This window comes from Lampris incognitus, chromosome 9 (genome assembly GCF_029633865.1).
Source record: "Lampris incognitus isolate fLamInc1 chromosome 9, fLamInc1.hap2, whole genome shotgun sequence".
Taxonomy (NCBI): Eukaryota; Metazoa; Chordata; class Actinopteri; order Lampriformes; family Lampridae; genus Lampris; species Lampris incognitus.
The window spans coordinates 31,825,794-31,969,972 of NC_079219.1; the positions used below are offsets into that span (position 1 = coordinate 31,825,794).

Here is a 144,179-nt window from a genome sequence, read left to right on the forward strand (position 1 = left end):
AAGTCACCTGAGGTGCAGTCATTTGTGTAGCGGGAGAAGAGTAGAGGGGAGAGCACACATCCCTAGGGGGGCGCCAGTGCTGAAACAAATAATAATAATAAAATTATTATTTTATTATTATTATGTATATAAGTATTTTCCATTCACCACCATCTGCAGTATGTTTCTTTTTATGAACACTTTTACAAATGTTTGATATTTGTTTTTATTTATGCTGTTTTTGTTTTTGCTCTTACTTATTTGGCCTTACTCTTGTTTTTGTCTTGTCTGTTTTTTGTTTTTTTGTTTTGTAGCACTTTGTGGCATTGTTTTAGAAAAGTGCTATATAAATAAAATTATTATTATTATTCAAATGTTTGCTGATGCAATAGATGTCCTATCATCCACTAGATGTAGCTCTTCTATACTGAGGGGTGCATTTGAGCTTGATCTATGGTTATGAGTCAATTAGCATTTGGGAGTTCAATGCAGGATACTGTATGAGTGGTTCTTTAGTAGTGCCCTGCATGTTTCCTAAGTTACTGCCATCGGTGACCGGTGGAGGCTCATTCTCTCCATAGAGGAAAAGTGGGTATCTTGGCTGGAAACACATTTAATAAATAAATGATATCGACCACCTATATTTTTCAAGGCAATGCAACAGTTTATGTGTCATTATGAATAGCAACTGAACATATGTTTCCAAAATTTTGGCTACCCGGTGGCATTGTGAATGTAAGCTAGTATTACTGTCACTCCGAATGATAAATGAATGTTGACCATACTGTCGTTTGATCACTCTGTAAAAGCCTTTGACACCAAAATTCTGGTATTTTCCTGGATTTCAAATCCTGAAATTGTTTATAAATGCCCTTTTACACTGCCAATTGTATTCAGCCCCCCCCCAAAGCCCTCTTTCACACACGACCAGCAAATCCCTGCTTGTTATGGTGCTTTGTCCAAGGTGGAAGGTGGAGCAATTCTTTTTTTTTCCTCTCTCTTTTATTCTATAGAAAAAAAACATTCAAAATACCAAACAAATAGTGAAATAAAACATTTCACAAACCCATCGAACTCTACAGAATCAAAGATTACAACACAGGTTGACAAAACGGAAAATAGTGAGGTAACATGTAGGCCTTGGCATGGCTTCCAGCCTACAGACCCCCCCCCCCACCAAATCAAAGAAGAGGGGAAAAAAACACATATACCACACACAGTATACTGTTTAACCAAAATTCAACATTACCCTCCCTCCTTCCCCATCACAACAATAGTGTTCCCCTCTACAAATCCACCAACAAACCCTTCTTCTCTAACATAACCATGCAACACACCAACCTGTCTTTCCATTATACTCCTAATTATTCTCCTCTGGAACAACTTACCAGTACACATAAGATCTGCTCAGGCCCTAGAGAAGTTGAGCTTGACACCGTGATTCTATTCTACAAATACACTTTTACTCTCGTGTTTTATTGTTTACATTTTATAGTCCTTATTTTATTACGTCTCCTTTACATATATTTGTATATTCATAGGTGTCACTTATTTTATATTGTATTTTAAGCTTGTGCAGCACCTTGGTTCAACTGTGGTTGTTTTAAATGTGCTATATAGATAAATTTGACTTGACTAAAAATATTCCCCACCTCAGCTTTCCTCTTTTCATAATCGGCTATATTCCTCCTTAGCTTGACAGCAAACCTTGCATGGCCTAAAACATAATTTAATAAATTAATATTATATCCGCTCACTTTGCCAGCCACCCCAGACAACCCCAATTCTCTTCTGAGCACAGAGAGAAAAAAAAATCCCATTGGCATTTCCATTAGCCCACTGTCTGGCTTGAATAGTTCCAGAATGTATCGGTATTGGTAACCATGCTCAATCTGGCCAGATTGTGTTTAATGAAGTGATGCCACATGGCACGTGTTGATTGGTGGCATTAGTACTCCCCACACTGATCCTACAGCACACACTAAAATCACAACCAACAAACATTTGTCTTTTCAATCAGCAAACAAAGCAAAAATGTCAAAATCCATGTCATGATCAGTGGAGCAGGCGCTGGCACCAGCATTGCATGTGCAGTATATAGACAGACACCGTTGCTTGGTGTCATTTGCTTTTGTCAGTCACTGTAGTTTTCACTGGGACTTCCTAGTCCTGATATCAGCTTCAACGTTAAACAATAACCAACATGTAGGTCAGGTAAATCGGTCGTACTAAATTGTCCCTAGGTGTGAATGTGTGTGTGTGTGTGTGTGTGTGTGTGGGCCCTAGCCTGGCGGCCTGTCCCGGGTGTCTCCCCACCTGCCGCCCAATGACTGCTGGGATAGGCTCCAGCATCCCGTGACCCTATGTCGGATAAGCGGTTTGGATAATGGATGGATGGAATAACTGGGTACATGACTCCTTGCCAGCACATCGTGGCATGCAGGGGCCTCATTACGGCTTTGGCACCATGACTGAAAAAAAGTATTAGTGACTTCACACCCTGTCCTGCCCTCTGGATTGTCAGCTCTTTGTTTAAGCACTGATCGTGAAAAAATGGGTGCTGGACTAGACTTTTATTCTGCTATCTCATGCGAATTTGTGCACAACAAGCAGTTGCTTTACAGAGCAGGGGAGGAATATTTTATCACTAGAATGCAAAGCTATCGTATTTGCACAAGATTTTCATTGGTTCTGTGTTTAACCGATGCATCAAACATGTCAACCATGCAAATGCTGGGACTCCGTGAGAGACCCCTTCACACCAACAGCATCCTGAGAGGACTGCTGTGCTGTACCCGTGACCGAGTTCCTAGGATTTTTAGCAACAGGCAATTTCACACCAAAGGAAATTACAGTTAAAGCCCAGGATTTCAGTCAGGTGTGAGATGGATACTAAATATTAGATATTTACTATTTCCTAGTTTGTTTCCCATCAAAATCCCTCTTCATCCCTTGTTGAAAAAATAAAACAAAACAAAACTCACCTGCTCACAGAGGATACCATACAGTGTGTAGGCATCATAACCAAGAAATTACTTTCTAAACCTCTTAATCTGCCTCTCTGTGATTTTAAAGCATCCAAGTAAGAGTACATTTTCTCCAAAGTGGAAACCTAATCCTGCTTGATTGTCCTGGGATTTGCTCAAAATACTTTGTTGACTGTCATATAAAGGAAAACTAAATAAAGGGCTCTTTGTCATAGTATATTGCTGCTTGAAAGAGTTGCGGCTCAGAAAACAACAGCTGTTTGATCCTTTCTGTCAATATAAGCACGGGACTAAACAAAACCTCATGCACCAGCAAACAACCGTGGAGCAAAATCTTGGGTATTTGTGTGTGTGTGTGTGTGTGTGTGTGTGTGTGTGTGTGTGTGAGAGAGAGAGAGAGAGAGAGAGAGAGAGAGAGAGAGAGAGAGAGAGAGAGAGAGAGTGTGTGAGTGAGTGAGAGAGAGAGGGAGAGAGAGAGAATGGGAAAGTAGTCCTATCCTGCCGTTTGTGATGTTATCGAAATGCCCCCCACCCCCTTTATGTGTGCCAGGATGCCCACCAGCCATTTCAGCTCCACATCTGGTTAATCCACCACCCAGATCCACCAGCATTTTACCAGCTGTTCCTTATTTGTCATCAGTCCCCTTCGTGTGTGTATTTATACCTGTTGTCCTCCCTTCAGTCTTGTGTCTTTTCCAAGTCTGTCCAGCGTTACCTTTCAAATCATATGACTTCCTGGTTACCTGCTCTCTGTTTATCCCCATGGACGCTCTTGCCTGTCGATGCTGCACTTCTGCCCCTGCTGTTACCTGTAAGCCTGCCGACTTTGTACTGTTACCTGAATCTGTTTGCCACTGTGTACGGAACCTCAGCCTGTCTTCTACTCGGCTTTGCTTGCCCAGTAAAAGACTGCTACTTTATCTCCTGCCTCTGTCTGATGTGTTCAATGTGTGAGTCCAGTCTGAGCATTGAGTAAGATCTTGCAAACATGGACTCAGCAGACAACAGCTGCATCATGGCATGAATAGACAAGGCACTATGTTGGACAGCACAACACAGATATTCGTGTTGTGAGTCAGCGGCTCTAGGCCTTGACCAGCTGTGTGGATGATCCTATCACTCGAGTTCATCAGTTACAAGTCTCGTCACCACCTCAGCATGATCCCTCTTGGACACCTCTGCTGATCTCAACTTCGACCTCACCTCTGAGATGGGAGCCCCGCCTACCTCCTCCTGAACATTATGGAGGTAAAAGAGGGGCCTGCCAATCTTTTTTTTTTATCTCATTGCTGTCTTGTGGCTGGCACGGTGGTGCAGTGGTTAGCACAGTCACCTCACAGCAAGAAGGTCCTGGGTTTGAGCCCTAGGGTTGTCCAACCTTAGGGGTCGTCCTATGTGAAGTTTGCATGTTCTCCCCATGTCTGCATGGGTTTCCTCAGGGTGCTCCAGTTTCCTCCCATCGTCCAAAGAAATGGAGGTCAGGTGAATCGGCCATACTAAATTATCCCTAGATGTGAATGTGTTTGTGTGTGTGTGTGTGTGTTAGCCCTGTGACGGCCAGGACTCTAGCATCCCCGCGACCCTGAGAGCAGGATAAGCGGTTTGGGTAATGGATGGATGCTCTCTTGTCTTTGAGCTGCAGCCATCAGCCTTTGCCACTGAGTGCTCCCACATAGCGTATATCATCACCATACACTCAAGGAAGGTGCGTGAATGGGGCATGGTGCAATGGGACACGCACAATCCCGCCTGTTCCAGATTGGACCTGTTCATACCTGAAACTAAGAGGGTTTTTGACTGATCCATTTCTGGCCAAGAGGCAGGCCGAGTTCTGCTGCAGATTCGGCAGGGAAAATGTTCTGTGTCAGACTTTGCTATAAACTTTCTGGAATGGTGATGCCTAGTATGTTGCCTTCCTCAATGGGCTGTCCGACACCATAAAGGATGAGTTAGCCTCCCGTGAACTACCGGCCTCTCGACACCCTGATTGAATTGGCTACCCGCATTGATGGTTGGCTGCATCAACGTGGGAGAAATCGAGACACTGATCACGTCCTGTGTCGTCACACAGAGAGGTATGGCAGTTACCACACCACATATGTAGCCTACCTCTCTTCCATGTGTCTCCCCAGAACCTACGCAGGTGGACTGCGCTCACCTGAGCCTGGCAGAACAACTCAGGTGGATTTCTCAGAAGTATTGTAGGCAACCAGGGCATTTCATCACCACCTGTCCGTTGAAAGGCAATGCTCGCCAGTAAGGCAGGAGATTCTGGTCAGTGTAACCCCGTCTAACACTCCTGCCACCCGCAAGCTCCTTCCCATTCTCTTGCAATGGCAGGGCCAACTGCTCCCTCTGTGCGTCTTGATTGACTCAGGGGTCTACGAGAGTTTCATTGATGCTGCCTTAAGCCAGACGTTTGGGTTTGACCACCACCCTGCTCAAGAAACCTCTTCACGCTAATGCTCTCAACGGGCAGCCCCTGGATTAAGTCCAGTAGGTCACCATTCCATTGAACCTCCAGATCCCCCGTAACCACTTCGAACGGATCTCATTCTACCTACCTACTGAACTCCCCCCTGCCCCCAGGTACCCATTGTTCTTGGCCTTCCTTGGCAATGCAAACATAACCCACAGATAGATTGGGGTAATAATACTATTGTAGGCTGGAGTCGGTTCTGACTCTCTAACTGTTTGGCTTCTGCCCAGAGTTCTTCACCCCAGCAGGCCATGGCAAAGAGGAGCTCCCTGATCTGTCTTCTATTCCACTGGAGTACATGGACCTGAGGGCCATTTTTAGTAAGACCCGTGCCACCTCTTTACCACCCCATAGACCTTATGCAACTTTCAGTTGTTACCTGGGACTTTCCCTCCTAGAGGGCATCGCTACTCCCCATCTGCATCGGAAACAGAGGCTATGAACAAATATATTTATGAAAATCTGTCTGCAGGTCTTATCCATCCAACTTCCTCCCCAGCTGGGGTGGGGTTTTTCTTTGTGGACAAATCCCTGCACCCTTGCATTGACTAACAGGGTCTGAATGAGATAACCCCTTACCACTCATCCCCTCAGCTATCGAACACATGCAGGGAGCCACCCTGTTGCCTAAATTGGACTACCACCTGGTCTGCATCCATGAGGTGGATGAGTGGAAGACCGCCTTTAACACTCCCAGCTGCCACCGTGAGTACATGGTGGTGCCTTTCATCCTCATCAATGCCACAGCTGTTTTCCAGGCCTTGGTAAATGACGTACTGAGGGTTTTCATAAATCATTTTGTCTTTGTCTACCGGGATGATATCCTTAGCTTCTCTCACTCCCTTCAAGAATACGCAGCATGTCCACAAGATTCTTCAGCACCTTTTGGAGAACCAGTTATTTGTTAAGGCAGAGAAGTCTGAGTGAGCCCTCAACCATTCAGGACAGTCAAACCTGATGTTCCACGTCTCTCAGGTTAAGCCAGTAGTCCACAATCCTCTGGCCCCTCCCGCTGCAACCCCTCCTCCGTCCAGGCTGATCGACAGTGCGGAAGCCTACATCATGAGGCAGCTTCTGGTCAGGGCTGCAGTGCCTGGTGGATTGGGAAGGTTACAGCCCCGAGGAGAGGAGTTGGGTCCCAGCTTGATCCGGCCCTTATAAGGGATTTCCACAGGCCTCATCCTGCCTTCATTGTGGGGTAGTACTGTCAGGAAGCCTGTGAGCCATTCCAGCTCCACATCTGGTTAATCCACCACCCAGCTTCGCTCTCTCCACCTGCACCTCACCAGCTGTTCCTTATTTGTCGTCAGTCCCCTTTGTGTGTATTTATACCTGTCGCCTTTCCTTCAGATTTTGCTTCAGTGTTAGTTTTTGACTTATCTGACTTGCTGTTACCTGCTCTCTGTTTATCCCCTGGACTCCTCTTGCCTGTCGATTCTGTACTTGCCATTCTGCCTCCTCGTATTGAACTATATGCCTACCCCTACTTTTACCTGTAAGCTTGCCGATTTTGTACTGCTGCCTGAATCTGATTGCCACTGTGTACCGAACCCCAGTCTGTCTTCTACTCTGCTTTGCTTGCCCAGTAAAATACTGTTGTTACTTAATCCCCTGCCTCTCTGTGTGGTGTGTTCTGCGTGCAAGTCTGGTCTGTGCCCTGACAATGTGATTAGGTCTAAAAGGAGAGACCAAGCTATGCTTAATATCCATCAGGTTTCCATCAGGAAGCCTACAGGCCTTATCATCAGTGAGGCATATGCAGTGGTGGGGTGCTGCTCAAACAAGCCCATGTGTTCATATTAAGCTTTTGAATTGCTGCTTCTGTGGAACGTTCAAAATATGTTCAAAACCCATTTTGGTATGAAAATGTATGTTTCAGTTGCTGCAGCCCCAGTTACCTCCTTTACATAGCATTTCATACTTTCATATTATTGTCCCCCAGGAATGATACATGGAAATAATACCAACTGTTTCATAACTGTAATGCTTGGTATGATGAGAACACTGGTCCAGTTGGGAGGTGTTTTGGGCTACGACATTTATTGGGATAATTTCCCCAATTTCCGCTTATCTGTTTGTTTGTCCATTTTAGAAATCACATACCCCCCTGAAATGATCACAGATTTTCATTTAAGTTAGTATGATTGCATTAATTGGGATGAGAAACTGAGCTTTCATAACACAATATGTAGATTCTCAGCATTTTGTACTTCTAAATATGCAATTAGGTGGTAGATGATTATTATCAACATTCAAAGCTCTTCATTATCTACCCCCTGCTTATCTCACAGACTTACACTCCATCTCGCCCCCTGCAGTCTTCACCAGCAGGTCTATTGGCACTACCAGCCATCAACCTCAACACAATGGGTGCCAGGGCTCTCTCATATGCTGCACTGAAACTCTGGAGCTCCATTCCCCGTCACATCTGCTCACTGGAGAGTTCAAAACTGCTCTTAAAACCCTCCTTTTTAAACTAGCATACTCACTTCAACAGCATTAACAGCATCAAAGTTATCATTCCTCTTTTTTTAACTGTTGCTGATGTATGCTCTATTTATTGTTGTGTGTTTTATTGTTGATTGCGCTGATGTTTTTACTGCTTTGTTTTGTTGTGTTTGATGTGAGGTGACCTTGGGTGTTATGAAAGGCACTTTAACTAAAACGTTTATCATTTTTATTAATATGAGTCTCAGAGCTAGTCCTCCCCTTTGTTTGTCTATATGGCAGACACTTTAGCAACATGTTAAACTCTCAGATCTCGTAAATGTACGACTAAATTTCTATGTTTGAAGCTCTGCAGTCAGGATCCTTGCACCCAAGACTGTTATGTTTGACTGTAAAACATTTACCCTCATTTCAAGCAAGATGCTTATAAATATAGGGGGAAAAAAACAACTTAAATACAGTCAACTGCAAGCTAGGCAATGCTAGAGCTTTTAGAAATCAAGATGTGTGGGGCGTCTGGGTAGCGTAGCAGTCTATTCCATTGCCTACCAACACAGGGATTGCCGGTTTGAATCCCTGTGTTACCTCCGGCTTGGTCGGGCATAATTGGCCAAGTCTGCGGGTGGGAAAACGGATGTGGGTATATGTCCTGGTCGCTGCACTAGCACCTCCTGTGGTTGGTCGGTTGGGGTGGGAAAACGGATGTGGGTATATGTCCTGGTCGCTGCACTAGCACCTCCTGTGGTTGGTCGGTTGGGGTGCCTGTTCGGAGGGGAGGGGGAAGAGAAATGAAGATGTGCTTGTTTTATCCCAGCATTTCATCTTTTAAATGTTTTCATCCATAAGGGCCAAAACAAATGGAAGCCTTGACTCTTGGGGTACTTCTTCACATGCACTTAGGACCAAGACAACATGATTCCTTGCATCACAGTAAGTGATATTTCCTACTAATAATTCATATGGCCGGTAACTCTCTGCTCTTGTTGTTGTGATAGGTAATCCATATGTTGGATCCATTTAGCTCTGCTGAGCTGAGGCCCATCCATTTCCATGACAACCAGTTATCTTTGTCACAGCCAGTCCTGTATGCTGGAAGCATGGGTAGTAATGAGTTATGATGGGCTGTCCAGTAATTTTCTCTCCCAGCTCATCGCTCTGTCCCCCTACTGCAGTCTGGGAAGCTTTGAGGAGCTTTGCGTTCGAAAGGGTTTGACCACAGTCCTCTCAAATAGATTATCACGTCTGATTTGTGTGCTCATCATTGCGCTATCATATTTCAGAATGACAAATCATAGTAACATAAAGCAGTGTCGTTAGTTCAGTGAATTATTTTACCTGTGAATGGATTAAATAAAAACGGGACGGTTTAGTCTCTGGATCATTAAATCTAACGAAACAAAAGTAATTTAGAACACTTTAGATAAAAGAGTCCAGATCAGTGCTGGCTACGGCGGTTCTGGTCGAAGCATTCAGGAGTGTCGTGGGGGGAATAAAATAAATGAGTAAAACAGATGCATGGAGCATCAGGGGTCTGTCTAGACTGGAACATTTTGCTCAATTGTTTTCATAAAATCATAAAATATCATTGTTTTAATTCATTCTATGTCAATATGGAGACCTAAAAATAGAACTAAGAGACCATTTGAATTTTATTTTTGAAAAGTAAGATCCTCGAACCAAATTACCAAATAGCCTTTCCATTACGATAATTAAACCATACTAAATTGTGCCTAGGTGTGTGAGTGTGTGTGTGTGTGTCTGCGCTGTGATGAACTGGTGGCCTGTATAGGGTGTCTCCCCGCCTGCTGCCCAATGACTGCTGGGATTGGCTCCAGCATCCCCGCAACCCTGAGAGCAAGATAAGCGGGTTGGATAATGAATGAATGAATGGATGGATGGATGGATGGATAGATAGATAAGAGTTAAAACTTAATCTATCAACAATGGGAAAACAATATTTACCAATATATGCCAACATGTCAAACATGAATTAATATTAAGATTCTATCCATCCATTATCCAAACTGCTTATCCCACTCAGGGTCACGGGGATGCTGGAGCCTATCCCAGCAGTCACTAGGCGGCAGGTGCAGAGACACCCTGGACAGGCCGCCAGTCCATCACAGGGCTAAAATTAGGATTACAGTTTCAAATACTTAAAGTGTATGATGATTTTGTCCTCCCAAGGCCATGGTGGGGGTATTCTTAAGTCCTGGATAGTAAAAGCCAACACAGCTTTGGGCTGTAGCCTGGTAGTTGGACTGACCAGAGGACCTCATGTACTCCATCCTGAAAGGGATTAAAAAATATCTGTCATATAATTGAGTTTTACTAAGCCTTAGCAAACCCTTACAAGCATACAAAAGCTATTACAGGGACATCATCCTATGAGGCTATTTTGTCTTTATCAATAACCCATTAGCAGCGTTTTGCACAATTTGGTGCGATGCCGCGATCTCTTTATAAAAGTGTTAGTGAAATTCTAGGAAGAACACAATATGAGTGTTATATAACTGGCAAAAACTTTTCTAAACCTTTTTGGGTGAATGTAATTGATGGTTTAAATATAAAACATTGTTTAGTCCTGAATTCTGTTCTCTAATCTCATTTAGCTATTAAGTCCAGAACACTCTGGCTCTGGTTGACGCACATCAAGTAGGACGGCATTTATTCGTTTCAACACGAAACCCCCACACGGACGGCGTCTCGTCTCAAGTCGACTTGTTCCTACTTGATATGCTCAGAATCAACATCTGCTCCTCACACACTCATTTATTCCCATTGCAGTGCAACTCTACACATTTGATGTGCTTCAACTGGCACTTCCTGTTTGTGGTGCAGACAGCATGTGACGCTTCACTTGAGTCAACACTATGCTTCTTTTTTTTCTTTGCTGGTGTACACGCAGAGTTGTTTTTTGTGCAGATACATTAAGCACTTACATTCGATTTGTGTTTTTACGACTAAAGACTACAGAAGCAATCTTTAGTGAACCTAATAGGAAAACATTTTTTGCAGTTCTTTTTCCTTTAGTATGAAAATAGTGAGGTTGGTTTCTGCTATTTCTGACCCCGCAATCCCTCCCGAAGTATGGGATTGTGAGAAGAGAATCATAAGGGAATTACTCATCAGTATTACCAGTCTCTACTTGTCTGCTATGGTGGTCTTCTATCATCTGCACCTGACTAATTTAGTGTGTGACAGTATTACGCCTTGTCCATGTAAGTTGCAACTTGGTTTTCCTGTCACTCCCTCTTGATGATCTAACACGAAGTGCGTTCATGAGGTTCTTAGTTATGATATTGTAGCAAATTCAGGGGGCAGCCGGGACGCGGACCCGGGCCGCCCGCACCATGGGTGATTGCGCTAACCAGTCAACTAAAGGGTCCCACCCGTTAGGCCAAGGGCCAACGAGTCTAGTCATCCATGGTCATTACACTATGATAAGGCCGGATGTTTAGTGTCCTATGATGCCAGTTGGTAGCGCCTGTATTTACGGTTCACCTGTGAGTGGCTTTGGATGGAAGCGTCAATCCGCTCCATGAGTCAAAGTATTTGAGGCAATAATTTGAAGAGTGACGTTATGCATGATCAACAACCCAGGTAGGGAAATCACAGAAAGTTGTGATTGCAACTATTCCCCCGATCCTCCGCGAACAGTACACATGGACGTTGTAACTCTAGTTAATGGTCACACCCGTATTTGCATATGAAACCGATCGTTGGTTTCGGTCGTTATGCCACTGTGTTGTTTATAAGGGTGGGGATACCTGCAGTCAGCTGAGACTGAAGAGGTCGCTTAGATGAGTGATGAAACGTGTCTGTCAGTAAACGCTGTGTCCAGATGAACTGATTCAACTTCCTGTGAGTAATGTGAAGAGCTCCACTTGAAAAGGAATAACTATCTACCTGGAGTATATCATCTTTAGCACCGGCACAACGGCCAGCCCCAGCATCCCTCCGCAAAGCCCTGCGCCTCACATGGATCCAGTCCGGGTCCGTGGGAGGGAGGGGGAGTGGGAGAGGGGGGGTTGTCACATGACGGCAGTTTGTCATGGTTGTGAATACGTACGCTAATCTGCTCCATTAAAACAGCACTTTATAAGGCAAAGCGCTGAATTCTAGAGGGACGTCCACTTTTCTTTTAATTTACACGCTACAAGTATAACAGAAGAAGCGCCAGGAGATTTCAGCAGCCGAGTAAACGGCAGCGTGGGAGCGTGTTTACGTTCAAGCTGCGATAGTCGGGAGTCGTGCGTGTATAGGCCTGCTCGTCAGCCTGTGTTTCTACAGCATTCCGCCCCACCCCGTAGAAACACCATCACTATACCTCAAATCAGGAAGCACCGACACACACACACACACACACACACACTCAGACAGCGAGACACACACACACATACACTCTCTGACGAGGACATATTGTGAAAACGTCAACGGCAGACCCCGTGGGGAGGAGAGACGCCGCTGACCAGTGTGGCTGACCGAGGAGTGACACGGCGACTCCGAGTCAACGACTCGGCTGTGGATGCATCTGGTCCGGCGGAAGCGGAGAAGGGTACGTTGCATGTCCGTGTTAACCGTCGTCTTGCACCGCCGACGAGCGAGCGGGGGGGAGCTCGGTTTGCGTAAAGCGGAGTGAAAAGGCGGGTGGTGCGTCCGTGTTCATCGGCCGGCGGTGTCTTCCAGGGTGTTGCGACGCCGGCAACATTGTAGCCGGACGTTAAATGGACGTCCGCGTCGCCGTGTTTACCTGCCGCTTGAATTTACGTCGATCACAAGACCTGAGCGGAATATCGCGCGCGCGCGTGTGTGTTTACAAATCAAAACTTTTGATTACCGCGGCTTTGTCGTGCTTTTTGACAAGTCTTCGTTCCATCTGAGCTGTCGTCAATGTTAAGTCGAGAGGAGTAACCTGTTTGTTGTGTTTACCAGTCGACTGGCTTTCGAGAGAGAGAGACAGAGAGGCTGGAATCAACAGCTGGAAAGACGGGTCGATTAACAGTTGCATCATTGTTAACACCACATGGATTTGGCATGCTGGAGTCATGTTAAAGAAGTGAAAATCATATGGACCATATGTGGAACACGTGCTTTGCACCTGGGAACCGTGCTTTTTTTAAGCGTTATGGTTCGGGGGAAGTTCATGTGCAGCACAGAACATATGTCATGTTGACGGGTACATCGCGTGCTACACATATGATTGATAACGTGGCTCCATGTGATCTATCATGTAATATGTAGACACAGGAGTTTTTGTGTGTTTGTGTGTGTGTGTGTGTGTGTGTGTGTGTGTCTTTTTCTTCCTTGGAGCTGACCAGTTTTTAATAAGAACAGGTCAGCTGCAAGGTCCACCTGTCATCAGCTGTAAAATGAAAATATAATAGGCCTATTAATCACATCTAACTGATCAAACAGTCGTTCAATACATTTGACTCCATGTTGGCCCATGGCAAGAATAACCTTGGTCTAGCAACACAAAATTGCCTCAAAATTACCTTTTTTCATTTAGTCATGGTGTACAAAAACAATAATAGGAGCCAGCAGCTGTCATGTGACTTGTTGCTGCTGAGCTTGATCTGAAAATAAAACACAAATATGAGTGACTTTTCATAATTGATACCCACTTATAACTGATTAATGAATAAATGGCCTTGAGCCTTATGTGTCATCAGTTTATGACATTGTCATATTGACAGCTTTCATTGACTTGATGAAGGCATTAGATTATAATGATGGATTACAAATCAAACCTTGTTAACAGAGAAAGGGAGAGTCAGCTGTTGAGATCCTTCATATTAGTAAAAAAAGTGGAGTATTCCTGCTCAGTCTGGAGCTGGTACTGAATGTCAGCCTGGCATCACCGCACTGATTTGTGGAGTCACCTGCAAATAGCTCAGAGAGAACAACGAAGAAAGTTTGTTGTAATTTACTAACCTTAAACTGTGACCAAATTTGAAGGGGAGGCAGGGATTATTGTTGAATACCTGGCTCAGAGGCCTCAGAAAGGTAATTCCTCCATATTACACAAGAATGACCTTACTCAGCCTGAAAATATGTCAAGATGTTTGCATAGACCTCACGTGTCTCGTCTGGCATGGTTTCACTCACCTTGTGAACAAGCACACACCCTTTTACTTACCCGCTAAAGTAGATATGTGAAAACAATGATTTTTACAACAGTGATGGAGGCTGTTGTGATTATTTTAAAGTATGTGATATCCTCCAAACTGGTTGCCATGTGTGTTTGTATATTTGACTGCCTGTATCCATAACGTGCACCCACATGTGTTTGTCGCAGAGGTGAATTTGTGGTATTTGAACTTCCGTCTCCACAGACTAGCAAACTTCTCTTGCTCTCTTCACCCCCCACTTCCTCTATATTTCATGCCTGTAACTAGCAGACAGGTTCAATAACACAACCTATGAGCAACTTGAATGGGCAAGACCATAGTTTCCTTTAGTTGTAGTGTCATTTGAGTAGATTAGATTAGATGGGACTAGTTTATGGTGTCTAATGTCTAGCTGCTGCAGTGATAATGTGACCAGACACTTGCAACTGTGTCACTGCCTTTTCATGTGTCAGATCATTTGAGAACACGGCAGTATGTAGATATCAATCTTGTTTCCATCTTGCAGAGACATTCTGACTTGGGTTAGCGCTACCCTGATGGTGCTGTTATCTATTTTTCCCGTTTTGAGAAACATTGGACTACCCTTCAGGGTCTAGACTTTCTGCGAACAGGGCTAGATTGAGTATAGCCATGTTCATTAGAACGTTCTCCTCACAAGGTTTTGTCCTGATCTGAATCAAAGGTCAAAGGATAGGGGTGGTGAACATAAATGTAATGCGATTGTAAAGCCCCCTGGGACAAAATTGTGATTTAGGGTAGGTCTGGGCAATGATTCATTAATATTGTTTATCATCTTTCAATGGTATTGTATCGGGATGAAAGTCATGTGTTGTATCGTGGTACACAATTTTGTAGTCTAAACTGATGGTAATGGGAGTCCACTGGCAAAAAATTCTCACAAAAGGACATCTGAAATATTTGAGGGAGTATTATTTGAAAACTGGTTTTGGTTTGATATTAAACTTAACATTACCAATCAGTTCAATGTGATGAACCTTACCTGGATACTTGAAATATGGTATATTTTGAAACATAAGATACATATCTATTGTGTGAAATTCCCAACAATTGTTGTGATATAATGTTTTCCATATCGCCCTGCACTGTTTATGCATTCTAGTCACGCCACTGGGCCATAAGGAATAGGTTTCTAGCTCGTCACTCCAATAGTCCTCTGGGGTTTTGTGTGTTCCTCCACAAGGAAAATTCTTTGGTAGTCTTATTAAAAATCAGGGGTTGGTTCACAGTATAATCTCCAACACATGCCCCCGCCAAAGCAAATCAGTGTTTGTGTGTGCGTATTTGTGCATATGTACAGAGGGAACTGGAGGTGGAGGCTTCAGTAGTTGTACCCTGGGCTCATACAGCATGCGATATGTTTCAGTCTGCTCAGGAGGGTTGAGGACCTCTGGTCATGACTCGGTCAAATCAGCTGCTCTGACATTATTAGCTCTTCAGCTTTAGAGAGCAAGAAAGGAAGACATCATGTTAGCCCTTGTCTCAGATGAGTAACATCAGCCCAGAGGCCACCTTCTTTTCACTCAGTGATGGAGCTGCTCTAGTTTATCCACTGGATTACAGCTGGGTTGTCACTGAGGGAGTGTAGCTGACATGGGCTTGCCTAGGGTTCCATGCACAGCTGTCCACCTTCATTTAGTGTTGAGCCCCAAACAAACTTGGTTTTATCATTCAACTTAGGAAGAGTGATGTGCTGATGATGATAATGGTGACGATAATGATGACGAGTGTCTCTTTTGTAAATACGTTGCTGCAGTCCACTGATTAACATGTAGAAAGGGCAATATACAATGCATTGGGAAATAACAGTGATGAAGCTATTTCATAGTCTCATACCCAAGTCTCTGAACCGAAGGAGATTACAATTTCACTTCTATGCTATTTTTGCAACATATTGAACTAACATAACATAATCTGAAACAAGTTACCTTAATATCTCCTGTCAAAAACAGAAGCATCAACAGAGAGCGACAGAGAGAGCATTGAAAACAAAAACAGACTGATTGACAGTGTTCCCGTAGGATGTTGACAATCCATCTAGGGCTGTTCTACTAGTTGCCCTCACTAGAGACAATGTTCCGCCTTGACCTTAAATCTCTGTCTGAAGGAGAGTAGTTCCAACTGCCAGATAGAAAATGTGTAAGTTCCTTGCCATGTCTCATCTTGCCATGCACTCTGTGTGTTCACAACCACATTGCCAGACGTACACATAAAAAAACATGCACACACATGAATGGCATTGATTACATAATCCACTCTCACAGTACAGCACTATATAGTACAGTCACCAAGGGCTGCTCAAAAAAGCAGTTCTTTTCTGTTTCTGCAAGGGCACATTTTAAACATAACAAATGGTGTTTGGCAGCCTTATATGTACTTGAACCGCCTATGCAATTGTTTTTTTGTTTTTTTTTTTGTCCTGAGAAATTGCGTTTTCACATCTACGCTCTCTACTCCTGAGATCAGCCCTTGGGGTGAGAGGAAGTGTAGGCAAAGGTGTGACTGTGTTTGTCCATGGATATCAGCTGCGGAGCTGAGAAAGTGAGACTGACAAGACAGATTTATTTGTTTCTGAGCAACACCTGGAGGTGAGTGGCAGTGACTATGCCCTCTCCTGTCTAAGGAGAGACCAGGAACGCTATTAGACTGTGAAAGAGCAGATGCTCACTACTCATATTGCATACTTCTTTATTAGGGGTCGACTGATATGATTTTTTTCAGGATCGATACCGATTATTAGTAATCAAGGAGACTGATAGCTGATATTTGGATCTGATATGCATTTGAAATAGAAATGAAAATATTGGTGTCAAAATTTAGAATAACAAATTTACAACACAAAACTTTATTGGAATGCTTTAAGCATGTGTTCAGTTAAAATAATTTTTCATCAACTTAAAAAAAAAAGTGCAGGGAGCTCCCAGCAGCAAGAAATAACATTGCCGCCTAACAATTTTTTTTTGCTAGTCAGCTGGCTAAATTATGGATCAACAATTTAATTTGTTGATGTTTGCTATCACATTCAATTTAGCTCTATGACACTAAACATTAGCTCGCAAGGCCTACATTCTTCCCCCTGATGATGTAATTTTTTTTTTGTGGAACCCAATACGCCGATACACACGCATTGAAGTGCTTTATTGCAAGACAAAATAACAAAAGCACTTAGAATTACAAGAGTAACGAAAATATTTGTATTGAACTTTGGCTTTGTAATACTTGATTGGTTTGACGCAAACAAGACTGAAACATCAACATAAAATTGTGTCCATTCCAAACAAATGAAAACCATTTGTTACTGCAAGTGACAGGGGTGTGTGTGTGTGTGTGTGTGCTATTTTTAACTGTACAAGGCAACCATTTTGTTTTTTTTTCCCTTTTTCTCCCCAATTGTACTTGGCCAATTACCCTACACTTCACATCTGGCTTCCCACCCGCAGATTTGGCCAACTGTGTCCGTAGAGACGCCGACCAAGCCGGAAGTAACACGGGGATTCGAACCACCGAACCCCGTGTCGGAGGTTTGAACCACCAATCCCCGTGTTGGTAGGCAACAGAACAGAGTGCTACGCTACCCAGGTGCCCCCTGTACAAGGCAACCACTGAGTTAGGCCTAATGGCAACGATGACATCATGACGCTGACGTACAATCTCACACAGCATGCAGAACTCGTTGGTCTGTAACTCACCACTGACATTAAACTTTTCCACTCCGCCTTAGCGTCCCTCAATAAGAAGGCTACAAGACGTCGGCTGGTTTCGAAGAAGATAATGACTTGCAGGATAATACCTATGTATGATTTTGAAAGAAACTTCCCTTACTTTATCGGTAAGGATATAGTTGTATGGAAGATTCCAGATACTTTTCCAATTCAAGTTATCAACAAATAAGGTACAACAGAAGGGGTACTAGTAATATCTTGAAATAATGAAATAATGTTTTTAAATATTTTTTTGAAATAATGTTACGATTATTTCTTAAAGTAGTAGTCAGGCACACACTACCCACTGAAGTTACCTTGGGGGTCAAGTGTTGGTAAACAAACTGGTCTTTCTGCAGACATGAGATGAGATGAGATGCACTGGCACCAACGCTACTCAAAAATGTAGCTATTGCTACATAAATGAACTCAATTATCTTGTTATTGTTAACTGTATATTACTGCAACAAAGAGCATGATTCAGGCTTTTCTGTGGCGTAACTGGGAAACTGGGCATGCTTGTCATCATAGAAATACGTAGATCTTAATATTTTGATGTTTTTGCAACTTCAGCGTAGATGACTGTGATGTTTATTGCAACTTCAGCAATTTCTGCTGCCTTACATTCAAAACACAGCTCCGCTCCAGTCTGCTAATGTGTGTTGATCGGTTCGTGCTGTGGGTGGGACATTATTGCTCGAGAACACAGAATGGTGACTAGACAGAGAGGTGGCTGCTAAGGAGCCAAAGTAATGCATTTTTTAATTGATTTATTTTATCGGCAATAGGATAAAAAAACAATAATAAGGATTCTGATAATCGTTAAAATAATCCCCCAGGCTGACAGTCAACCCCTACTCTTTATGACTCTTTGGTGCCTGAAATGGAAATGAGACAACGTGCATAACTTGTATTCTGCCTAGTCATGCTAGATTGATGTAATATGAAGCTGTAAGTAAAGAGAGAAGGAAAAACACCTCCCCTTACCATTGTTTACTTGGCAGTCTGCATCTATCTCTTGTTAGCCCTTGAATAAGTAATCCAGCCAGAGGAGAGATGAGACAAAGGGAGTGCAAGAATCTAAAAATTTTTAATTGAAAGTTGAACCAATGATACATTTTTACATGGTATTTAGGTTTGTTTGACTTGTTCCTTGGAAACCAGATTGCATTTGGAGTTGAATATGTCTACAGTGAAGGCCAACATGCTCATGTTGATTATGAGACACTAATTTTTGGTTGGAGTTTTATTTATCAGCGTTTTATGGTTATCCACACTTAGTTTGGTAATCATTCATAATAAAGCTTCCTTCCTTCCTGTGACACTTATGTTGTAGTGAGGTAATATCCAATTCAGCTTCACAGGCCCACATTCAGGAGGAAAATAGATCACCAACACTATCTCTATTCCCACCATTTAATATAAGAGATTGTCTTTTGTTTGATGATACACTGTTGTGTGAATTACATTTCCAGTGGGTTCTCTAGACTCTAGAGGACATTTTGATTGTAACTATGATTTGTCTATTTTGGCTGAAGACAGCCTTAAGTATATCATTTATTATTCTTTTTACTGCGCTATTCAGAAGCACTTGTTGGCCTCTCCGGAAGAGGCATCAATATTTGAAGAGGATCCCATCATTCAGTGGATTGTTGTGTAAAAATGTATGGCTTGAAAGGGCACTACAGTATACTGAAAAGTGGAGTATGCATAAAACCTATAATAGTTAACAAGTGTATTATAATAATTCATTATTGTCATGTTTGATTAGCCCCATCTTTCACCACTGTAAAAGACATTTGAAAACTTAAGTTGGTTTTGAGGTTGATGTCAGAAAACCTTGTGAAATAGACTTGGGTAGTGATGTAAATCCTGCAGTCGGAGAAAAAAAGAGTTCTCTCTGCATTAATGGTTTGAGATGTAATGGTCCCATTTGTCAAGATTGTTTAGGCTACGTAATGCCGGGATCAGACTACATGATATTTTTGTCTTTCACGATGGGCATCATGTCAGAATAGGCAATCATAGTACCATAAATTCTTGCCGTGTCTTGACCCCGGCCAATCGTTGTATACTGCCTTTCACCATCTTGCGTGAGTTCATAGGTCATCGGGGAGGAGGGTCAAGAAATTGGCAATCGTGGCTACAGAAAAGCTTTGTGTGATTCTGGCAGTCTTGTTTTCCGAAAAGAATAAGAAAAGCAAGGGGGGGAAATTATTGTGGACGCGGTTGCGGCTAGTGCTACTGGGGAATAATAACCTAGTGTAACTGTACTACCACGGATGTGTAGACTCGCTAGTCCTGGGCTAACGGGTCAGACCCTTTAGTTGACTGGTTAGCGCAGTCGCCCGTGGTGCGGGGAACGCAGGTTCGATTCCCCCCTGCCCCTGAATTCGCGCTCCATTTGGTGGCGGCGGTGGGACGCATATGCGTGGAGAGGGGGAGGGTAGTGTAAGGGCCTGGATATACTCCAGAGCGGACGCGGACAGTTGAGGGCTCCGCGAACGCATAATACTTCTGTTTATACTATTTACTGGAGTACGCGTTTCGCACATGCGCAGTAGATCGGCGTTACGTATTTCCGGGCAAAATGGCAACATGAACGCAAGCAGAAAAAGAGCTGTTTTGTTTATTGTATTTATCACAATGGCCTGGCAGCCTGTACAGGGTGTCTCCCCGCCTGCCTCCCAATGACTGCTGGGATAGGGTCCAGCATCCTCGTGACCCTGAGAGCAGGATACGCGGTTCTGCTAATGGATTGGTGGATGGAGAAAAAAAGAAAGAAGCGGAACACAAGAAAATGGTTTGTGTGGCCGCTCAATCACAAACAGGACCAAGGAAGGGGAGTTCAGCACGTTGGTGCAGGAAATGTAATGGACGAGGAAAAGCACCGTCAGTATTTACGGATGTCCGCCGCCAAATTTGATTTTCTGGCCCGCAGCATTGGTGAACGAATCCAACACCGGAGAACATACCGAGCTCCAGTCAATGTGGTGGAAAGATTAGCTGTAACTTTACGCTATTTCTCTCAAATACTTCCATTTCTGTCGGCACACACCTTCTTCTTTCCCCAAAGTCTGAGCAATTTCCTTCCATGAATGTGTGCACATGAGAGACACAGTGTTTGGAACATCTTGCTAACACGACTAGTTGTTTTATTCCTCCCCTCGATTCCGGTTTGCACACGTTATCAACTTCTTACTTTCTGTCTATCCATATCATCTGTGTTATACTTAAACTAACAGGTCACTCCATGTGTATTGTTAATATAAACATCATTACATCCCCTTTCCAAACGGGTCAATGTAACATATTACATAACCATAACTCCTAGCACTTCAAGTGTAAACATTCTTAACATTAAACATAACATGCACATTAAAGTCTCAAATATCCTGTTAAGACCAAACTTGGAACATCACAAATGCCATTGTTGCAACGTAACAAATGTAAATGTTCTTTTTTTTAATCAACAGAAATATCATCTTTTTTTCTCACTTTCTGTTCATTCTAACCACAGCTCATTGTTCTATGAGTCTGTCAGGTGACTTCCTATGTCTGGTGCAGAGGAGGTTTCTATAAGACAAACAGGTGAAGCAGTGCTTCACCAAAAACAAACAAAAAACATAACACGCATATCACGTAAAGCATCTTTTTTTAGATGCCAGCATTTCATTGGAATGACTATTTCCTCTGTGAATCAAAAAAAGTGTCACTATTAAAAAAATGTGTCGTGGGTATTGTGCAACACAGCGCTCTCTTTAGATGACATGGGAATGTTCTGCTTCACTAACCCAATGTAAGTGAACTTAAGTTGACGTAGTACCTTACACGTTGTTGATTGGACAGTTATGGTTTAGGACGTGTTTTAATGCCCACCCTGTGAAGCAGTGCTTCACCTAGTCTTTCCTCGACCTGAAAATTATTGATACCCGTCTAACCAATCAGAGAACACATCTCAGCCTTTCCGATCCTACATTGACTTTTTCTCCAATCTTCATCATACCTTTTGGTATTTGAAGTGCGGTGAAAGACAAGAATAGAAAGATAAGAAAAAGAGATTAGCCTAAGATAAATTAGTGATTAATGTAGTAGTTTTTGGTGGTTCTTGTATATATATTGTAAATATTATGATGAATCAGGATTCAGGAAAACTTTGTCATTTCACCTCATGTACTTGCGCACATGAAGTGAAACGAAATGCCGTTTCCCCGAGCCCACAGCAGTGCAACATACAGACAAAAACACATTTAAAAATTAGAAGAACACACATATTCAAACTAACACATACCTCCAAACCCCCCCCCAAAAAAATGAAAATAAAAAAAATAAATCACTGTCCAAGGGAACAAACGCCAGCCAGGATGACTGTCAGAACTGCCGGTCTGCATGGGCTAGCAGTTAGCCTAGCTTGCCCCGATTGTTTCCTCCTCGGGCGCAGCTCCAGGCAGGGGCCGTGGTCCCTGTGGCATCCGGACAAAGCAGACCAAGCCCTCCCAGCCAATCCAGCACCAGCTCTCCCAGCCAGACATCCTTGACACACCTCCCCGCACTCTACACAATGGCATCAAAAACACAAGTGAATGTCAGGTGTGACCGCCACCAGAGCACCCTCGATGTTATCGGAACTGCCGGTCTGCATGGGCTAGCAGTTAGCTTAGCCTGCCCCGCTTCTGAGTCCTGTCAGACCGCCCTCAGTGTTACGTCTTCGGGTGCAGCTCCGGGCAAGGCCGCGGTCCCTGGGCCCACAGCACAGCAGACCAAGCTCCCATAGCCAGTCCAGTGCCAGCTCTCCAAGCCAACAAATGAAGACAAAAATTTAGACGCAGATGTAGACAAAGACACTGTATCGACGGTACTGGGTGAGGCCGCCACAAATGTGAATTCGCACTGCCATCTTCCCACACCGGTACTGGGTGAGGCCGCTGCGAACGTGAATTCGCGCCGCCATCTTCACACTGGAAGCAGAAAAAAATTAATTCATAAAAATAAATGATTAATCAATCTGTTCAGATCTTTGTTGTTTAACTTTATTGTTCATGTTTATATTTGCATTTTTGATCTTGACCTCGTGTAGTAGCCCTGTACTGTAGGCTAACCGTAGTCGCTCTAACTAGCTTAGCTAGCTAGCTCCTGATCTGTCTTTCACAATTTTTGAAAAGAATTATGATGGATGCAAACACCGTGGACCGGATCCTACGGGAATCTTTTCACACTTTCTGCTATGAGGAAAAACTAGGACTGAAGGCACAGGGGGGACCAAAGACCCCATCAAGCTGGAGCAGAGAGTAGGCTCGGTAAGTGAAAGTTTTAAGTGTTCTAGATATGACAAGGTGGAGTGGCTAATGGGGAGTGTGCTAACAAACCACTTGTATTGCTGGCCTTGCGTGATGTTCTCCACTAAGTGTGCTGCTGCAGGAGATGGGTGTTCTTCAAAGTTCACAAGAAATAGATTTGAGGATCTATGAAATTTTGACATCTGTCAAGGAGCATGTCAGTGCATCTGTGCAATTAAGTCTGTTAGGAAATATGAGGATTTATACTCTGATTGATGAAGGCAAGCATCTCCAGTTGGCAAAGCATAACGACAGTCTGGAAAAACGGTGACATTCTGAAAAGGTTGATTGATTTGGTGTCATTATTGGATCGTCAGGAGCAGGCATTTAGGGGGCATGATGAGAGTGAAAAGTCCGATAATAAAGGAAACTACAGAGGGATGGTAGAAGCGTTTTCCCACTATGATGATGTTCTGGCTGCTCATTTGAAATCAGTAAGGGGTGTTTTAAAAATATAATAGGGGGGGTTGGTTCACCAAAAATTTTGGTCAGCAGCTGCCACTGGTCTGGTGGACCTTCTAAGAGCTGGTGTCTCAATTATTGGGGAAGGTGAAGGAGGCTCCGCTTGAAGGAAGTCTGGTGTCACACCAACTGTCTTTTCAGACTCAGTCTCCTGTGCATGTTCCTTGATGTCCTCCTGAGTCTTCAACAGACTCCTCCTGTTTCTCCACAGCACTTGTCCGTTCTCCATCTTCACAGTGAATGACAGTTGCCTTTCTGGTCCTGGAATCAGGATCCTCGATTCTCACTGCATCCCCTTTTTGAAGAGGTTCCAGTCTCCTTGCTGCTTCGTCATAGTTCATTTTCTGTTTGAGCTTCAGTTTTATCCTCTTATTAGCCAGTTCTCTGTTGTTGTTCTCTTTTGAAATATGTGGAAGTGTGGTGTGCAGCTTGTGACTCATAAGGAGCTCATCAGGGGATGCTCCATACTCCAGAGATGCCACCCTGTAGCTTAGCAAAGCCATGGAAGGGTCAGTTTTACAGTCACTTGCCTTTTTCAACAGTCTTTACAATGTGGACCCCCTTTTAAGCCTGTCCATTTGCCTGTGGATACAGTGGGCTAGAGGTAAGGTGCTGAAAGCCATACAGCCTAGCAAACTCCCTGAATTCCCCATGTCACTGACCACAATGTGGTCATATGTGTGATGACAGACTGTGCTGATGTACTGGGGAGTTGTGCTACCTCAGGGTAGTTTGAATAATAGTCTATTACCAAAAGGTAGTCCTTGCCATTCAGATGGAATAGATCAGTGCCCACCTTTTGCCATGGTGCAGTTGATAGGTCTGCGGTCAGCACTGGTTCCTTTGCTTGTTTATAGTGGTGTCCGAGACATATAATATCACATTTCCCTATCATGTTCTCAATATCATGTTGATACTTAGCCAATAAACTGCTTCTTTTGCTCTCCTTTTCCATTTTTCCATGCCGAGATGTACTTCATGGATACAACGAAGGATGTCCTGGCACATGGATTGAGGGATGACAATCCTGTTTTGTCTCAGCATGAGGCCATTAGCCACACTCAAATCTGCTCGCACAGAATAGAACTGCGGACATCTTCCTTTTGTCCAACCATTACGAGTAGACCACTTCCTGTAGCAAAGGGTCTTTTTCAGTTTCCATCACAATTTGCTGCAACATGACATCAGACGCAGGGAGTGAAGCCGTCACCATGTCAACATGTTCATCGACATCATCACTTGTAGAGCTGACTGGCATGTCAGTGACTGGTGCTGGTGCCCTAGACAAAGCATCCACTAGTACTATGTATTTTCCTGGCGTGTAGATTAACTCAAAATCATACCGCTGTAGCTTCATAATCATGTGTTGGATTCTAGGGGACATGTCGTTGAGGTTGTTTTTTATGATTGAAATCAGCGGTTTGTGATCAGTCTCAGTTGTAAAAGTTGGCAAACCATATACATAACTATGAAACTTTCCACACCCATACACTAAACCCAAAGTCTCCTTTTCTATTTGCGCATAGCACTTTTCAGTCTCTGTCATCGATCTTGAGGCGTATGCAACCGGCTGCCATTTGTTTCCATTGACTTGAAGTAGTATAGCTCCCAAGCTATCTTTGAGGCATCAGTGGAGATCTTTGTTGCTTTTGAGGGATCAAAGAATATGAGGACTGGCTCAGTAGTTAGAGTTTCCTTCAGTTTTTTTTTTCCATTTTTTTCATGTCGAGTAGTCCTCTCAAACACCTTGTTGTACTGAAGCAGCTCTCTAAGGCATGCTGCCTTGGTGGAAAGATTAGGTATGAATTTACACAGGAAGATTATCATTCCCATGGCTCGCAGGACTCCTTTTTTTATCAGTGGGAGGAGGCATGTCAAGTATGGCTTGCACTTTTGACTGATCAGGTTCCACCCCCTCCTGAAATCTTGTCTCCTAAGAAGGTAATTTCTGTGACCCCGAACTGATTTTTTTTTCTGTTCAGCTTGAGTCCACTCTTTTGGACTCTCTGCAGGAGTTTTTTCAATCTTTCATCATGCTGTTGACATGTACTTCCCCAGACCACCAAGTCATCTATATACATCCTGGTGCCTTCCAGTCCCTCTATTATGGACTCCATCGCCCTGTTGAAGATTTCTGGCGCTGAGATGATGCCAAACGGGAGCCTCAGAAAACAGTACCTCCCAAATGGTGTGTTGAAAGTACAGCACTTACTGCTTTGTGGGTCCAGCTTCAGCTGCCAAAACCCCTGCAAAGCATCCAGTGTGCTGAAATATTTCGCACCTGCCATTTCACTGGTAATCTCTTCTCATTTTGGGATTTGGTAGTGTTCTTTTCATGTTCTCGTTCAGATCTTTGGGATCAAGGTAGACACTTAACTCACCTTTTTTTTTTCTTGACACGTGTGATGGAGTTTACTCAGTCAGTAGGCTCTTCCACTTGCTCAATGACACCCAGTTTTGTCATCTGGTCCAGTTCTTTTTTTCAAGCCAGCTCGAAGTGGTACTGGCATTCTCCATGGGGCATGCACTACAGGCTTGGCATCACTTTTGAGCTGGATTTTGTAAGTGTAAGGTAATGTCCCATGTCCTTTGAAAACAACAGGAAAATTTCTTACTATGTCTGCATTTCCCTCACACTGCAGTGGCTTTGTTCTTTGCACTGTTTATCCATCATTATGTTCTCACTGTTTATCTGATAGATCCTCTTAACCAATCCTAGGTCCTCAGAAGCTTTGTCTCTCAGGAGTGATTCATGCCCATTAGGCACGATGACAAACAACAGGATGTACTGTTTGCCTTTAAGTGTCACCTTGAGTTGACTTTGTCCTTTTGTTTCAATTGACTGTCCATTGTATGCCTTCAGTGGTGTTTTTTTCTGATATTCTTTTAGGCTTCTCTCTAAGGGCCTGGAGATCATTCTCATTAATTAAATTAGCTTTAGCCCCAGTGTCTGTCTTAAATGGCACAACTGTTCCATTGATTAGCAGTTGTGCAATCCATTTGTCACCTCTCACAGTACTTACAGTCTGACCAGTGTCCTGTGTGCTGTCTTCATCACGTGACACTGTCTTGATGAAAAATGTTTCACTCAAATCATCACTGTCATCTGTTTCTTCCACTGTGTGCACCTTATGTCCCTTTTTTCTGTCTTTGGAGAGACACATTTTTGCATAATGGTTTTGTCCCTTACACTTTGCACACCTTTTCCCATAAGCGGGACATTGTCTTGGTTTGTGTTTTTCACCACATCTCTTGCAAGTGAAAATCTCATGCTTGTTTTTATCCTTGTACTTTCTCCTCTGTTTTCCTTTTACCGTCTAAGCATTCACCATCTCACCATCTTGGCTCGCTGCTCCGTTTGCAGGCTCATTAAAAGTCAGTACATGTTGGTGTGCTAGCTCACTGGTCTGGCATATTTTTATAGCCCTTTCCAACGTGATTTCTGTTTCTCTCAATAATTTCTCTTGGCGCTTCTTGTCATTTAACCCAAACACTATCTGATCCCTAATCATAGTCTCTCAGATCATTAAAATTACAAGACTGCTTTTAGCTTGAGGTCTGTGAGAAAACTATCAAAAGACTTTCCCTGGTGCTGCATACATGAGTGAAAAACATACCTTTCATATGTTTCAAAAGAGAACAACAACAGAAAACTGGCTAATAAGAGGATGAAACTCAAGCTCAAACAGAAAATGAACTATGACAAAGCAGCAAGGAGACTGGAACCTCTTCAAAAAGGGGATGTGAGAATCGAGGATCCTGATTCCTGGACCAGAAAGGCAACTGTCCTCAGCGAAGTGGGTCCCAGGTCATTCACTGTGAAGTTGGAGGACGGACAAGTGTTGAGGAGAAACAGGGAGGAGTCTGTTGAAGACTCAGGAGGACATCAAGGATATGCACAGGAGACTGAGTCTGAAAAGAGAGTTGGTGTGACACGAGACTTCCATCAAGCGGTGCCTCCTTCACCTTCCCCAATAACTGAGACGCCAGCTCTTGGAAGGTCCACCAGATATAGGAAACCACCTGACAGACTCATAGAACAATAAACAGTTGAGCTGTGGTTAGAAGGAACAGAAAGAGAGAAGAAGGCGTGTTGATATTTCTGTTGATTTGAAAAAAAAAAAGAACATTTACATTTATTACATTAAAACAGTGGCATTTGCGTTGTTCCAAGTTTGGTCTTAACAGGATATTTGAGACTTTAATGTGCATGTTATGTTTAATGTTTCTTTGCGCTACACAGACATTTTGAATGTTAAGAATGTTTACACTTGAAGTGCTATGAGTTATAGTTATGTAATATTATATATATATATATATATATATATATATATATATATATATATATATATATATATATATATATATATATATATATATATATATATATATATATATAGCATTTTTTTCCAAAACAGTCAATGGTGTTATAGTGCTCAACTAATGAGGAGTGGAATAACAACACAGGTACAGGGAAAAAAAAGTTTTAATGCATAGCATTTAATTCATAACTGTTAAGCATTACAACTTTTTTCTTGTATCTGTGTTGATATATATATAGTATATAGCGTTTGTTTTCCGAAACCGTCAATGGTGTTGTGAGTGCTCAACTAATGAGGGGCGGAATATCAACACAGATACAGGAAAAATTAAAATCTTTTTTCCTGTATCCATGTGTATATACATATATACACTACCGTTCAAAAGTTTGGGATCACCCAAACAATTTTGTGTTTTCCATGAAAAGTCACACTTATTCACCACCATATGTTGTGAAATGAATAGAAAATAGAGTCAAGACATTGACAAGGTTAGAAATAATGATTTGTATTTGAAATAAGATTTTTTTTACATCAAACTTTGTTTTCGTCAAAGAATCCTCCATTTGCAGCAATTACAGCATTGCAGACCTTTGGCATTCTAGCTGTTAATTTGTTGAGGTAATCTGGAGAAATTGCACCCCACGCTTCCAGAAGCAGCTCCCACAAGTTGGATTGGTTGGATGGGCACTTCTTTGAGCAGATTGAGTTTCTGGAGCATCACATTTGTGGGGTCAATTAAACGCTGAAAATGGCCAGAAAAAGAGAACTTTCATCTGAAACTCGACAGTCTATTCTTGTTCTTAGAAATGAAGGCTATTCCATGCGAGAAATTGCTAAGAAATTGAAGATTTCCTACACCGGTGTGTACTACTCCCTTCAGAGGACAGCACAAACAGGCTCTAACAGGTACTATTTAATGAAGATGCCAGTTGGGGACCTGTGAGGCGTCTGTTTCTCAAACTAGAGACTCTAATGTACTTATCTTCTTGCTCAGTTGTGCAACGCGGCCTCCCACTTCTTTTTCTACTCTGGTTAGAGCCTGTTTGTGCTGTCCTCTGAAGGGAGTAGTACACACCGGTGTAGGAAATCTTCAATTTCTTAGCAATTTCTCGCATGGAATAGCCTTCATTTCTAAGAACAAGAATAGACTGTCGAGTTTCAGATGAAAGTTCTCTTTTTCTGGCCATTTTGAGTGTTTAATTGACCCCACAAATGTGATGCTCCAGAAACTCAATCTGCTCAAAGAAGTGCCCATCCAACCAATCCAACTTGTGGGAGCTGCTTCTGGAAGCGTGGGGTGCAATTTCTCCAGATTACCTCAACAAATTAACAGCTAGAATGCCAAAGGTCTGCAATGCTGTAATTGCTGCAAATGGAGGATTCTTTGACGAAAGCAAAGTTTGATGTAAAAAAAATCTTATTTCAAATACAAATCATTATTTCTAACCTTGTCAATGTCTTGACTCTATTTTCTATTCATTTCACAACATATGGTGGTGAATAAGTGTGACTTTTCATGGAAAACACAAAATTGTTTGGGTGATCCCAAACTTTTGAACGGTAGTGTATATATAAGAGTTATGGTTATGCAATATGTTATATTGACCTGTTTGGAAAGGGGGCGGAGTGATGTTTATGTTAACGATACATATGGGTGACCTGTTGGTGTCAGTATAACACAGATGATCTGGATCGCAGGAAGTAAGAAGTTAATGTGTGCAAACCGGAACCGAGGGGAGGAATAAAACAGCTAGCCGAGCTAGCAAGACATTTCAAACACTGTGTCTCTATCAATATAAAAAACAAGAACATTACATACATCTGGTTATCTTTGTAGTGTTTTAATGATGAATTATAAAGATGAGGGTTACGACGGACCTCTTCACACAGCCTCTCTTCAAATTCAGCCTCAATTTTTGTTTACCCCAGTGGTGCCCCCAGAAATTTTTCATAGGGGTGGCCAAATGGGGCCACTGAAAATCTCATATCTATGGATAACAGAGCCATAGATATGAGTGGCTCATATTCATATCTATGGCTCTGTTAGCGACGGGCGTTGGTAAACATCGGAACACAAAGAGCCATGGACATCTATAGCTCTGACAACGACTACAAAGAGGATAAATTCTGAGTCTCATCACCAGCCAGTCAGACTAGCTTGGTCTAGTCAGAAAGGCACGAACTGAGGAAGCCTCTTGGATGAGAGGCGAAACGTCTTCACGGATATATACCAACTCCAGTTGCACTTGGTTCAACTCCTTTGGATAACCATGACCTGGATGAATGAGAACATTCACAGACATGTCCTTGATCATACATTCATAACTGTGAACAAAAAATATTAGGCTGACAAGCCCAGTAGTATGAGAGATTAGCAGCAGACATGCATGCAAAAACAGACACAAAAACCAGTGTTCTCCCTACCATTTTAGACTTTTGCGCAGCACCCAAGTCAGTTGAATTGGAAATATGAAAAAAAAAAAAATACTATGCAGCGCACAAACTAAAAAAAAAGTACCTAAAAAAATAAATAAGACATTTTGCCTGTCAGTCTGTGGATACACAGCCTGCTAGGTGGACCCTTGCACAAAATCAACCAACTCTGACATGAAATGACAGAGATCAGCCTATCATAATTTCAAAGCCCTTATTAAAAGACTTCAAATGTGTTCAACCGTCGTGGCTTTCATGATATAAAATGAATGAAGGCGAATGGCTGCTCTGCTGATTGACTTTCATTCATAAAACATAGTAAGAAAACAGCTCAGCTATGGGAAATGTTTTATTGGAGCCACTGAGATGATTTCCAGCCATGACTGATTAATCCTACTGTTGAAATTGTATTTTCATAGCGGAGTTTTAATATTGGAGACAAGGCCACTTCTGTGTGACAGCAAGGTGACTAAGGTGAATTATTTTTGGTTCATCCAGCTCTCCTGTGCTGAGATCAGCAGTGAATGATTTGCTGGCTTGCAAAATACGACCAACTTCTTGTTCATTTTCAAGATTCATACCCATATACATAATGTTTTAATTTTGACACTGTTGGTCCCCGATCTGACTCAACATAGATATGAGTTGCACGTGCACACAGATGACTTAGATTGGTCAGTGATGGGGCAGTGTCGGTCAAGCGAGCTAGAGACTGAATGGAGAGAGGAAGTGGTGATAGTGAGAACAAACGTTTTTCAAAGGATTTGAATCACTGCAACCAGGACAGGTTCTACAACATACAGTCATAAGTGTGCACAAAACATTTTAGGCTGATAAGTTCAGTAGTTTGCGAGTTAAGCTGCGGACACACACACACACACATACACATACACACACACATGCGTGCATGTAACCAAACACATAATAGTCCACACAAAGTATGTCATAAAAACACATAAAAGTACACCAGGCTACCAACAGGCAGAGTTAATGATCACATGTCCCGAAATAAATAATCCTAGGTTATGAAATCATATTTTTGCCTGCTGAGATGGCATAGTTATATTGTCATTTTTAGCTGAGGTGACATAATTTTAGTGATATTTTTGGCTGCTGAGATATGACATCAGTGCTTGTAGGTTTTCAGTAGTATGTTCAGTGAGCAGCTAAAAGTCACACAGTCTATTTAGATACAGATAAGGCCTCCACAGATAGTTAACACTGAATTATATGACCTTCCACGAGTGATTACCGACCGTCATGTATATCCAAGAAAAAGTCCTGGAAAATGTCTTTTAAAAATTCTGAAAAATGTCATTGAAAAATCCTGTAAAATGGTTTCCTAAAGAGTTGGAACCCTGGAAGAGCACCAGATAAACGGAGTAGTGCTGTTTAGCCTTACCTGCATTACATCCTCATATCAGATGACAGATAGCATGAGCAGTGTGATTTCTTTGAACCCATACTTCATTAAAATGTTGACTGCACAATTATAAATGATACCCAACAGCATGTTATTTAAAGTCAAAGTTACAAAAGGAACCTATCCTCTAACCCTGAAGATGGTATGTTTTTCAGCCCAATTTAACAATGAGTCACCACCAGTACTGTTGTGTTAGCACGTTCCCCGTTACTGATCAAAACATATGTTTGAATGTGTAATCTATTTAGGTTGTAGTATCTGTGAGTGAAGGTCTTCCACGAGCCTGTTCTGCATAATCAGCTGGTTAGCTGCAACAACAATTCTTTTATGAAGCCGCTGCTACCTGCCATATTTTTGTATATTTGGCTTCTGTAAGACTCAGAATGCTGTATCGTTTTTGTAGAAAAGTCCTACCTAACAGTCTACTACTACTACTACTTTCAGCTGCTCCCGTTAGGGGTCCCCACAGCGGATCATCCATTTCCATCTCTTCCTGTCCTCTGCATCTTCCTCTGTCACACCAGCCACCTGCATGTCCCCTCTCACCAAATCCATAAACCTCCTCTTTGGCCTCCCTCTTTTCCTTTTCCCTGGCAGCTCCATATTCAGCATCCTTCTCCCAATATACCCAGCATCTCTCCTCCACACATGTCCAAACCATCTCAGTCTTGCATTTCTTGCTTTGTCTCTAAACCGTCCAACCTGAGCTGTCCCTCAAGTCCTCAAGGAACCCCTATCCTGCAGATTTTCATTGTAACCCTGCATAGGTAGCCCTGCTTGTACTTACTCAACCAATCATCTCACAGCACTTAATTATGCAAGGTGTGCAACATCTGACATAATTCATTGCTGATTGGTTGAATAACTACAAACAGGTACCTATTCAGGGTTGCAAAGAAAATCTGCAGATAGGGATTCCTTGAGGACTGGGTTGGGATACACTGCTCTAATATACTCGTTCCTAATTCTGTCCTTCTTCATTACTCCCAATGAAAATTGTAGCATCTTCAGCTCTGCCACCTCCAGTTCCACCTCCTGTCTTTTTGTCAGTGCCACTGTCTCCAGACCATATAACATAGCTGGTCTCACAACATCTTGTAAAACTTCCCTTTAACTCTTGCTGGTATCCTTCTGTCACCAATCACTCCTGATACTTCTCCACCCACTCCACCCTGCCTGCACTACTCCCCGCTACTACCCAAAGTCCTACCCAACAGTAACCATCAAAATAAGCAGCTAAAAAAAAAAAGCAAGTCAAAAGACAATTAAAGGGTCTGCAATGGTGTAGCAGTCCAAGCATCGGCTTTGTGTCGATGCAGTTTCCCACTGGGGACCGGGGTTCGTGCCTCGGTCTCGTCAGATAAATAAAGTGTGTTCCTACGGCATAACTTCCAAGTAATTTCTTGGTAATTTCTCACGAACAGCCCCCTAAAGTGTGTTTTCCCTGCATGTCTTATTTTAAGCTACAATAAATTACCAGTTACCTATAATGCAACTTAATAATCAACAGAAATAATTTTAAATGAATAGACTATTTTCAAAATCTCATTCCTACCTAGCTTGTTGAGGCCTTATAATGTATTCACACCACTCAAGAAGTTTATCACTTTTTATATATAGAAAAGATAATATACATAAACAAATGATATGAATACACAAACACAGCATACAACATTAATATTTGTTCAAATGCTCTAATATCCTTGAAAAGGCATCCAACCACTCCTTCCCTGTGTTTCTTTGCCAACCAGAGTACAGTTTGTGTGATTCTGGCTTCATATGTAGTGCTTTAGCAAACATCTGTCTATGCATTTACTATTTCTGTATACACTACCGTTCAAAAGTTTGGGATCACCCAAACAATTTTGTGTTTTCCATGAAAAGTCACACTTATTCACCACCATATGTTGTGAAATGAATAGAAAATAGAGTCAAGACATTGACAAGGTTAGAAATAATGATTTGTATTTGAAATAAGATTTTTTTTACATCAAACTTTGCTTTCGTCAAAGAATCCTCCATTTGCAGCAATTACAGCATTGCAGACCTTTGGCATTCTAGCTGTTAATTTGTTGAGGTAATCTGGAGAAATTGCACCCCACGCTTCCAGAAGCAGCTCCCACAAGTTGGATTGGTTGGATGGGCACTTCTTTGAGCAGATTGAGTTTCTGGAGCATCACATTTGTGGGGTCAATTAAACGCTGAAAATGGCCAGAAAAAGAGAACTTTCATCTGAAACTCGACAGTCTATTCTTGTTCTTAGAAATGAAGGCTATTCCATGCGAGAAATTGCTAAGAAATTGAAGATTTCCTACACCGGTGTGTACTACTCCCTTCAGAGGACAGCACAAACAGGCTCTAACAGGTACTATTTAATGAAGATGCCAGTTGGGGACCTGTGAGGCGTCTGTTTCTCAAACTAGAGACTCTAATGTACTTATCTTCTTGCTCAGTTGTGCAACGCGGCCTCCCACTTCTTTTTCTACTCTGGTTAGAGCCTGTTTGTGCTGTCCTCTGAAGGGAGTAGTACACACCGGTGTAGGAAATCTTCAATTTCTTAGCAATTTCTCGCATGGAATAGCCTTCATTTCTAAGAACAAGAATAGACTGTCGAGTTTCAGATGAAAGTTCTCTTTTTCTGGCCATTTTGAGTGTTTAATTGACCCCACAAATGTGATGCTCCAGAAACTCAATCTGCTCAAAGAAGTGCCCATCCAACCAATCCAACTTGTGGGAGCTGCTTCTGGAAGCGTGGGGTGCAATTTCTCCAGATTACCTCAACAAATTAACAGCTAGAATGCCAAAGGTCTGCAATGCTGTAATTGCTGCAAATGGAGGATTCTTTGACGAAAGCAAAGTTTGATGTAAAAAAAATCTTATTTCAAATACAAATCATTATTTCTAACCTTGTCAATGTCTTGACTCTATTTTCTATTCATTTCACAACATATGGTGGTGAATAAGTGTGACTTTTCATGGAAAACACAAAATTGTTTGGGTGATCCCAAACTTTTGAACGGTAGTGTATATATAAGAGTTATGGTTATGCAATATGTTATATTGACCTGTTTGGAAAGGGGGCGGAGTGATGTTTATGTTAACGATACATATGGGTGACCTGTTGGTGTCAGTATAACACAGATGATCTGGATCGCAGGAAGTAAGAAGTTAATGTGTGCAAACCGGAACCGAGGGGAGGAATAAAACAGCTAGCCGAGCTAGCAAGACATTTCAAACACTGTGTCTCTATCAATATAAAAAACAAGAACATTACATACATCTGGTTATCTTTGTAGTGTTTTAATGATGAATTATAAAGATGAGGGTTACGACGGACCTCTTCACACAGCCTCTCTTCAAATTCAGCCTCAATTTTTGTTTACCCCAGTGGTGCCCCCAGAAATTTTTCATAGGGGTGGCCAAATGGGGCCACTGAAAATCTCATATCTATGGATAACAGAGCCATAGATATGAGTGGCTCATATTCATATCTATGGCTCTGTTAGCGACGGGCGTTGGTAAACATCGGAACACAAAGAGCCATGGACATCTATAGCTCTGACAACGACTACAAAGAGGATAAATTCTGAGTCTCATCACCAGCCAGTCAGACTAGCTTGGTCTAGTCAGAAAGGCACGAACTGAGGAAGCCTCTTGGATGAGAGGCGAAACGTCTTCACGGATATATACCAACTCCAGTTGCACTTGGTTCAACTCCTTTGGATAACCATGACCTGGATGAATGAGAACATTCACAGACATGTCCTTGATCATACATTCATAACTGTGAACAAAAAATATTAGGCTGACAAGCCCAGTAGTATGAGAGATTAGCAGCAGACATGCATGCAAAAACAGACACAAAAACCAGTGTTCTCCCTACCATTTTAGACTTTTGCGCAGCACCCAAGTCAGTTGAATTGGAAATATGAAAAAAAAAAAAATACTATGCAGCGCACAAACTAAAAAAAAAGTACCTAAAAAAATAAATAAGACATTTTGCCTGTCAGTCTGTGGATACACAGCCTGCTAGGTGGACCCTTGCACAAAATCAACCAACTCTGACATGAAATGACAGAGATCAGCCTATCATAATTTCAAAGCCCTTATTAAAAGACTTCAAATGTGTTCAACCGTCGTGGCTTTCATGATATAAAATGAATGAAGGCGAATGGCTGCTCTGCTGATTGACTTTCATTCATAAAACATAGTAAGAAAACAGCTCAGCTATGGGAAATGTTTTATTGGAGCCACTGAGATGATTTCCAGCCATGACTGATTAATCCTACTGTTGAAATTGTATTTTCATAGCGGAGTTTTAATATTGGAGACAAGGCCACTTCTGTGTGACAGCAAGGTGACTAAGGTGAATTATTTTTGGTTCATCCAGCTCTCCTGTGCTGAGATCAGCAGTGAATGATTTGCTGGCTTGCAAAATACGACCAACTTCTTGTTCATTTTCAAGATTCATACCCATATACATAATGTTTTAATTTTGACACTGTTGGTCCCCGATCTGACTCAACATAGATATGAGTTGCACGTGCACACAGATGACTTAGATTGGTCAGTGATGGGGCAGTGTCGGTCAAGCGAGCTAGAGACTGAATGGAGAGAGGAAGTGGTGATAGTGAGAACAAACGTTTTTCAAAGGATTTGAATCACTGCAACCAGGACAGGTTCTACAACATACAGTCATAAGTGTGCACAAAACATTTTAGGCTGATAAGTTCAGTAGTTTGCGAGTTAAGCTGCGGACACACACACACACACATACACATACACACACACATGCGTGCATGTAACCAAACACATAATAGTCCACACAAAGTATGTCATAAAAACACATAAAAGTACACCAGGCTACCAACAGGCAGAGTTAATGATCACATGTCCCGAAATAAATAATCCTAGGTTATGAAATCATATTTTTGCCTGCTGAGATGGCATAGTTATATTGTCATTTTTAGCTGAGGTGACATAATTTTAGTGATATTTTTGGCTGCTGAGATATGACATCAGTGCTTGTAGGTTTTCAGTAGTATGTTCAGTGAGCAGCTAAAAGTCACACAGTCTATTTAGATACAGATAAGGCCTCCACAGATAGTTAACACTGAATTATATGACCTTCCACGAGTGATTACCGACCGTCATGTATATCCAAGAAAAAGTCCTGGAAAATGTCTTTTAAAAATTCTGAAAAATGTCATTGAAAAATCCTGTAAAATGGTTTCCTAAAGAGTTGGAACCCTGGAAGAGCACCAGATAAACGGAGTAGTGCTGTTTAGCCTTACCTGCATTACATCCTCATATCAGATGACAGATAGCATGAGCAGTGTGATTTCTTTGAACCCATACTTCATTAAAATGTTGACTGCACAATTATAAATGATACCCAACAGCATGTTATTTAAAGTCAAAGTTACAAAAGGAACCTATCCTCTAACCCTGAAGATGGTATGTTTTTCAGCCCAATTTAACAATGAGTCACCACCAGTACTGTTGTGTTAGCACGTTCCCCGTTACTGATCAAAACATATGTTTGAATGTGTAATCTATTTAGGTTGTAGTATCTGTGAGTGAAGGTCTTCCACGAGCCTGTTCTGCATAATCAGCTGGTTAGCTGCAACAACAATTCTTTTATGAAGCCGCTGCTACCTGCCATATTTTTGTATATTTGGCTTCTGTAAGACTCAGAATGCTGTATCGTTTTTGTAGAAAAGTCCTACCTAACAGTCTACTACTACTACTACTTTCAGCTGCTCCCGTTAGGGGTCCCCACAGCGGATCATCCATTTCCATCTCTTCCTGTCCTCTGCATCTTCCTCTGTCACACCAGCCACCTGCATGTCCCCTCTCACCAAATCCATAAACCTCCTCTTTGGCCTCCCTCTTTTCCTTTTCCCTGGCAGCTCCATATTCAGCATCCTTCTCCCAATATACCCAGCATCTCTCCTCCACACATGTCCAAACCATCTCAGTCTTGCATTTCTTGCTTTGTCTCTAAACCGTCCAACCTGAGCTGTCCCTCAAGTCCTCAAGGAACCCCTATCCTGCAGATTTTCATTGTAACCCTGCATAGGTAGCCCTGCTTGTACTTACTCAACCAATCATCTCACAGCACTTAATTATGCAAGGTGTGCAACATCTGACATAATTCATTGCTGATTGGTTGAATAACTACAAACAGGTACCTATTCAGGGTTGCAAAGAAAATTTGCAGATAGGGATTCCTTGAGGACTGGGTTGGGATACACTGCTCTAATATACTCGTTCCTAATTCTGTCCTTCTTCATTACTCCCAATGAAAATTGTAGCATCTTCAGCTCTGCCACCTCCAGTTCCACCTCCTGTCTTTTTGTCAGTGCCACTGTCTCCAGACCATATAACATAGCTGGTCTCACAACATCTTGTAAAACTTCCCTTTAACTCTTGCTGGTATCCTTCTGTCACCAATCACTCCTGATACTTCTCCACCCACTCCACCCTGCCTGCACTACTCCCCGCTACTACCCAAAGTCCTACCCAACAGTAACCATCAAAATAAGCAGCTAAAAAAAAAAAGCAAGTCAAAAGACAATTAAAGGGTCTGCAATGGTGTAGCAGTCCAAGCATCGGCTTTGTGTCGATGCAGTTTCCCACTGGGGACCGGGGTTCGTGCCTCGGTCTCGTCAGATAAATAAAGTGTGTTCCTACGGCATAACTTCCAAGTAATTTCTTGGTAATTTCTCACGAACAGCCCCCTAAAGTGTGTTTTCCCTGCATGTCTTATTTTAAGCTACAATAAATTACCAGTTACCTATAATGCAACTTAATAATCAACAGAAATAATTTTAAATGAATAGACTATTTTCAAAATCTCATTCCTACCTAGCTTGTTGAGGCCTTATAATGTATTCACACCACTCAAGAAGTTTATCACTTTTTATATATAGAAAAGATAATATACATAAACAAATGATATGAATACACAAACACAGCATACAACATTAATATTTGTTCAAATGCTCTAATATCCTTGAAAAGGCATCCAACCACTCCTTCCCTGTGTTTCTTTGCCAACCAGAGTACAGTTTGTGTGATTCTGGCTTCATATGTAGTGCTTTAGCAAACATCTGTCTATGCATTTACTATTTCTGTATACACTACCGTTCAAAAGTTTGGGATCACCCAAACAATTTTGTGTTTTCCATGAAAAGTCACACTTATTCACCACCATATGTTGTGAAATGAATAGAAAATAGAGTCAAGACATTGACAAGGTTAGAAATAATGATTTGTATTTGAAATAAGATTTTTTTTACATCAAACTTTGCTTTCGTCAAAGAATCCTCCATTTGCAGCAATTACAGCATTGCAGACCTTTGGCATTCTAGCTGTTAATTTGTTGAGGTAATCTGGAGAAATTGCACCCCACGCTTCCAGAAGCAGCTCCCACAAGTTGGATTGGTTGGATGGGCACTTCTTTGAGCAGATTGAGTTTCTGGAGCATCACATTTGTGGGGTCAATTAAACGCTGAAAATGGCCAGAAAAAGAGAACTTTCATCTGAAACTCGACAGTCTATTCTTGTTCTTAGAAATGAAGGCTATTCCATGCGAGAAATTGCTAAGAAATTGAAGATTTCCTACACCGGTGTGTACTACTCCCTTCAGAGGACAGCACAAACAGGCTCTAACAGGTACTATTTAATGAAGATGCCAGTTGGGGACCTGTGAGGCGTCTGTTTCTCAAACTAGAGACTCTAATGTACTTATCTTCTTGCTCAGTTGTGCAACGCGGCCTCCCACTTCTTTTTCTACTCTGGTTAGAGCCTGTTTGTGCTGTCCTCTGAAGGGAGTAATACACACCGGTGTAGGAAATCTTCAATTTCTTAGCAATTTCTCGCATGGAATAGCCTTCATTTCTAAGAACAAGAATAGACTGTCGAGTTTCAGATGAAAGTTCTCTTTTTCTGGCCATTTTCAGCGTTTAATTGACCCCACAAATGTGATGCTCCAGAAACTCAATCTGCTCAAAGAAGTGCCCATCCAACCAATCCAACTTGTGGGAGCTGCTTCTGGAAGCGTGGGGTGCAATTTCTCCAGATTACCTCAACAAATTAACAGCTAGAATGCCAAAGGTCTGCAATGCTGTAATTGCTGCAAATGGAGGATTCTTTGACGAAAGCAAAGTTTGATGTAAAAAAAATCTTATTTCAAATACAAATCATTATTTCTAACCTTGTCAATGTCTTGACTCTATTTTCTATTCATTTCACAACATATGGTGGTGAATAAGTGTGACTTTTCATGGAAAACACGAAATTGTTTGGGTGATCCCAAACTTTTGAACGGTAGTGTAAGTAACTTGATGTGTATTTCTGTTGTTTCAGTTTTACTCCTTTGGTATATCAACATGCTCAACAAGAGTCTGCATTAAATCTGGAGCTAGACTGCTAAGTCCTGACTCTCATGTTGCTTATTGAGGGAGTTTGGCTGGCTATCTAATTTTGGTTAGAAAACACCATTAGGAGGACAGTACATATTGAGAGAGCTTGGCGTACATACAAGGAGATGATGTACCGGTTCAGGAGGAACCACACACCGACAGCTCTCAGAATGAACTTGAAATTAATTGAGGGGAACCACTGGTTGGCAAAGGAACACAGGGAAGGAGAAATGAGAAATTACCACGAAATTACTTGGAAGTTATCCCGTGGGAACACACATTATTTTAGGGGGCTGTTCATGAGAAATTACCAAGAAATTACTACCAATTTACTAGGAATTGTATCACTTCATTACTAGACCATTACAGCTGCTTACTTTCGGCTTATTTCTATTAAATTTCTTGATAAAATACCACCTTATTACTAGGCTATAACCGCCTTATTTCTAAGAAATTACTTAATAATAACCACCTTAGTACTAGGAAATTACTAGGTTGTTTCAATCTTATTTCTAAGAAATAATATGATAATTACCACCTTATTACTAGGAACATACTAGGTAATTCCTGACCCCCTAAAATAAAGTGTTACCGGTAAGGGTAAAGACAATGATCACAAACTACTCCTGATTTTAATGTCATGCAGTCTCTGAACCAGAACATCAAATTTTCAAGTACCACAATGGTGAACCAAAACGAGCATGATGCTCTCAAAGGCAACATTTATGCTTAACATCCTTGAATATATAAATGCCGAGCACCAGAGTCATCCTCGAGTTACCCTCACAGCCCAAGTTCCCTCAATGGATTTCCTTTCTGATTTTGAGACTGCTCACTCCACTCTGTGTACCTTCAATTTTTCATCTGTTCTTTAGTATGTTGCCATTTCTTTTTCCTTTTTCTGTCTTTACTGTTTATTATGCATTTATGTGTATATGCCTTGGTTAGTGTTATGATCCGGCTAAAGGAACATGATTCTTTGAGCACCATACTGACAAACATGATGAGCAAAATGTATATAAAGTTAACTTTTTCTTCTTTTTATACCTCACTTAAAGTGGCTATGTGTAATCTAAAAGCATACTAAAGCATAATATGACTACAAATGTCAGCCGGGGTTGGTGAGTGATAGTGACAAGTCATCCCACCCCTACTACCCAGATTTCTGCCTTCAAAACCACAAATACTGGGCTGGTTTATTGTTTATAGTATAAACCTTGCTGTGTTTTGATATTACAACTGCTGAATATTATTGCACAGTATGTCAAGAGCAATTGCATGCTTAAGTAGAATACCTAAGGGAAAAATGAAGTGAAAGACTGTAGTCCTGGATGAGATCTCAACATTTCTGTTTATGTGATAATATTCAAATTTCTCATTAAAAATCTGCCAGGATATCACCTATTTTAGTTAAATTCTGCTATAGGCATGCTGTCCGTGTGCTTTTCCACAGAGACCTCACAGTTGCAAAAATATGGGGTTGCAACGAAAATAGGGGTTGTAACAATGCCTATTGATCAGAGAGACAATGTGATGTTAACCAACTAGTCCCTCTTTCTTGTTTCTGCTTGTCATAAACTATCCCCAAAAATGTCCTATTTCTATGCATGTCTAAAGGTGAGGAAAGGGTAGAACACAGCTGATACGAGGTGATAATGTTACTCTTAAACACTAGAATGACCAAGATGGTCATTTTGACCATTTTGGATTTTCAAAGTTTACTAACTTTATTTAAAAAAAAGAAAGAAAAAGATACAGACCTGCCGTTCCATGGATGCGCCTAAAATTGCATATATTCGCATTAAAATGGGTTTTATATCAATTGCACAAAAAAGTTATGATAAGATCTACCTAAAACAACCATGGGCGGTCAAAATGACTGCGCGTAATTTGCGCGTCATCGTGCGCGTCATGTCACTATTTATGACGTGTGATGGTCACATCATTTCCTTCTCAAAGTTCATTGCTCTGTCCTAGAAACACACTAGCATTCTCCAGTGCAGAGTAATAGTCTAAACTTGATTTTTGATTATTTCTAACATGTCTGGTTACAGACGCCGTTTCAGACGCACCATGACTAACACTGAGACGCTGCAGTATTTACAGGTGTTGGACAGCGGCGATTTTGAATTGCTTGAAAATAGTATTAGAGTTGTTAAAATTTTAATTTTGGTGTCAGTTTTTTTCCCTTTTTCTCCCCAATTGTATCTGGCCAATTACCCCACTCTTCCGAGCTGTCGCGGTCGCTGCTCTACCCCCTCTGCCGATCTGGGGAGGGCTGCAAACTGCCACATGCCTCCTCCGATACATGTGGCGTCGCCAGCCGCTTCTTTTCACCTGACAATGAAGAGTTTCACCAGGGGGACGTAGCACGTGGGAGGATCACACTATCCCCCCCCCCCCTGAATAGCCAAGCAGAGGAGGCGCTAGTGCAGTGACCAGGACACATACCCACATCCGGCTTCCCACCCACAGACACGGCCAATTGTGTCTGTAGGTACGCCAGACCAAGCTGGAGTTAACATGGGGATTCGAACCGCCGATCCCCATGTTGGTAGGTACCAGAATAGACCGCTGTGCCACAGGGAGGCCCCTGGTGTCAGTTGTTTCTTAACAGACATACCAACATATGCAATGCATTAATATCTCATTTGGGTATTTATCTTGACAGAATGTAGAGTTTAAAAACTGGCGGTCATTTTGACCGCCCGTGGTCGTTTTAGGTAGGAGTGAAATCCCGATCAAATTGTAATACTTGGTTTAAGCTGGTCTCTGCCCAGTACCTGCGTTTGAAAAATGCCAGTTTGTGTGGAGGAGAACAAGGTGGGAGAAGGGATATGTTTCTAAAACCAGGGGCCTGGTAATGCACCTCTAACTATGCAATTCCATTATCAGTTTTAGTGTGTATTATTTTAGCATTTGGTATAATTTTTATAATGTTAGTTAGGTTTTATTTACACTTAAAGTAAACAAATCTATCATTTGACAACCATTCTACTAATGCATCTCTGATCATGCATGCAGTCCCTCTGCTGAACTTTTGAATCGACTGCATGACTATGGCAAATTGAGGACTCATACCGAATTTATCAGAAACTCTAAAAACACAAGTTCAATTCAGTTACATGTCTTTATCGGATCTACTGGTTCAACACAAAAGAATCGGAACGTCCCACTAGTGTGAACCAGAGTCAAAATAGTTTGCCTGTCCCCCTTTTTTTTTTCGTTTCTTCTAAAACACCAGCCCACCTTCCTTGAAATTACAGCTCTGTCTCCCTGCTTGCCGCCCAATGACTGCTGGCATACGCTCCATCATCCCCGCGACCCTGACCACAGGATAAGCAGTTTGGATAATGGATAGATGGATGAATATAAAAATATGAGTAAGAAAGACTAAAATCTCTCTGTCTAATTGAAAGTAGTGTTGTATCATTGTTGTTGTTGTTGTTTTTTTTTTTAATTGCGACCTTTACACCACTCCCCCCTTTCCTCTTTCTTTCATGGTTACACAACAATCATGCTCTGCAAGTCCTTGCAGGATCTCAGTCGTGGTTATGTAACATTCTGGAGCACAACTAGCTGTAAGGCCTTGTGTTCAAAATCCATTGAAAACAGAATCCCACGGTTTCTCCATTTCTCGGAGTGTAAGGGCCAAATCAGAGCACTTTACAATTATATTAACTAAATACATTTATTTTCTCTTCATGTTATTCTGCCATACCATTATATTGAGATGTGATCAGCTACTCAAGTACACCTCCTGATTTTTTTGCGAAGTGCTGTGCAGTAGTTGCATGTTTCACAATCTCATCAAACATTCCAGTGGGAGGTCGCTCTTTTCAGTTTGGTGCAATACATCCTTTGATAATCCGATACCATATATTATTATTATTGTAAGAAGACTCCAAGAACTCAAGTTTGTAAGGATTAAGGATGGACAACTACTTTGTTTGGAAGAGAAAGTGGAGCTTGTGTTTGTGTGAACTGTGATATCAGTGACCGACCAACAATGGCATTCCTGCCTCCTTGCGGATCTACTATACGAGTAGTGTGGATTCTCTCAATGATGTTCAAACACATAGGTGAATACAGACAAGTGGATATGTGTCATTTATAAGCTGAAAACTTAAGTAACAACCTATAAGGCAAATTAGAGTTGAAAATTGGAATGATCTGCCACTATACTGAGGAACCCAAGTACTTTTGTAGTCCAGAGTAGCACGATTAAAACAATTGAAGACACAGCTACAAAGTTCAAAATTGTATCTTTGATCATCAGGGAGTTTATGTTTAATTTTTATTGCTAGCTGTTAGTCGTTCTTTGGCTGCAGTAATTCAAGAACCCACACACTCCCAAATGATTCAGCCCACTCATTTTAGCTAATGAGTCCTTACAATTTAGGAAAAGTTTTCCATGTGGATCCAGTTATTCCTCTCCATAAGATAACATCTCTGCACTTAATGGAAGTCCTGTTACCCCTGAGCCATCCGTGAGTATGTGTAGTGATATGTAAATTGCCAGCATGTCTCAACCATAGATTATAAAAAAAGATGGATGTAATGCCTGCAGTTTCTGAAGCGGCAATTTGAAGCCTAAAGTTTGGCTTTATGCTCTCTGCCATCTTGTCAGTTGTTGGAGCCCGAGAATCCAAATTTGGGCAATGGGGTTGACCATGGGTGTAATCCTTAATATCTTCTAAACAGAACCATAATTTTCAAAGTAACCACCCTCACACTGTGTGCCAGGCTTGAAATTAGCTATTGAGACCAAATGAGGTAAAAATAAAAGTAATGATTGAATGTCACATAACGGACTAAATATATGTAGCATTAGAATATTGTGTGTTACTTGTAAAATTTGGCTCTGAACAATGTGAATGGCAGCAGGTTTGTATCAGGCCTTAAAAAATTCAAAGATAACAATTTTTAGTTGACTGATTTTTGCAGATAAGCAACATCACTTACTAGTCGAACAGAAAGAATACCAGCTCAATGTAAGTCTTAACCCTTGTTATCCAGGAGTGAAGTCCGGGCCGAAGGTCTCACACATTTTTTCCCCCATACTCTTTTTACCATCTCTGCTTCTTGAGACAAAGGCTTCCTTTTTAATTTAATTGAAGATGGTGCAATTGTTGGAAAAAATTGTTATATACACTTTTCTTTAATGTTCTCTCCACCATCCACCATTTGTAAATGCTATCCAGTCTTTACTGTGTCTCAGTTTACTAGTGCTTGGTGCCTTGGTCCATACACGTATGCTGCAGCCATATTATAGAGATGTTCTTCCTGTTTTACTTGAGCCGAATCATTGGAGATGCAGTGCAGGGAAATGCTGACCCAGAACTTATCCAGTGGCAGACCATTGAAAATAATAAAAAGAGGCTACCTTTTTTTGCCTTAGATGGTTTCATTTTTTTCACAGTTAATAAAATGTAACATGCCATCATTCATTTATCATTTGACTACCATGACTCATCTTACTGATAATTATTAATTCTTATTAATTTGTTACATTAGTTATCTTTGAAATTACCAAAGAGGGCTTTAATATTCAAGCAGCAATTTAACAATTCAATGAAGCCAAGTATTCTCATCTGGATAGCACAAAGATGAAGCATTTTTATATACCTAGGATAATAAATCCATTGGAATGCACTCCAACCCTTTTTAATTATGCTGGATCACTAATTGCCCCGGCTCTGAGATTCACGTACCTACTGGTGACAGAAGAGAAGTCTATAATCTTTGCCTTAATATTTCAGAGTAACACGCCCCCCCCCCCCCGATGCACCATCTTCATACAGAAACAGCTGGACAGAATTCTTATGTTGAAAAAAAAACAACAAAGAAAAAGGTTGCTTTTACTTAATGGCACTCACCTCCCACTATGAGCTGTGGTACGAAGCTCTCTGTGAATAACCCTCTTTATTTGTTTCTGTACTGATCAGTCCCATAGAGTGCTGGCCTCCTTGTCTTGAGCCATGTTGCAGTAATACACCTAGCCTTGTGTGCTGCATGCCAAGTGAATTTTAACCGGAATTGTTCATCTTTGAGACTTTAAAGCACCTTATTTCAAATTGCACATGTAGTTAACATGTGCTCTGTAGATGGGAGAGAGAGAAATGTCCATCATCACTCCCTAACTTTTTTTACTCGAAAGAACAGAGAGAAAGCACGGAGATATAATGACCTTTTTAAATGTTACTTTCTAACTCTGCTAGACCGTACTAAACTTAATCTGGAACACTGGTGTGCGGTCCCTCTATCTCTCACAGGTATTAATGAATATGAAATGTGAAAAATTAATATCTTACCCAAATTTTTATACCTCTTTCAGTCTATACCAATTCATATTAAAAAGAAAATTTTCTCTTCGCTAGATACATTTATTTCATAATTTATTTGGAATGGAAAAATGCCTCGGATACACAAAGCGGTCCTTCAGAAACCCCGTGAAGCTGGTGGAATAGCCTTTCCAAATTTTCAGCAATATTACTGGTCCTGTAATGTTAGGGCACTGTCCTTTCGGCAGTCTTAAGTTCAAAGGCACCGAAATTATATGTTGCTAAGTCTTTGGGATGTCATCTATCACTCATGTAACTTTGCACTCGCTTCCCTGCTCAGCACTCCCTTGGGCTCACCCAAAATCCAAATTTACTGATAACTCAGTCATATGTGAGTCTATTAAGATTTGGATATAGTTCAGACCGGCTTTCAAATTTAAAGATCTCTCCCTATTGGTACCCCTTTTACAAAAAAATCAGTCTTTTGTCCCCTCTATTTCTGATGGAGCATTGAGCTTTGGAGCTTTAGAGGATCTATTTATTGATGATGCTTTTCCTTTCCAGAAGAAAGCATAACCACCCTTGTCCTCCTTTGGCTGCCCTCACTTGGCCATTCAGGTTTCAGAGAGTGCAGCAGTATCAATCTGGAATCTCCTCCGCTCTCAGGCGATGATGGCCAGTACACCGTTCAGGTTGATCACTGGTTTGATTGTCCACGAAAATTTTGTATGTTCCAGGCTCCAAAATATATGAGTTTCTGTTTCTGACCGCACGGTGATGAGCCCTCTGGATATAGTGGTCCAGACAGGAGATGAGGCAGACTATGTTTAGGCACCTTTTCTAGCCCCCTCCCCAACTGGGGTGAGCAGAGCGGATCCTAAATAGGGCTGCTCAGTTGTGGGTGCAGCAGCTGAGAAGCCGCTCTGCCTCAGTCCCAGGACTTAGTGACTGGTCATACACCCACCGCCTGTGTGCCAGGTTGTGGCCATGGGCTGCCAGACTTCATCATCCTTGCCCCCATTACCCCTTCCTGATCACCACAGGGCTTTGACCCAGGATGTTTATGGGTTGAGTCCCTTGCGGGAGGACACATGCGTGTCCAAACGTTCCTTGGCAGGGGGTAGCCAGAGTCCAATGGCATGGAAAACCAAGACGATTGGGGACCACACTCTGTTGCAGCCTTCGTCTACCTTCACTGCTGTTGTGACCGAGAGACATCTATTGCCAGTTTTGCCAATGAGGTCTTCGTTGGATCATACTTTGTCTGGAACCTCCCCCTTGATCTAACCACCTTGGGTGACCCTACCAGGAGCCAAGCTCTGGATGGCATACCTCATGGGATCATTAGTACACGCAAGATTCTCCACCATGGCAAGGTGGCCATCCAGGAGAAGACATACACACAATCTGATTGATGGTCCATTGTCCCTCCGCCAATTATTGCATGATTGGGAAAGCAACCTTGAACAAATTACTTGATTACTGTACAAATGATTTACACCACGACATGTGTGCAATAGAGGATTTTGAATTGCAGTAATGATACATCAGTGCATATTTTGATTGTTAGTTCTTTGAAAGTGTACACTTCCGGCAGCGATTTCTCACGACATTTCAATCGCGGTGATCAGCTGATGAAAACATCTTCGTTCTGTGAAGCCAACAGCAACAAGCAACTGGTTTAACTGACTGCAGAAACAGTGTACCGATGTCAAAAATAAACGTAATGTTAGCTATAGTCAGCTATACATACAGTGCATCCGGAAAGTATTCACACCCCTTCACTTTCGCCACATTTTGTTATGTTACAGCCTTATTCCAAAGTGGATTAAATTCCTTTTTTTTCTCATCAAACTACATACAATACCCCATAACGACAAAGCAAAAAAGGTTTTGTAGAAATTTTTGCCAATTTATTAAAAATAAAAAACTGAAATATTGCATGTACATAAGTATTCACACCCTTTACTCAGTACCTGGTTGAGGCACCATTGGCAGCGATTACCGCCTCAAGTCTTCTTGGGTATGAAGCTACAAGCTTGGCACACCTATATTTGGGGTATTTCTCCCACTCTTCTCTGCAGATCCTCTCGAGCTCTGTAAGGTTAGATGGGGAGCGTCGCTGTACAGCTATTTTCAGGTCTTTCCAGATATGTTCAATGGAGTTCAAGTCTGGGCTCTGGCTGGGCCACTCGAGGACATTCACAGACTTGTCCTGAAGCCACTCCTTCGTTGTCTTGGCTGTATGCATAGGGTCGTTGTTGTGTTGAAAGGTAAACCTTCGCCCCAGTCTGAGGCACTGAGCACTCTGGAGCAGGTTTTCATCAAGGATCTCTCTGTACTTTGCTCCATTCATCTTTCCCTCGATCCTGACTAGTCTCCCAGTTCCTGCCGCTGAAAAACATCCCCACAGCATGATCCTGCCACCACCATGCTTCACTGTAGGGATGGTATTAGCAAGGTGATGAGAGGTGCCCGGTTTCCTCCAGACGTGGCATTTGGCATTCAGGCCAAAGAGTTCAATCTTGGTTTCATCAGACCAGATAATCTTGTTTCTCATGGTCTGAGAGTCCTTTAGGTGCTTTCTGGCAAACTCCAAGCGGGCTGTCACGTGCCTTTTACCGAGCAGAGGCTTCCGTCTGGCCACTCTAGCATAAAGGCCTGATTGGTGGAGTGCTGCAGAGATGGTTGTCCTTCTGGAAGGTTCTCCCATCTCCACAGAGGAACGCTGGAGCTCTGTCAGAGTGACCATCGGGTTCTTGGTCACCTCCCTGACCAAGGCCCTTCTCCCCCGATTGCTCAGTTTGGCTGGGCGGCCAGCTCTAGGAAGAGTCCTGGTGAATCCAAACTTCTTCCATTTACGAATGATGGAGACCACTGTGCTCTTCGGGACCTTCAAAGCTGTAGAATTTTTTTTGTACCCTTCCCCAGATCTGTGCCTCGATACAATCCTGTCTCGGAGGTCCACAGACAATTCCTTTGACTTCATGGCTTGGTTTCTGCTCTGACATTCACTGTCAACAGTGGGACCTTATATAGACAGGTGTGTGCCTTTCCAAATCATGTCCAATCAATTGAATTTACTACAGGTGGACTCCAATCAAGACGTAGAAACATCTCAAGGATGATCAGTGGAAACAGGATGAACCTGAGCTCAATTTTGAGTGTCATAGCAAAAGGTGTGAATACTTATATACATGCAATATTTCAGTTTTTTATTTTTAATACATTTGCAAAAAATTTTACAAAACCTTTTTCACTTTGTCATTGTGGGGTATTGTGTGTAGATTGATGAGAAAAAAAAGGAATTTAATCCATTTTGGAATAAGGCTGTAACATAACAAAATGTGGGGAAAGTGAAGGGGTGTGAATACTTTCCGGATGCACTGTATTTACAGTCATTTTTAGGCTAGTTATCTAGCAACTCGCCTGCTGATATTTTTTTTACCTACATACCTTACCAATAACAGCTATAGTTGTGTAAACATTCCAGCCATAGTTGATTGATTAGTTCACTTGTTGATTTGATTGACCGTCTGTTTACATTACCATGTGTCAGAGCGCTACCCATGGGTCTGATAGCTTTCTCTTTCTACCCATGGGTCTGATAGCTTTCTCTTTCTACCCATGGGTCTGATAGCTTTCTCTTTCTATCCGTGGTTCTCAAAGCTTTCTCTTTCTATCCGTTGTTCTCATAGCTTTCTCTTTGACCTCTACTTTCCCAAAACAATAGCTTAAGTAACTCATTCGACTGTAAAATCCATCACATTGTTGGTAAAATATACACCTAATGGTGTATGTGTGTGTGTGTGTGTGTGTGTGTGTGTGTGTGTGTGTGTGTGTGTGTGTGTGTGTGTGTGTGTGTGTGTGTGTGTGTGAGCGCGTGCTTCATTACTAGTAATGTGCCCACAAGGGCCTGTCGAAATGGCATGCACTGCAGTACATTGGCTATTTTAGGATGTCTCAGATTTAACTTATCGGCTCAGTTTTCATCTCTTTAAGCTGTGCTTTGTCAGTCGTCAACATCCACAAGACTCTGCTGTAAGCATTTTATAACCTGGAGGGTAAATGGTTACAAAAAAGTGTTTTGCCCTGCTCTGTACTATTGTTGTAATTCTGTTTTTGCCAAAAAGTACATATTTCCAGATGTCAAGTTTAGCTGGAGGAAAACACCTTTCATTTGAAACACGTTGAACGTGCCCATGAGTCATCAAAGTCTGCCTTTGAAGAGGTACTAAACACTTTAAATGTGTTTTTTGAGCTGTAAACTAAATAATATGACTTTACACATCCCAGTGCTAATGTTGACATTTATTTCCAAATTTATGAAAATCAGCATTTCATGGGTTGAAAATGATTCAACACACCATCTACTGTTTTAAAATCAGCCCAGAACCTTGCAAGGCCAATGGTGACATAGAGTTGAATGGTTGGGGGCGTCTGGGTAGCGTAGCGGTCTATTGCGTTGCCTACCAACACAGGGATCTTCGGTTCGAATCCCTGTGTTACCTCCGGCTTGGTCGGGCATCTCTACAGACACAATTGGCTGTGTATGCGGGAGGGAAGCCAGATATGGGTATGTGTCCTGGTCACTGCACTAGCGCCTGCTATGGTTGGTCAGGGTGCCTGTTCAGGGGGGAGGGGGAACTGGGGAGACTAGCATGATCCTCCCACGTGCTATGTCCCCCTGGTGAAACTCCTCACTGTCAGGTGAAAAGAAGTGGCTGGCGACTCCATATGTATTGGAGGAGACATGTGGTGGTAGTCTGCAGCCCGCCCCAGATTGTAGAGGGGGTGGAGCAGCGACTGGGGCGGCTCAGTACAATTGGGGAGAAAAGGGGGGGAAGAAAGCAACAAAAAAAACAAAAAACAAAGTCGACCGGTTGGGATTTAACTGCGTCATTAAAAAAAGAAAGAAGGAATGTTAATAGTCTGTAATTAGAGGTGGGTGATCCACCCCCACCCCCTTCCGTCTGCGGCGCATCCACTTCACAGCAGTTGGGGTGTCTTTGTCTTTGTGGGGTGGTGTTCGACACTGTGATGGAAGGTGGTCCAGTGGAGGGGACCGCAGCGGCTCTCCCCAGCTACTCCTGCCTCACACGTCCCTTTTACCACCCCCCTCAGCCCCTTGCCCACTTTTTAGCTTTTTCAAAATTATGCAGTGGATGGAGTTGGGCTCATACAAATACTTTATAAAGACCGGAGAATAAGCTGTATCGAGAACTATTCAGTTCTGTTTTGATATTTCGCTACTCACTAACTTGCGTGTGGAACATGAGCTGATAGGATTTAAAAAAACAAAAGTGGAAAAAAACCCATCCAGGATGAGCAAAGCAGCTTTGAATGCTTAGCACATCTTACATGCCAAGAATCACTTTAGAAACTGCCAAGCACTGTTTACTCCTTTATAACTACAAGACATTACAGATACATCAAACTTGTGTGTAGCACACTTACTCTTAGCAAACAATACTTGATCAGATGGGCATGGTAATGTTTTTGTGAGGTGGACAGTAGAGATCCACTGGTGCGAAGTGTAATTTTGAGCCTAACTGATTTGCAGCTCATGTCATTGCCTTCACCTTGCCAAAAGAATTCTCTTTCAAACACATGTTTTACCAGCACAAAATTAAAGCTGCTGAAGGTGACTTCGGAAAAGTGAGCAATTCTGACATAATACCCCCCAAAAGGTCCAACCCCTCACCCCTCGCTCTGCTTCCTCCTTTCCTCCCATCATGCCTCCCTCCAAACCAGCTTCATGCATAAGTTTGTCTGTTGTAACGAGCAAAATTCGTATTTTCGTTGATAATATATGCATGTGGATTTTTTTTTTTCAGTGAATCTCGTAATAACACCATCATTATTTTTGTGAACTTTTGCCTATACTAGATGAAGTATTTCCAAATTGTCAGCAGCTTTTTGAATGAAGACCTCCATCTGTAATACTGCCATGGAGACAGTAAAACGTGCCACGGTTGTTAATCTATGCATGCATGTTTTTCAGCGAATCTCTTAGTTACTCCAACATTGATGATGTGAAGCATTTTTGTACTTAAAAGTGAAGTATTTATTTAGATGAATTTGTTCAGGCTATCCACCTTTAGTAGAGGTGGATAGTAAAGCAATCCCTCAAATTTTCGCAGTAGATCACAGCATGCTCCAGACAAAATTACATAACCAATACAAGGCTTCTAGGGAATGGATCTGAAACCCGATTGGTTTTTTCTTTTTTTTTCGTTCTCCCATAGCCATTACACTATGTGATCAAAAGGAATTTGGTGATATGTTAAAACCATAGAACTACCTATAGAGTCTATAGGTAGTTCATTTTTGTATCTTAATATGTCTATAGTATAGACATATTAAGATACAAAAATGATCGATGCAACAGCCATTGGTCATTTTTAGTCTGAACTGCCTTTCTTTGGTCTTGTAGTCTGATAACTTTTTATCTGACTATTATACTCCCGTTTGATATATTTAACTTTAAGCTTATTACAATTGGAGTTGCTTTGCAATGTATTGTGTAGGCTAAACTGTGTATCTCTTGTTTGGCAGTACTGGCAGTGGTACATGAGAGGAATTGTTTTACCATTTCCGTCAGTGGCATCGTGACATATGGTAACTGTACTTCACAGCCTTGGCTTAGTGCATCCCAGCAAATGAATCAAATTAAAGTAAAAACATTTTCTGGTGTGGGCTGCTCAGTTATCAAGATTGGAGGTGCTGAGCAAAATGGTTATGACTGAGATCCACATGGACAATTAAATGCTCCCCGAATAGCTGATGCTGTGTGCTTTTATTTTCAGTCTATGTCATCCTTATTTCTTATGGGGGTTTCCGCATCCGTCTCTCTCAGGAATGTTTTCCATCCCTCCCATCAAAATTTTAGTTAGCTCATCATAGTCTTGTGTACCTTGTTCACTCATCTTTATCGTATTGTTGTCACACTTTATAAAAGTGCTCAAGATACATTTGTTAAATCCCAATTATCAAGTCATTCCATATGATGCTATGGTGGCGTGCACATGTTAAGAGACTGAAGCAATAGCATCTCTTGCTTCTATATCTAGTCTTAAGATAATATGCTGTCCAAAGTCCTCTCCTGATGAAATCATTTTCTTTCTTTTGCAGTCTCTGTCAGCAGCATGGGGCAGCATCTCGGAAAAAAAGAGCTACACCCAGACAGTAAGGTAAGACAACCAAGTGAGGAGATTTTATGCCTAACTTTGAGTATGTGGCGAAAAATTAGCTCTTAGTAAACAGCAGTGTGTTTATAAAGCTAAGTATTTTGTCACGGGAATTAATCATATGCTGCACAGTGTCCCTTTAACATTATCATTCTGAACACTGGTCTTTATCAGTGTGTAGCAGGACTTTGAAACCTGTCAAGCTTCAAGAGTCCTACTGAATTATGACCTCTGCTAAGCTCCCAGTCACATCTCGTACATGTATGGAGAAGCTATAGATGTTTCCGAATGCCTCTAGTGTGCGTCATTTTATCAAAAGTTGAAGGTGAAAAATACTCAGCTAGTGTAATTTCTTAGTATGATCTTTGTACAAAGTGTTTACTATGTGGTTAACTTATTATATTTTGGAGGAGCTCTCAAGTGTAGTTGCTGTGAGCACTGACCACCTCAGTCATAACACAAAGCAATGTTTTCCTGTAGTCATTTTGCCATAGGCAGCAGTTGACATTCACTTTTCATCATTATCGTGTGAAGTGAATTTGAGTTCCTTATAACACGGTTAGGGTTTATGTGATGAAGACTAAAGAAGAGATGAGACTAAGAGATGAATGTTGTATCCTCAGTCTTTCACTGGATGATGAGTGTTGAATTGGGTCAGAATTCAGGTTATTCTCACAGTCTCAAAAATTCTTCTTCTTCTTCTACTTTTGGCTGCTCCTGTTAGGGGTTGCCACAGTGGATCATCCGTTTCCATCTCTTCCTGTCCTCTGCATGTCTTCCCTCACCACATCCATAAACCTCCTCTTTGGCCTTCTTCTTTTCCTCCTGCCTGGCAGCTCCATCTTCAGCATCCTTCTCCCAATATACAGCATCTCTCCTCCACACGTCCAAATGCAAATTCAGATTTACAGATTATAGGTGTTAAAGACAGGACCGGAGTAAGGATGAGTTACAATTTGAATAATGAAAAACTCAAGTTTTTCATTTCATTACAGTTGGTGTTCATTTGTCTATTTTTGCAGCAAGCAGAAACCTATACTTTATTGGGTGATGTTGCTATGGCAATTGGCAATACCGGATTCATTATTATGGCCCTTTAATTTTTATGGTAATTTTCTGTTTTAATCCTGGCTCATTCTCTATTAATCCTTTTGAACCACAAGCCTCACCACAACAAAGGAGATGTGAAAAAAACAATTTGAACTGGTGAAACACTTGTCTGCATAAAAGCTAACCACTTATTTATCTCCAGGTGCACATCTCTTCTAAATCCTCATCAGAGCATCATAGAACTTGGTTTATGCACAAATATTAATGCGAATCAGCTTATTCATTTGCCAGTACATGTTCCTCCAGCAAAGCTGCTTCATCGTTAATTTAATTGATAACAATTGCCTCTGAAATCTGTTATATACCTTACATATATCTGCACTGTGTCTGCCTGCTGTACATATGTACAGATGTCTTTAATCTGTCAATGTCAGTTGATGATATTCACATATCCCTTCTTGAAATCTAACCATAAGACTAGCTAGAGTGCAAATTATGGATTATTTATTCATATTCGTATTCACATCTACGTTCTTAGTCACACTTCCTTACCTTATTTGCAGCCTATATAGAGAATTGTATTTGTATATCTCTATAAACTAATATACCTTTCCTATATTATGGCAGCTGGTGATACACACTAGCACATCCACTTCAAACAGTACACTTAAAAATAATCTATTCCTGATATTCATTTCTATCACAATGAAGGTACAGTGCCTTCAGAAAGTAGTCACCCCATTGAACTTTATGACATTTTGTACCTGTTACGCCTCCAAAATGTTAATGCGGCAGTGGCTGGGACTGTATCTTGCTTTAGTAGCATTGAAACAGCCTCTGGTATCCCAAGGATCTGCAAGGTGCTGGATTTCAAGAATTTCTTCGTCCACCACTGGTTCTTCAATTCCTTGACCTGGCTTTAGATGGCTGACTTGGTTTTTGGTATGGACAGCTCGTTTATTTTGGCAGTTAATATCATTCTTTCAGATGGTAAAGGCTTGCCTCTTGATGTTGATTAACCATTTGATTTCCAAGTCATTCTTATCAAATCAATATTGGGGTTCTTCATCTTATGTCCAAGAGTGCTTTTACAGGTGCCAGTGATTTCAGTCCTGAGCATACCCCAGTGGCTTTCAATATCATCTGGATACTGCTTGGGCATTGATGTACTGAGCATGGCCAGGAACTGTTGACGAGAGGAGGCATCATCAGTAAGTCTTTCGAGGTTGAGCTTTGGGCGGCTCTGCTTTTTTTGCACTCTTCTTTTCTGGTTCAGTTGGATGGACAGGGTGGAGTGGATAAGGCGGTGGTCAGTCCAGCAGTCATCTGCACTGATCATCACTCTAGTGTTAAGTACCATGCGTCGGTGTCTTTGACGGATGATAGTAGTCAGTGAGGTGCCAAATGTTAGAATGAGGGTGCCTCCGGGTTGTTTTAAATTTGTTCTTCTGATGGAAGTGTGTTGGTGATGAGTAGGCTGTGTTCTGAGCATGTTGTTAACAGCAGGATGCCATTAGAGTTTGTGTTTCCAAGTCCTTCCTTGCCAATTATGCTTCTCCACAAGATGTAATTTCGTTCCACTCTGGCATTGAAATCTCCAAGCAGAATTACCTTATCCTCCTTGGGGACTTTGGTGAGAACACTGTCCAGGTCGGCATAGAAGTTCTCCTTTACTTCATCTTGTGAGCCAAGTGTTGGAGCCTATGCACTGATGACAGTGATGCTTTGGTTATTTACAAGTGCCAGTCGTATTGTCGTCAGGCTTTCGTTGATGCCCAGAGGAAGCTCAGCGAGGTAGCAATGAAGTTGTTTTTGAGCTGCTTTTCCTTTCCAGAAGAAAGTGTAACCACCCTTCTCCTCTTTCAGTTGCCCTTCGTTAGCAAATCGGGTTACAGAGAGTGGGGCAATATCAATCCGGAATCTTCTCAGCTCTCGGACAATGATGGCAGTACGCCGTTCAGGTCGATTGCTGGGTTGATTGTCCATGAGGGCTCTTATGTTTCAGGCTCCAAAATATACGAGTTGATCCCTCTGGATGCGTTGGAGCAGATAGGAGGTATGAAGCAGACTATGTATATATAAGACAACTTTTCTAGCCCCCTCCTCAACTGGGGTGAGCAGAGTGGATCCTAAATAGGGCTGTTCAGTTGTGGGTGCAGCAGCCAAGAAGCCCTCTCTGCCTCAGTCCCAGGGCTTAGCGACTGATCATACACCCACCACCTGTGTTCCAGGTTGTAGCTAGGGTCTGCCAGACTTCACTGTCCTGCCCCGTCACCTCTTCCTGATCACCACAGGGCTATGATCCAGGATGTTTATGGGTTGATTCCCTTGCGGGAGGATGCCTGCGCGTGACAACTTTTTACGTGGAGTGGCTGATGTGCCTGCAGCCACCACACGGTCCTTGGCAGAGGGTAGCCAGAGTCCAATGGCATGGAGAACCAAGATGATTGGGGACCACCCTCTGTTGCAGCCTTCATCCACCTTCACTGCCGTTGTGACTTGGAGACATCCTCCGCCAGTTCCGCCATTGAGGTCTTTGTTAGATCGCACTTCTCACTCACTCACTCACTTACTCAGTGACAAAACCCCCAGTGTCTTTTCTTAGTCACACTTGGAACTCAAGGGTAAGGTTGTTCTGAAAAACCATTGACTAATTGTTTTGTGTTCACTTTACTGTAATACACTAATGCAAACTAGACTGCTGTTGTTCTGTGGCAAGTTATTTAAAAACACCTTGAATTTCCTTTTCCTTTGCTTAAACCCCAAACGTAACCACTAACCAACCTTAACTGTAACCTTAAACACTACTCAACCTTAACCTTAACCACTACCTTACCTTAAACACTATTAATGTAGCTGCTGCTAATGTGTGAAAACTAACTTTGTGTGTGTGTGTGTGTGTGTGTGTGTGTGTGTGTGTGTGTGTGTGTGTGTTTGTTGCACACCATTTTTAAGTTGTGTTATTTGTACGCCACTCGCTCAGAATGTGAATCTGCAGTCCTGGCTGGTAATGGCACCACCCGAGAGAGCCGTTGGGCTGGATGATGTATGGTGTCTATGTGACACAGTTATTAGCGAGTTTGCTCTCTAAGCGTTCAGGCAGAACTGTCGGAATAGGAACACATCAAAGCCTCTTGCACAGGGCAAAAAGGGCATTCTCATCAGCTGTAGCAAAGTATAGATATAAAAAGAGGGATACAACCAGTTAATGAGTACATGCACAGCATATATACTGTAGACTTCAAGCTCTGATAGAGATTAAAAGGAATTTGTCCCTTCTTGTGTTGCCCCTGTTAAAACAGCCAAGCTAGTTGAACCCAGAGCAATAGCCGCTATAATTTAGTGTGAGGTGAGAGGTCGTAGTAGGCCATGGTAATCCTATTTGAAAGAAAATGGCTGACTGAAATGGCCCTTCAATTGAATGGAGCAAAGACGTTTCAAAAATCTTCGACTCGTCCTTTCATGCTTTGAATCCAGAAATTACTGCCCACTCATTGTTCCTGCTGACTTAGTGTGGGAGAATAGGGCTTAAACTGGGGCCCTAATGTAATTTAATGACTTCCAATAATTAACCCCGGCCTCGCCTTTTGTCAAAGCTTTTTACATTATAGCAGATAAAATTAGTCAATCCATTATAGTTCAGCCTTTGCTCCAACCAGATGTGAGGACACTGTGAGCCAAGCCTCAGGCAGTGAGCAGTCCTTATACCTAGGACCTGTTTTCAATCTGAGCCAGGAAATGGAAAGAGAGACTAAATAAAATGCGGGAATATTTGCCTTGTTCCATGTGGGCATTACCAGAAGTCAGTGTGGATGACAAACCTGTGTGGTCTAGCCCTTTACTGGCTACCTGCCTGGCACCTTTGATGGGGCTGTTAGAATTGTATCAGCCTATGGGGTGCCGGACACATTACCCCTGCAGGGAGGCAGACAGCTGAGCCCAGAGCTGTTTTGTTTCCTTTGCTACACTCATGAAGCAAAGAGCAGGGAGGCAAAAACAGGTTTTATTTTTCATTGTACAAACTTTAAAGTTTGTATTAAAACAAATCTGTTTTACCACTATAAAACTAAAAGGACAACATCTAACTACAATTGCTAAAGGGATATTTATTCTTATGTTCATGCGGTTTTACTATCCTAACCAAAGTGTATTTGAAGCTGTGCCGAGACGGTTGTCATGGTAACAGCTGAAGCGGTACAGAGTGTGATGAGAGTAAAGCATGTTATGTGTAGAGGCTCCTCTCTGGGTCGTGATCCCTTTTCCCGATGCAGTAATATGTGCTCACACTGCGCTGGTCACACCCAAAACAGCACGTCAGGCAAAATCACTCCTTTACCCGTCTCTCGCTCTCTTTCTTGCTTAGAATACTTTAGACCACAACCGCAAATTGCTTTGCTACACGTACATACGTTTTCTGTTTCAAAATGTAAAAGATTTGTTCAAAAGTTGAAGCAGAATTTATCTTTTGAAAAATAATCCGGTGATTCTAATTTACTTGTAAAGTGGAGAAAAAAGTCAATCAAGTCTCCAGATGAGGGAGCCTCAGGCTCATCTTGTAGACCAACAGGCTTTGAAGACCATCAACAATACCATTGTGGCCTTCCTAGCGTGGCTGTTCCCGACCGTGACTGTCAAGCCTGGTAAATCTCTCCACAGTAAGATCTGACCTCGCTTATTATCGCTCACCCTGCTATTTTGACTACCTGATTAATATTATCATACATTCCTAATAATATTCAAATACTTACAGCTTGCTTCCCAGCATCATCCAAAGGAAAACAGGTAGCTGTTGTGCACTAATAGTTGTTGGAACAATATTTTTTAGCAGTGGAGATGTAGGAAGTCATCATTTGTAACATTATACCTAAAGGCCCAATTTACTCAAATACTGCTCATTTCAATAAAACATGTTTTCTCTAGGTTTGCAGTTACTTTATGCAATGTTTTAGTCCAAAATTGCAAATGTGCTATATGCTTTTCATTGGTTGTTGAGCACAACAGCTTCTTATCATGTAAAACTTATGACACAGTCTCTAGGGTGTGTACGTTTACTTCGAGAGAGAATGTGTGTGTGTGTGCGTGTGTGTGTGTGTGTGTGTGTGTGTGTGTGTGTGTGTGTGTGTGTGTGTGTGTGCGTGGATGTTGAGTCTCTATTTGGGAGGTTTGGTGGAGCGCCTGCTTGTTTGTGCGTGTGTAATTTATGTGTAATAATTTCTATGCTCACAAATACATATATTTAAATTACTAAGGACTTCTAAATACTTTTAAAACCTTGAACCAACTCTAGATGTTACCAACAACCACCTGCTACTACTTTCAGCTGCTCCCGTTAGGGGTCACCACAGCGGATCGTCCGTTTCCATTTCTTCCTGTCCTCTGCATCTTTCTTTGTCATGCCACCCACCTGCATGTCCTTCCTCACCACATCCATAAACCTCCTCTTTTGCCTTCCTCTTTTCCTCTTCCCTGGCAGCTCCATATTCAGCATCCTTCTCCCAATATACCCAGCATCTCTCCTCCACACATGTCCAAGCCATCTCAATCTTGCCTCTTGCTTTGTCTCCAAGCCGTCCAACCTGAACTGTCCCTCTAATGTACTCATTCCTAATCCTGTCCTCCTTCTTCTACCAACAAACATCACTTGTAGGAAATAAAACAAATAATGAAAGGAACCAGTCAATCTAATTTCTACCATGATAAGCTTGAGCCCCATATGCCTTGAATGCACACATATAGGCCTTTCATATGTCAGTGGGTTTTTTTCTAATATCCATCCGTAATCAGAGAAATCACTGACAGCAATCTGCACTAATCAATAACCTTCATTCGCTCCATACTTGTAAACACTACTTTTCACACAAGTGATTCTTTACTACAACTGAGCAATATGTGCATTGAGGCTTTGGATTAAAAAACAAACGAACAAACAAACATTTGTTTGACTTCTCCAGCCAGACCAGGAGAAATCACTTGGAAAAGTGGACCGTGCGGTCGAAAACCGATGTCTCAGAAATGTGTAGTGTTTGGCTGCCAAGCAGTGATGCATTCTTCCCAAGGGCTAACTAGATTAGATTATGTTCACCACAGATGTGTGGTGAACGCAAGCCAACACACCCTCAGACACCAGCACTCTGAGACACGACACACACTGCTGAGGAAGCCCTCACTAAAACCAACTACTGGGTGGGCCCTGTCATATTTTGTCCTGTTTTCCATACTTTTACATCTTAGTGTGTATTTATGAGACAATACTGAGTTTATATATATATATATATATATATATATATATATATATATATATATATATATATATATATATATATATATATATATACCCCTTTTTTCTCCCCAATTGTGCTTGGTCAATTACACCACTCTTCCGAGCTGTCCCGGTCACTGCTCCGCCCCCTCTGCTGATCCAGGGAGGGCTGCAGACTACCACACGCCTCCACCGATACATGTGGAGTCGCCAGCCGCTTCTTTTCACCTGACAGTGAGGAGTTTCACCAGGGGGACGTAGCGCGTGGGAGGGTCACGCTATTCCCCCCAGTTCCCCCTCCCCCCTGAACAGGCGCCCCAACCGACCAGAGGAGGCGCTAGTGCAGTGACCAGGACACATACCCACATCTGGCTTCCGACCCGCAGACACTGCCAATTGTGTCTGTAGGGACGCCTGACCAAGCCGGAGGTAACACGGGGATTCGAACTGCCTATGCCCGTGTTGGTAGGCAATGGAATAGACCACCACGCCACCTGGACGCCCCAATATTGAGGTTTTAAAGGGTTTTGGATATTGTTTGAATTTTATTTTTATATATGGTTCACTATGCCTTTCGAGCCCTGTTTGATGTAATTGAATAAATATGTGGATAGGTATTTGCAACAATAATGGTTATATTGAAAAGCTAATTGTCTAAAATGTGATTACTAAACTCTTCGGATCAGTAGACTCCTGTAACAGGGGGTATTGATCCAGAATTAATATCACGACATTTTGTCTTTTCTTTATTACAAGAAGTCGTGCATCACAGTAGGAGCATTGCATTTCAAAACCCATTTACCTCTGGTGCGTTTATCGATCTCCCGCTGCAGCGATTCCCGGAATTTAAAAACGTGACAGTGGAGTATTATGTTATTGACTTTGGAGAGTTGGTCTTTCAGGAATTGTCACTAGTTTCCAACATTATCAGGAAGCAGAGATGCGAGTGATGCGTGATATTTTTCATTTATTTATTTATTTATTTCCTTGTTAGCTCTGAAAGGTGCCTATAGCAAATGACAAAGATTGGTTTTGGAGGCAATAAGAGCCCGGCTTAGCCAGCGAGAGCCATGCATCCCCAGTGGAGGTGTTATCACACCCTGCAGTGTAGGGCTGTATGGCTGACGTCCCAGTAACCAAGGTGAGACTAAAGCCTTGCTCAGACTGCCAGCCCAAATCCGTTTTGTGGCATATCCAGGTTGATTTTAGAAATCCTGGATGGCAAAAAAAACCGCCCACATGAAATGCAATTTTTGTAAATCGGATCTAAACCACACTTGGAAGTGGTTTGAAATGTGATTCCAGTCGGATTTCTACAGATGCGTCTAAGTCCAGACGCTCTGGCCACCTAAATCAGATTTCAAACTGTCTTTTGGTTCACTCGCAACGCGACACACAATGACAACGTCAAATCCAGAGTGCCCGCCATGACTGCAGCACAGAACATCGCAACGTATTACCAGCCTCCTCCACCGCTGAGTTTGCCTGGTGTGACCGAGGAGTAATGTACCATGACTTGACAGTGTGGTTGTTTGGAGGACAAGATGATGGCTCTCCATTTCTCATGCTTCCGTGTTGGTAAACCGCATCACCAGCGTACGCCTACATCATTACCACAGCAACCCATGCAGATAGGTTGGTGATGTATGGACACACAAATCCAATCTGATCACTTGCAAATAGCAGTGCAGACAGTCTGTCTTAAAGATCTGAGTTGAGAAACAAATCCGATTTGCCTGCAGTCTGAAGAAGACCCAAGTATCCGTGCCCCAACTCATCTTCCAGCCCTGAAGAGTGGGCAAGATGAAACGCCCCATGGCACAAACAGGAACAGGAACTCTGATTCATGTGAGAGACTCAAATTAGTCGAGCCCTGAAAGTTGTCAAAGCCACAGCACCCCCCCCCCCCCCCCGTCTCACGACTCTGGTAGTTAGATAGTATTCAGACAAAATTAACCTCCATCAGAGCTTTCATACACGGGTAAATCTTGCATGGAAAGCAAATGAAAAGGACCTCTGTCTTTTATTTGCATCCCATCCCCCTGCCCCACCCCTAAATGACACATATGCCTACATAATTATCAGGGTACGATTCAAAAGCATCAAAGTGATAGCTGAACAAGGTTTCAGTTAAACCTGTATTTCCAGGGGGCGCTGAGAGCTATTGTTCTTGATGAATTTTCATGAGCCTCCCTACCTCCTCTCTCACCAAGGTGAATGTGATTTTGCTGTTGTCCAGGTCCTCTTGCTTGGTTCCTCTTATTCACAGTGTCCCAGGTGCAGGTGACTCTTCTCTGGCTCTGCCAGTTCCTCCCCCTGAAGCCCTCTTCTACAAGATTTGTGTAGAATTCGCCCCGAGTTGTGGAGGAATATCAAGTTATGGACATCACCAAGCTATCCACAATGTTTTTCTCGATCCATCTTCTCTAGGAAGCCCTCTTGGAAGGAGACAAATTAAAAAATTTTTTAAAAATAGTGGCGTTATTATGCCAGCAATTAATGAGATTCTGTGATAATAACAAAATAAATGAGGTTAATGTGACAAAACATCTGTGTAATTGTTTTGCAAAATAGGATTTTTTTCCCTCTAAACCATGAGACATTATTGACTGAACAATGCTGTGGAGAGGGTTAAGAAATTGTTCATATATTTGTCTGAGAAAGCCAGCCACCCCAGGCCTAAACTTTCTATGTTGCCATAGTATACACACAACTCTGAAACATCTGCACATGCACAAAAAGCTTGGAGCTAATGAGAAAAAAAGGTGTGTGTGTGTGTGTGTGTGTGTGTGTTTGTTTGTTCAAGTGCACATGTTCTTTTATGGCTGCATAATTTAAATGTACTGTTGTCATGTATTTATAATGCACAATTGGAAATTATCAAATGTATCACTAAATGAAAACTTTCTCTCTCTCTCTCTCTCTCCAACCAACCTCTCATTGTCACTCTTTTTTACTTGTCTCCGTCTTTGCTCTGTTGCCATGGTGCCTCACCTCTTAATCTGTTTGTATGCTCCCTTAAAGGCTCCGTCGCCAGAACCCGAAGAGGACCAGAATGAAGCAACAGAGCCTGAATCACAAGACGAAGTCTTTGGTAAGAGATCCAGTCTCAAAGCAAGCTCTGATGGTGCAAATCCTCTTAACTGTTACCATTTTTGCACTCCAGAAATTAAATATGTCAATGAGATATCAGGAGGTTACATGACCACAATCCTGGAACCACAGCCTCAGTTGGTGCCTCGGTAGTATTTTAGTCTTTGGAGGATTTGTCAATTCATGCGTTTGTTTGGAAGTACTGCCAAAAAACACATTCCTTTGTAATGCTGCATCTCAGCAATTGAGAGCAGATTTAGCTGCAGAAGATCAAGCCCTCTGCATGTCAGGAGGAGGTTGAATGTCCACTGGGGTTTCCATGCATATTATGTTTCGAGAGACAAAAATGTCAGGGAAGATTAGTCTTAGAATAAAACTGCAAAGTGTGAGTCCCGAAGCAGCATCATGTATCGTCAATGCAGCAACTGATGAAGCAACATCTCTACTTCTGATTTGGAGAAAACAGGGTTGCTTTTGCCACTGGGATTAGTGACAAAAAACAAAAACAAAAAACAACAAATGTATCTAGTCAGTAGTGTTAGCTCATTTGAACTTTGTAATTTTTGAGTCATTGTGTTTGAGTTTATTGATGCAGCAAGTTCCTTACCAGATAACTGAATTCCAGGAGAGATTAAAATCAAAATTGCATTGGCCACTTCAAATTCAACACCTCCTGTATGTCTTTTTACCATGAAGAATACGACAAAGTGTCTTTGAACCTTCTTCCGAACTTTTACAAAGTGGCATTAAACAAGCTGAGTTCAGGTAGACCCTGGGGCATAATTTCCACTGGGGACAGTGAGGACATGTCCCCTCCTCTTTTCAAAATCCCGTTTGTGCCCCCCCACACACACTTTCATAATATTTTTATTTATTTTTTTCTTTAACTGCAAAAATCACACTTAATATGCTACTGTTTGGCCAGCTGTCAGATTCTGGCTAAGAATGTGAGTTGAGCTGCTGATGTACTCCACAATATTGCCACGGGCAGCCTGCCTACGCAGTCCGACGGTACATTTTAGCGTACGTGGACGTGGACGTGTTCCACACATGCACACTTGAAAAACTGCTCACTGGAAGATCAGGCGGCAGTTCATAAAAATGAAATGCCAAACAGCAGCAGTTACATTTTATTTATTTCTTTGGAGAGGGGATGAAAGAAAGAAAGGAAATGTGAGTTGGTTGATTAGAAGGCTGTTTAGCCCAGGATAGTCACATGATCTGTGTAGGCCTGTTGGTGCTAGGCCAACGTTGACTGAGCCAACATTGATACACTCTTGCCAGGTAACGTTGTTGCTACTACTAACGTTGGCTGGCTGTGAGCTCATCACGTGTTTCCAAAGGGGGAAAGAGGCGATTTGTCAAACTAAATATTTAAGGTGGTTGTAAAACAGCATGATTTTTCTATTAACTTATGTAATTTGAAAACGAGTCCACCTTAAACCACAGGAAGTGTCTGTCAGCAGTGTATGAAAAGCAGTTTCTCTCTGCTAGTTTACTTAGACGTTAGACTCTCTCACCACGGGCTCGATAGGATAAGTCCACTCTGCTTTCCTATCAGAGACCAGATGAGGTGGAGGACAAGTACTGAGTTGCAGGTATAGGTCGTATGTGCTGTATCGAGGCTTAGGTGATTTTGGTTTGCCGATAATGAGAGGAAGGAGTGAACATGATAAGATGATTGAATTAAAAATAAAGTACACTAATAATATTAGAACCGACATGAAATCAATATGGTTTCAGCTTTCCCGTCAGCGTTTTTCTATACCTTCTTCTATCAACTGCTTTTATATCAGAGATCAGATGAAGTTGATAGATCTGTCAGTCCTATTCTTAAAAAAAAAGTGTGTGTGTATGTACAACTATATATGTAAAATGCGTAACGACCACGGATGACTAGACTCACTAGCCCTTGGCTAACAGGTTGGACCCTTCAGTGGACTGGTTAGTGCAGTCGCCCGTGGTGTGGGTGATCCCGGCTGCAGCAGTTCCTGACTGCCCCCTTAATTTGCTACATTGGTGTCAGAAGTGAGATGGTGAGACCATGAGGCCATCGGAAGAAAGCGCGTGAGCCCAGAGAGGTGAGGGAGTTGATATGCCGAAGCGCAGGGACGCGCTTCCCGAAGGAGGGGGGTCGTGTAACGACCACGGATGACTAGACTCACTAGCCCTTGGCTAACGGGTCGGACCCATTAGTTGACTGGTTAGCGCAATCGCCCATGGTATGGACAACCTGGATTCACGACCCGTGTTCGCGTCCCAACTGCGGCAGTTCCCGGCTGCCACCTGAACTCACTACACACATATTATATATATATATATATATATATATATATATATATATATATATATATATATATATATATATATATATATACTATCTCATCCATTCCATCCATTATCTAAACTGCTTATCCTGCTCTCAGGGTCGCGGGGATGCTGGAGCCTATCCCAGCAGTCATTGGGCGGCAGGCAGGGAGACACCCTGGACAGGCTGCCAGGCCATCAAAGAGCCGACACAGACACACATTCACACCTAGGGACACAGCTTTTTCTTATGCATATTCTGGCAGAATTTAGTATGATGACCAACTTAATTATTTCTCAGATTTTATATTGGTTACCATATTCCCCAAATGTATGTTAAAATGCAGGAAATGGAATTCAAATCACAAATTTGAACCCCTTCTCAAACCAAAGCTCTGCTCCTGTGTGGACCATCAGAGACTTCTTCTTGGCCCCTGCATGTGTACTGGACACTTCCCTCCCCTCCCCGGAGCAAAATATCGACTAAAACCTCACAGCTCACAGACTCCTTGCCATCACCAATGTAGCTGACAACGAGCTGACAACGAGGGAAAATAAATACACATAACACCCACTGTGGGAACCTGGGGAGGTGTGAGGTTGGGAGGGAGCAAGAGGAAGAGGAAGAGAGAGCTAGTTGTTAATTCTTGAATAGAATAACACCCTCAAAACCTTTGCCACATCTACTGAGGAAAAGAAAACCAATAGATCCCCAAGAGGGAGGGAGTTAACACTCGGTGCTCCTTGTTTGCCATGAGAATCCGATCAATAGAAGAGCCTTTTTCACTCGCTGTCTGTCCCCAAGGGTTGTTTGTAGGGTGAGGTAGGCTGAAGTGAAGTGAGATGTGAGGGAGAAGAGGGATTCACCCGTGTGGAATGAACTATCTACAGTTCAATAGACATGAGAGAGTGCTTGTTACTGGAATCATTGACACATGTGTGTATGTTTGTGTCTCTGTGCATTTGTGTGTGTCTGCACTGGTCAGTATGTATGTCTGCACTGGTTAATTGAGCTTGCGTTTACCAAGCCTTGAGCAGAAGCTTATTTGCAAGTGAGCTACTTGCCTCGGTATCATCAAGAGACCTGCAGCACAGAGCAGCTTTTGCAGATTGATCGGTTTCTTCCATTTCTTCTACCGTCAGCTAATTAATGTATTAAACACTTGTCATTGATCAGCGTAGAGAAGAGAAAATACTTCGATAGGCAGATGTGATACTTCAAGCCTTGAAGTATCGCCTTGAAGTTCAAGGTGACCCCCCCCCCCAAAAAAAAATTTGTCGGTATTGACCTTGGGAAAAAACACATTGTAAAGACAAACAAGAAGACAGCATAACAAAAATATTGGCTCTTGCAGTTCGCCAGACCGAGATTGATTTAAATTAGAATTGGACAAGTTCAAACTTGAATGATCACATTTGAAGAAACTGAGTTACGCAGCAGTAGATCACAGGAAACAGCAGGGGTGAAAATATATGAATAGAAATCCACCCATTATCTGAACCCCGCTTATCCTGCTCTCAGGGTTGCAGGGATGCTGGAGCCTATTCCAGCAGTCATTGGGCAGCAGGCAGGGAGACAGGCCACCAGGCCATCTCACACACACACACACACACACACACACACACACACACACACACACACACACACACACACACACACACACACATTCATACCTAGGGACAGTTTAGTATAGCCAATTCACCTAACTTACATGTCTTTGGACTGTGGGAGGAAACCGGAGCCACTGGAGGAAACCAACGCAGACATGGGGAGAACATGCAAACTCCACACAGAGGATGACTCGGGATGACCCACCAAGGTTGGACTACCCCAGGCCTCGAACCCAGGACCTTCTTGCTGTGAGGTCACCGTGCTAACCACTGCGCCACCGTGCCACGCATGAATAGAAATATAAAACAGAAACTTATCAAAGGGGCAAAAAACATAATACAACCTTCATAACAACAGAGATAACACATACATGGTGTAAATATATAAATATAACATCACTGTGTCCAAATCTGCATACTTTCTTAAGTAATTACTTTAATTCTGTTATAAATTTAAAAGTATTTTCTTGCAGTGTACACGAATGAACAGCACATACACACTGTGGTCACTTTATCAGGTACACCTGCTGGCCAATGCTAATAGTCAAACAGCAATCATGCAACCACAACTCAGTTCACTATATACGTACATGTCCAAGAGGTTCAGCTGTTCGGCCAGACATGAGAATGGAGAATCAGGAATCATGAACACTATTTATCATTTCACTTTATGTACTTGCGTTTATGAAATGAAACGATATATTGTTTCCCCCAGCCCACAGCAGTGCAACACAAATACAAAAACACATATCATCCAAAGGAGTTGAATGAAGTGCAACTGGACTTGGTATTTATCCGTGAAGACATTTCGCCTCTCATCCAAGAGGCTTCCTCAGTTCGTGCCTTTCTGACTAGACCAAGCTAGTCTGACTGGCTGGTGATGAGACTCAGAATTTATCCTCTAGGAGTCGTTATCGGAGCTGTTGATATGCGTGGCTCTTTTGTGTACCGATGTTATGGCTGCGCCCGTCGCTAACAGAGCCATAGATATGAGTGGCTCTTTTGTGTACCGATGTTTGGCCGCGCCCGTTGCCATCAGAGCTATTGATTTGCATTTGTTTAGCAGTGACGGTCGTTGGGGGTGTTAGTTTCAACTTCATTATTTAGTGGTCATGAGAGTCGTTGGAGCCGTTAGTGACCGACTGTTGTTCTTGGAGGCTAGGCTTCTTGAGTCTCCTGGGTAGAGATGAAAGGACGGCATTGTAGGTGGGAGATAGGTGGTGTCGCAGCCCTCCTCCTCTGTTGAGGGATGGTATCAATAGCTCCGATAACGACGGGCGCGGCCAAACATCGGTACACAAAAGAGCCACTCATATCTATGGCTCTGTTAGCGACGGGCATTGGTAAACATCGGTACACAAAGAGCCATACATATCAATAGCTCTGACAATGACTCCTAGAGGATAAATTCTGAGTCTCATCACCAGCCAGTCAGACTAGCTTGGTCTAGTCAGAAAGGCACGAACTGATGAAGCCTCTTGGATGAGAGGCGAAATGTTTTCACGGATATATACCAAGTCCAGTTGCACTTCATTCAACTCCTTTGGATAACCATGACCTGGATGAATGAGAACATTCACAGACACAAAAAAACATCCAAAAACTACAAGAACACATATATCCAAACTAGAACAAATATATCCAAACTAAGCAACAACAAAAAAATCACTGTCCAAGAGAATGAATGCCAGCCAGGATTACTGTCGGAACTGCCGGTCTGCATGGGCTAGCAGTTAGCCTATCCGGCCCCGCTTCCACATCCTGTCAGACTGCCCTCGGTGTTTCCTCTTCGGGCACAGCTCCAGGCAGGGGCCATGATCCTTGGGCCCACTGGACTCAGCAGACCAAGCTCTCCCAGCCAATCCAATGCCAGCTCTCCCAGCCAGACACCCTCGACACACCTCCCTGGACTCCACACGACAGCACCAAAAACACAGTCAACACTAGGCGAGGCTGCCGCCAGACCACCCTCGGTTTCATCGGAACTGCGGGTCTGCATGGGCTAGCAGTTAGCTTAGCCTGCCCCACTTCTGCATCCTGTCAGACTGCCCTCGGTCTTTCCTCTTCAGGTGCAGCTCTGGGCAGGGCTGTGATCCCAGGGCCCACAGGACGCAGCAGACCAAATTTTCCCAGCCAATCCAGTGTCAGCTCTCCCAGCCATCGAACGAAGACACAAACTTAGATGCAGATGTGGACAAATACACCGCATGGACAGTACTGGGTGAGGCCTCCGCAAACCTAAGTTCATGCCCCCATCTTCCCACACCGGTACTGGGTGAGGCCACTGCAAACGTGAGTTTGCGCTGCCACTTCTCACACTGGAAACGGAGAAGATTGCATGATCTAGGTGATTTTCAGATGATTTTGATGATTGTTGGTGCCGGACATCATACTTCCAGCATCTCAGGAACTGCTGATTTCCTTTGGATTTTCATAAACTATAGTCTCTGGAGTTTACAGATATTTGGTAAGAAAAACAAAAAAATATCCAGTAAGTGGTGGTTATATGAGCAAAAACACCTTTTTAATGTGAGAGGCCAGAGGGAAATAGCCAGACTCATTCAAGCTGACAAGAAGGCCACAAATATTCCAATAACCTCTCAATACAACATCAGTGTGTAGATGGGCATCTCTGGACACACAAAATGTGTCAAACCTTGAAGCAGATGGGCTACAGCAGTGAAAGGCGATGTTAGGCTCCCCTCTCTCAGCTAAGAAGATGAGGCTGCAGTGGGCATGGGATCACCTAAACTAGATGATTGAAGGTTGTAAAAATGTCCCCTGGTCTGACAAATCTTGATTTCAGCTACAAAATCTAGATGGTAGGGTCAGAATTTGGCATAAACAGCATGAATCCATGAATCTATCCTGATTTGTGTCAACAGTTAAAGGGTGGTAGTGGGAATGTTCTCTTGGCAAATATTGCGCCCCATGATACCGATTAAGCATCAGTTGAATACCACAGGGTACTTAAGCATTGTTGTTGACACGTAAATTTCCCTTTATGACCCCAATCATCTACCTGTTCTAAACTGGTTCTTCCAATGTGACAGTCGTTTCGGTGTACTTAAGTGATATGCACAGCCAAAAAAATCTTGCAGGTGCTGCATGATGCTATCGAGTAAGCATTTAGCAAAATCCCCAAGGAAAGTTTCCAGTACCTTGTTGAATCCATGCTGTGAAAAATTCTGGCTGTTCTGGAGGCAACCTGGTACTAGATATAGGTGTACCTAATATAGTGGGCACTAAGTGTGTTTTCATGATGCAAACTGTGAGGCCACAATGGGGAAACGTCCTCTACTTCATGCAAGCTTATATTTAAAAACATTCCTGTCCCATCACAATGTGACCGATGGTTTTATTAATCTCTTAAGATTCATTTAGAAGGTAACACCACCATCACTGTATCTTCTGCGCTCATCGCAGGTAATGAAAACAAGCACATCCCTCCCTCAGCCTTAACTAGCTGATGATATAACAAAAATAATGGCTGAGGTTAGCAGTCGGTAGTAAAGTCAGAGTAATTCAATTTCAGAAAAAAAACTGATGTTGAAAACAATGTCTGTCTTCATCTACAGATATTAATTCCCAAAATTCAATCTGAAGTTTCAAATCCTGCTGTCTGTTTTAAAGCTTAAAAACCTTGTCCCTTTAGTTACATCAAATGTTTGTGTGTAGAGAGAGAGAGAGACAGAGAGAGAGAGAGAGAGAGAGAGAGAGAGAGAGAGAGAGAGAGAGAGAGAGAGAGAGAGAGAGAGAGAGAGAGAGAGAGAGAGAGAGAGAGAGAGAGAGCTAATGTTTTCTTATTAGCATTTTGTCTGAATGAATGTTTATTTAAATTCACAGCCCTTTGCATGTATAATGTTGTGGTCAATGTCATGGAGTGCTAAAATAGTTGAACATCGAAGCAGACCTACTTACTGCCCTCCAGACAATAAAATGCACCTCGCCATCCATGTAAATTCCATGTTGATGGTGTTACCTCATTTAATGTTTAACCACTTTATTTGCTCTGTCAGCACTGCTTTCTGATTGTGTTAAAAAAATACCATGTTCTTATCAGTTTGTATTTCAGAGAAAGGAACATTGCTATTAAGGGTACATTTAAAACCCCCGGTGATCAGTCCGCCCATGCTGAAACAATCCGGTGCCATTGGATTAGTTCAGGCAGCGGACACCAAAAAAACAAATAAAAGGAATTTCAACTAAATTGGCTCTGTGCGAGTGGTTTATGATGGGCAGGTTAGTGGTAATTAACTGAAGCGCGTTTTGTTTAAGATGTCATCAGCAGGCGTCCTGAGCCAACCACATCTCTCCAAGCATCTAGGGATGTCTCCATGCTGCACTTCCTGTTTGTGCTGGTTTTCCAGTGAAGGGCAAACACCACCACCAGCTGCAAGGCCTTTTAAAAGCCCATTATGGTTCCATTACCTGGCCCTGCCCGTAGCAGGCCCCCACTCAGCAGAATAGACCCCCTCTGTATACAAGTCTGTCCGCTCGTGTCCGTCCTGACTCTGTCTGGGTCACAGTTTCTCTACCATCGTAGGGAGGGCTGAGGGGAAATGAGCACCGGTCACCGATTGAAAACCAGGAAGGCGACAAAAAGCGGCATGGATTTTACATGAGTGGATTGCTTGACCCGCCTTGATTGAGTACAAGGTATCTAAGCACTTAGCATGGAAGCAGACATTTAAATTGCAAATAAAATTCACCAATGGTTGGCTATGACCTCTGTTCTGAAAACTATCCCATTCATATCCTTTTTACTATTCAAAAGAAGATGAATTGTAAATAACTGACATAACTGACGCTAAATGCATTCTGATGCACTAGAGATATAATATCAATGAAGATGATCCTTTGAAGACCATTTTTTGATCAGGTCTGTCCTCTCTCTAGGTCACAGCCTGGCTTTTATCTAGGAAATTACATGGTTTTGGCGTTGGTCAATTCTAAATTATATTCATTTGCACATCCCTTTAATTCCATTTAGGTCCTGCTGGATGTTCTTTTAAATGTGAAATGGTAAAGTAGTCTGCCACAGATTTCATTGATTTGACTGTGTCTGGTTAGACGGGGTGTTCTTCTTTAATTTTGTCTGAGGCTGAGGAGGACAGATAGAGGGTTATCATGCTTCTGTTTGCTCATTACTAATCTTATTCAGAAGCCCTTGAACCCAGGTCAAGTCGCAAAAAGAAAAGAAAATCAGAAGGTGCACCACAGAAATTAGATTTCCCCTTTTGAAGTTCTGTGACTATTTAGCCATCGTCTGGCATATTGTCTTGAGGTGAAGAGTAGGGTAGAGCTCCTGCAGCAGTGACTGTGTTGCACAGAGCTTAGTCTCCATTTATGGATTTGTCCATCATTTGACCCTCATGGCTAGCCTCTGTTCATTCCTACAATGTTTTTTTTTAGCCTGTACATTTGCTTCATTCCGTAATTGCTGAAATTACTGAGGAAAAAAAGCCTCTCTACTTGCAAAGGAGTTTATCGAAGACTGCTATTGTAGGCTTAGTTTTGAACCATGAGACATTCTTTGAATGTAGGTTGTGCATTTGAGCCACAATTGCATGTGTGTTCATGTATGCAATGCTGTGCGAGTCTGCATATGTGTGAGCCAGTTCAGATAGTTCAGAGCAAATGCTGTGGGCTTGTCCATCATATATATAGAGGAGTCCGATGGCTCAGTCATTTGTCTCTGTTGCTGAGGCTAACACTAGCTGGTACAGCCCCTGGCACTGCCAACATGAAGTGCCTCCTCCCCCCTCAAAAGCTCTGATTGTTATACAGCAGCGCCCATCGCTGAACCAATGCTCTCTGGTTTGACACTATTGTTCCGATTTCCACTTATTCTCACATCTCTCTCTCTCTCTCTCTCTCTCTCTCTCTCTCTCTCTCTCTCTCTCTCTCTCTCTCTCTCTCTCTCTCTCTCTCCCTCTCTCACACCCCCCATATCTTTCTGTGGGAAAGCAATAGTGAGAAGATGTAATGGCTTATTCCTTAGGTTTGAACCAGTTGCTCCCTACTCTACTTTGTGCAAATACCTTTTATTTTGTTCTGTGTGCTGACCCACCTGTGTGTATGTGCATCTCAACTCTTTCCTGTCTGTGTGGCATTTTAGGTGCATGTGGCATGGATAGGTTCACACTTTGTATTTTTTTGTGGATGTAGGGGGTTTGTATACATGTGCCCGTGCTTGTGTATCATGTTGGAAGATTTTGTGAATCAGTGGGTCCCTGTGAGATGGTGTGACCTCGTCATCTTGGCCTGACCATCTGGCAGGACAATCTGTGAGAGAGAGCATGTAAGTGTGTGTGTGTGTGTGTGTGTGTGTGTGTGTGTGTGTGTGTGTGTGTGTGTGTGTGTGTGTGTGTGTGTGTGTGTGTGTGTGTGTGTGTAAAAGCTGGGTCTGTGGCTGTGGTACAAGAGTACTAGAAAAGGGAAGAGCGGGCAACTGAGTTAGATGAGATGAATTGGAGTCGTTCTAGCCTTGGATAACAACAGCATACTCAACTTGAAGTGGAGCTGGAACCATGATCAAGGCATAAGATACTTCACACTATGTTTCCACTCATGGTTGTAATCAACGTTTGCATCCTTGGGGCTAATTTGAATGAGAGGCCTAGCAGTGCCGTGACTGTGGCATTGATGTTACACATTTTACTCTATGAGGGGTAGTTTGATAAATGATTTTCTGAAGTAGTCACCACTCGACGAAAGCTCTCAAGATAAGTTCGTCATGCCAGCAGTTGAGGAATTAAGATTTAACCTCCTTTAGTTGAAGCCTTCGAGCTGCCCTTCCTCACTGTGCTCCTCTACTTGTATGTGGCCCATGAAGGGTCCTTTTTCTGTTACCTTGTAGGTGAGGGGGAAATGTGTTCTGCCATCCTTTTAATAAGTCTATTAACACTAATTGGGAATGTAAATCTCATGTCACAAGCATAAGAAAGAAGAATGAAGGCCAAAAATTAGCCTGAATCAGAATCACAAACATATTTATTTGCCATGTAGGTTTGCACATACATGAAATTTGACTCCGGTTTTGTGGCTCTCTCAGTGTACTTAACATGGAATAACAATGTGAACAATCTTCAGATACTTGTACAGGCGAAATAAGAGGTGATTAAGTGCAATGGTGCAGAGAATTAGGGGTGGGAATCTTTTGGGAATCTCGTGATTCGATTTGATTTCGATTCTTGGGGTCATGATTCGATTCAAAATCAATGTTCAACTCAAAAGGATTTCCAATTCAAAATCGATTCTAGATTTGGTACATAAGGGTGTTAATTTCTGGATCTACTCCAGTCCGCTGTGCACTAAGAAAGGCGGTGGGGCAAATTATGGCATGAAGGTAGACTAAAGTGTGTATAAGATTATGTAGCTTTTATATTTGAAAAAATTACAATTGATTACAATAATGTGAACACACAAAGGCAAACCTAACCTTTCTCAGTAAAAAACCGACGTGATGGTACAGTGGTGCTGGTGTTTGTGAACCCTTTAGAATTTTCTACATTTCTGCATAAATATGACCTACAACATCATCAGATTTTTACACAAGTCCTAAAAGTAGCTAGAGAACCCAATTAAACAAATGAGACAAACATACTATACTTGGTCATTTGGGGAAAATTATCCAATATTACATATCTGTGAGTGGCAAAAGTATGTGAACCTTTGCTTTCAGTATCTGGTGTGACCCCCCCCCCCCCTTGTGCAGCAATAACTGCAACTAAAAGTTTCTGGTAACTGTTGATCAGTCCTGCACATCAGCTTGGAGGAATTTTAGCCCATTCCTCCATACAGAACAGCTTCAACCCTTGGATGTTGGTGGGTTTCCTCGCATGAACTGTTTGCTTTAGGTCTTTCCACAACATTTTGATTGGATTAAGGTAAAGACTTTGACTTGGCCATTTCAAAACATTAACTTTATTCTTCTTTAACCATTCTTTGTTAGAACGACTTGTGTGCTTAGGGTCGCTGTCTTGCTGCATGACCCACATCCTCTTGAGATTCAGTTCACGGACAGATGTCCTGACATTTTCCTTAAGAATTCGCTGGTATAATTCAGAATTCATTGTTCCATCAATGATGGCAAGCCGTCCTGGCTCAGATGCAGCAAAACAGGCCCAAACCATGATACTACCACCACCATGTTTCACAGATGGGATAAGGTTGTTATGCTGGAATGCAGTTTTTCCTTTCTCCAAACATAACGCTTCTCATTTAAACCAAAAAGTTCTGTTTTGGTGTCATTCGTCCACAAAACATTTCTTCTAATAGCCTTCTGACTTGTCCATATAATCTTTAGCAAACTGCAGATGGGCCGCAATGTTCTTTTTGGAGAGCAGTGGCTTTCTCCTTGCAACCCTGCCATGCACACCATTGTTGTTCAGTGTTCTCCTGATGGTGAACTCATGAACATTAACATTAGCCAATGTGAGAGAGGCCTTTAGTTGTGATGGATCTAGTTTTTTTTGTTTGTTTGTTTGTTTTTTACCCGTTCAGAATTGGCTGGGAGTTTGATAAGGTGGCGCAGTGTGCGTTGGTTGTTTGTTAATTATGTAGGAGGTCGCTGTTCCACTTTCAGCTCTGGGAGATGGCGTGTGATGTGAGACCCAACATTTGTAGTATACCCGAAATACTTACCTTTTGTTTTGCAAATCTTGCATATTGAATGAGTCATGTCAAGCTCCCTCTTCCCCGAGAGACTGTAAAATCCAAAATGCGCCCAAACGCTAGCCTTGGATGGGACTGGCTGAATTTGTTGCTGATCCCTTTTTAGAACTTTTTAGAAAGGCTACCAAGAGTGACTGACTAGCCACTGTCGTGTTTTCCGGAAGCCCGAACAGGTGCGCCGCCAGTCAACATTGCCAGCAGCGAAGAGGCTACTTAAGACTGAAAAATAAGTTTTTAAAAATCGATTTTTGGAATTTGTAAATCTATGCAGAATCGTAGAAGATAAGCATCGCGAGTCTTACGTGAATCGATTTTCCCTACCCCTACAGAGAATATATCAGAGATGCTGAAATAAATGTTAGCAGGTTACTTGCATACATGCCTGAGTTAGATGGACATGAAGAGAGTACCAGTATACGTACAATGTACAGTATAGTATATACAAAATGGCTGGATTTATTTGGTAGTGTTAAGTGTTCATTTGAATGACAGCTCGCAGAAAGAAAGAAAGAAAGAAAGAAAGAAAGAAAGAAAGAAAGAAAGAAAGAAAGAAAGAAAGAAAGAAAGAAAGAAAGAAAGAAAGAAAGAAAGATGTTCATGAACAGTTTGAAAAGTAAGTTAAAGCTCTGGTTTAGTGTCAGTATAAAAAAAAAGTTAATTCAAAAGTCATGATGATATTCAGTTGAAGGAACAACGGCTCATTGCATCAAATCAAAGCCAACTTGCCTCATGTTTATTGGAAGCAGCTTAAAGCTGCATTGTCCCTGGGTGTGACCAGCATTTTTGTCACACACCATATTCACCTCTACCGCCTTTAAGTTTGCTATTGTGCCAGGACAGTGGGAGAGACATCCAGAGTATTGTGTTTGGTTTGGTGTAACGTTGGGGGCTTGCAGCCCTGCATATTAAGGGGGGTACAAAAATCCTTCTGAACATTGGTTATTTCATCATGGTCTGCTTGTCCTCTCCTGTCTGAAAGAAAGAGAGGGAGAGAGGTGTTGAGGGGAAAATCAAGCTCAATATATTTTGGGAGCTGTTGAGATTTGTAGTTAGGGATGACAGGTCAGGGCTTTTCTTTTGTCTGGTAGCTTTGCAAGGCAAGCGTCATGGAGGCGAGGGTAAATAAAGAGGTTAAACAGTTACTCTATTCTGTATGTAATGCAGTACACTGACGTTAAACACAGTAAAGAAGTCACACATTTTCCTTACCGCCTTTTGGGAAATAAAAATGTTTTGATAATGAACTAAATCATGGGATTGATTTAATCACCATTGTTGCACGGGTACAGCTCCATAGATTTCCTCTCTGACTCCTGTCATTTTATTTTTTTTATTTTTTTTTTTGTCATTTGAACTCACAGTAAAAAGTCAAATGTCATAAACAGGGTTTGAGGCTTGGATAAGAGTGAAAGGGGGGAGCCCTCCCGAGTTCGCTGCAGCCGTTTATCTCCTACTGAAAAATCTCTGGAGGACTAAAGCCTCAAATGCCGAACAAGGGGACAGAGACAGAGAGGGGCTTTTTTCCCCTGAGGCTCGTGGGTGGCAGAGATCTACAATGAATGCAGCAGCAGAGGGACTTTCAACCTCGGGTGGGTGGTTTGGTCAGCGGCCGCATAGATGCAGGTCTTTTTTTCAGAGGAATGCTTCCCATGCCTGAGTCCCACCACACTCCTTGTTGATGTCCCAGATGCGCGTTCGCAGGCCAAACATCCTCTCCATACAGCGGGAAAGGAAAAGCGATGAGGAGAGCGAGGGCCCACTTTCTGCATTCCTCTTCCCTCTGTGTTTGCTGGTGACCCCTCGCTCTGCTGCGGCCCCTCATCCCTTTCCCTTGCCTTACTGGAAGACAGAGATTGAGATCGAGTTTCTGAGTGTTTCTGATCATACGGAAACCTTATCTCATTGACGTACTCACCTAACCACTTAACATGCCTGTGCAGCAGACAATTGGGATGGTTATGGTTGTGTTTCTGGGCTCTAATCTTTGACTCCCGGATGATAGATTACATCAATTATCCCTCATAAATTCGACAGGCTATCTTGGCCCTCAGTTGTTGTTTACTGAACAATAAGTAACAGAGATTGGATATTATGACAGGCTATATTAAGTAATAATTTACCATATTAGCTATTACTGTTTTTCTTATTATCTTCAATGTCTACGATGCTCTTATGATTTTTATTGTTCCCCCATTCCATCCATTAGGAATTATCATGCAGATGTGTAGTGTGGATGTAATGGCATGTAATGTGCTATGTTGTAAGGTGGATGGATGATTGTGTGTGTATATATGTATGTATGAACTAGTGGCGGGGGCATGGGGGTGTATGTATGCTGCAGCATCCTTGATCGCCCATCAATTTCTCTTTGACCTTGACCTTTTTTCTTTTTTTGTTTTGGTGATTTTTCCCCCCCGTTTTTCTCCTTAATTTTATCTGGCCGATTACCCCACTCTTCCGAGCCGTCCCAGTCGCTGCTCCACCCCCTCTGCTGATCCGGGGAGGGCTGTAGACTTCCACATGCCTCCTCCGATACATGTGGAGTCGCCAGCCGCTTCTTTTCACCTGACAGTGAAGAGTTTCACCAGGGGGACGTAGCGCGTGGGAGGATCACGCTCTTCCCCCCAGTTCCCCTCCTCCCTGAACAGGTGCCCCAACTGACCAGAGGAGGCGCTAATGCAGCGACCAGGACACATACCCACATCCGGCTTCCTACCCGCAGACACGGCCAGTTGTGTCTGTAGGATGCCCGAACAAGCCAGCGGTAACACGGGGATTTGATCTGGTGATCCCCATGTTGGTAGGCAACGGAATAGACCGCTACGCCACCCAGACGCCCTTGACCTTCTTTTGACCTTGACCATTGTGATAAAGATACTTTGCATTGTGATAATAAATTATTCAAGGAGACATGACGGGTAATAATTTCATCTTCTTTAGACTACAAGAAGGTCTTGGCTACATCATAAAAACCTGAGAACACATGAGAGCCAGTGTCTGGAAAAAAAATTAGTCTGACATGGTTGGGGGTTTATTCAGTGGATCCTGACACACCTGCTTTCTAATCAGGTGGCCCAACAGCGCTGGGGCTAATCCAGGGATGGACAATCCCAAGACACCCTTGTTATCTGTGGTTTTCAACACATGCATAAATACACTATTTAAAAAGAATGTTAGACATCCAGCAAATGAAGACAGCATGCTCTCACCGGGCCCTTACCCCCCTGCATAGCAGGAGGCATCAGCCTGTTGCTCTCCCTGAGGTTTCTTCCTATTTTTTTTCCCTGTCAAAGGTTTTTTTAAGAGATTTGTTCCTTATCTGATGTGAGGCTGTAACGACAGGATGTGTTATTGCTGTAAAGCCCCCTGAGGCAAATTTTTAATTTGTGATATTGGGCAATACAAATAAAAATGACTCAGCTCATTGGATAATTGGCCCTTAGGATTGTTTATAAGTTTTGCTTTTTTCACATCGCCTGTACCCACATCACCCCTATTATGTCCCCTCAGTTTAAGGACCATGATATTTATTTTTGTTTGTTTGTTTGTTTGTTACAACAGGAATGCACAAATTAAAAAAAAACAAAAACAGGCATCACCATACCTGGGCCTTTCATCTTACCCTTTCCTCAGCCCTGATTTAACAGCCTCTTTGTGGATGGCAAAAAAAAAAAGAGGAGGAAATATGATGGATTTAGTTTTTTTTTCTGACTCTGTACTTCGCTTTATTTTATTATCATTATTTGGTATATTTTACCTTATGATAATAATAATAATAAACATCCGAGTATTATTTCAATATTATATATATATATAATAACTTTGTCAAAAGAAATACTCAATGGTAGGGATAGTGCTCAACAAATAAGGAGCAAAATAATCCAGTTAGTCAAGTAAATTCTAACTGAGAATTTACTTGACCAACTGGAATTTATATATATATAATTTCACAAGTAAGTATTTGAAATGTAAGATGTTCATAATCGGACCTGACGCTGGAAATTTGTGGGCGATGACAAAATTGTGTCTAAATGGGGCTGAATTCGTGGTCTGATCCCAGCATAAGACAGTTTGTGAAAACCAAATTTAAAGAAATAAAAAGACTGAATGATGGACTTGATGCTTGCTCAAAGTTTGTTGCTTCAGGGTCGGTGTGTTTATAAGGGTGTATAGGCCTCGTCGTATGTGATCATAATTGTGCACTATGTTTAAGCAGTGAAAAGTTTTGTACTGAAAACGTCTGTGAATAGTAAATAAATTGATGGGTTTAAAATACTGGCTGGTTTTTGTCTGCTTAGCACGGAGGTGGCCTGTTTTTCCGTTCATCATCGAAATTCCGCTTTTTAGTCAGTGAAAGTCAGGGATAAAAGAAAAATCGGGAGTAGTTGATGGATAAGCAGATGGATATATCATCCAACATAGCATAGAAACAAATCAAGTGAAATATCTGTTTGAATATATTATCTAATGAGGCCAAGGATACATCCTTCACTAAATATTTAGCACCTGATTTTTTTTAAAAATCCGAACAACCAACCAATGTCCACTCCTCACCCAATAGTTTGTCCTGTCATTTTTGTACCATCTAGCACCCTGTGCTTGTAGTATTATATTAATTGCAACTGTTTTTATTCCTTGATTTTTTTCAAATAAATCATCCATCCATCCATTATCCAAACCACTGATCCTGCTTTCAGGGTCGCGGGGTTGCTGGAGCCTATCCCAGCAGTCACCGGGCAGCAGGCGGGGAGACACCCTGGACAGGCTGCCAGGCCATCACACAGGGCCAACAGGGGCCGTGCCTATAGTCCCCGGGTCCTATATTCCCCGGGTCCTATGTTCCCCGATCGGGGAACATAGGACCCTTTCGAAAAAAAAGGGTCCCATATTCCCCGTTTTCCCCTAAAAAGGTCCTATAATCCCCGTTGCAATAGACACCGGGGAACATAGGACCCTCTTTTGGAAAAAGGGTCCTATATTCCCCGCTGTTTCCAGGGGAACATAGGACCTTTTTCCAAATAAAGGGTCCTATATTCCCCGCTATTGCCAATCGAGGAACAAACCGGGGAACTTAGAACCCTTTTTGCAAATTAATTTCCTTAACGGGTCCAAAATAATAAAAACTGGGGTCAAGGCTGAGATGTAGGCTACGATAATCTATTCCTCCGCTGATTAAATTAGGCCGTATTACCATTGTTGGCTGTTGTATATCGCAGGCCACCTTGAGTGTGTATCCAAATTCGGCCTATAGAGGAGGCTGTAATTTGCTTTATTGTTATTTCTTACCAATATTTACTGCAGTAGGCCTAGTTAGTTGGCTCTCCGGCTCAGCATGGACAGTCGGCAACCAACGCAAGTTTGTCTTGCAGTAGGCCCGCCTACCAGTATAACCTAGCCATTTCCACCTTCGCTCAAAGTTCAATTTGCACAGCACTGGACACTTCAGCCACTTTCTTGTTACTTTGCAGTTCGTTTTCCATATTAAATCACTTGGCAGACTTTCTTTCAAAAAGACTTTAATGATGAACTTTTTAGGCAGAGAACTTAGACCAGGACTTGAAATTTAGGACCAGCACAAAGTATCCATCAACGGGGGCCGCCTACCTTACACAATAGGCTAATTGCCCAATAATAATAATATGTGCTTCTCAAAAAACTAAAGGCTTGTGGAGGTGCTAAACCAAAAACATGAATCAAAGACGAACATCAAAGGATGTAAGGTAACACTCACCAAATGGTAAGAAAATAACAGAGGCAGTCCTCTATTTCACCATTTTATCGTCTGGCATCAGTCATTAAGGTTTCTGAAGAAGACCACCCGGCCAAGTTAATGACTGATGCCAAACAATGAAATGGTAAAATAGAGAATTGTGTCTTTTTTTTTCATTTGATGAGTGCTACCTTACATCCTTTGATGTTCTTCTTTAATAATAATAATAATAATAATAATAGTAATAGTAATAATACCAATAATAATAATAAGAAATAATACATAATAATAATAATAATAACAGCCTAATAATGATAATAATAATAATAGCCTAATTATAAAAGAGGCCTAATAACAAATAACAATTACAGGCACAATACTATCAATAGTAATGCTGATAATAGGCTATTAATAACAAAATGCTTCTAGTAAAAGCTTGGCTGAAAAAGGGTTGGTCTATGGCAGAAGCCCCCCAGAAAAGGCATGGTCTAAAACAAAAATCTCCAAGGCCTAACTAGCCTAACGTTAAGGCTTTTTTCTTCTTCAAAAAATCAAAATGAGTAGTCCTAGTCCATTAGGCTACTCAACAAAGAGGGGCTAAAACCCTGGATTTGACATTGCCGACGCTGCAGGACCCTTTGCGCATTATAGATCCTTCTTATTGGGACTGTTGGCTCCCTCGCAACTTCTGCAATCACCCCCTGTCGGAATTCTGCACGGTGCACCATTTCTCCGTCAGGGGGATGCACGTGTTCCCCAACATCGTGCACAATAATGTTAGCATCCACGTCCTCCACTTCAAATCTATTTGTGATCAGTGGCACTCTACAGTTCCACCTCCAGCACCTCCATCTAATGGTGTCTTGATTGGTGCGGTGCTTCTGATATCTGAAGTTCTCATGTACCAACACTTTGCCCCCTCGATCACCATCCATAACTATCGCCATTGTTTGTCTTCTTGTAGGCTAGTAAGCGCATGACAGTGAGTCCACGAGTTATCACCGATAACAACCGATTGTTGCAAATTGTTGCAAGTTGGCGGGCGGTTTAGACATTGGTGAATTTTGATCATGTGGTTTAGAACGCCAGGAAACTTGCGTGCAGATGACCACACATCCACGACAAGTCTTAAATATTTCCAAACTCGAAATCATGTGTGCCTTTGGCTATTTATAAATTATTTTTCGAGCAATATGTGTTTTGTGATTCAGCTTTAGCGTTGTTGATTAGCCTTTCATTCATATTTTGTCAAAAAGGCGTATTCATTAGCCTAGGCCCATGTCCCGTTATTTCTGTAGCATACAGCATCTTAGAATCTTAAGAGACCAGGCAGATATTGTTATTATTTTATTGTTATTACCATGCCTTATTAGCCTACTTTATAATTATAAATATTTCAATTACCCGATTTTTAGCATTTCTAATATAAGGCTATATTGTTATTATTATCCTTATTATTATCATTATCATCATCATCATCATTATTATTACGCTATTATTATTATCATTATTATTGTTCTGATCCGTTATTCCCACCTATATGCTTATTTAGGTGTCATTGATTATAAATGATCAGGCACACCGTTATTACACAATGCCTAACGTGGCTTGCTTTATTCCATCGTATTGCAAGACTGCCCGAACAATATTCCTCGCGCTTCTCCCACGTCAACAGGTGACGTCACATACATACGGGTGCCCTTACATGCAGAACCGGTACATGACAATTATTGTTATTATTATGTTATTATTATTATCATTACAATTATGATGCTTAAAGGGCCTTACTGAGCAGATGGTTTCTATCTAATATCTGTCAGATGCTTTTCCCAATAAGCTGGTGTGGTTATAATGGGAACGACGGCTTTCTAGGGAACATAGAAGAAGTGGGTCGGAATTGGCCTCTTGTCGGTATCAGCCAGCTTTTGCAGGAGTCTATCCCTGGTACAATGCACTAGACCTCTGGGAGATGGACTGCTGAGGACGGAACACAACACCTATCCTCAGCTCCCAGCACTTCTCGCACAATGTGCTACTCATACGCTGAGTTGGCGGCACCCGGGATCGAACTCACGACCTTGCGATCCATAGGCGAGAGCTCTACCGACTGAGCTATGCCCGGGTACAGTTGCTCAAGGAACATAGGCTTACTATATTACATTCAGACACAGACGAGCCAGCTCACCTACTCGGCGAGGCGCATTTTCCTCGGTAAGTGACACATTTCGCGCATAAATATCAGAGAACTACCGCGGTGGGTTATGCGCCCAAATGTAAGCTATAGCCTAATAAATTGAAATTGGTGTAGTGTCTAAAGTTTCCACATACTTTAGCCAACCTGGACTTTGTGAATTCGTTTTTGTGATATAAAAATAGAAATCGTATGATTCATTGTCTTCTTAATAATCTGCCCTAAATAATGCATTATTGAAAATGCACTTTTTGCACCAAACAGCGTCAAACCTGCTGACCGGGGAACATAGGACCTTTCTTTATAAAAAGGGTCCTATGTTCCCCGGGTGCCCTAGGGGAACATAGGACCCTTTTTATAAAGAAAGGTCCTATGTTCCCCTGCACATACAAAACGGGGAACATAGGACCCTTTTGGGGAAAAGTGGGGAATATAGGGCCCTCTGTATACAAAAAGGTCCGATATTCCCCGGTCTCATACAAAGTGGGGAACATAGGACCCGGGGACTATAGGACCCGGGGAACATAGGGAGGACCCCGGCCCACACACACACCCACCCAGCCACACCCACACATTCATACCTGGGGGCAATTTAGTATGGCTGATTCACCTGACCTACATGTCTTTGGACTGTGGGAGGAAACCGGAGCACCTGGGAGAAACTCACACAGACACATGCAAACTCCACATGGAGGATGACTTGCGACAACCCCCCCAAGGTTGGACTACCCCAGGGCTCGAACCCAGTACCTTCTTGCTGTGAGGCGACCATGCTAACCACTGCACCACCGTGCGGCCATATACAATCAAATAAATCAGATTCTAAAGACTGATCGTTAACCATTGGTGGCCGGTGCTTTCTGTCACAGGGGAAGCAATGTTATGAGTTATCTAGTGGCAAAAAAGAAAAAGAAAAGAGTATTCAAATCTGTTTGCACGCCATTTTTAAATCTATCTTGAATCTAGTTGTGCATAAATTCTGCCCTTCACCTTGGCAGCAAGTCAGACAGCATAAACCCCAATTAGACCTGATATTGAACACTTTGAATTAAATTATGATGGTGAAAGGGGACTTTAAAATGTTAGTTATTCAAATAAGTCTGGAATACTGTGAAGAAACTTTCTTATACTAGCATATGACCACAATTCTGGGAAATTTGTCCTGTTGAATCAGCTATAGCTAGATATCTATGTAGTAGGTTATAGAGGTAGCCTTGTCAATTGGAGGGGGAAAAAAAACACAACACGCTCAACTGCCTGTGAGACAGGTCTAAATCACAGTTATTCATTTTGTTTACCCAAGGTTTAGTCTATTTTCTTTACTGTCTTGGAAAACTGCATAAACGAATTAAGAAGTTTATTCGATTTACCCATCTACCTCATTTTCTGAAGGAATGCAGTCTGGTAATTTGACATGATGAATGGAAGTCCTGCAGATCCCGCCCCTTTGAGAGATACGCCAATCATCACGGAGCAGTTGGGCTTTGGGGCGGAACAAAAAGACATTTATCCTAGTGGCTAATAAATGTTGAGATAGTATTTCCACATGCAAAAGCATTCGTGATACTCTTATTGATGCCTGTTGAATCCCGCTATCCAGGTGGGAACCCAAAATTATGTTTTAAATGCCTGTTGTCCTTTAAATGCTGATCTTAGCGCCACCGATTACCTGGATCTGTCATAGGATCCCATGATGCCTTGGCTTCAATACTATGGGCTATGCTTCCATGAACAAATTCATGGAGACTATGCTGTCTACTAAAAGCACGATAGTGCAGTGAGATAGTACAAATGTTTTACACTTTTTATTTACTAAAATATTAAATTGCACCATAAGTGATGAGTAATATAAACGCATTGTTAAACATTTATTAAATATTTTAGATGAAGCAGTGCTTCCCCTGTAGTCTTAAAGCAGTCATCTCTGTTAGTTGTATATGACAACCAAATTGACTAATTCCACTGGACAATGAAGATTTTGCTTCCTGAATACTTTTGGGTGTAATTTATGGATTTTGGGCTGCTGATAACGAAAATCAACTTAACATTTTCCTATCACATGCCATTTTGTAGATATAAGCTATATTTTTGATTTCCTGTCATATTTTAAGTCTACGAGTATTTTGCCTACAAAGCAAGCTGTTTTGGTCAGTCCAAGCATGCCTGGGCATGCACTCAGTGCAGGTGCCATGCAAATGTTGTCTTGGGGATGCGTGGACATGCTTAGTCAGGTTAGATGCTGGCAGACAGGCTATAAAAGCTGCTCACATTTACATATGCTGTGTGGACGCATGTTGATCCATATGTTCTTCAAGGAAATAGCATAGTGAGTATACTTAACAATAGGATTTGTTGACTTCAGGAAGAGTTAATACAGCAGAAATGTCTCGTCAGTGTTGCAACAGCTGCGATACATCCTGTTACATCTGTGGCAAGTATACGCTGAAGGCCCAAAGACGCACCATGACTGCACTTATTAAAAAAGCCTATGAGCTCTACTTCGGATGTAAAATTGCTGACCAAGAGAAACCCTGGGCTCCTCACATTTGCTGTGCAGCAGTCAACCTGAGAGCTTGGCTCAGAGGTACTTGGAAGTCAATGCCATTTGCAGTCCCAATGATATGGCAAGAACAGAAGGATCATGTGACGGACTTACTTCTGTCTGACCAATGTATCTGGCTTCTCTACTGAAAATAAGAACTCTACTGAATACCCCAATCCGCCTTCAGCCATGAGACCAGTGCCACATGATGACAGTTTGTCACTACCGAAGCCATCAGAGATACGGAGCCTAGATGAGGCAGATGAAGATGCTACAATGCATTAATCAGATGTGGAAAACGACACTGATCCAGATGTTGAATCCTTCATGCCTGGTTATTTTCATCTGATAACATAGCCAGAATTAAATGACCTGGTCAGGGACTTAGATTTGTCAAAAGCTAAAGCAGACCTCTGCTTTAGCTTTTTATACCTGCAAACTCTGTTTCTACACTGACGTTGATGGATTGTTCATAGCTTTGGGTTGTGTGCATGACCCACAACAATGGCGTCTTTTTATAGATTAGTCAAAGTCAAGCCTAAAAGCTGTCCTGTTACACAATGGCAATGTCCACCCTTCAGCACCCACTGGCTATGCAGTACACATGAAAGAAACCTACAATAACATGGAACTGTAGTTGAAACACATACAGTACAACAATTACGACTGCAGCATCTGTGGTGATCTAAAAGTATTGGCACTGCTACTAGGAATGCAGCTCAGATATACAAAGTACTGTTGTTTCCTTTGTGAATGGGATAGCCATGCTAGAGTCACATTACATTAAAAAGAACTGGCCGCTCCGTAAGCATTTCCTTCCAGGGCAGAAAAGTGTGGTGCATAAACCACTTGTCAACCCAACAAAGATATTTCTGCCTCCTCTTCATATAAAACTCGGATTGATGAAACATTTTGTGATAGCAATGAACAAAGAAGGTGATGGATTTCACTATTTGAGACGGCTGTTTCCAAGAATAACTGATGCCAAGATTAAGGAAGGCATTTTTTGTTGGGCCACAAATCAGACAGGTCATCAGTGACAGGGAGTTAGAAGATCTGCTAGTGGGCCAGAGAAAACAGCGTGGAAGGCATTTAAGGATGTTTTTGAGAATTTTCTTGCTGACTACAGAGCACCAAACTACATTGAGCTGCTTTTTGCATTCACACTTGGACTTCTTCTCTGCTGATCTTGGTGCAGTCATAACATATGAACACATTTAATAGATAATAATAATAGATGAACATGGTGAAAGGTTTCACCAGGACATTGCGACCATGGAAAAGAGGTATCAGAGCAACTGGAATCCAGCAATGCTGGCCGACTATTGTTGGACACTGACACAAGAGGCACCAGATACTGAGTACAAACGAAAATCAGCTGCAAAATATTTTCAGCTAAGTTGAGCTAACAAAATGTGTCAACATCATTATGTGATTTATTTTAATGTTTTTCCAGATTCCTACGTGATACAGCAAATCTGAAATTATTTTTGTGTTCAGCTTGGCATTGTCTATCATAATCTCTAATCTTTTTTTTTTACAGGAAGCAAAACGTTTGAAAAAATGTGTTGTCCAGTTAATCAAATGGTTAAGAATTCTTAACCATTTGATTACTATTACATTTCAGTCATGTGACTGATGTCTTTAGAGTGTCTTACAGTTAGTGTTAGATATAAATTAAGTGTCTTGCAAGCAATTTTAAAATTCAGTCAGTGACAGCAGGGACTGCATAGCAGCAGATATCCTTTTTAGCAGAGGATATTAAAGGATCATTAAAACAAAATTTAAAGTTGACCTCTTGCTCTAGTGGCTGAGTGCCGTATCAAGAGAAACCCAGTAGATAGTTAATAGATGATGAATGATGAAAATGATAGATGAGAAGAATATGAGAGGAACAGAGCTACTCTACATTATAACAGAGTAAATCAATCAGCTTTTACTTCTTGCAGTAGAAACACAGAAGTCACTTTTACACATTGACCTGCTGAGAGTTGACTAGTCAGACTTGCTAGGGGGACAGACACTCATCTGTACCAACGCATATTGTGTGCATGGACCAATCCTCAGCATTTGTGTTTGCCTTTCGTGAAGTCCAGTCACAGATATGTGTAGACTTTCATTTCCATGTTAGTCTAATAAATGTGTACTGTCAGTTGACGGTAAAACTGTAAGAATGATTTTGTAATGTAAATTAAGGCTGATGGGATGAGTAGCATTCTCTGAACCCTAAAAGGACCTATCTTCCTTGTGTCAAAAAATAAATAAAAAATGAATCCATCTCTTTCATAATAGCTTCTTTTGATTTGATCTATCTTGACAAGGAGTAATGTACTTCGGGGTGATGTTCTGATTAGATTACCATAAAATTTTGAACAAATGAACCTTTTGAATCTGAAAAAGATTAGCCACATTCATTCTTCCTATTTATTGTACTTTGATGTCTTTAGGAACAAGCAAGGGTGGAAATTTAGCTTGCCTGCTCGCACGATGAGCAAGTACAAAATAGAGAGCACCAGCTCACTTGACGAGTGAACATTAAAATACGTGCAGAACAGATGATGGACATATTGGGTTTCACACTTCATGCAGAACAGCTACAGAACAGCTAATTTCAAATAGACAACAAAGCACAATTCTGCATGCGGTGTGAAACCTATATATGTTTCTCTATGTGGTGTGTGTGTGTGTGTGTGTGTGTGTGTGTGTGTGTGTGTGTGTGTGTGTGTGTGTGTGTGTGTGTGTATGTGGATTGATGTCAAACAGGATGGCATGTGTGGTCTAGACTTTCCCCAGGGCTTTCCTCAGCCTAGGCTTGAGTTTAGTCAGCCAATCGAATCAAAGGGCTTGGCTCGTTAGCCAATCAGTACTCTGTGATGCAACCCCAAAGGCAAACTGGGATTAACAGAACGTCTGTACAGTTTTATAAATTATATCACAGAACCATTAAATAGGTTAGGGTGACAGTTGTGAAACCAAAGGAAGCCCTGCCACTCCTGCAGTAGCGTGGATGCTCAGCAATCATAATAAGGTTACTGGTTCAAGCTGATGAGCAGGTTGGCACCTTACATGGCAGCCTCCACCAACAGTTTGTGTGATCGTGTAGTGTGAATGGGTGATTTGTGAGGCATACATTGTAAAGCGTTTTAAGTGTTCAGTTGAATAGAAAAGTGGCATATACTAAATGCAGTCCATTCCCTGTCTTGTTCACAATGACTTTTAGTATGTCATGGTGACAGTCTGTTGCAGAAGAATTAGACACACTTTAGTAAGAAGCCTACTTACTTAATATGTACTATGGTGGGATGGGTGGCTGAGTAGGAGCAGTACTTGTTAGATATGATTAATATACATTTTCACATGTGAAAATTAATAAAATAGGATATACTACAAGTAACTACTTTGAGATTTTTACATCCTAATTTTGACATCAAATTTATCTGGTTAAAATTGAAAAACCCATTTTGGGCTTGTAAAATTATGTCTGGGCTAATAAAAATTCTGCTTCACTAGCCTGGTTGGCCAGTGCCCAAAATCATCACATTCCACTTCTGATTCCAGGTGTATAACAGTCATCGTAACATGGAGAATGACTTCCTCTCTGATAACTCGTTGGATGCTAAAATGAACCAGCGGCAGATTGACAGATCATACTTCCAATAAGATGAGTTAGATGGTCTGAAATGGGTCCTATAGCTGGCTTTCATTTATAGTGGCCTTTGTATGACATCCGGTAGTACTCCTCTTCATCAGTAGTCATCAACCTGCTTGACCCCCCCCCCCCACACACACACACACACACACACACACAGAGTTCTCAATATAGACCAAAAATACAATTTTGAAAGTGGAACTGAGATGGGCCATCAGGGACCTGGCTCCTACAAGCAAAAGTTTTTGGTTTTTAGTTTTCTACCAGCATGATAATGGGATGTCAAAACTAATCTCACTGCTCCTACACACAGCATATTGCACCAACATGCTGAAAAGCTCTGGACCCGGCAACACCCGCCTTGTCGCTGCTCGGGTCCCCAAATCAGATAAGTGTCACCATGCATTGAGTCGAAAATCCATACTTATAGGAGTTATTTTAGTGACACTGGCCTCTTTGTTCCACAGCAATAACTATGCAGCTTTGACAAAAGGCCACTGTTCAAGTAACATTAGCATACACAGTCCCTCGGTGTAGTGCTAAAACATTTCTGCCAGTACAGTGTGTATATTGTTTTGGAGACAGGAATGCACTGGATGCCCTGGCCTGAGGGGGCCACGTAGCATAGCGGGTAACTGTCAAAGTGGAGCTTTATGGGATCAGCAAGGCCATATATCTACATTTCATCAGACCTGACCAATTGAGTGCAGAGTATACTTTTTGCAAAATAAACCACGAAGTGATTCAAAAGAAGATAATCTAGTGTAGCGGTCTATGCACTAAAATAGCAGAGCCTAAACTTGTGTCACATTGACAAATGTCTTTTTTTTAAAGACTTCCAATCAAATGCATAATTTTGTATTTTAAACACACTACCATATATGATAATAAATAACGACTAACATATTGCATGTTGATAAGTTTAAAGCATTCATACATTGCAGTATATCATATATTACTTAAGGGGCGGAGTCGTGGCACAGTGGTTAGCGCAGTCGCCTCACAGCAAGAAGGTCCTGGGTTCGAGCCCCAGGCTAGTCCAACCTTGTTGGTCATCCCGGGTCGTCCTCTGTGTGGAGTTTGCATGTTCTCCCCGTGTCTCTGTGGGTTTCCTCCGGGTGCTCCGGTTTCCTCCCACAGTCCAAAGACATGTAGGTCAGGTGAATCGGCTGTACTAAATTGTCCCTAGGTGTGAATATGTGTGTGTGTGTTGGCCCTATGATAAACTGGCGGCCTGTCCAGGGTGTCTCCCCACCTGCTACCCAAGGACTGCTGGGATAGGCTCCAGCATCCCCGCGACCCTGAGAACAGGATAAGCGGCTTAGAAAATGGATGGATGGATATATTACTTAAATCAAGCTGCCATATGAATGAGCACAGTTATAGTACTGTGTGCTATATTTAACTTATATTTTAAAAAAAAAAGCATTGGAAGTAATGTAAGGGATGGCAAAAAGTATGAATAGAAACAGCTTACAGTGTGATTTTTTTTCTCTCTCTCTCTCTCTGACATCTTTATCTTGACCTGTCCAGCAGGTCATGTTTAAGACAGTGAGAACAGGGATGCTAGCTCTGCTCGGGTCTGCAGGGGCAGGAAGGGAAGGGCCATATCAAAAGAGCCCATTGTGGTGCTGGACCCCGTTGTGTGCCATGCAGGCCCTAGCCCATAGATAACCCTTGTTGTTTCTGCGCAGGCTTGGGTGAGGCAGATGTGAACCAGAACAATGGCTGCATCTCGGAGAAGCCGGCGGTGACAGACTCCACAGGCACTGAGGGCCCCCACGACTCCTGGAACCCCGCCAGCACAGCTGACCCTGATGCCGCCACGCCACGCCCCCACCTGGTCCGCCTCTTCTCCCGAGATGCCCCGGGCCGCGAGGACAACACCTTCAAAGACCGCCCCTCCGAATCAGATGAGCTGCAGACCATTCAGGAGCACAGTGGAGTTGGGTCGGAGAGTGGCTCGGAGGGTGCTGAACAGGACTTAGAATAGCGTAGCTTTTTTTTTCTTCTTCCTTTTTCCTCTCCTTTCTCTTTTTTCCCCTCCTCCATCCTTGGCTCTCTTTGCCTGAGAGGCAAGAAACTCACGTTCAGCGAATCCCAAGAACAACCGACCCAAACTATTACCACCATGGCATCTGCGAGCAGCTCTGCGCAGGCGGCCTTCGGGCTGGGCCGCAGGAAGAAGAACCCTACCCTCCTGGATCAGATCGGAACGTTCTTCGGCGGGGACAAGAAGAGGAAGAGCAAGGTGAGAGGAGGAAAGGAGAGTTCATAGCAGAAATGTATTCCGCTTTTGCTGTCCCTTTCTGTTCTTTAGTTTTGAGTTCAGAACCGCTTTTGAGTTATGGTTCTTTTATAGAATGTTCACAAAAAAAGTTGCTGATGGAGTAATTAATATATACAGAAATCACAAAAAAATATATCAAATGTGTTGGTTTCACTGTTTCTTATTGATATGCCAAAAGTTGACGTCATCCGAAGATCAGGGTTCTAAAAATGGCGTCATAGTTTTTCCGCAACTACACTGGATAATGGCTTTGGGTGGGGTTTGTGTTTCCGATCCTCTGACGAGGCTGTGACTAAGTCATCACATAATAGAAACATTTTGTAGTTTGTTTATTCTGTTCCATGATTTGTATGGTACTGACATTATCTGCCGCATTATTCATTTAAGTTAAATTATACCCATTTATACATGCGGCTACTGTGTGAGCAGGTGGATGGTGGAATTGTTTAATTGTTTTCTCCCTGTTGCTAGTGCTGTGTGATCTCAACATGTTTACTACATGTGTGGGATTTATGTCAAACTGGAGTCAATGAAAGCTGTTTCAGGTACTTTACCAGAGAGAGATTTGGGAGTTTTGGTGGCGAATTTGTTGCGTTTGCTCTTTGGATGTAAATGCAGATTTATATAGAGAGATTCTTTGGCTTGATTTAAGAGCAGTATAACTGTTGTGGCGTGATTTGTGGAGAGGTACGAGCGATTAGCCTGACAGCTCAGCCTGCTTTGCTGTGGGCTTCTTTTGATGAGCTGATGAGTTGATGAGAGGGAAGCACCGCGGTACGCCTTTCGTGGACATACAGCGGGCTGGGTGCATGAACAGGATGCTCTCCGTTAGTCGGTCTGTGATCACATTATTCCACGATCAAAAATCGCATGATGTGTATTATCTAGTGGCAATTAGCTCGAGATTATATGAAATACAACGAGGCTGCAGAATGCAAGACAAATTTGATAGAAATATCCTCAGTCACCAAGCGACAGTGCATTTGCTGAGCGTGCATGGCGTAGTGCGTTAGTCTGCAGGGTGCTGATGCTGAATCGCTGAGCCTGTTAGTGTTGTCCCAACGGGCTGGAGGACTTCCTAATGCATGTTACTTACTAACTTTTAAAGATACGAGATAAGTCAGTCTGTACATTTAACAGCCTTCCTTCCAAAAAGCTTAGCGAGGCACGATGGATAGAGGTTTTATGGTGAAGGTCTGTAGAACCTGATAATGTAATAAATCCCCGATAATGTAATAAAAAAATGCACTTGAGGCCATTGAAAATGCAATAAAACCTGATAATGTAATAACTTCCTGATAATGTAATAAAGTGCATTTCCCGATAATGTAATAAACTTTTTACCGATAATGTAATAAAGTATTGCATTAACAGGAGGTTATTACATGATCAGGTTAGCCTTCATTTTGCAGGTCCTTATAATGTAATAATTCCCCAATATTGTAATAATTTCACAGCAAACCGCCTATTAATGGGTTCAAGTGGTGATACTGTGTTGGCAACTCTAGCGCCAGAGCTATAGCGCCACCAACAGGTCAAAGTTGGACATGCATGAATGTTTATTAACTTTTGACCTGTTTATCCGTTTTTCACAACCACTGTATCACTGAAATGCACTTTATTACATTATCAGGAAGTTATTACATTATCAGGTTTTATTGCATTTTCAATGGACTCAAGAGCAGATTTTTATTACATTATCGGGGTTATTACATTATTGGGAATTTATTACATTATCAGGTTCTACAAGGTCTCTACGGTTTTCCATTAGAAGCTCTGTCTAACATTCTCAGCCGTGTAGAATAAGTGCTTGCAGACTGATTTGGTTAGCAATTGCAAAGTTAAATAAATTATTACTGGACATATTACAAATGTGTAATTTCCTAAGCTTTATCTCAACCACAAAGAGGTGTTTTATACAGGATAAATATGTTGTGCACCAAAAATCTTCTCTTTACATTATGTTCTATTGATCAGGTATTATGGTTTTTTTTTCTTCTTCTTTCTTTGTTTCGGAGCACTGCTATGACATGAACAAGTTTTGAGAGGCTGTACTTTAATGTGACTTTTTCTTCTTTTTTTTTTTTACTAACTGCTGCAGTGTTTCAGGTTCTCTTTATTCAGGCCACTTGTCACGTATAAAAAGATTACTATATGTCTATTCCAGGAAAATGTTATTGGACATTTATTTATATTTTCACCAACGGTTTGCCTTCAATTAAGTGTTAATATCTCAAGTATATTACTGACAGGTCTGCCCCACCTCTGTTGCCTGATGCAGAAAATGATCTGCCATAGTGAAACGCTCTGCTGTAGTTTCCAGATGTGCTAGATATGCAGAGAGACGGGTGTTTTCGGACCGGATCTGTATTAAACAGCCTATCGCGTACGCAGATTTCCTTCAAATGTCATGCACGTTTTAACCGTAGACTGCAGTATTAGATGGGCCAGTCTTGTGTGGAACACTATTATATTCGTTTTGTACTTTTCATTGCCCTCGGTTGTGAATGTTTGTTTGAGCTGATGCTGACCTATTTCCCCTGATGGTAAGCTTAAAATAATCACTGAATTACGCATGAACGGAGCCAATCACACCCATTGATCCCTCATTATTAGTTTGTCCTCATTTTCTGATTTGACATGAACTTATTGGAGCGGCTGGGATATTTGGTGCCAATTTTGCTACATTCAGGCCTTGCTGAAGTCGAGGCAGTTTATTATCTTTATTTGTGAGTCACCGAAAATGAGATGGGACCAAATAAGACATACCGTCATTCAACAGAGGCACCTCAGGGCGTGAAACAAATGCAAAGTAGCTGCATGTGAATACTAACGGTGTTCCTGTTTACCAATATTCCTAGGGATTATGTTGTACTAGATGGGAGGGAATATGTTTGATCTTGAATGTTAGGTATTCAAGCTTATCTTTAAACCCCTAACAAAGAATAACAGTTGACGGTCTGGATTTGAGTAGTACATTTTGAAACGTCTGAGGGAATCGGCCATGTAATGCAGGACGGAGGAGGAGACCGTCGAGATTCAGGCTCTGTCAGGAAAACCAAAACATACGTTACACTTTAGTAGGAGTGCACCCAGTGTCTTGGATGGAGGAGGTTTCCTCTCACATCTCAGGTTCACGTCTTTTCTCCTGTCAGTGTGCATCATATGTGTGTTTAAGACTGGAACATTACTGAGCTCCCATTTTTGTAATGCTCCAAGATCTCCTGCTAATGCTTGTGACCATTTGTATTTCCTGTGAACTCTTGTGACCAGTGAACTGTTCCTAACCTGATCCTGTTAAGCTTTTGGATGATTTCAATTATTTGCTTGATTAAAACTTTTTAACAATCCCAGCGCTCTCCTGGTTATGTTTGGATGCATGGTGGGTTTGATGTGTCCCGTTTGGCTAAGCTATATCTGTTTAGAGAATATTGTGCATTTTTAACTATTGTGCTAACAGCCGAACAACGGATGCCTGATCTCACTGATATATACAGGTGTCATTGCCTCACCTTTGCAATAAATGTTTTGTAATTAAATGTTAATTTCCATCAACAATAGTTTGCATTTTTGCAACTCTTCCAAAGCTTAAAATTGAGAAGAGCTATGGCATGAATTGAGATTCAGATTTAAGCTTCATTCCAGTGGGCAGTTGGTTTTACAGCAAGCAAATTACAAAAAAAAAAAACTTTGAATAGGTAACACAAACAGACATGTACCAACACAAGGTGTCTGTGTGCCAAAAGACTCATTATCCTCATTATAACTGTCACCGCCATAACCAGCCAGTGATGCAGCCATACCAACATGTACCCTGGCTCTGCCAAATGACAGAAGCGAAGCAAATGTGGGCTTGGCTAGTACTTGGACGGGAGACCTCCCGGGAAAACTTTGAGCTGCTGCCGGAAGTGGTGTTGGTGGGCCAGTAGGTGGCAGTCTTCCCTCTGGTCCTAATTAAAAAACAAATATCAAATCCCAATGCCCCCGTGCAGTGACATGGACATTGTACAGTAGGAGATGCCGTCCTTCGGATGAGACGTTAAAACCGAGGTGCTGACTCACTGTGGTCATTAAAGGTCCCATGGCACGTATTGCAAAGAGTAGAGGGTTGCCCGGTGTCCTGGCAAAACCCCCAACCTGGCTCTCTCCATCTGGCCACCTAATCATCCATCCATTATACGAACCGCTTATCCTGCTCTCAGGGTCGCGGGGATGCTGGAGCCTATCCCAGCAGTTATTGGGTGGCAGGTGGGGAGACACCCTGGACAGGCCGCCAGGCCATCACACAGGGCCCACACACACAAACACACACACACACACTCATACCTAGGACAATTTAGTATGGCCGATTCACCTGACCTACATGTCTTTGGACTGTGGGAGGAAACCGGAGCCCCTGGAGGAAACCCACGCAGACACGGGGAGAACATACGAACTCCACACAGAGGACGACCCGGGATGACCCCCCCAAGGTTGGACTACCCCGGGGATCGAAGCAAGGACCTTCTTGCTGTTAGGCGACCGTTTTAACCACTGTGCCACTTAATCATCCCCTCATGTAATTGGCTCAATGACTCCTCCTTCTCCACTTTAAGCTGATGTGTGGTGAGCATTCTGGTGCAAAATGGCTGCCGTACATCACCCAGGTGGTTGCTACACATTGGTGGTGGTTGAACTGAGTTACTCCCTTCAATGTGAAGCACTTTGTGCGTCTAGCTAAAGCCCTATATCCATTATTATTATTAAAATGCAATGACTGCTGAATACTCCTGGCCTCTCTCCATCAGAGCAATGGGAACAAATGAGTTTTTCCATGACTGCTAAAAGGCTGAGCCAATGGCCTTAAGCTAGTACCTCAAACACCGATGGTGAGGTATCAAGCAGAGGCAGATGTTGGCATTTGCTTTGTTTATCAAATGCCTGTTGAATATGCAGCTGAGCTTTGCTTCTATTATCTCACTGGTGACCATGAGAATTTCTGCCCAAGTCTTCTTTCTAATGCCAAGATTACCATACGGTACAGAGACGAGGGCGAAATGTTAAACTGAGCCACGAGGATGCAATGAACCAGGTTTCCATCAACGAGACTGGTGCAAAAATATCATGGAGTCATCAGCAAACTTTCAGTCCTCTTAATGATAAGGTTTAATGAAAAGTGAAACTACGGCACTGTTTAGCTCCCCCTACATGCTGTAACACACATTATTACATGATTATCTGGGTTTGCTTTTGTAAGCATCAGATAAAATAGCCTAATGTATGGGTAAAAAGGGAAACAAATAGGATCTTATTCCCTCTCAAAGAAGAGATTTGCTGTTGTTAATGGGTCCTCAGTGTTTGTTTATGAGTTCCACACATAAAATATGGTTTACCAACATTAATTGTTCCCATTTTTTACATCTAGACCACACAGAAGGTCACAGGTTGCTTGCGGCTTGGTTTTCCCATTTACCTGAGACATGCAACAGGAATGTGAAATCCATACTTTCATAAGTACAGAGATCCCTGTTTTACATCCCCTAAAGCTTAAGGCCTGAGATCAGTGTAAATATGAATAGTTGCAGTTCTCCAGTGATGTTGCAATGGCGACCCGATTAGAAATGGATGTCATTCCAAGGGCAGGCTCATTTGAAGTTCATACATAAGATATCAATCTCTTCTAATATTCCTTCTTTAGTTTGCATTTGAACAAGAGCATCCTGACAGCCTAAACAAATAAGGGTAACTTGCTTATTGAAATATTTATGCAAAAGTGAAAACACTCAATTATGACATATTTGTTTTCTAATTTAATGTAAAATTGAAAATGATGTGCTGTGGACGGAGCAGTTCTTTATTCAATAGTCACAAATAAAACAGATGGGTGTGCATGTTACCTGTCAATCACAAAGATTAAATGCAAATATTGCCAATGTTTTCATGTCTACATTTAAGCTTTATAACCAAAATTCAGAATTTTTACCACTAGCTAAACACGTTCACGGTTTCCATCAGTTTTAGCAACGGCACACATAATGATCTCATTCGTCCCTTCTTCAGAGAGGCTTACTTTCCTTATTCCTACTGACAGCTGAGTGCCATGTGGAGCTGAAAGCAAGCTGCTTATGCTGGCTTATTGGTTTCTTGCTGGCGAGGCTGCTATTTGTGCCCATGGTTCTATAATTTGAACAAACGTTTGTTTTTCATGAGCACTTTTTTTTTGTTGCAAAAGAGACAGTTTTGAGTAGGCCTTCAGTCCCTTTCATGCAGACAGTGAATAAAATAAAAAGAGCATAAGAACTCCATCTGCTACGGGTCAAAAACTGGACATCTTCTGTCCGTGAATAAATAAATAAATCCACTTGGTTACTTGCTAGTAACAATCAAAACCTCAGTGGCAGTGGTGGATGATTGAGCGCAAAAGTGCAAAATGGGAAGACAGACCTGCTAGGCTACAGCAGAGGTTCTCAATCAGGTTCTCCGGTTTTCTATTCTTTTTCTTTTTTCTTTATTTTTTGATTTTCCACCCCTTTTCTCTCCAATTGTATCCAGCCAATTACCCCACTCTTCCGAGCCGTCCCGGTCGCTGCTCCACCCCCTCTGCCGATCCGGGCAGGGCTGCAGACTACCACATGTCTCCTTGATACGTGTGGAGTTGCCAGCCGCTTCTTTTCACCTGACAGTGAGGAGTTTCACCAGGGGGATGTAGCACGTGGGGGGAATCACGCTATTCCCCCAGTTCCTCCTCCCCCCTGAACAGGGGCCCCGACTGACCAGAGGAGGTGCTAGTGCAGTGACCAGGACACATACCCACATCCAGCTTCCCACCCCCAGACATGGCTAATTGTGTCTGTAAGGACGGACACCCGACCAAGCCGGAGGTTACACGGGGATTTGAACCGCCAATCCCTGTGTTGGTAGGCAACGGAATAGACTGCTATGCCACCCAGACGCCCCTCAGGTTTTCAATTCTGTCGGGTAGTTCATAGTATTCACCTCTTGTTCCAGTTATTTCACCCTCAAGTCAGGAAGGCTTTAGAGCTGGCACAACAGGTGAATGGAATGACCCACCTGGTACAATAAAAAGTTAGCAGTGCTGGTGGTACCTGAGGACTTATTTGAGAACCTCTGTTCTAGCTAAATTAGGCCCATCTTCCAACTTCACCAGGAAAACTGCTGGTGCTTGCCCTGTCAATGAGCATGACAGATTATGTACAAGTGACAGACTGAGAGAAGCCCAGCAATTTACTTTTCAACTTTTATGCATTGAGAGATTGAGAGAAGGGAGAGATTATTATTATTATTATTATTATTATAAGTATGTTTCATAGAAAAAATCACTTTTAAGATATTCGGTTCATGTCATGGCTGCTTGCATGTGAGGAAGTTCCTCTTCCTCTCTACATCTCCCTCTCTACATCTCCCTCTCTTCCCATCTCTCTCCATTTCTCCCTCTCTTTCCATCACTCTCTCATCCCTTTCTCACCATCTTTCCGTCTGTCTCTCCCTCTTTCTTTCCATCTCTCATCCCTCACTCGCCTTCTCTCTTTCCATCTCTCTCGCTCTATCTCTTTCCATCTCTCTCTCAATCCGTCTCTCTTCAGCTCTTTCCATCTCTCTCTCATCTCTCCCTCTCCCTCTACATCTCTCTCCATCACACTCTTTCCATCTCTCTCATCTCTCTCTGTCTCTCTCAAAGACACGCGCATGTGCTTCCCTCTTCAAGCATCAAACAGGGAGCCCTGTTGTCCTGAAAGGACACGGTTCAGGGGGGAACAGAGAAAGTGACAAGTTCCACAACCTTTTGAAACTAAGAAGAATGTGATGAGACAGCCCAGCGATGACTGTAGACACTAACAGCTGCTGATAAAATCCAAAAGTCTGCTCTTGCATCTCTGCTATGGGAGCTTAAAGAAAGAAAAGAGAGTGCACAAAAGTATTCGGTGTCTCTGTCATGACGACGTTTCCTTCGGATCTCTCTGTCTTAAAGGTCAGAGTGGAACAGAGCAAAGAGGAGGAGAGAGAGAAGGGCGCCGTGGTGGCTGACCTGGTACAGTGGGTACCACATAAGGCTGAGTCCTTACCACAGCTGCCTGGGTTTAAATCTGGCCCAGATCCTTTGCTGCATGTCATCCCCTCTCTCTCCCATCTCTCTACTATCGCTATCAAATAAAGGCAGAAAAAGCCACAAAAAAAAGAAGAAGAAGATCTTTCAATGAAGAGGAGTGAGAGGAGAGCGGATGCAGCTACTTAACATCAAAGCAAAAAAACCCTGAAATTCAAATTCACATTATTGGCTTTTAGTCCCCATCTCATCTGTCCTTCCTGTCTCTCCGCCTTTCTCAGGCGCTCTGCTGACCATCTGTGTCTGCACACCACCTATTCACTATTCACTTCCCCTTTCATTTCAGGCTTCCACTCTGCACGCTCATGTTTTCAGATTCCCACTGCAGAACACACACACACACACACACACTCACAGAGATGTCACTTGTTTCATGTACCATTGGAAATGGGACACTATTAAGCTGCAGGATTCTCTAATGAAGCACTGGCATTGTTTGGGTGAGCTACACAGTGGAGGTAATACTAGCTGACATAACCACAACCCAAGAATAGAACAACTTAGTTTTTTTTGCATTTCCGCTGCTCCATCATGTATCGGTAGTACTACAGGTCATTACTTGTACACATGAATTCATCCCCTCTCTATTTTCTAAACGGAAAGTGGATTTTTTTCTCTCTGTGGCATCCTTGTGCATTTTCTCCCCCGAGGTGGCGTAAATTGTTGGTGGCTCTATTTTCATCAACGGCTTAAAAGACGGAGACTGTGACACATAATGGAGCCCGTTACATTTACAATGCCAAGTAATAACATTACCTTTGACTTCCCAAAACTTTTTGATAATGGAAGCAAATCAAAGGCCATGTCTGACAGGAATGGGGTCATAGAAAGTGTTGGAGGGAGAAATGCATATTTTTCCCCCCATTAGATGCTCGTTGGCCACATAAACAATGGATACCAATAGAGAACAAATTTACTTTATTAATGTGAATTTCGGCAATGTAAGAATTATTTCATGTTATTTACTTAACTAGCCCCTGTACCTTGTGTCAGACTGTTTTCAGCTTCACTCAAGCTAAACTTAAGGCTACTGAGACATTGACCTTATTCATCGCTAACCCTTAAAATACCCTTTAATAAGCTTGGCTCAGAACAGAAACATTATCGATTCCAGTGATTAGCATATATATATTTATAATTTGGCCATAAAGCATACAAATAAAGACAGCTTTGTTCATTGCAGACATTTTAGGGCACTCAAAATATAATTATATATGTTTTAGGATGTTTCAGAGAAGTGTTACAAATATATATATATATATATGTGTGTGTGTGTGTGTGTGTGTGTGTGTGTGTGTGTGTGTGTGTGTGTGTGTGTGTGTGTGGCATGAGGCTTGAAAGTGTAGGATGGTGGTGTTTTGGATGTCTGGACTGATGACTAGGGCTGCACGATATATTGGTCAGCTCATCGGTTTCGGCCAATAATTGCCCAGGACAGATATCAAAATCAGGCCCGATATATCGCAGCAATATGATAACGCATTCATTATGGGGCAACACCAAGGACAGGCATCGACGAAGACTGGCGGCATTACAGGCCTGCAAAGAAATGTCTGCAGTGTGGGCTACTTCTGCCTTAACGTGACCATTCGTAGCCTATTTCTAATGTTGATATCTAACTCGATGTGCATTTCTAAAAACCTTTAGTGAAGACTGAGTAGAGCAGATTTCCCTCTTTTAATATTTACAACAAATAGTTTTCACTTGAAGCCACAGTGTGATAGTCACATTTTACACAGAAGTTCTAAGGAGCGACCTGTTGTAGAGAAATGTAAGAGCAAAGATGTTTGACAGTGTTCTGCACAAATAAATGTTACATACATAGTCAGTCAGAAAGGCACGAACTGAGGAAGCCTCTTGGATGAGAGGCGAAATGTCTTCACGGATATATACCAAGTCCAGTTGCACTTGATTCAATTCCTTTGGATAACTATGACCTGGATGAATGAGAACATTCACAGACATGTTACATACATGTAGTAAAATCAGGACAGGTAACATAATAATAAAGCAGTTTTTTTTTCACATGTCTGCATCTGCACCAAGCAGCACAGTTACAGTATAATACAGATAAACTCCACTCCTGGAGACTAAGACACGAGGTGAGATTGCAATGAAATGAAAAATATAGATATCATCATCGATATCAGCACAAAAAAAAAACTGTATCCTACATCCTTACTGATGACCATTTAAATAGGACAAACTACTTGCAGTAGCTAACAGGACAGCTCACCAGAACTAAACCGGAGGTCAACTTATCCCAGGGTGTTAAGACTAACGTTTACGATTCAGTCTGTGTCCTCTCCAGAGAAAACAAAGAGCCCTCAGCAGCGAGGACCAAGGATGCCCTGCTGCGTGTCTCCTGATGGGAAAAGGAAGGCGAAAACACCCAGGAGCCGCTGAGCTGACCCTTTGGACTATTATAAGAAAGAGACACAGAGGTGGATTCACATGAAGTATCTGTCTAACACATGTTGCATCCTTTCCTTTCTCTTTCCTTGCTCTCTAGGGCTCTTTCCGTGGGGCCTTGTCTCCAGCACCCCAGAAAGCTTCCGCAGCCTCCCCCCGCAAGCGTGGTGCGGAGAACGCCGTGGTGCATTTCTTCCGAACGATTGTGAGTTACTAGCTGTCTTCTTCCTCTACAATGCTCTCTCTGTTTTGTCTTGTTTGTTGCTCGGCTCGTCTGCAATATTCCTCAGCTTGATTTGTCTAGACTAACTGTGTCATGTCAGAAGTCTTTCATTCTCTGTGATTAACTCCTCCTTCAGGTGTCACCTGCCCCTCCCAAGTCTAGGGTGAGTCTTTTTTTCCTGATTAAGATTTACATTTATATAGATATTAGAAAACCAAGTCCTTTATCTCATAAAGAAAAATCTTAAAGAGGAGGTATTATCCACAGTTTTGACAAGTTGGTATAACTACTGTATGTCTACGAACTTTGACGTTGTCTGGTTTCATCAAAAGTCGTTGGAGTCATTTTCACCTCTAATGAAACAGGCTGTATGGGGCTGGGCGGGTGCATTATCATAATAATGACATTTATGGCCGGACTCGATGAAGCGGCAATAATTGGCAACGCTGTCTTCGGGAGGGGGCGGAGTCGGCTTGTGTTCGTCACATGAATGCGTCTCTGTGTGTCGGAAAAAGCAATGGTACGGCCTGGATTCGCCTTGTCACGGTAGTGGCGAGGCGTCTCCTTCGAGACTGCCGGCCGGAGAGATGCAGTTAGCGAACGCATGCAGTACGGGGCTGGGTGTTTGAACTGAAATAGGGATCGATTGGCCACTAAATTGGGAGGAAAAAGGGGAAAAATCAGAAATAAATGTTAAAAAAAAGAGACATTATTCACATGCCAAAACTCTGATTGGCTGGCAGTATTACTGGCCCCGCCCCCTTCCACGACAAAAATAATAGCTGCTCAGTCAGAGGATACCTTGCTCTCAACATTGGAGGCCTCATGCAAAATCTGGGTTGATTTTTCCACGTGTGACATCACTCCAAGGGGCAATTCTCAATGGCTTGTTCAAGTGGAGTGAGTTGGTCACACATACACACACACATACAAAAAAAAAAATCTTACTGAACAGAGATATGATAAAAAGCAAATAAACCATATACCATTTTTGTGAGTTAGTGAAAAACCATCTACATAATACATGGATGTGCTGGGCTGATCTTGGGTCAAAGTGATGTAGGCATAGCAGGATAAAAAGTTGCAGATAATAACATTAATGATGAATCTGTTTGATTTAGATTAGACATCGAGCCAACAGTCAATAACTGTCAGTGCTTGCTCATTGCCACACCTCCATCTAACAGAGCCATTATTAAAGTTATTACCTGTAGCTGTGTTTATCCTGCTATGCTAACATAACAGATTCCCAAGACCAGCCTGCCATGTTTTTAACCTTTACATGCTAGCAAACTCAAACAAAGGTGTTATAGGGTTTATTTGCACTTTAAGTGCTGTGAAAGCTTGAAATTTGTACTCTCTGCTAATGTCAAAATCCACCTGCAAGACTTGACAATTTGTTTTTTCCATAATACCCCCTCTTTGAGGTTTCTAAGAAATGGCCAAAGCCACACCTCCTGTAATGTTACTTTAAACCATACAGAATTGGACAAAATTTGGTCCATTGTGAACAGATTCCTGCTGAATATTTTGTTCACATTCTGTCTAGTAACGTATGCCTATATGGCTTTCTAGTCATATTGTGCTCTCAACATAACTGAACTTGTGCTCTCTCCAATGCGAGCATCTGCCTCGCTCTTCTCTTGTCTTGCCCCTGCTGCATACTTTCCCCTCACCCCGTACCTGTTCCTGCCCCCCCCTGCCCACGGCTCTCCCCGGATGGATCCTCCACATTCCTGCCTCCTCTCCTTTCCATCCTGCCTTTGCTCTGAGTAAGATGCACATTTATCTCTGTCCTTTTCCTCTATCCCTGTTTTTTCCCCTCTCTCTGTTTCTTACATGTCCAGTGGAGGGAACTAGCAGCCAAGATAGGCCTGGTAGGTGGTTTGAAAACCGAACGAAAAACTTGAGGTGTCATGCCCGCTGGAAATGATGGGGCACTTGCTATCCAAGTCATGCGCTCTTAAGTGTTTAACATAAAAGGAATCATTAAAATGAGGCCATCCATCCCCCTCAAATAGCACTAGAGCATGACATCTGTGACTGGAGACGAATAGCTCATCTTTAATTTCCATTTAGCTACCATCTACAACTTCAGCACCCTGTAATCTACATGCACATGAACAATAACTCTCATTTTCCTTAAAATTCTAAGCCCATCGTCACATACTTCATTGAAATTTTGCAGCTCTGCGGCCTTAAGTTATCTAGTGTTCTCACCCATATTGCATTTTCATAATTCCACAGTCATTTCCTGCTTTTTTATGTCTCTAGAAGTGATTACACTTTCTCTTCATTATCAACTTGTCCGTTAGACTGAACTTCATTCTGGGTTAGTACATGGTCTTGTTTTCTGTGTGTTGTATGAGTTGTGGCCGTTCTGAGTCATCAAGCAGCAGAAGGCTGTGGGTGGCGGGGGGTAATAAGGAAAAGACACCCCCCTCCGAGTGTTCCTAAAAGGAAAGGGATCTTGAGCTGGCATTTACCCTCCAATATACACACACAAATATGCACCCTGTGTCACATCAGTCTCATATATGTTTGAGTGGAATCTGACTTTAACCTCTACCTATTTCCATCCTCTTGTGAAGTACAGAGGGCCACCAATGCAAAGATGAGAAATGTCTTAATACTGAAAAAGGAGGGGATGAGAACCATCCAACAAATCTTGTGAGATTAGATATGTAATTTGCAGCAGGGCTCAGTTTGTACTTTCAGTCCAAACCATATTCTAAGGATAGCCCAGCTCTTCTAAACTGTCTTTTCCCCCTTCAGTGGAATGAAAATAAATCTGAATCCAATCCATAGGCATGGCAAATCTCATCCTAAAATCCTGTCCCACACATTCCCACGGGTCCCTTTGTACATGCTAAACCCCCCATGTTTCACCTTTTTTCTAGGGCGATCAGAAGTCACAGTCTGCTAGAGCCAAGAAGGCCAGCGGAGGCGACGGCAAAGGCACCCTGACTAAGATCTTCAAAATGGTAAAACTGGCCAAGCTGCCCAACCAACACTTTCAAAGTTCTTTTGGCACTTTTTTCTCTCGAATTTGTCTCCGCTCAACATTGTGTAAAATGGATTCTTCTCTCGTTCCTGAAAGTCACTTTGGCTAGAAAATGACGTTTTCTTCCCCTCCTCTAATCAATTTTCTTGCTTCCCTCTCTTGCTCCAGTGATGAGATCACAGGCAGAGTGAGTAACTGATAATGTGACAGTGGGGATACTTCTGTTTTACTCACTCCAAATTTACTCACGCTTAGAAGACAGCCTAATCCTATTACCACTGCACCGGCAGCACCATTATTAGACGCTTTAGAAAGAAAGGGTGATTACAGGGCATGCTACATGCTGCTAGCTTTCTGGATTAATAGCACATATACATATATACATATATATAATGCTGATGGTACTGGGTCCAGTAGGCTCCTGATATGGATCCAACAGGCTATGCTAACATGCTGTAATTGCTTTATGGGAAATAAAGGGTTTGCATGACCACTATAAGTCTTATAATCTCATTATGGAAAGAACAATGTGCTTTTAGTTTTGGAGAGAAGTCGTAATATTTCATATGAGAGTTAACATCTAATAGCTGTACCCACTGGATGACCGCAAAAATAATGGATAAGCCTATTATGCCTCTAATGGCTATGTCCATTATGGCTGGCACAAATATTTCCTCTGGAGACTTTTCTCAAATCAAATGCTGTTTTGGAATAAGAATTACCGCTTCTCTACTTCAATTCACTTGTCAAATAATTTGAAGAATCGTGAGAGACACAGGGACAAAATTTCCAACACCGAGATGCATGGTAATGGATTTTTAAATGAAACATATCTAGTATGTCACTGACATTACACTGAGGATGCATCAACTTTTTGACAATGAAATTACCCTTACTCTTTTCACCTTTTGGAAGGACAGTATGTTGACATACAAAAATGTGCGTGTCTGTTTTTTTTTGTGTCAATATACTGTATATGTATATTATATACATATTTATATGTATACATGATATACATATGTATATGTATATTACACACACACACACACACACGTGTGTGTGTATGTGTGATGATGAGAGAAAGAAAAAAGAAACAGAAAGAAAAAGGAACAAAGAAAGAAAGAAAAAACACATTATTGAGCGAGTGAGACAGAATGAGACTAAGATCCAAATAGTAAAATTGTAAGCCGTCCTCTGAGGTTTTTAGGGGAAAAAAATGAAAGAGTTGGAGACACCATCTGCATTAGCTAGATGTTTGAACAGGAAAACAAACAAAACGTTGGTTCTCAGTGGAGCCCACGGGTGCTGGTGATGACAGATGGCTTATCACCTCACCCAAGTATTATTTATTTCAACCCCCCACCCCCACCCCCATCATGCAGTTTTGAACACCCAGTATCTCAAAAATGACCTATACAGCCAGAAATCCAAGATCCCAGAAAGCCTCCAAAAAAAAAAAAGAAGAAGCCATCAGCAGAGTCACAGCCTTTGAAGCTCTCTGGAGGTTTCAGACTAGCGAACCTGTCACAAATAGTTTAACTATCATCCATTCAGTCTTTCACTTCAGCAGTTTTACCCAACGCTGGCTTCTGGGTGACATTTTGCTTACTGTACTGCATTTACACCAGCTTGCAGAGGATATGTTTACCATGTGGGGGGAAGTCTCTCTCTCTCTCTCTCTCTCTCTCTCGCTCTCTCTCAGGTTACCAGAGAAACACCTTGCTTTGTTTGTATTTAGAGGTCATGGAGAGCGGTATCTGTCATGCTCAGCCAGTTTCCCACTTTTTTTTCTATTAGCCAAACCAACCTATCTGAACTGCTGATTATCCGGCATCGTAATTAAGTGGAGACAAAGTCGTTTCTGGGGGGGGGGGGCTTATCATGATTTATAGAGGCGGGAGGCTTGTTAGCTTGTTACGCAATAAGACACACAAGAGTAAAGAAACAGTTAACTTCTGCGCTGCTTGTAAATAAATTCTGAGCTTAATCAGGATAGCGTTAAAACCACTCCTCTGCACACAGTCATGCATCCCAATCCAAATGGAAATGAGTTTGAAGCCATATCTCAACATACTTTTTTCCTTTTCTGTTTCACACACTTTGTTTCCTTCCATCTTGGGATTTCTATTCAGAGCTCTTGCTGTGTATTTATTATTATTATTATTTTTGTTTGATTGTTTGCTGACAGATAATGAATTTAAACTCAAACGGCTTTAAGAAGCCTCAGAACAAAGGCTGCTTTCTGCAGCTTTACATTTTCAGGCAAACTCAATGGCTTTACGCTACACAGATTATTCCCTTTTCCTTTTTTTTTATAAATTTATTTCTGATTTTTCCCTTTTTTCTCCCAATTTAGTGGCCAATTGATCCCTATTTTAATTCAAACACCCACCCTCGCATTGCATGCGTTCGCCAACTGCATCTCTCCGGCCGGCAGTCTCGAAGGAAAGCGCCTCCCCACTTTCGTGACAAGGCGAATCCAAGCCGAACCACTGTTTTTCCGACACACACAGAGACGCATTCACATGACGAACACAAGCCGACTCCGCCCCCCTCCCGAAGACAGCGTTGCCAATGATTGCTGCTTCTTCGAGTCCGGCCATAGTCGGATCTGACGAGACCGGGGCGCGAACCCCAGTCCCCAGTGGGCAACTGCATCGACACCAAGCCGATGCTTAGACCGCTACGCCACCGCGGACGATTATTCCCTTTTCCAGTCATTTTCCACAAACATTTGGTGCAGATTTGTATAATTTGTATAATCTTTTTTGCCATTCATACTCCTTTCCCCTTCCCACTATTTGACCTCAGCAAGCGAAATAGGGCAATCGATTCTCAGAACATTTGTCTTAAAAGGACAGTTCACCCTAGAATAAAAAATACATGTTTATCCTGTAGTGCTATTTATCCATCTAGATCTTTTTGGTGCGAGTTGCCGAATTTTGGAGATATCGGCTGTAGAGATGTCTGCCTTCTCTTGAATACAATGTAACTGGATGTCACTCGGCTTGTGTTACTCAAAGCGGCAAAAAAATATATATTTGAAAACTTGAACAGCAACATCTCTTTCCAGAAATCTTGACCCGGTTACTCAAAATAATCCAGACCTTGCTGTGAACAGCTTCATGTAGGTGTAGTTCGGTCTAAGAAAATAGTTCCTACATGAAACTGCTTTATTTGGTTTCTGATGGGTGGCGCAGTGGTTTAATGCCCCTTTAAACATGGGGCATTAAAAAAAATTTGGTTTTGAGAAAAAACAAAGAAACTGCCTCGGTCCGTGCGGCATTGTGCGATAAAACTGGTGGTCTATTGAAGTGTTTCATTTTTTGTTCACATTTCCTTTTCTTTCTACTGTACTTGAAGGATGCATGATGTAACTTTTACAAAACATATACAGTAGAACCTGCTTTGCACTGGATTGTGAAAAAGGCTCCACAAGCTGCACTAACCTGCCTGACTTCCTTACATGTGCACAGTGACCTGACCGGTTGTCATTCCCATGCCATTAACTTCATCATTCTTCCTCTGTTAAATAGGGAAGCAGAAGTGCTTCTCCGGCCAAACGCTGAGGTCCCTTTCTGCAACCCCCCCTTCCGAGAACAAGACCAAGAGCAGATGTCAAGAACGAGGGACTAAAAGCGAGGGAAAAAAAGAAGAAATAAGAGGAATTCTTGTCAACTCACTTCTCCCTTTACCTCCGATAACATTCTAATTGTATGCTATAACTCTGGTCAACCCAACCAAAATTGACCCCTCCCTGCCTCCCCCATTTCGGCTGGTCAATAGCGACACAATCTGTGGCCCCCTGCAGTTGTTGTGCTGAGTGTCTGAGTGTCAGGCTCATCTCCAGTGTGTCTTTGAACCCACTCACATGTACCGCCCCCTGTATCTGCGTCCATGATCGCTTTTCTAACCAGGGTGGTGAGACTGAAATCAGACCCAGGATATTTGAATGTGAAGGCTGGTCGCAAGTCCAACTTGATCTCTGACACCACCACTTGTTTGGCGTGAAAGACTGGGTCTGCTTGTTTTGTTTTTTGTTTTTGCTTAAAAGCGGTTCTCTGTCTTGTCTTACTTTTGTCTATCGTTTTCTCAACCCTGTGTGTGTATATGAACCTGTTTTGATTTTAGGAATGTTTTGTTAATCACTCTAACTGATTTTACTTGTATTGTTAGGACCATTTGGTCGAAATCTGTTTACTTTTAATTGGACTTCTCACTCTCTGTCTCCCATGTCTACGTTGTAATTAAGTGTCCAGTCTTGAAATGTGATGTTGATCGGTGTGTGTGCTTGTATGTGCGCGTGTGTGTGTGTTATTAGGGCCTACGGTTGCCTGTCAACTGCGGTTAAAAAAGAAGATTAACCTTCAAGTATTTATTTTTTCACAACAGCGTCCACCCAGTTGCAATAAAGAACGGTTGCATTTGCATTTCTAATGTTGTTTCAGTTTTTCATTGGTTCTTAAAGTGGTGGTATGTAGTTGCTATTGTCATGAATAGGGCATTGAGAGTTCTCCATCCGGGTGTATAATCTGTCAAGCACCGTCATTCATCTTGAAAAGCATGCAGACAGCTCTGAATCCAGCCCTCATGTCAGTGCATCAACAGTAAAAGGCATCATGGGCTTTTGACCCTCTGCCTGTGGTCTGGTGTAATTCTAGGTCTGCAGGACCGCCGTCTCGAGATATGGCTTGCTTTCTAAATATCTGCAAAGGCACATCCAATAATACTGACATTTTAAAACAGCAAGCTCAACCAGCAGCATTCTTAAAACTAAAAAAAACAAAACAACAACAAACAAAAAAACCACAATGAACAGTGTTTGTGTCATGTGGATCTTCAAAACATACGTACACAATTTCATAAAGGTGCTAAATAACTGAGGTTGTGAAGGATCCCAGGGTACCTTTAGATGGTTTAACAGGAAGTGACGGCAAGTTTTTGATGATGTGTCGATAGAAGAATAGCTTAGTACTACCACTTGTGCTGTTCAAAATGTCCCTTTCCCAAAGGTTTCTCGTGTTGAAGAGCATGTATATGGTCTGTAGCACGAGTCCCTCCTTACTCTTTGTGTCTGTATGCTTGGAAAAGAGTGGTGTATACTTGGGCATGACATGTTTTTCGCATGGGTCCTGTGAATGAATGTAAATTAAAACTCAAGACCTTCATTACTGTACCTGTAATAAACATGACCAGCCACTTAACATGACATTTAAAGAAACAAATAAATAAATTAAAAAGGGATCAAACCGACTCCAGTATCCAGTGTTGTTTTTGGTAGGATGACCACTTTGAGGAAAACATATGGAAACGGAGGCTATCCAGGTCGCAGCATTATGTGAAATGAAACAACGGCAAGATATAGTTTCTGTCATGACACTATTGATGACTCATTGGAAATCATTATGTATGCAACGATTTGGAAGATACTGATGACCATCAAAGGAAAATGAAGCACAACTCTGGCTCGAACACAACAGGTTTTACCTAGAGATTGTAACCTTCATTTGTTAGGATGAAATGCATGTTTAAAATGGTGCAAAGTCTGCATACTTGGGCGTCCGGGTAGCGTAGCGCTCTACTCCATTGCCTACCAACACGGGAATCACTGGTTCGAATCCCCGTATTACTTCCGGCTTGGTCGGGCGTTCCTACAGACACAATTGGCCGTGTCTGCAGGTGGGAAGCCGGATGTGGGTATTTGTCCTGGTTACTGCACTAGTGCCTCCTCTAGTCGGTCGGGGCCCCTGTTCAGGGAGGAGGGGGAACTGGGGGGAATAGCATGATCCTCCCACGTGCTACGTCCCCCTGGTGAAACTCCTGTCAGGTGAAAAGAAGTGGGTGGCGACTCCACATGTATCGGAGGAGGCATGTGGTAGTCTGCAGCCCTCCCCGGATCGGCAGAGGAGGTGGAGCAGCGACCTGGACGGCTCGGAAGAGTGGGGTGATTGGCTGGGTGCAATTGGGGAGAACAAGGGAGGAAAAAAAAAGTCTGCATACTGAAATGGAAAATAAAGATGCTGAGATTTGCCAAATCCAATCTCAATTTCTCAGCTTGAGTCAAAGTAGGAATTGCATGCTCAGATTCAAAGTAAGCGTGGGAAAAATAATGGATGCCCTAACTTACCAATTGGTATTAAAAGTGTGTGAGTGTTTGTGTGTGTGGGCACTGCGATGGACAAATTCTTGCCCCGGTGTTTCCCTGTCTTCTTCCCAGTGCTAACTTGGATACACTCCAGTCCCATTAGGAAATAGCGGGTGTGTAAAGTGAATAAATGAAAGTATAAGTAGAAAAACAACATTTTTATTTCATTAAATTATTAACAATCCAAAATAAAATTGCCCTGCAAAAACATAAAAGATGAAAAAAAAATACATACTGAGCTTCCTTATTAAAGGAACATTAAATTTGAACTTCCACATTCACAACCAAAAAGTTTCACTGTTGTGAATCAGCCAATATACACAAGCTATCTACACTTCTTACAAAAATCCACAACAGTAAAAAAAATGTTGGTGCCACAAGTCACATACTGGGTGTTCAAAAAAGGTAATAGGTAATAAATTGTTGACGTGATACGTCTAACCTCGAAGCCCTCATAAACATTAAACCATAGTGTTAACACAGCAGACTGCTTCACCACAGGCAAGTCGTAGCAGGGGCCAATGGACACTAAAGACCTTCAGCATTGTGCTGCATCATTCAGGCTGATTTCTGGTATTTTACATACAAATAAAATATAAGAGATTGCAAAATACATTTTACTTCATTTATTTTCTTATGAAAAAAAAAGGTGCAGTATAAATATGTAAAAAAAATCACTTAAAAAATCTGTTGAACATAAACATTTTCCAATCTAGGTTTTGTTGAACTGGTTATTTACGCTATACACAGGGTGTTCATGCCAACTCTACAATCCTTTGAGATGAGCAGCCATGAGGGAATACTATTGACAAAGAGGAGAATCTGCCCTAACTAGTCCTTGTGTCAACCTGGAGATGCTGTCACACCTTTCAGACCTGTACCATATCTGTGATCGGGGGAATATTTTTGTGTGAATCCTCTATTCATTAGCTGTTACAATACTTTGAACCAAAATCTCTCGAGACTCAATTGCATGGATGGGGATCAAAAAGTACCATGGCTGAAAGCAGATAACAGTCATTCAGCAGGCGAGAAGGGGAATCTGGGAGATTTCCATTCTATACTGCTTATCTGGATAGGAGAGAACGTGGGACCGCTGCTACTAAAAAACCCTGAACACCCAACTGGAATACAGTACTACGTTTCACGTATACCTCAAATCGCTTTTAAACCAGATAATCTGTCGTAGAGGTCAAAGAAATTTGGCTGAGCTGGAGAAACCTTTGCTCCTCCTGCATAGTGGTAAATACAATCAGTGCCTAATGGTTTTGTGTTATACAGTGCCTTACGTATTGTCAAGTGCTGCATAGAAGAGATATATTCCCTTTTTCACGTCTGCGGTTAGGTGAAGACATCTTGCCAGTCTTCTGACGACTGGGGAACCACCTCGAGGTCAAGCTCTGGTGTTACCTCCTCCTGCGAGTCGGGCTCCTCTTGGCTGAGCGTGACCTCCTGAATCTGACCTGCAGAGAAAGATACATAGCATATAATATAGCAAATGATGGAAAAACAAGGAATACACGCTGATATGAGCAATAGTAAATATGGGCTGGCCTGGATCTGGTCAGACAGGTATTATTGTGTGCTAGAGGAAGAGTGTTGGCAGCTGTCTGTGACTCTCTTGTGGGGTTTACAATGCCTCTCAGGCAAATGAGGCTGAAGCACTTCTGGTTCTCTCTGGGACAGGGATTGTACTTGAGACACAAGATTCATGATTTTTCGAGATTTAGTTTCATTATGTACCTGCACACATAAATAAAAATTAAATGCTGTTTCTCCTAGCCCACAGCAGTGCAACAGAGAAGATAAAAAAATACACATCCAAAAATTCCCTAAAAACAACACCACAATATCAAGAGGTAGCAAAAGAACTATGGTGACAGTGTTTCTGTATGATGAAGTTTTTTTATTTTTTTCTTTGGAATTTTCCCCCTTTATCTCCCCAATTGTAATTGGCCAATTACCCCACTCTTCTGAGCTGTCCCAGTCGCTGCTCCACCCCCTCTCTGCTGATCCGATGAGGGCTGCAGACTACCACATGCCTCCTCCATTACATGTGCAGTCGCAAGCCACTTCTTTTCACCCTGACAGTGAGGAGTTTTGCAACGGGGCCATAGTGCGTGGGAGGATCACGCTATTCCCCCCAGTTCCCCCTTCCCCCTAAACAGGCGCCCCAACTGACCAGAGGAGGCACTAGGGCAGCGACCAGGACACATACCCACATCAGGCTTCTCACCCACAGACACGGCCAGTTGTGTCTGTAGGGACGTCCTACCAAGTCGGAGGTAACACAGGGATTCAAACCATCGATCCCTGTCTTGAACTCTTTTGTGCAGCAGATGCAGCAAATCTCTGTCAACATCAGTGATAAAGCTACAGCATGTTCTGTCTTGTGTAGAGACCTTAAGACACCAACTTACTATCACAACAAAAAAAGTCTGCAAATTTCTGTGGAATTTCAAGGGCACAATAACAAACAATTTTGTCATCTAAATATCATTGAAAACCACAAAGCATTTGGAATATTACGACTGTAAATTAGGATACATTGAAGATAATTTATTTCTATGTGTTCATTAATTTTTCCGTTTACTTTGGGAAGCTTTATGTTGTATGTCTTTTCAATTCAGTGAACTTGCTTGTACAAATGGAAATAAGTGATATCATGAGAAAACTAAATGAATAATGATAAAATAAAAACAAAACAATGTAGCGAATTCAGGGGGCAGCCAGGAATCCGCCACAGCCGAGAACCAAACCCGGGTAGCCCAGACCACGGGCGACTGCGCTAAGCCTATCCCAGCAGTCATTGGGCAGCAGGCGGGGAGACACCCTGGACAGGCCGCCAGGCCAGTATTTTGTGACAGTGTTGAAGCCTTGCTCTGGGGCTGTACTGTACATCAATTCATATTAAACAACTTAAAACAAAGATTTTGTTTCTGTCATCATGCCTTACTTGCATTGATATGTGCATGTAACTGACATGATCCATACTGGAGGAATACAATCACAAAAATAGTGTAATGAGTAGTGTAACTAGTTACTTTTTTCTAGGGAGTAAAGTAACATAGTAATCTGCAATATGCAGTACATTACTTTTTGAAAGTAAGCAGGCCAACACTGCTCAGTATGAAAATAGGGTTTAGGTTAAAAATGACTGGAGTTTTCTTTTAAGAACCATCTGTGGATGAGAAAACAGATTCAGAGACTGGGGCTGCGGTGCTGTCTGCTGTTGGTTATTGGTTGGCTCACTTTCTTTACTTTTTTAATTATCACAGTATGATCCTCTGGCAGGCAGTTTGTGGAAAAGTCCTGGAATTTAATTGTGTGAGAAGAGCAATGGTTGAAAGTGTTAACTCCATCCAAGCAGAGGGGAAACAAGAGAACCTTCAGACTGTTGCTTGAGGAACTGTCAGCTCCTAATGGTGAGGTGTACAGCGATCCTCTTCACACTGTGGTCAGCTGGGTCTGTGTATGGATGTAGGTGTTGATGGGGGTGGGGGTGAGTAAAGCGTGGTAGGGGGTATGACAGCATCTTCCTCTCTTGCTTAATAAAGGGATGACCTTTATGGAGTCCAGATGAGAGGACAGCACTGTCTCGTCCGATGCTGATTTGCGAGTTGATCATTTTGACCGATATGAGTGAGAAACATGCAGCTGAACCTCCCATCACAAGGAAAAGCAAAATCAATACGTGAGATGATCAGTACTGCGAGGGCTTCAAAAATGAAACAGACTATTAAGCAAGTGAATATATCAGACTGGTGCATTCCCATTTGTTTGAAATGTACTGAAAAAAAAAATGTTGCCAATAGTTTGGAGTTAATAAAAGTCTAGGACCACTTTTCCCACCCTGGAACGAAATTTTATATTTTTGTTGATTGTGAGTGGCTTGGGGTCCGTCATTTTCATTTGTACCCTACCCTTCAGGTGAACGAAACATGGCATGTCTAAGCAAATGGCTGGAGCCAGAGGTGGTCAGTGTCAGAATGATACAAAGATCAAATGCGTGAGCATTTTTGGAGATTGGTACACAAAGAGAGCTTCAGAAATATTGATGCTACTATAGCCAATGTGTCCTCTTTATTCATGTTTCAAACATAAATGAACATTCAGAAATTAACTTCAGTACAAGCTTGTTTCGTGCATCACACACTCATTAGCTACCAATGTAATGACTGCGTGACGCACTAAATAAGCTTGTACTGAAATGCATTAAAGTTTTTTTCCTACATCTATCTTAATATTTCGCTCCTCATTTGTTGAGCACTTTTATCAACACCATTGATGGTTTCCGGAAAAAAAACAAAAAAAGTTATATTATATATATATATATATATATATATATATATATATATATATATATATATATACGCCACACGCTACCAATCCCAGCAGTGGGACCACTGGTATAGCTGCCTTCTTATAAGACACTGATTTGCTCCATTTATATTATTTTATTGTGTTTACTCTTTGTATTGTCTGGGGTTTGTCACTTAGTATATACAGTGCATCCGGAAAGTATTCACACCCCTTCACTTTCCCCACATTTTGTTATGTTACAGCCTTATTCCAAAATGGATTAAATTCCTTTTTTTTCTCATCAATCTACATACAATACCCCATAATGACAAAGTGAAAAAGGTTTTGTAGAAATGTTTGCAAATTTATTAAAAATAAAAAACGGAAATATTGCATGTACATACATATTCACACCCTTTACTCAGTATTTGTTTTGTTGAGGCACCCTTGGCAGCGATTACAGCCTCAAGTCCCATTCTTCTCTGCAGATCCTCTCGAGCTCTGTAAGGTTAGATGGGGAGCGTCGCTGCACAGCTATTTTCAGGTCTTTCCAGAGATGTTCAATAGGGTTCAAGTCTGGGCTCTGGCTGGGCCACTCAAGGACATTCACAGACTTGTCCCGAAGCCACTCCTTCGTTGTCTTGGCTGTGTGCTTAGGGTCGTTGTCATGTTGAGAGGTAAACCTTCTCCCCAGTCTGAGGCACTGAGCGCTCTGGAGCAGGTTTACATCAAGGATCTCTCTGTACTTTGCTCCATTCATCTTTCCCTCGATCCTGACTAGTCTCCCAGTTCCTGTCGCTGAAAAACATCCCCACAGCATGATGCTGCCACCGCCATGCTTCACTATAGGGATGGTATTAGCAAGGTGATGAGAGGTGCCCGGTTTCCTCCAGACGTGACGTTTGGCATTCAGGCCAAAGAGTTCAATCTTGGTTTCATCAGACCAGAGAATCTTGTTTCTCATGGTCTGAGAGTCCTTTAGGTGCTTTCTGGCAAACTCCAAGCGGGCTGTTATGTGCCTTTTACTGAGCAGAGGGTTCCGTCTGGCCACTCTAGCATAAAGGCCTGATTGGTGGAGTGCTGCAGAGATGGTTGTCCTTCTGGAAGGTTCTCCCATCTCCACAGAGAAACGCTGGAGCTCTGTCAGAGTGACCATCGGGTTCTTGGTCACCTCCCTAACCAAGGCCCTTCTCCCCCGATTGCTCAGTTTGGCTGGGCGGCCAGCTCTAGGAAGAGTGCTGGTGGATCCAAACTTCTTCCATTTACGAATGATGGAGACCACTGTGCTCTTCGGGACCTTCAAAGATTTTTTGTACCCTTCCCCAGATCTGTGCCTCTTCTTGGTCACCTCCCTAACCAAGGCCCTTCTCCCCCGATTGCTCAGTTTGGCTGGGCGGCCAGCTCTAGGAAGAGTGCTGGTGGATTCAAACTTCTTCCATTTACGAATGATGGAGACCACTGTGCTCTTCAGGACCTTCAAAGCTGTAGAAATTTTTTTGTACCCTTCCCCAGATCTGTGCCTCGATACAATCCTGTCTCAGAGGTCCACAGACAATTCCTTTGACTTCATGGATTGGTTTCTGCTCTGACATGCACTGTCAACAGTGAGACCTTTATATAGACAGGTGTGTGCCTTTCCAAATCATGTCCAATCAACTGAATTTACTACAGGTGGACTCCAATCAAGATATAGAAACATCTCAAGGATGATCAGTGGAAACAGGATGAACCTGAGCTCAATTTTGAGTGTCATAGCAAAGGGTGTGAATACTTATGTACATGCAATATTTCAGTTTTTTATTTTTAATAAATTTGAAAAAATTACAAAAAAACCTTTTTCACTTTGTCATTATGGGGTATTGTGTGTAGATTGATGAGAAAAAAAGGAATTTAATCCATTTTGGAATAAGGCTGTAACATAACAAAATGTGGGGAAAGTGAAGGGGTGTGAATACTTTCTGGATGCACTGTATATATACACTCACCGGCCACTTTATTAGGCACACCTGTCCAACTGCTCGTTAACACAAATTTCTAATCAGCCAATCACCTGGCAGCAACTCAATGCATTTAGACATGTAGACATGGTCAAGACGATCTGCTGCAGTTCAAACCGAGCATCAGAATGGGGAAGAAAGGTGATTTAAGTGACTTTGAACGTGGCATGGTTGTTGGTGCCAGACGGGCTGGTCTGAGTATTTCAGAAACTGCTGATCTACTGGGATTTTCATGCACAACCATCTCTAGGGTTTACAGAGAATGGTCCGAAAAAGAGAAAATATCCAGTGAGCGGCAGTTCTGTGGGCGAAAATGCCTTGTTGATGCCAGAGGTCAGAGGAGAATGGCCAGACTGGTTCGAGCTGATGGAAAGGCAACAGTAACTCAAATAACCACTCATTACAACCGAGGTATGCAGAAGAGCATCTCTGAATGCACAACACATCGAACCTTGAGGCAGATGGGCTACAGCAGCAGAAGACCACACCGGGTGCCACTCCTGTCAGCTAAGAACAGGAAACTGAGGCTACAATTCGCACAGGCTCAACAAAATTGGACAATAGAAGATTGGAAAAACGTTGGCTGGTCTGATGAGTCTCGATTTCTGCTGCGACATTCAGATGGTAGGGTCAGAATTTGACATCAACAACATGAAAGCATGGATCCATCCTGCCTTGTATCAACGGTTCAGGCTGGTGGTGGTGGTGTAATGGTGTGGGGGATATTCTTGGCACACTTTGGGCCCCTTAGTACCAATTGAGCATCGTGTCAACGCCACAGCCTACCTGAGTATTGTTGCTGACCATGTCCATCCCTTTATGACCACAGTGTTCCCATCTTCTGATGGCTACTTCCAGCAGGATAACGCGCCATGTCATAAAGCTCGAATCATCTCAGACTGGTTTCTTGAACATGACAATGAGTTCACTGTACTCAAATGGCCTCCACAGTCACCAGATCTCAATCCAATAGAGCACCTCTGGGATGTGGTGGACCGGGAGATTCGCATCATGGATGTGCAGCCGACAAATCTGCAGCAACTGCGTGATGCTATCATGTCAATATGGACCAAACTCTCTGAGGAATGTTTCCAGTACCTTGTTGAATCTATGCCACGAAGGATTAAGACAGTTCTGAAGGCAAAAGGTGGTCCAACCCGGTACTAGCAAGGTGTACCTAATAAAGTGGCCAGTGAGTGTATATATATATATATATATATATATATATATATATATACACTACCGTTCAAAAGTTTGGGATCACCCAAACAATTTTGTGTTTTCCATGAAAAGTCACACTTATTCACCACCATATGTTGTGAAATGAATAGAAAATAGAGTCAAGACATTGACAAGGTTAGAAATAATGATTTGTATTTGAAATAAGATTTTTTTTACATCAAACTTTGCTTTCGTCAAAGAATCCTCCATTTGCAGCAATTACAGCATTGCAGACCTTTGGCATTCTAGCTGTTAATTTGTTGAGGTAATCTGGAGAAATTGCACCCCACGCTTCCAGAAGCAGCTCCCACAAGTTGGATTGGTTGGATGGGCACTTCTTTGAGCAGATTGAGTTTCTGGAGCATCACATTTGTGGGGTCAATTAAACGCTCAAAATGGCCAGAAAAAGAGAACTTTCATCTGAAACTCGACAGTCTATTCTTGTTCTTAGAAATGAAGGCTATTCCATGCGAGAAATTGCTAAGAAATTGAAGATTTCCTACACCGGTGTGTACTACTCCCTTCAGAGGACAGCACAAACAGGCTCTAACAGGTACTATTTAATGAAGATGCCAGTTGGGGACCTGTGAGGTGTCTGTTTCTCAAACTAGAGACTCTAATGTACTTATCTTCTTGCTCAGTTGTGCAACGCGGCCTCCCACTTCTTTTTCTACTCTGGTTAGAGCCTGTTTGTGCTGTCCTCTGAAGGGAGTAGTACACACCGGTGTAGGAAATCTTCAATTTCTTAGCATTTCTCGCATGGAATAGCCTTCATTTCTAAGAACAAGAATAGACTGTCGAGTTTCAGATGAAAGTTCTCTTTTTCTGGCCATTTTGAGCGTTTAATTGACCCCACAAATGTGATGCTCCAGAAACTCAATCTGCTCAAAGAAGTGCCCATCCAACCAATCCAACTTGTGGGAGCTGCTTCTGGAAGCGTGGGGTGCAATTTCTCCAGATTACCTCAACAAATTAACAGCTAGAATGCCAAAGGTCTGCAATGCTGTAATTGCTGCAAATGGAGGATTCTTTGACGAAAGCAAAGTTTGATGTAAAAAAAATCTTATTTCAAATACAAATCATTATTTCTAACCTTGTCAATGTCTTGACTCTATTTTCTATTCATTTCACAACATATGGTGGTGAATAACTGTGACTTTTCATGGAAAACACAAAATTGTTTGGGTGATCCCAAACTTTTGAACGGTAGTGTATATATATATATATATATATATATATATATATATATATATATATATATATATATATATATATATATATATATATATATATATATATACGGTTACACTATTTTAGGGGTTGGAGGGAGTCGGAAATTATCTAGTAATTTCCTATTAATAAGGTGGTAATTATCACGTAATTTCTGAGAAATAAGGTTGAAATTACCTTGTAATTTGGGTTAGGGTTAGCTGTAAAATTACCTGTAAAAACTACCACCTTATTACTAGGAAATTACTAGGCAATTTCCAACCCCCTAAAATAAAGTGTTACCATATACATATATTACTACTACTTTCGGCTGCTCCCGTTAGGAGTCGCTACAGTGGATCATCCGTTTCCATCACTTCCTGTCCTTCCATCTTCCTCTGTCACACCAATCACCTGCATGTCCTCTCTCACCACATCCATAAACCACTTCTTCGGCCTTCCTCTTTTAGTTTAAGTTTAAGGCATACAACTTTGTTATTTTTTTTGGGATGTTTACTGCTAGAGATCTCATGTGATCTACCTCCCAATTTAGTTGGATTTTAGAGCTTATGATCTGGCTAGGCCTGTAATATAAACTTAATATTTGAGTCTTTGGAATATTCAATTTATAACTTGAGACAGAACCAAAGTTATCTAAGAGTGACAATAATTTCAGAATTGAACTCTCTGGGTTTGACAAGTAAATTAAAATGTCATCTGCAAATAGAGAAATTTTATGTTCTTGACCTAGCATTTTTATACCTGTAATGTTTTTGTCCTGAATGATGCCTTGGCTTAATGCTTCAATAAATATTGCAAAGAGTAATGGACTTGTTGGGTTGCCCTGTCTAGTCCCTCTTTCCAGGCTGAAAGAATTTGATATGGCTCCATTTATTTTTATTCTCACCTTTGGGCTATTATACAATGCTTGTATTGTTTTAATAAAAGTCTGGTGAAATCCAAATTTCTGCAGTACTCTATTTAAAAACTCCAAATTGACCTGATCAAAAGCTTTTTCTGCATCAAAACTCAATAGTAATGCCTGGAGTTTATTTTTAGCTATGTCTTCAATTACATGTTATGTTTGGCGGATGTTGACTTGTGTCTGCCTTTGCTGAATAAAACCTGTCTGATCTAGACTTATTAATTGGGGCAGGATTTTTTCCCAATTGTTTTTGCCAGGATGTGGGCAAGATCTTATAATCTTGGTTAACTGAAACAAATTTAAAGTGTCACTGAAATAACAAAGTGTCATAATTAAAAAACATAAAATAAATATTTGTGCTTGTGACCGTGCTAGTGTTAAATTTACTTTTCTAATCACAGCAGATGTTCACATCAAGTGACTGGGCATTTGACCCTCCAAATTTTGTTTGCCCTGTAAAACATTTTAACAAGGCCCCTGAAATCTATCTCCTCCTGATGTGGCCCAAATGAAGTCGCAGATGAGCTGCGCTTGTGACACACTGCACAAACTATCAGCCTGAAATGTCAAGACAAGCCAGTCGTTTTTCTTCCAGGCTTGGTCAAATCCCCTGGTTCTGTGTTTATCAGCAGCACGATTACTAGTAAAAGGAAAGTTAATCTGGATTTAATATTCATGATCAATCAGGATATCCTTGATCTATAAATCCAGACCTCATGACTTAACCCTGGCCATCTCCTGGATGAGGTTCAGTCACCTTTGTCTGCATCTCCTGCCTCTACCTGCTCTTACACAAACTCATCCAGCACCTCATCTACCTGCTGACACTTCATCCTGTTGCTCAGACCTGACTGGCTGGCTATTACTAACAGTTATTTACCCCACATGAAAAAATTACTTATAATACATGGCTATTAGAATGAAATAAAAGGATAGAAATGTCTAACATAAACACAAACAAACAAACTAGAATACACAAATATTTAACCGGAAAAATCTAATATTTGGTTTAATGTGTTCACCTTGCTACTTCCTCATCTCCTTCGTATCAGGCTCCTTTATTAAAGAAATTTGTGATCTTTCCTTTTCTCTTTATCCTTTTTCCTTTTCTATTTAAACAATCTTTTGGTGTCTAATTAATCCGTTTATTATTGTTGTGGTTGTGGTGGCAGTTACTCTATTCTCATTTTGTAAAATTTTTATTTATTGATTTGACAATGAAAGTTATTTTATGATCTTTGTCAAGGTGCAGTATTACGTGCCTAACTAGCCAGGCTATTTAAATGGGTAAATCCCATTTATTGGGGGAACAACTAGGAGTACAAATGTACGGAGCCCCTTAGGAGACATGGGTGAGGTAAAAAAATTGATGGGAGATTCATGCAATTTATTTTTTTCCTTCATAGTAACTTGGGATTTATTGCATCATCTCAAAAACCCAGAGGTTTTTTTTTTCTGGTGGTGTGATTTTCCCCCCCGCTCAGTTACTGTGAGGGAAAAAGAAATTGCATGAATCTCCTGTTATTTTTTTATTTTTTTTACCTTACCTCCGTCCCATAAGGGGCTCCGTACAAATGAACTGGACAAATGAAAAATAAATAAATAAAATAGCTAATATTCAGCCCAAAATCCGTCTCTCACTCTTGTATGATTCTTGGCTCGCCCACATATACCATCAAAGTAGTCTCTGTGAGATTTTAAAGTCTCTCTCCAGTCATGTTTTACGACATATAAAATGCTCTGCTTGATATAATAAATTCCCTGATGTGTTTTTTCTGCAAAATAAGTTCAATCACTTTGTTAAAATCCTGAAAATCACATCTACTCCTCACAACATTAGAAAAATCCAGAATATTTAAATATACAAAATTATCCTGACCCTCAATTCAAATTTCTCCCCACCCCCCACCTTGTGTCTCCCCACCCCTGCTGCTTGCCTGCAGTGGATAAACTTGCTCACTGTTGATTCTGCTCTTCAAACACAGTAACCTCTGCTTGTTTTCTGTTCTGCTTGCTACTGTACGCTACGCAATGGCAAGTGGTAATATAGGAGTAATTCAGTCATAGATGTTCGAACTGGAACTGATTCCGAAGAAGAGCAAATTGGACAGGGTCGCTGTGGCTTGTTAGCAACAGTGGGGAGGAGGAGGTGAATTGGTGTGATTGTGGAGCCTTCATCCTCCCCACCTAGCCACTGTGCTCTCTTGGGCCAGCATGTCAAGCGGAACCCTCATCACCACCGGCACACTGGGTGGAGGTGAATGTACCAGATGACCGAGATGGACGAGACAAACGGCAGGCTGGCATAGACAGAAAGAAAGATGGAGGGCAATTGAGGGAGATGCCATGTGTGCCATGGATACCCCGCGGGGCCGCCGCTGGTTAGCTGTCCCCATGAGGAAGTAGAGCTTGGGAAGGGAGAAAAGGCGCAAGGTGCACCGGGGAAAGACTGGGAAAGCTCTCCTTGCTGGTCGGATCTGTGGCCAGCTCTGACTATTCCTCATGTCTGTATGTATGTGTTATAACAAATACATCTGTGAGTTACGATATTTGTCTCTGTCCCTTTGTCCAAAACCCCTTGTGGCAACAGACCTTCCATAGTTGCGTACAAGTGGATGTATCAGAATGGTGATGTATTTTATGTATCACTCCCAACAATGTTAGAAACCCAACGGTAAGTGATAACATGAGCCTTCGGCTTGACTATGTTACCCATCAGCTAATAATATGTTGCTAATGTTAGATAAATGCTGGTGCTACTCGCCACCTCTGCCAAGTTATCTCCCTTGTAAAGATAAACACTCAGATGTGCAATTAGGAAGAAACACTGAACACCATAGAAAGTCTCTGGTGTAAGAGAAAGAAAAAATAAACTGACCGGTTGACCAAAATGTCAGCTCATACTTGCGGTGTCCGCAAGATAAATGGATGGCACAGCATTCAGCTTCAATATAAGTTTTGTGGCAAAACCCACCCATTTTTGTGATATATTTTCAAAACAATACTCTTGAAAAGGCTACTGAAAACCTGCGTTTCCTCTGGATATTTAGCTACATTACAATTTTTCCCCAATAACCTGTACCAATTTCTCACGGATTTTTGAATCCTTTGGTAATAAATGAAGGCTCACTAGTTCTCCTTTTGTAAATTTGCAGCTGTAAACAAGACACAACTCTGCCATCATATTGAAAGTAGTGAATTTTATAGCTGGCAAAATTACAATAAGTAGCTACACCTGGCTTCTCCTCTGGCTCGCGCATCGCTGAAGCGGGTGCACAATGATATGTAAAGCACCACCGCATCCATTAATGGGTCTGGTTCCTTAGGTTTGTGATGTATGAAACCCTGTCTGTCTGAATCCGTTTTTTGGAGACTATCCTTGGTATCTACAGTTTCAAAGCAGATATTCTCATCCATGGCGTTGACTGCTAATTTTGCTCATCATATGTCTTGAAAGATTACCCCAACACCAGATGTACATGTTGACAAGGTTAAAAACTTGATTTTCATCAGAGGGGGTCTTTAAGATTCTTCCTCTCCAACTCTGAAAGGTTGCGCTAACATGTTCTTCATCTTCCACAGCTACTGCATATATAACGTAACGATAGTCTAGCAGCACCCTCTGATGGGATGACCAAATTGCAGGAATAAATGCATGGAACTTTTTTAATCGTTTTTACATGGTTTTCTTGTGCGATTTCATCTAGAAGTCTTGGGTAGGGGGGAAAAAGCCTTCGGTGGGCTGCCTAAGCCTTTTCAGTGTAGGAGGAACCATGGTTAACCCATCTTTTTCAGCAGAGCACAGAATACTCAACTGTTTTTTTTTAATTATCATTTCAACTCTTTAAATTTGGATGACAAAAATTTCATTCTGCTATTAGAAGAGAGATTCAACCACTGTTCTCTTGTATGCACTTAAAATTTTACAGCGATGCAGGTAAAACAAAACCTTCTAGACACTTTCATTGCTCAATAGTAGCTCCTATCAAAAAACAGGCACCTGTTCTATGAAGTGTGAGTGTTTGATCTGTCATCCACAATCCTTTTTCCTGCGGCCCGCCTTTTCAGGTCTTCAGGTGCACCAAGAGAAAAGTGATTCATTCCAAATATTTATTTACAAAAATTAACATCAATTATAGTTTTTCCCCCCACCTTTATCTTCAATAAATGTCTCGTTTCCATCCTCAAAACTTCTGTGTTTAAATGCCTCTTGTCTTGTATAAGCTTAACACTTTTTTTTTAACAACCCAACAGAATAGGCCTGTTGACATCTGACTCAGCCTCACTGAAACATCAGATTATTAATACTGTTGTCATCTTACAACCCAACAGAGTAGGTCTGTCGACATCTGACTCAGGCTCATTGACACATCAACATAGTATTAGTACTAGTTTTCATCTGACTCAGGCTGCTTGAAACAACAACATATTAGTACTGTTGTAATCTGACATCCTCATGCACATCATGTTAAGTTGTGAACACTTTTTTGACAGACAGTAGGCCTATGTATTATTTTGGCTCTAACAGTAACATTTTTACTGAGTCTGTACCATCCTGTTCATTCATAAACCAACACTGGTTAATTTTTTTGACAGGCAGTATGTGTTATTTGGCTCACACAGCTACAACAACAATAACTTCTTCCTTAATTTTTTTATTGAGTCTGTACCATCCTGTTCATTCATAAACCAATAACACTGTTTTTGTTTTTTGACAGACAGTGTGTGTTATTTTGGCACACACAATAACAATAACTTCTTGCTTACATTTTTTTTACTGAGTCTGTGTCATCCTGTCCATTCAAAAACTAATGGCCAACTTGGGCTTGCATGCCTTTGACCAGGGATGGGATGTCAGGTGCGATGCTTGTGACAGCCAGCCTAAAGTACTGGTGTACATCAAGTCTGTTGTGGGCTTTTGTTTTTATTGTTACAACGGCACTGATGGCTGTCTTAGACAGATATGTAGTGCTGAATGGGAGAATAACCCTTGTAACTGTGTGTTGGGCCAGTCTGTGTGCAACAGCGTGTCCTTTGACAATCCAGAACTTATTTTATCCGTTCTCCTAGATCTATTTCTTTGACACAGAGTCGGCTTGAAGAGCAAGCTCATCATAGCTGCAGCCCCACCCGTGCAGCATGCAACAAGTTTCTCGTAGGGCAGATTGTTGGATGAGAGATGTGAGTCCACAGCCATAAAAATATCCTGGCCTGTTGTTGTTGTGGTTAGATTGGTAGACATAAGAATGTCTTGTTTCAAGTCATCACCGCCAACATATTTAACATAAACTATGAGCACAGACTCGTCTGACACTTGTCGTTTCATCCAGCTGAATGGCAAAGGCAACATTCCTAAGCTTCGCGTTCAGCTGCTTCTGACTAACTCCATCCATTTTATCAATTCTGTCTTTGACGGTGTTGTCAGGAGTGGGACGGTTTTCACTTTATCAACCGCGTGTGGGCCACACAGCCTCTCTACAATTTTCAGACAGGCAGGTTTGATAAGCTGCTCTCCAACACTGTGTGGCTTTTATAGCCTTGGTAATTAATAGCCAACACTCAAACGACACCTCCGTGGCTCTGTGCAAATCACTGCCTGCTCGTTCAAATGCTTTTCTGATGTCAGCAGATCTTCTTGATAGCACCAACTGCTTTTTCCTCTAAAAAATTCCTAACTTTCATCAACAGTCTCTTGATGTTTTGTCTTTTGGTGTCGTTTCATTTTGCTCACTTTCATTCTGTCATTAGCTAGTTTCTCACCACACATGACATATTCTGGCCGAGACTTGTCCTGTCCTTCCATAAAACCAAAGTTAAGGTAGCACTCAAAATAAAGCCCTACTTTCTTTCTTGACACTGAGTCATCCGCACTTTTACGTTTCTCAGCCATGTTGTTTCATTCATAAAGTACTGCTGCTGACTGTAGGAACAAACCAAGATGAGCTAACATTAGCTGCTAGCTGAGGAGCTACCTGACAACACTGCCCGTTCACAGTTTGATAGCGCAGAGTCAAGGGTTACAGAGGTATGGTTACTAGGTTTAGCCCAACTATCTTTTAGAAGGGGGGGGACCAAAAACGTATCTTTTAAAATATTTTTATATACAGACTTTTGTATAAAATAAATTATCCAGTGAGTTATTATGCTTTTATTTAACATGTGCACGTTGACAACCTCAGAGCAGAAAAGCCTCGTGCACCCCGTGTGATATTTAGCGCTCCCCCCTCAAGAGCAGACAAAGCCTCGTGCACCCCCTGGGCTCTCAGCCCCCCCCCCCCCCAGGGGTTTCACAGACCCCAGGTTGGGAACCTCTGCTCTATATTTACACCCTTTATACATGGACAACCACCATCACTGCCCTCTACATCTACATCCCTTTTTATCCTTTTGTTTAAATTTGAGTAGGCAGAGACAGGCTAAAAACTAGCATTTAATCACTGTAAGTCGAAGCCAAGAGCCAAGCAAGCTTTTAAATTTCACAGATGTACAACATGAGATATCCAGCGTGAGGCTTTGCTGACCACGTCAAGTGTAACAAAGCTGATGTGTTTGTCATCAGCACTTTCAAGCTCTGCTCACTAACGACAGGGTTTGTCAAGCATGAATAATAAGGACTGTGTGAATGTGTGAGTAGATATTTGTTAGAAAAATTACAGGGGTCGTACTCAATATATAATGCAAAGACTCGTCAAGTTGAGACTCAGCACAAGAAAAGCTGAGAGTGAAAGTATGCTCTTATTCTTTAGGGGAAGGCCAAGGCTGCCTCTCAACAGTCTGATCATGCGAAGTCACCCTTCCTCTCATAGATATGCACTGCCATATTAGAGAAGGGTTAACTAAAGCTTCTTCTTCTTCTTTCGGCTTGTTCCCTGTTTCCCAGGGTTCGCCACAGCAGATTCGACAGTTTCCATTGGTATCCTGTGAAGGCACAGCACCGATGGCGGTCTTGTCAATCCGCATAATGATCTGGCAAAATTTTACGTCGGATGCCCTTCCTGACACAACCACTAACCCTATGGATGGGGGCACAGGTAAAGCGCTGGATGCCATCCCAGTATTCGAGGACTTGCGCCCATGCCTGTTGCCATAGAAGGGTTAACTAAATAATGCACAGAAAAACTTCTCAGTGGTCATGAGCGAGAGAGACATGGATAACGTTTTAATTTTGGACTTTCACTGCGGTGCTGTTCTTTTTGGTTGCATGTATGCTCAAATGTTGAGTGTGTGTGTGTGTGTTTGTGTGTGTGTGAGATGTGTGCCAGATTGATGCCGATCTGCTCACCGTAGCTGTGTGGGCCATGTGACCTCTTCATGTGGTGCTTCATGTTGCTCTTCTGAGTGAACCTGATGGCGCACAACTCACACTTGAAGGGTTTCTTCCCAGTGTGTTTGACCATGTGAACCTGCAGAGCACTCTTCTGATTGAAGGCTTTGTCACACTGTAAACACTTGAATGGCCGCTCACCTGGATGGAACACAACAACATGAAACGTGGACTTTAACGGGGGGCACAGAGGAAAGTTGATGAACGAGCACACTTGTCATCGTCATGGGGGGAATTTCAATGAGGACTGTCTGAACTGTTTTGCTGCAGTTTCATTTAGAATATTCCACTTATGCTTAGCTGTGCGCTGTGAAGACATACACACAACATCAATGATCCATAGAGACAGACTTAATCAAGGTAATGGTTCAACATACTATGTAGTGAATACCAAACCTGAGAAGATACAGTGGTTCCTCTCTGATGGGGGCAAAAAAGAACTGGTTAGTCTACATACATCTTTTACATAATTACCTTTACCACTGAATGGGAAGTGCCACTTCCTGTGGCTCTTCAACCATTTCATGAAAGGCCGTGTCGCCTAAAGCCTTAGTATTTACTATTCACACTTACATAGACTCTTTGTTCACCCTCCAAACTTCTGGTTTGCAATAAGATCCTTAGCTACACAGCATTTTTTTTGGGGGGGGTGGGGGGTTCCCTCCTTTTTCTCCTCAATTGCACTTGGCCAATTACCCCACTCTTCCAAGCTGTCCCGGTATCTGTTCCACCCCCTCTGCTGATCCAGGGAGGGCTGCAGTCTACCACATGCCTCCTCCGATACATGTGGAGTCACCAGCCACTTCTTTCCACCTGACATTGAGGAGTTTCACCAGGGGGACTTAGCGCATGGGAGGATCACGCTATTCCCCCCAGTTCCCCCTCCCCCTGATCAGGTGCCCCGACCAACCAGAGGAGGCGCTACTGCAGCGACCAGGACACATACCCACATCCGACTTCCCACCCGCAGACACGGCTAGTTGTTTCTGTAGGGACATCCAACAAAGCCGGAGGTAGCATGTGGATTCAAATCGGCGATCCCCATGTTGGTAGGCAATGGAATAGACCGCTGCGCCACCTGGACGCCCAGCTACACAGCATTTTGAAGCATTTACACTGGCCAGGCCCTGCCCCTCCACATGCACGATCTAGTATCCTAAAAAGTCCTAAACACCAGGAGAAACTTCAAAGTCAAATCTGAAGTTACAACTTAACTCAGTCAAGGAAAATGTTATGTGCTGCAAAAGTTTCCTTGGGTTTCCTAAATCTATTTTCATCACCTCAACGCCAATAATACAAAATCAAATATTCTGATTGACAAGTGAGAACATATGCACAAATTCAAGACATGAAATGCGCTCACAGCCCAATTTACATATTTGGCTTCAGAGGCTTTGCCATAAAACTTTCTTATCCCGTCGCTTCAGTTTTTTAAGACATGAAACACAAGGCATAAAAATGGTATGAACTTTAGAGAATACGCATTTTTGTGTTAACACACACAAGTATGTGAATCTCTGTCAATCTTGTGTAATCTTGTCTTTGCTTATTAAGGGGGCTCACATAAAATTCATAATCAAGTCACAACAGCCTCATTAGACATTCATGTTTCTTGTTAAATGAGGGCATACACATAGATAGACACGTGTCAATGAAAATATGCCATTTATTGGTTAGAAGTGGCCCAATATTTGTTGACAAAGAGAGAATAGTTTATGGATTCTATCTCGATGTTACCTGTATGCGTGCGGTTATGTCTCTCAAGCTGGCTACGTTTGGCAAAGGCCTTGACACAGGAGGTACAATTGAAGACTCTGGGTTTCTGGGAGCTGGGTGAAGGGCCTGGCTGGTGGACACGCTCATGCTCCTACAGATGGAGGATGCAAAGAGAGGAGGAAGAGTAGCAGGTAAGAAGTGAGAAGATCCATAGAGATTGCAACATTCATCACATATTATAACATAAGTGTTAGTGTGTGTGTGTGTGTGTGTGAGCATACAAAGACAAACAAATAGGCATAGTATTTTTTTAATGCAAGACATCTTTGCCTTTCTTTGCTTTTCATCTTCTGTGTGGAGCTTTTATGTTGTCTGCGTGGGTTTCCTCCAGGTGCTCTGGTTTCCTCCCACAGTCCAAAGACTTGTAGGTCAGGTGAATTTGCCATACTAAATTGTCCCTGGGTGTGAATGTGTGTGTGTGTGTGTGTGTGTGTGTGTGTGTGTGTGTGTGTGTGTGTGTGTGTGTGTGTGTGTGTGAAAGAGAGCCCTGTGATGGACTGGCAGTCTGTCCAGGGTGTCTCTCCATCTGCCACCCAATGACTGCTGGGATAGGCTCCAGCATCCCCGCAACCCTGAGCAGGATAAGCGGTTTGGATAATGGATGGATGGAAGTCTTTGCTCACATGGCAACTTATACCATCCCTGTACACTGTGGTGCAAAGCCCCTGTTTTGTTTTCTAATATGGATCATATACACGTTCTAATGAAATAAAGGGCTACTTGAATAATTATGAAATTGGGGCCCATCAGTAACCAGTATGCCTCTGACAGAAGATTTTTGTCTTACCACAGTCACACTTTGGAAACTAAGAGTTTTTAAATGGTAAAACTTTAAATCCACAAATCGTATTAGTTTCTTTTTAAATTGTTTTTGAATGTTACTCTCTCACAACACCTAATTTACTCTCACAAACATTACCTAGCACATTTACAGCTACCCTCTGTGCTACTTTAGAACAAATGATTTCACAGACCCCACATTTTAAAATCTACACGTGATCTGTGAAATTGCTCTCTAGGAATTATTTTGATGACATCTCTCCAAAAAATAAAAGGAGCATAATGGCTGTGGCAACAAGAAAGAATGACCTCAAGCACTGGCTGGGAGGCACAAGCAAAGAGCAATGAAATGGGATGGATGGCATCTAATCCCTTTTATCTTTGTTATACAACAGTGGTACTCAGACCTTCTAATACTTTTTAATCAAACATTTCTGAGACACTTGTGGCAGTAAGATTCTTCTTTTGATGATTTTACGGCAGACTAGATGCAGCAAAGGCATATTGCTCCCCTCCACAGGTCATTTGTAGAACTCCATTGAATGAGCTAAATCTTTATGTTGACTCCAGTGCGACGGAGAAAATTAATAACAGTTCTTGCTGTTTCACAATGTTCCGCACTGAGTATTGATTTCAATGAATGATCTGTTACTCCAATTTCTGACAGCTCTGCTTCCATGAGGCCTCTCTGTGTGTGGTAGTTGGTCTATTCCATCAAAGCATGATTCAACAGTTTCCAGCAGTAACATTATTAATCCAATTTCCGAATACGAGTAACCTATGACCCTACGAAGGTTAGGTGAGGGGGCATATTTTTTGTAACGTGGCTCTTTCCAAAATAATATTGTCAAGTCCGTGTACTGCCATTATACAGTATGTCCTCTATGACCTGGCTTCACCATCACCTGCTAACTGGGTGGTGAAATCAGGGGAGTGAGCAGAGGCCTATTGTGACAAGGAAAATCAGCCCACATAGAGTTCTCCACAAGCCCGTTTTGTGTTTAGTGTTTTGGTCAAGTTGGTCCTGTTTGTTTTACTTAAAAACGGAACACAAATCGGAAATCATTAAACAGACTTTTAGTTTTCCCATCTCCATGTGTATGTCAAACCCTGCAGAAATGTCATGTAAAAAGCTTCTTTTTGAAACCTCAAAGAAACCTGATTCATGGTGTTCCATCAATCGGAAAATCATCAACTACAAACTGCTCGGTGTACTGGACCTCCATCACTTCAGGTGAACGGACTTGCAGGCAAAATCAATGCAGACCCCTTCTTGCCCTGGCCACCACATAGTCAAAGTTCTCTCTTAAAGCTATAACGGACAAGCGAAACTAAATCTATCAGACACAAATGCTATTTACCCCCCTGGCCAGGACTCCTTATCAATATCCTCAAGAATGCAGCACCTACTGCCACTCCTCCTCCATCAGTTAACTACATTCAACTCACTTGTGTTTATATAGGTAGTTTAACTACTATATGCTCTGCGTAGTCAGTATTGTTTCTTAAAAGCAGAATATTGTCATGTGTACGTAGTTTATAGCAGTGACCCACTACTTGAATGTTTTTCTACAATGTAAGCTTGCTAGATTTTGGTTGTTCTCACTGTACAAAGGAGAGCTATCATTAATTTTTTTCTTCTTCTTCCCTTGTCGACTCCACTAAGCCATTCTACCTCACCATTTCAGTTATGTCCAGCGTGTTTGTGTAAACTTACTTGGCAAATAAGAATAGCTTTCAATTTTGATTATAATCATAAAATTCATGTAGAACTGAAACAGCTGGGTGTCCGGGTAGCGTAGAGGTCTATTCCATTGCCTACCAACACGGGGATCGTCGGTTCGAATCCCCATGTTACCTCCGGCTTGGTCGGGCGTCCCTACATACACAATTGGCTGTCTGTGGGTGGAAAGCCAGATGTGGGTATGTGCCCTAGTCGCTGCACTAGTGCCTCTGTCAGGGCGCCTGTTGAGGGGGTAGGGGGAACTGGGGGGGAATAGTGTGATCCTCTCAAGTGCTACGTCCCCCTGGCAAAACTCCTCACTGTCAGGTGAAAAGAAGCAACTGGTGACTCCACATGTGAGGAGGAGGCACGTGGTAGTCTGCAGCCCTCCCTGGATCGGCAGAGGGGGTGGAGCAGTGACCAGGACAGCTCGGAAGAGTGGGATAATTGGCCGGATACAATTGGGGAGAAAAAGGGAGAAAAAAATCCCCCCCCAAAAAATAAAAGAATTGAAACAGCTGATAAACAATCCAAAACATCCATGTTGACATTGCCGCTGCACTACTGCCCTCTGGCCAGCAGACACAAACAGTCAGGAACTGAGTAAAAAAAACAAACAAAAAAAAACAAAATACAAAAACAGACATATCAATGTTGATGTGTGATGCAATTCAGTTAGACAAAACTCAAAGTTAATTTCATGTTTTATGGTGATGGCTCAAGTGAGAATCAGAGCTGGGAATCGTTTAACAGCTGGCAGATACACTAAATCTACTTAATTTACACTGCTGTCAGGATGTGGAGATGGATGACCATGACGGTAAAAAAAAACAAAAAAAAACTCATTGGTTTATCTTGTGCCTCCTGTGAGAAATCTGCCAGTGAATCTGAGCCTCTTCGGCCCTGCTAATGAGCTAAACAAGCTAGTGAGCTAATTAGCAGTGGGACATTACTGTGTGGAAACTTTTTTAATTAAGTGCTATCAACTTTTTCCAAAACTACAAAAACTCCCTGCATTTTCAAGCTTTAATTAAATGCTGAAATGACCACCAGCAGGCCAATGTAATGGGAAATAAACTTTGCAATTTATGTTTTAACTCACTGGGATTCAGTTGAAATCTCTGGTGACATCTAAGTTCTCCTCTCCAACTAATGAAGAGCCCAGTGACTCAGTGAAGGACCTAGCCTGGTCACTTTCAGCTGACAGTGCCCTCTCACAGCTGCAATAACCACTATATCATTGTAAATAATTTTATAAGAGGCAAATTATTTTGAGCACAGATATAATATATGATAAGGATTTAGAGTAACATTTAAATTGGGTGTCTGGGTAGCGTAGCAGTCAATTCTGTAGCCTACCAACATGGGGATCGCCGCTTTGAATCCCCGTGTTACCTCCGGCTTGGTCAGGCATCCCTACAGACACAATTGGCCATTTCTATGGGTAGGAGGCTGGATGTGGTTGTGTCCTGGTCGCTGCAATAGTGCCTCCTCTCGTTGGCTGCAGTACCTGTTGGGGGGGGGGGAGTAGCGTGATCCTCCCACGCAGTACGTTCCCCTGGCAAAACTCCTCACTGTCAGCTGAAAAGAAGCGCCTGGCGACTCCACATGTATCGGAGGAGGCATGTGGTAGTCTGAAGCTCTCCCCGGCTTGGCAGAGGGGGTGGAGCAGTGACCAGGACGGCTCGGAAGAGTGGGGTAATTGGCCGGATACAATTGGGTAGAAAGAGGGGAAAATCCAAAAGAAAAAAACCCCCCAAAAAAACAAAACCATTTAAATCAGTGCACTCCATCAGCAAAAATGGGAGAAGAAGGAAAGTTTCTCTTGAGATAAAAGACCTTAGGTATATTGGAGTGACTTGTCCTGGAATTGGAGCTGGCTTTTTGCTATGAATGAGCTTTGTGACCAGCTTCCAGAAAGGCTACACGGATCCAGCTGAGTTTTCGGTTTTGTAAATGAGATGGCTGATGCCAAACGCATGAGGAATTAGAATGAGAACATGGTAATTTAAGAGTATCAATGAACCAGAGAAAGGTTATAGTGGGAATAATGCTAAAGTATTGCAGTGTGATTGTTCTGCTCCCAGAACGTCAGAAAAATTGAACGACACAATTATTGTACATCTCATTGGAATCCCTGGGCACCTTTCTTGCTCTTCAAATGCATCTGCCAATCTTACTCTAAATTCAGTGCTGTGATTATATCCCTGAACCCATGTACTGAACACGAGGCTCGTGGACAGCTTGAAAGGCTTCACAGCGCATGAAGCCACAGATGAAGACAGCCCTCCCACGCCTCTCCTCCTCTGTGCTGAGAGCTTCTGGTGTTTATGTGCTACAGGAGCACATGAAGAGAGGCACACTACCTACTTTAAATACAACTGCAATAATGGTTTCTCAGTGTGAAAAGTGTGTTGTTTCATTGAGTGGGCGTTTAAAAGAGCATGTCTAAAAGCCAAAGAGGGAGTTATTTAACAGTTGTATAGGATGTTTCGGGGCACCAACTCTTTCAAGTGTATTGTTTTCTATTGAATGCACAGAAAACACAACGTGAGAGCAAAGCGTCATGGGTCGATTCAACCGTGTAGGCAGAAATCACAGTTGTGGGTGGCACAGAGAAAATCGGGTGGGCCTAGCCCATCCAAGACCAATTACTTAATAGGTTCTGTAAGGCATATGCTAACCAAAATAGGCAATTACAACTATACTTGCCTGAATGTACCACAGCTTCGTCATACAAGCCTTATACATCATCAGAGGTAATGTTACAGGCATCAAGACGAACATTAACAGCATCGCATTGTGTCTGTGAATGTTCTCATTCATCCAGGTCATGGTTATCCAAAGGAGTTGAATAAAATGCAACTGGACTTGGTATATATCCGTGAAGACGTTTCGCCTCTCATCCAAGAGGCTTCCTCAGTTTGTGCCTTTCTGACTAGACCAAGCTAGTCTGACTGGCTGGTGATGAGACTCAGAATTTATCCTCTAGGAGTCGTTGTCAGAGCTATTGATATGCGTGGCTCTTTGTGATCCGATGTTTACCAACGCCCATCGCTAACAGAGCCATAGATATGAGTGGCTCTTTTGTGTACCGATGTTTGGCCGTGCCTGTCGTTATCGGGGCTATTGATATGCGTGACTCTCCTGTGCTTCGATGTCCAGCAGGGCCTGTCGCCATCGGAGCTATTGATTTGCATTTGTTTAGCAGCGACGGTCGTTGGGGGGGGGGGGTTAGTTTCGACTTCATTGTTCAGTGGTCATTAGAGTCGTTGGAGCCGTTAGTGACCGACTGTTGTTCTTGGAGGCTAGGCTTCTTGAGTCTCCTGGGTAGAGATGAAAGGACGGCATTGTAAGTGGGAGATAGGTGGTGTTGCAGACCTCCTCCTCTGTTGAGGGACGGTTTTTCCAGTTTCGCATAGATGGCTTCCTTCACCCCTCTTTCAAACCATCTATCTTCTCTGTCCAAAATGTGTGCGTTGCTGCCCTCGAAGGAGTGTGTCTTCTCCTTTAGGTGTAGATAGACTGCTGAGTCTTGTCCTGAGGAGTTTGGCCTTCTGTGTTGGGCCATCCGTTTGTGTAGTGGTTGTTTGGTTTTTCCTATGTATACGTCAGTGCAATCCTCATTGCATTGTACGGCATACACCAGATTGCTTTTCAGGGTGTGTGGTAAATGGTCTTTGGGATGAACCAGCATCGCATTGCCTGGCACAGTGGCCACATATCCTCACACTCACTCACTCACTCACTCACTCACTCACTGACTCACTCACTCACTCACTCACTCACTCACTCACACACACACACACACACACACACACACACACACACACAAACAGCACGGCAAATGCAGCAACATCAGCATAAAATCCAATTGTACACCCAACCAAAATGATAAACAATAATATTTAAATAGGCAAAAGGCTACTACAGTCCAAAATTGTAAATTAGCTTACTTTTTTTTTTGGATTTACCCCCCTCCTTTTTCTCCCCAGTTGTACACGGCCAATCACTCCACTCTTCTGAGCCATCCCGGTTGCTGCTCCACCCCCTCTGCCGATCCGGGGAGGGCTGTAGACTACCACGTGCCTCCTCCATTACATGTGAAGTTGCCAGCCGCTTCTTTTCAGCTGACATTAAGGAGTTTCACCAGGGGGACTTAGCACATGGGAGGATCACGCTATTCCCCTTAGTTCCCCCTCCCCCCGGACAAGCGCCCCGACCGACCAGAGGAGGCGCTAGAGCAGCGACCAGAACACATACCCACATCCAGCTTCGCACCTGCAGACACGACCAATTGTGTCTGTAGGAACGCTCGACCAAGCCGGAGGTAACACGGGGATTCGAACCGGCAACCCCCTTGTTGGTAGGCAATGGAATAGACCGCTACGCTACCCGGATGCCCAAATTAGCTTACTTTTGATGATTGCAGTAGGAGACGACAGGGCTTGGTGTTGAACACTGAAATTACGTACGTGTTGTTACTACTTGGCACTTGTTTGAGGAGACAGTAGCGCAAGAGTAGGTGTCTGGGTTGACAATGATGGCTGAACTTGAGCTGATTTCTCTTCCTTCCATTCCTCACAACATCTTTTTGTGACCAACTTATGCAAACTGCTTTGTTTCACCATGATTTTTATCTTAACCTACATTAAAAGCAGCTAGTTAGCGGAAAGTAGGCTTCTGTTCCTCCGTGCAATGCACAGGCTGTACACTGAGTGAGAGAGGAAGGTCTGTCCACAATCTGACATTTGCCAAATGCACTGCCACTCAAAAAAATCTAATCTATCATAATGGTAAACAAGAAGCAAGAAACAAGAAGTGTTTTATTTTTATTGGTTGCGTCAGTTTTTTTCCAATTAATTTCAATAGTGTAAGAAATAATATTACGTTTCTTTTTTTTTCCATTTGTAGCTAACTCACATTTTTTATGTTTATGCTTGGTGTGCCAGCTTGAGATTTAGATGACACAGCAATATCCTGGTACACCCGTGGCTGTGCGGTTGTGTTGATTTAACCTTTTCTGTATAATGGAGGGCAAGAAAGACCACAGCGGATAAGAGACACTACAGGTTAATTACCAGCATTCTCACTTTCAAAACCATATATGTGTTATATCTGGAGCAGAAGATCGTTTTGAAAGGATTACAAATTACACATATGCACAGTGAGCACCATAATTCATTGGAAAGCGACACATTTTTTGTTATTTTGATTCTGTACTCTAGCACTTTAGGTTTGAAAGGATACAGTGACACTGAGGTTGAAGTGCCGACTATCAGCTTTAATTTGAAGGTATTTTCATCCATATCGGTTAAACAGTTTAGAAATTATAGAATCTTTTGTACATATTCCCATTTCCGGGCATCAAAAATATTGGATAGTTTAACATAATGTAGAATAAAGTAATAATTTTTAATATTTGGTTGCATATCTTTGCATGCAATAACTGTTTGAAGTCTGCGATGCATAGACATCACCAGACACTGGGTATCTTCCCTGGTGATGCTCTGCCAGGCCTGTACTGTAGCCATCTTCAGTTCCTGATTGTTTCGGGGACTTTTTTGCCTTCAGTCTCCTCTTCACCATGTAAAATGCATAGTCAATTGGATTCAGATCCAGTGATTGACTTAGCCACTTTTTGGCCATCAAAACCCCCTTCTTTGCACTACCAGCATGTTTCGGGTCATTGACTTGTTGCATGATGAATTGCCATCCAATGAGTTTGGAGGGATCTGGTTTAATCTGAACAGATAAAATATTTTCTAAGGCTTCAGAATTCATTGTTCTATTTCTGCCTGCAGTCATATCATCGATGAAGACAAGCGAGCCATTCCACTGGCAGCCATACAGGTGGTATGCTTTGAATCATGGGCATTTCCTTTATTTTGCCACACTTTCCTCTTTCCATCACTCTGATACATGTTCATCTTCATCTCATTTGTCCACAAGACTTTGTTCCAGAACTCCTGGGGCTCTTTTAGGTGCTTTTTAGCAAACTGCACTTTCGCCTTTCTGTTCTTCAGGCTTATCAATGGTTTGCATCTTGTAGTGTACCCTCTGCATTCCTGCTGGTGTAGTCTTCTACGTTATGGTAGACTTTGACAAATCCATACCTGCATCCAGGATAGTGTTTTTGATCTGTTGGGCCATTGTTGGGGGGTTTTCTTCACCATACAGGGCATTCTCCAGTCATCCACTAAAGTGGTCTTCCTCGGTCTACTGGGTCTTCTGACATAATTGAGTTAGTGAGTGATGAACCAAACTGCTGACTGGGGCATGCCTAGGGTTTTCGGAATGTTCCTGGTTGATCGATTGATTTATTTTCTGAGTCTTATGATGGCCAGCTTAATTTGCATCGACACTGCTGTTTTCCTCATGTTGTCAAACCCCAGAAACAATTTCCAAAGGCTATTGTAAAATCTAGAATCAAGACGAGACATCAACAGCTCTCTTCTGCTTTCACTAACAACACAAATGAATAGACCTATCTAATGAAACACATCTGTGAAGCTAATTCAACAAATACTTGTAGTACCTTAAAATGGGGGGACCATGTACAAAAGGTACTGTTATTTCTAAGCGATTCATCTGATATGGATGAAAATACCCTCAGATTAAAGCAGACTCTGCACTTCAACCTTATTGTTATTGTGTATCCTTTCAAACTCAAAGTGCTAGAGTACGGAACCAAAATAACAAAAAATGTGTCACTGTCCAATGAATTATTGTGCTCACTGTAAATTAGAAAGAGAGAGCAAGGCGTCCGGGTGGTGTGGCGGTCTATTTCATTGCCTATCAACATGAGGATCGTCGGTTCGAATCCCCGTGTTACCTCTGGCTTGGTTGGGCGTCCCTACGGACACAATTGGCTGTGTCTGCGGGTGGGAAGCTGGATGTGGGTATGTGTCCTGGGCGCTGCACTAGCGCCTCCTCTGGTCAGTTGGGGTGCCTGTTCGGGGAGGGGGGAACTGGGGGGAAATAGTGTGATCCTCCCACGCACTATGTCCTCATGGCAAGACTTCTCATTGTCAGCGGAAAAGAAGCGGCTGGTGACTCCACATGTATCGGAAGAGGAACATCGTAGTCTGCAGCCCTCCCCGGATCGGCAGAGGGGGTGGAGCAGTGACCAGGATGGCTTGGAAGAGTGGGGTAATTGGCCAGATAAAATTGGGGAGAAAAAGGGGGAGAAAAATCCACAAAAAAAAAAAGAAGAAAAAAAAAAGACAGCACATATTCTTGTGTTTGAGTGATGAAATGCAAGCACATATTGGCTCAAGGCACTTGCTAAGTTTCTTTTTTCCGGGCCATAACCACAGCATTCACACTCCATACAATTCACAGCAGAGTTTTGTGTGAGTGGTGTTATTCTGTAGGAGAATCTGCTGTATAGGCACATGTGCTTTGTTGGGCAGCCAGGTTATTTGTCTTACTGAGAGACAGTTTCAGAAGGTCAACATATATTGATGCAAAATATTGGTGCAAAAACAAAATTCAAAGCGGTTCAATTCTCTGCTCTATTCCATCCAACTGAATCCCATTCTGTGTTGTGTACCTTCAGGTGTGTTGCTCTCTTGAAGGCCTTGCTACAGATCCTGCAGACATGGCAGCGATCCTTTCCATGGGCCTGTCTGCAGTGGCGTCGCAGTGTGTTGGCATTTTGACACATCTGGTTACAGTAGAAACACTGGTTCCGATTCTGAGCCTCTGTTGAGCTGTCCTTTACACCTGCTTGGCCACTGTCACTAATCTGTGTTACAAAAATGTGTGCACCCCCCCCCACACACACATACACACACACACACAATCACATACATGCAAAAATGGATTAGAATATAAAATATTGGTGGCTCTTCAAATCAGCATAGGTGAATGCAAACATTTTAGGTACACAATTACAATTCATTATTCAAATATTCAAATTGTTTGCAGTCTGTACACACATGCAAGTGTGCCATTGCACAGGCACACACCACACACACACACACACACACACACACACACACACACACACACACACACACACTCACAGCATATCCGTTGTCAGGTGCGCCGTTGGTGTCTTGGGAAGTGTGGCTGACCAGTATGACCTGCTGGCTGGTGCTGGCTGGTTGCCCTTGGAGACCAGGCTCATTTAGTACTGCTGGAAACGTCTGACCCTAGGCAGAAAAGAAAATATAATAATTGCCCTGAGAGCACATGTTTTAGTATATGAATGAATTCTGTGTGTGTGTGTGTGTGTGTGTGTGTGTGTGTGTGTGTGTGTGTGTGTGTGTGTGTGTGTGTGTGTGTGTAAGCACCTGTGGAGTAAGGTTAAGAGTGACACCATCCAGCATGCCTTGCGCATCTGCCAGGGTTAGAGTCACACTGCCGTCACTGGCCATGGCTCCCGGTGACATCACTAGACTCTGGGACACAGGCGTGTGTGACAGGCTTGTACTAGCTGGCAGACTGGTTACTGGCAGGTGAGAGAGCAGAGGTTTACACCCCATTAGCAAACAGTTTGGCAGGAACACTTTTCTGTGTAATTAATTGAACGGGGCTGCACTTAGTATCTTGGTATTGCAATGAAGATCTCTTCCACTTGAGCTAAGGTGGGAGCGCAATGACTTGAGTGAGATGAGACTTGATTTAACGTCAAAGTGAATGAGCTAGCCAATCAACCATACAATCATATGGCTCTCATACAGCAAATCTTGTTCTCTCTCTTCACTGACAAGCCGTTCACTCTCTCACCATATACTATACTCACCAACAGTTTTGGCAAATATAAACACCTTCCCAGCAGATGTATATGTGCGCTTGAATATATACAAACAGGGACTGAAGCAGGCATAGGCACAGAACCACACACACACACACACACACACACACACTAACAAGCATTTACTCACTCACTGATACAAGACATGCCAGAGCTAACCTGCCATACCAGTGTTTGTAGGGCTCTGAGGTAGAAGATGGTCATTTGTGATGGTCAGAGTGGCATTGGTCGTCTGGCTACTCAGGGGTGATGCTAGCCTGATGCTGCCATTCATCTCTGCACCTGTGGGGGTGCTGTGCTGGGGGAGCAGATCCTGACCTGCAGACAGATAGAGAGAAAGAAGAAAAAGCATTGTTTAAGCTGAAACTCAAGATCAGGCCATAGACACTGAAGAAAATGCACACGCAACATATATTTATATATATAGTGCCGGAGATTGGGGGTTCAAACCCTGGTTGGGACAAGTATCTAGGAAGAGTCTGTGGCTTAGACTCCTAATGTTGTACAAGCCAGCTACCTCGGATATGAGTAAGAGTAACATGAACAGAGTCATATCAGCTTATATGTCGCCCGGGTTAACAAGATCCGCGTCAGATGTTGGGGAACCAGGACACCCTGATGAGAAATGGGCTACTAGAACAAGACATTCATGGACAAGGGCCGAGAACCTGGAATTGATGGAATGTTACTATAACAGCAGACCTCTGGAGAGGGGCTATATGAAGTGAATGCGGAAACTGTGGACCAGTAGGAGACCTACTTCCACACTGACTCAGAAGCAGCTTGTGGCTCAATGCTTAAACATCAATAGAAGGAAGCTACTGTCACAACCTGAGATGGAGAACTCCAACAGGATGACTATACAGTTCAGCACCCTGAATGGCCGCCAAGTAGGCAGGAGATACATGAGGACAGACCCCAACCAGCTGAAACAATCCTACCAGCCATGACTGCTGAAGCTACTGAGGTTCAAATGAGAATCATGGCCAGACTAAAGACAGTCAACCCCCGGACACGGCTTCCACGACTCAGTGACAAGTACCATCACAAAGCCTGCCTGCGGATATGAACACAGCCTTACACAACATCTCAGCTGCCACCATATCAGAGACCAATGAGCTTGTATATGCCACTGCAACCGTAATCCTGGAGATGCTTGGGTACAGGATTAAGAACCCAGATCACCAACAGTACCCTCCATGGAAGAGAAAGCTGGAAGCCAAGATCAAAGCAGCACCGAGAGAGGTGCAGAAAAGTGTGATGA

At 42.3% G+C, this 144,179-nt stretch overlaps 3 protein-coding genes across 4 annotated transcripts in view; 2 read left to right on the plus strand and 1 right to left on the minus strand.

Annotated features, from left to right (window-relative positions):
- The first annotated feature begins 12,294 nt into the window (after positions 1-12,294).
- mbpb (myelin basic protein b) lies at positions 12,295-92,799 on the plus strand. The gene is made up of 4 exons (XM_056285998.1): positions 12,295-12,451; positions 53,570-53,628; positions 63,959-64,028; positions 92,411-92,799. The coding sequence occupies exons 2-4, from the start codon at positions 53,584-53,586 to the stop codon at positions 92,707-92,709; spliced, it is 414 nt and encodes a 137-aa protein (XP_056141973.1). The 5' UTR covers positions 12,295-12,451; positions 53,570-53,583; the 3' UTR covers positions 92,710-92,799.
- LOC130117778 (myelin basic protein-like) lies at positions 92,709-111,997 on the plus strand. 2 transcript variants are annotated; one of them, XM_056286000.1, is made up of 5 exons: positions 92,709-92,967; positions 103,623-103,727; positions 106,646-106,729; positions 106,918-106,936; positions 110,286-111,997. In XM_056286000.1, the coding sequence occupies exons 1-4, from the start codon at positions 92,848-92,850 to the stop codon at positions 106,918-106,920; spliced, it is 312 nt and encodes a 103-aa protein (XP_056141975.1). In that variant the 5' UTR covers positions 92,709-92,847; the 3' UTR covers positions 106,921-106,936; positions 110,286-111,997. The 2 variants fall into 2 exon arrangements, with proteins under 2 accessions (XP_056141975.1, XP_056141974.1); XM_056285999.1 differs by lacking the exon at positions 106,918-106,936.
- Positions 111,998-131,679: 19,682 nt separating this feature from the next.
- LOC130118683 (zinc finger protein 236-like) overlaps positions 131,680-144,179 on the minus strand; it is a 139,983-nt gene continuing 127,483 nt past the window's right edge. The window contains exon 26 of the mRNA XM_056287124.1: positions 131,680-131,739. Coding sequence (XP_056143099.1) covers positions 131,732-131,739 — 8 coding nt within the window. The 3' untranslated portion in view covers positions 131,680-131,731. The remainder of the gene's footprint in view (positions 131,740-144,179) is intronic.

Excerpts from the sequence above, each read along its gene's own strand:
- mbpb (XM_056285998.1), top strand. The coding sequence starts at position 53,584 with ATGGGGCAGCATCTCGGAAAAAAAGAGCTACACCCAGACAGTAAG. Across the intron at positions 53,629-63,958 it reads AGCTACACCCAGACAGTAAG|GCTCCGTCGCCAGAACCCGA; the intron begins GTAAGACAACCA and ends GCTCCCTTAAAG. Across the intron at positions 64,029-92,410 it reads ATCACAAGACGAAGTCTTTG|GCTTGGGTGAGGCAGATGTG; the intron begins GTAAGAGATCCA and ends GTTTCTGCGCAG.
- LOC130117778 (XM_056285999.1), top strand. The coding sequence starts at position 92,848 with ATGGCATCTGCGAGCAGCTCTGCGCAGGCGGCCTTCGGGCTGGGCCGC. Across the intron at positions 92,968-103,622 it reads ACAAGAAGAGGAAGAGCAAG|GGCTCTTTCCGTGGGGCCTT; the intron begins GTGAGAGGAGGA and ends CTTGCTCTCTAG. Across the intron at positions 103,728-106,645 it reads TGCATTTCTTCCGAACGATT|GGCGATCAGAAGTCACAGTC; the intron begins GTGAGTTACTAG and ends CCTTTTTTCTAG.